At 43.9% G+C, this 144,179-nt stretch overlaps 1 protein-coding gene across 1 annotated transcript; it reads left to right on the top strand.

Moving 5' to 3' along the window:
- The first annotated feature begins 26,963 nt into the window (after nt 1-26,963).
- On the top strand, nt 26,964-132,647 carry CYRIA (CYFIP related Rac1 interactor A). The gene is made up of 12 exons (XM_068564923.1): nt 26,964-27,046; nt 75,921-76,072; nt 108,001-108,080; nt 119,897-120,018; nt 121,113-121,218; nt 123,039-123,175; nt 123,668-123,745; nt 123,910-124,026; nt 124,117-124,196; nt 125,949-126,075; nt 130,152-130,222; nt 132,286-132,647. The coding sequence occupies exons 3-12, from the start codon at nt 108,011-108,013 to the stop codon at nt 132,347-132,349; spliced, it is 972 nt and encodes a 323-aa protein (XP_068421024.1). The 5' UTR covers nt 26,964-27,046; nt 75,921-76,072; nt 108,001-108,010; the 3' UTR covers nt 132,350-132,647.
- The last annotated feature ends 11,532 nt before the right edge of the window (nt 132,648-144,179 follow it).

Here is a 144,179-nt window from a genome sequence, read left to right as displayed (position 1 = left end):
ACTGATGTGAATCGGCTGGGGAATAAGATAAAAACTATATAACAACAATGGAAAATAGTGGAGGTTCATACCACAGGCTTGAAGCTACAGATGAGAGTGGAGGAGAGCAGCCATTTGCCACAAGAAAGGTCAAGTCCTCCTAGACAGTATGTAAATGGAGTCAATTCCACACCCATCCCTCTTAGCTTCTCACCAGGATCACGATGTCTCATGGATAATTTTCCAGTATAGGAAACAAGGACAGAAGAAGAATAAAGTCCGGCGTCAGAACTCGCCAAGACAAGGGTCTTCTCACACAGCTTTAAACACACATGCACAGACAGCCAGGGACGCATCATGGCTTTGATTGACAGGATGGACACGGAGAAGAACCTCTTTATAGAAGGAATCGCAGGATTTCCTCCACAGTCTCTGTGGGGCCCATCTTCATTGTTGACATCTAACAAGCTTGACCTCCTTCTATGAAGATGATTAGCTAGAGAAATATCACTGGGTGTATGACAATTTTCTGGCAGTTAATATAGGTAACCAAGCTGAGCACTCAGAGCAAATGGGACACAGGGAGACAGAATCTCTGGCAAGAAAAGGAGAACACATTTAAAAAACAGAACTGAATAAGCAGAACCCCTCCTTTGTGTTCTGAAGGCTCAAGTTTTCATCTTGCTTTGGTTGAAGGTACTAAATATTCCGCTTCATTCTTGACATTCATGGAGAAATACAGTTTTGTTTTTTAAGGTAAAACAATCATAAGAAGGCTTGAAATAGGATTCATCAATTCCAAATCAATATAGTAAAAGCCATAAAGGAAATAATAAGAAAGCACAATCACTGCAACACTATTTACAATAGCCAGGACATGGAAGCAACCTAAATGAATGGATGAATGGATAAAGAGGTGGTATGTGTATACAATGGAATATTACTCAGCCATAAAAAAGAATGAAATAATGCCATTTGCAGCAACATGAATGGACCTAGAGATAATCATATTAACTGAAGTAAGCCAGACAGAGACAAATATCATATGACATCACTTATATGTGGAATCTAAACAAAAATTATACAAATGAACTTATACACAAAACAGAAATAGACCCACAGACATAAAAAACAAATTTATGGTTACCAAAGGGGAAAGGGGGCATGACAAATTAGGAGTTTGGGATTAACATATACACACTACTATATACAAAACAGATAACCAACAAGGACCTACTGTCTAGCACAGGGAACTATATTCAATATTTTGTAATGACCTATAAGAGAAAAGAATCTGAAAAAGAATATATATGTGATACGTATAAACAAATCACTTTGCTGTACACCTGAAACTAACACAACATTGTAGATCAACTATACTTCAATTTTTTTAAAAAAAGAAAGAAAACACAATCAACAGAAATCTTAAAATAACACAGCAAGAATGAGTTCAGTGTATCCATTATCCATAATAAAAGTGAATGTGTTATGAAAATGAAATGTATCATAAATTTAAAATAAAACAACAGATTAGATTATACCAGAAAAATGCAAACAAAATGCACATTATAGTGGCCACATTATAATGAAGTGGAATTCAAAGTAAAAAGCAGTAAGTTGGGACATTACAGATTGATGAAATACATATTTCAAAATGAATGTAGAATGCTTACGAACTCTTAGATTTTTTAACAAAGGCCCCTCGGAATTTACTGTAATAAGGAGGCAATAAACAATAACATAAGACTAAAGTATACATCAAGCAAGCTTAATTACATAATCATTTTTTCTACTGTACACAGAATATTGATCATGTAAAACTCAGCCAAAAAAGAGTTCCCTAAATAGAGATCTATAGGCCATAGTCACTAATAAAATAGGAAATTACCAGCAAAAAAAATAACAAACTTAAATTTAAAAAAATTAAAACATCACTCTTTTAAATAACTTCTGTTTCTATGGGAAAATCAAATTTGACATAAAAATTATTAGTAAATTCATAATTAACTACAATAAAAACACAGCATAGCAAAACCTATAATTTATATAGCTAAAGGAAATCCCTCATTTTAAAGTTGTTTTTTTTTAAAATTAATTTATTTATTTATATTTGGCTGTGTTGGGTCCTCCTTTCCGTGAGGGCCTTCTCCAGTTGTGGCAAGCGGGGGCCACTCTTCATCGCGGTGCGCGGGCCTCTCACTATCGTGGCTTCTCTTGTTGTGGAGCACAGGCTCCAGACGCGCAGGCTCAGTAGTTGTGGCTCACGGGGCTAGTTGCTCCGCAACATGTGGGATCTTCCCAGACCAGGGCTCGAACCCGTGTCCCCTGCATTAGCAGGCAGATTCTCAACCACCGCGCCACCAGGGAAGCTCGGAAATCCCTCATTTTAAAGGTCTTTCAATATAACTAAGAATGACTGAGAATAAATGAAATAAGCATCAAGCTCAAAAAGTTAAGTGAAGGAAAACAAAAAGTAAGGATAAATTCATAAAGATAACATTATATTGAGAATTAGAAAACAACAAAAATTGTATTTAGAAATGTTTTAAAAAGCAGAATTGATAGAAGAAACCAATAAAATGACAATTTTCTAAAAAATTATATCAGAGATAAAAAGAGAGACAGCAGAATTAAAAAGCAACAAAAAGCAGAACTTTAAAGGATATTCTAAAAGTACAAGACAATTCTATGTATAGTGGATGCTGATAAATTTGAAAGTCTCCTTGATTTTAATGAAAAACAAAATCTGAATGAACCAGTAACTGAAAAACACTTAAAACTCAGTCACTTAAAACTAGTCCCATAAAATGGCACTAGTGTAAAATATTTTAAAAAACAGACCTTTAAGGATTAAATAATTCATATGCTATTACATTTTTTTAGAGCACAGAAAGAGATGGAACATTTCCTGATTATTTTTATAGTTGAATACTAATATCAAAATGTTATAAGGCGCTCAAAATAAAATTAGAGACCTAATAAATTTGAAAAAAGTATGTATCTAAATAAATTACATATTAGCAAACCAAACCCTACATTTCATGATTGAAAAACAAGACTGCACTTTAAGGTTATGTTTATTTTAAATTCCATATAAACAGTTGAATCCACTTGTCAGGTATCATTTTTAAAAAATCTTGTCGGGATTCTAAATAGGGCTTCATTTAATATATAAATTGACCTGTGGCAAAGTCAAAGTGATTTTTTTAAATAATGTTAGGTCTATTCTATTCAGGTGTTCTTTTTATATCCTTCGGTATCCTTTTCGAATTTACTTCACATAGGCTATCTATATTTTTGTTAGAATTTTCCCCAGGTATTTTTATTCATTTTCATAGCTACAGAAAGTGCTTGGTTTTCCCTTATGATTTTCAAGTAATAGTTACTATTATTGGAATTTATTGAGATTTTTATGTTGGTCTTGAGCTCAGTCACTGAACAAAATTTGCTGTTCTTGTATGTTAGTTTAATCATCTCAATGATTTAATGGCCTGCAAATATCTATTTTTGTTTTCTAATATTTATTCCTCTTATTATTTGATTTCATTGAGTGAATTGTGTAACTACATAGATTCACTTTATGGGAGTCAGGATGTTTCCTTCTATTTTTAGCTTACTGAGGAGAGCGTGTGTGTGTGTGTGTGTGTGTGTGTGTGTGTGTGTGTGTGTGTGATCAAAAATGTCTCTGGCTCCTCTTAAAATAATCCCCGTGGCTCTTGTCCTTCTATGTGCTAAATAGCGAATTTCATTGTTTTCCTGACGGGGAACCATTATTATATAGCAAGGGTAGGAAAGGAGAGGCCTTAGTTATCATAATGCATTATTCTTTTAATTCACTGCAAAATTCAATTTTGTAAGTGTGCTGTTTCTGAGTTCTGAATATATTTGTGAGATTGCCCAAGATGAGTGAATGTGTGTGTGTATGTGTGCAAGTGTGTGTGTGAGTGTGTGTGTGTGCCCAAGATGAGTGAATGTGTGTGTATATGTGTGCCAGTGTGTGTGTGAGTGTGTGTGTGTGCACTAGCCTAGTTCAGGTTTTAGTATCAGGATATCATTAAACTGGCTGTGAAGTGTCCATCTTTTCCTGCTCCAGAACAGTTAGTACAACACAAGGAATTACCTCATTTATAAAAGCAACCTGGATAGGACTCTTTTATAGGGTGAGATCTTGGCCACTTTTTCCATTTCTCTCATGTTAGTAGACAGGTGTGTGAACTTTTATTGATTCAATTTTGCTAAATTGTATGTTACTAGGAAAATTACCCATATTTTCTAGTTTTTCAGTTTCCGTTGAAACAATTTAGTATTATTATATCATTTCAATCATTCTCATTTTCTAATATCCACATGTTCCTTTCCATTTTTTCCTTTTTTGTTGTTGTTTTTTTGGATTAATTTGTCAGTGATTTTCTATTTTATTGATGTTTTCAAAGAACCATCACTTCATTTAATTGTTCATCTTTTCGTCACTTTTTTCTAATGTCCCTATTTTTGCTTCTATATTTGTTAAAATATTCTTCTATTTTATTTTTATTTGTTTTGATGTTTTTTCTTACTTTCCTTAACTGTATGCATACTTCTTTTATTCTAAATATTTCCCTTTTCTCTTATATGAAAGTAAAATTATATATTTTCCTGTGAATACTACTAAACCAACATTCTACAGTTTTAAAATGTAACACACTCAAAGTTTAGAATAGATATTTTTATTTTCTCTTTAATTCAAAACATTTAAAATCTTTTAAGTAGCTTTTTTTATTGAAATATAACATACAAAAAAATGCACAAAAAGTATCAGGATGGTATGTAAAATTATTTAAATTTAAAATTAATGTATTTTTAGTGTAAGCCAACCTTTTGATGTATTTTCTAATTTTATTACATTATAGCCAGAGAATAAGATCTAAAGGAATGCTTTTTTATATATTTTATTAAGATTTTCTTCTAGATATAATACATTGTCAATTTTTGTTTTTATGTTCTTGAAAAGAAAATGTGTTCTTCCTCTTTACTGGTATAGTTTCAAGTAAGTTACATGTAAATACATAGAATACAAATGTATGTAATATATCCTACACGCGTGTCCCATCATATCATGTATCAGATCCTAGTTAACTATTCTCCATCGTTCCCAAATTTGTTCAGGTCAGAGCACAGATCACACAGACCTATGTTTGGATGGCACCTTTGGAAAATGAACAAAGCTGCCTGAACTCGGAGGTAATTGATTGGAGGCTGTGTCTGCCTCGGGTCCCACCAGGCCACTCCATGGCCACGGGGATCAGTATCTCAGCACTTCAGTGACCCATCTGCAGCCGACGCTGTGGGTAGGCTTGGGAAGCTGGCTCTCAATCCTTTTTTGTGGTTTACTTAATCTGCTAATTTCAGAAAAATGGGTATTAAAATGTCCTACATGAATGTGGATTTCCCTTAAAATTTGTCAGTTTTTCTCCTAATATTTTGAAGCAAGATTGTTAGAGGGCTAAAAATCCGTGGTTCATAACTACTTAAGGATTATAATTTTATTAAATATTTTATCTCTCTGTTGTCTTGCTTAGAAATCTTCACTTTGAATTCTCTCTTGCCTAAAATTAACATTTCTATTTTGGCATTTGTACCACAACCATGTGCCTGTTATAGATAAAAGAGTCACTTTACATGGAAGCAACCTAAGTGTCCATCGACAGATGAACGGATAAAGAAGATGTGTCACATATATACAATGGAATATTACTCAGACATAAAAAGCAACGAAATTGAGTTATTTGTAGTGAGGTGGATGGACCTAGAGTCTGTCATGCAGAGTGAAGTAAGTCAGAAAGAGAAAAACAAATACCGTATGCTAACACATATACATGGAATCTAAAAAAAAAAAAAAAAAAAAAAAAGGTTCTGACAAACCTCGGGACAGGACGGGAATAAAGACGAAGACGTAGAGAATGGATTTGAGGACCCGGGGAGGGGAAGGGAAAGCTGGGACGAAGTGAGAGAGGGGCATGGACATATATATACTACCAATTGTAAAACAGATAGCTAGTGGGAAGCAGCCACATAGCACAGGGAGATCAGCTCGGTGCTTTGTGACCATCTAGGGGTGTGGGATAGGGAGGGTGGGAGAGAGACACAAGAGGGAGGAGATATGGCGATATATGTATACATATAGCTGATTCACTTTGTTACACAGCAGAAAGTAACACAATGTTGTAAAGTAATTATACTCCAATAAAGACGTTAAATAAAAAAAAAAAAGAGTCACTTTAAGTTTTGCCTTTTATGTTTCCTTCCATTTTAGGTGTGCTGCTTGAAAGCAGTACAGAGTTGGCACCCGATCTAAGGATCTTTTCCTTTCATATTCATTGAAATTACGTCTGCTGGAATTATTTTTGTACTCATATTTTCTATTTAGTGTCTCTTTTTATTTCTCTGTCCTATTTTTATTTTAATCAATTGAGTTTCCCTTGTTCATTTTGTTTCCTAGTATATTTTTTTTTTTGTAGTTGACTTACAATATTACATTAGTTTCAGGTGTACAACATAGTGATTCAATACTTTTATAGAGTGCACACCATACAAAGTTATTATAAAATGTTGATTATATTACCCTGTGACTTATTTATTTTGTAACTGGTAGTTTACATCTCTTAATCCCCTCCACCCATTTTGCCCCTCCCCTCCCCTCTGACCATGAATTTATTCTTTGTATCTGTGAGTCTGTTTCTGTTTTGTTATATTTGTTCATTTGTTTTGTTTATCTCGTATTTTAATATTCGTACTTCCTATTTAACTTCTGATAATGAAAACTCTTATATCATTGCCCTTCAGATCAACCTCTGAGCCGGTTGGTATCCATATCCTTTACCGTAACAGTATAAAAACCTTGGTAAAGTTTCATTCTCCTCCTCTCTCTAACCTTAGCTTTCTTCTATCTTAAGATCCATATTGGTGCTAAAATATTTTTAAATTATGCAAAAACAATCACTTCAACTCTAAGTTTTATTGGCTGCTGATGTTTGTGTGGTGTAGTTTTGTTTGTCATAGGTTATTTATTTATTGCAAGGCCACTTTTTAAAAGCTTTTTAAACCTTTTTAAAACTCTTTCTTGCATTTATTACTTATTTTGCCAGAATCTATGCTGAAAGGTTCTCTGAGTGGTAAATTTTATGAGTCCTTGCATTGCCCCAAACATCTTTACTTTGTCCTCTCATTTGAATTTTAGTTTGAATCAGTTCTACGATTCCAGTTTCAAAATAATTTTTTACCTTGTAACTTTGAAGCACTGTGTTCTGTTGTTTTTTTGCATCCAACTTTGCCAAGGAGAAGTTAGGTGATTATCTAATCTTCAAGCCCCTGAAGGTATCCTGATTACTATTTTTCTATCTTTGGAAACTTTGAAGAATTTCTCTTTTCTTTTAGTCTGAGCTTTTACCAGCACGGGTCTGGATGTCCATCACTATTTACTTATTTATTTATTTATTTTAATTAATTAATTAATTAGTTTATTTATTTATTTATAAATTCATCCCAAGCAGCGCCTTTTGGGTCTTCAGATTTAAAGATTCTATCCCTCTTTAACTTCTGTAGAGTAAGAATGCTCCTGCTAACGTAGCTCAGACAGGGTGAGCTGTCTCTTGGACATTCCTGCTGTCAGTGGCTTGGAGAGGGGAGATTTCTTAGGCTGGGACCCAGTGCAACTCTGAGGACCAGAATAATGCCAGGGACCTCAGCCCTCCCAATGTCAGAGGCCACAGTAATTTCCCCCGCATGCCCAGGCTCTGTCCCACGCAGAGGAGCATGAAGTGGGGTAAGGGGGCGGGGTGTCCCCAAAAGATGGAGCAGTTTTTATCCAAGACATTGAATAATGCCTCAAGAGACAATTTAAATTTTAAGATCAGACTAAGCTTCACACTAGACTGAAATTTCGGTCTGGCTAGTTTTTGTTTTGTTCTATAAAGTGTGTGTATATATGCATGTGTTCGGCATGTGTGTGGGTGTGGTTTCTTTTATTCTAGCTACCCAGCGTGTAAAGATTTGGGAGCAAGGCCATTTAGTTATCCACAAATTAAAAAGAAATACAATTTTCTCTGCAAATCCAAGTTGCTGTGAGAGTTAAACTTGTGACCTCCTCCTACAGTAGTCTTTCAATAAATTGTACTGAGGAGAAAGATGAGTAGGAAGAAGAGGAAAATGGGATAAAATCTCAGGAGATTACTTAACCTGACATTTTTTTTTAACATCTTTATTGGAGTATAATTGATTTACAATGGTGTGTTAGTTTCTGCTGTATAACAAAGTGAATCAGCTATATGTATACATATATCCCCATATCCCCTCCCTCCTGTGTCTCCCTCCCACCGTCCCTATCCCACCCCTCTAGGTGGTCTCAAAGCACCAAGCTGATCTCCCTGTGCTATGCGGCTGCTTCCCACTAGCTATCTATTTTACATTCGGTAGTGTATATATGTCCATGCCACTCTCTCACTTCTTCCCAGCTTACCCTTCCCCCTCCCCTTGTCCTCAAGTCCATTCTTTACGTCTGTGTCTTTATTCCTGTCCTGCCCCTAGGTTCTTCAGAACCTTTTTTTTTTTTTTTTTTAGATTCCGTATATATGTGTAAGCATACAGTATCTGTTTTTCTCTTTCTGACTTACTTCACTCTGTATGACAGACTCTAGGTCCATCCACCTCTCTACAAATAACTCAATTTCATTTCTTTTTATGGCTGAGTAATATTCCATTGTATAGATGTACCACATCTTCTTTATCCATTCATCTGTCAATGGACACTTAGGTTGCTTCCATGTCCTGGCTATTGTAAATAGAGCTGCAATGAACATTGTGGTACATGACTCTTTTTGAACTATGGTTTTCTCAGGGTATATGCCCAGTAGTGGGATTGCTGGGTCGTATGGTAGTTCTAATTGTAGTTTTTTAAGGAACCTCCATACTGTTCTCCATAGTGGCCATATCAATTTACATTCCCACCAACAGTGCAAGAGGGTTCCCTTTTCTCCACACCCTCTCCAGCATTTATTGTTTGTAGATTTTTTGATGATGGCTATTCTGACCGGTGTGAGGTGATACCTCACTGTAGTTTTGCTTTGCATTTCTCTAATGATTAGTGATGTTGAGCATCCTTTCATGTGTTTGTTGGCAATCTGTATATCTTCTTTGGAGAACTGTCTATTTAGGTCTTCTGCCCATTTTTGGATTGGATTGTTTGTTTTGTTGATATTGAGCTGCATGAGCTGTTTGTATATTTTGGAGATTAATCCTTTGTCAGCTGCTTCATTTGCAAATATTTTCTCCCATTCTGAGGGTTGTCTTTTGGTCTTGTTTATGGTTTCCTTTGCTGTGCAAAAGCTTTTAAGTTTCATTAGGTCCCATTTGTTTATTTTTTTTTTTTTATTTCCATTTCTCTAGGAAGTGGGTCAAAAAGGATCTTGCTGTGATTTATGTCATAGAGTGTTCTGCCTATGTTTTCCTCTAAGAGTCTTAGGGTGTCTGGCCTTACATTTAGGTCTCTAATCCATTTTGAGTTTATTTTTGTATACGTTAACCTGACATTTAACTGACTCCCTGATCTGTCCCAACCTACCTTCAAGTATTATTTCTCATTTCTTCCTTTAATCGGCCCAGTCCCTTTCCGAGGATAACTTTTTCCAAAATTAGAGTCTCTCAGAAGATGCAGCACAGCTTCCTAATTAAAAAATGGCTCTTTTATTTGAAGCAGCGGCCTACTCCTCCTCCCATCTGTCCTAATGCCTCTCTCCAGCCCATTTTTCTTCCCCTCTTTGTTCTGAGTTCTTAGACTCTGAGTATCGAGGGCTGAGCCTCAGTGGACACAGTGAATGTGAATTGAAAGTGGAGATGAGGAGAAACTGGGGCATCAGCCTGGCCAAGACATGAGATCAGATAAGAACCAGCAGGCAGAAGCAACGAGAAGGGTCTCTATACAAGTGGCACAAAATGGCCTTTGTGTAGGACCATCATTGCTGGGAGTTGAGGAAGTAGCCCCAGCCGGGCCATTTTCAGGAATTCCAGAACGTCCCATCAGTGGCCTCTGGCCTTGTTTGCTGGTCAGCTTTCTCTATCGGCAGCTGTCAGGCTCCAGGCTCGCACGGACTTGGCTGGGGGGCAGCATTCAGCACAGTGCCTACGAAGCAGGAAGAAATCCGGTTATGAAGCAAGTGTCTTTACGAAAACAATTCGAGAAACTTCCAAAGCCCCATCGAGTGGTGTCTGCTGTGTGCCTCGCTGTCCTGGGAGAGCCAGCTGCAAGGGGGTTTCATGGGAAGGCGCTTGTGCCAGTGGGACTGTGTGTGGCTGGGCTGGAGTGTGAATATGCATAAGCACAGATCAGAATAAACGCAAGGACATGGGTGCCACTGTGGAAACAGAAAATTCCTACCCAGAGATGAGTTTCCGTGAACTCTCTTCTAAAGTATTAGTATTATTATGATTATTAAAGTGAGCCTACCTGGGCTAATACTTTGCTCACACCACCCCCTCTGTCTCTTTCCTCTGTGCCCCCATAGAACCCTTTACATTCCTCTCCTGCGTCTGTGTTATTTTGTCACGAGGATGACAGGCCAATTCTTGAGATTCCTGAATATTAATGTGGTTGCTTTAGCACAGCTATTTGGAAAACTATCGAGATTTAAGTTGTTTTCCTTACCAAGTGAAAACAGAACATTTTCACCCAATCCCCAGCTTCATGTCTCCCAGATGACTACCCATCCTTGAGCCTCCAGGGAAAATCTGAGGGTTGGCATTGGGATCAAGGCACAGATTTTAAGGCCTCCAGGTTTACAGGACAGATTAAATGGGCTGCATTGACATATCCTGCTTCCGTCTTCAGTTTGGGCCTGTTCTTGACTGCCAGTGTTCCAGCTCTGAGTACGCGGCTCTGTTTCCTTAGAGGGCTGGGCTCTATGTGTCACAACTGGGTGGGCTGTGTCTCTGCCCTCCCAGTGACGCCCTGAACAGCTTTCACAGGCAAAGATTCATGAAATAGAGTCATAAACCAAAGGTTCCATCCCACCGCCCAGTGAACTTGGCAGGGACAGAAGCACTCGTTCATCTTCCCTGGGATGTGTTCGCCCACGTGGAGTCTCTCCTCCCATTCCAGGAATGGCCTGTCATCCTCTCCTTTCCCCTCTACACGTGAACTCTCGGCCAGTTGGCCCTGGCCTTCCATCAGAGCCTCAGCGGCACCCACCTTCCTCCGTCCGTCATCCCTGCCAGCTCAGGCCGCTGCAGCCTTCTCTCAGGTACCTTTGGCCCCACGAATCTTCCTGTTGCTGCCAGCAGTGCATTTCCAGACCTGCGCTCAAGCTCAGGATGACCCAACTCCTCTCCCAGCCAGGTCTCCCCACTCTCGCTGACGCTTCCTAGAACCCAGAGAATCTCAACGACAGAAGGAGCTGACCCAGTGTAGAAATTACCTCCCCTCAACAAGCAGCCTTGCCAGGTGGCCAAGCAGCCCTGCCTGAATGTGTCCAGTGAAAGTGAAATCCCTGCTACACTAACTATTCGTCTGCAATTTGTGCTGCTCTAGCAGAAAGTTCTCCCTCAAAATCAAAGAGAAATAAAAAGGACCTTGAAAATTCCTGGAACACGCATCTGTTGTGGTACATGCGTGAAACAGGGCCAGAAAGCCACAATGAGCTGCTCGATCACTCAGCCAGTTGGTGCAATTTGAGGGCTGGAACAGCTACACTGCCTTCCAGGCACTGAGCGTGTCCCTCGGGCCTGCCGAGCTCTGCCTCCTTCTAACGTCACCTAGCCATACTGCTGTCCTCTGGGGCCACAAGGAACTCAGCTTCCTTCCCTCCCTGGCAGACCTTGCACAACTGTTCTTTATGGAAATTATCATCATGGGTTCCTAGTGCCTTCCCTTCCCCAGGATCAGCACCCCATGGTTGATCCCTAAGTTGACACCAGCCCCACCCAGGCTTTTACTCATGCCTTCACCCAACTTGGATTCCTGTTTTCACTGGTTCATAGACTGCCCTTCTTTTCAGATACGTTTTCCAGTACCTCCCTCTGGAAGTTGCACCTGGTGGCCCACCTTCTCCAATTCCTGCTTTATTCTGCAGCTATTCGGTAATGTCAGCCAGAAATCCTTCTACTGTTGTCATTGTCTTGACTATGTCACTTCTGGTTTATTGTTTTTCTTGAATATACAGGTCTTCTGGGAGGCAGGGACTCACGTTGTATTGCTTATGTGTAAAGAAACCGGATGTGACTTTTTCATCAATAATTGTTGTCTAGCTTCTGAATTTTGTCCAACTTCACGTGAGGAAAGTGAAGCCCAGGGAGGCTGGGTAACTCCTAAGTTCTCTCAGCTGAGTGATATCAAAATGGATTACAACCCAGTTCTCCTGACTCTCATTCCAGTGTTTTTTCCAACACATCCTTTTGGCCTACGCTGAATTTCAGCATACCAGGTCTTTATATAAATGATTTACCTGCTCAGGTACCTGAATGTCCTTCAGGTAACATGATCATCCCCCCTTAATAACATCAATAAGTTCTTACATCATCGTTAATTGAGCCTTTGTTTATTTCCAGCCTCTGTAAAGAACTCTGCACAGATGGTCACTTAATAACTGCTTTTTTGACGACAATAGTGATTTTTGCCAAAAGTCTTCATTTAGTATAAGTGTGCAATTCTAGGGAACAAGGCTACAGTTCCTACTCATATTCCCACATTTACTATAAGCAACTTCAAAATAGTTCTACAGTTGGAGAAATGCCCCTGTATTGCAATTTAAGCTTTCTCCAGTCAGTTCTCTGCAACCACACTCAAATTTTCAATTCCCCTAATAGAAAAATGAACTGAATAGACATTAACAAAGTAATCTCTCCACTTCTTTGAAAATTGCAAACTCGTTGAATTTTTCTCTTATGGTTGATAATAGCCATGAAGAAAGCAATCATAATTCCTTCTCCTCAGACTCTGAAATATATCATTTGGAGAATCTTTCCTTATTGGCAAATACAATGAGGAGAAAAATCATATTAGAGACTAAAGAACTCACATGGCATTATTTTCATTACTCAGTAACCTCAGGGTATGGATAATTTTCTTTAAACAAATATTTTAAATGTGAACTGAAAGACACATTTCCTTAAAATCCTGAAGACATCTTGCTAGAGTGATAACTCTTTTCTTTTGGAGTTTATGAATTTGGGGACAGAAAAAGCCTTTTTTATTTTCAGGTATCTTTAGCTTCCATTACGTATGTTAGCTAAAGCTTTAAGCCCAGGGACTGACCCAGATTGAGAAAAAGAGGACACGTGTTCTAAAGGCATGAACATCTGGGGCAACAAATGTGGCTGCAGCTCAAAGTGGAGGCATCACGTCTTCTTGTGGGGATGGACAGAGGGCGTCACAGGGGGCTAAGCACACACTACAGGAGGAGGTGTCTACTGGGAGTCAAATTCGCCACCATGCACAGCAGGCGTTACCTGAACGGGCCCTGGAGAGTCAGGTGTGGTCTTCAGTGACTTCAGAAGCCAAAGGAAAGCTGCAGTGGAAGGCTTAGTTGTAGCACCAGGCAGGGCTGACTTTTGGCTAAATTGGTGGCATGATTTGAGAGTCAAGAATAAGCCAGCTTCAGATCAGTGTTTCCAGTGCCCTTACAGGCTGTCCAGCTGACCACAGCAGAGCCTTCCTTAAGGATCTGCTCACAGGTTTGTGTGTTCCTTTCAGAATATATATGTCTCTCATCCTCTGAAAAGTAAGGCAGGCTGAGCTGAAGTGGGAGACACTCCCCTTACTCAAAACACAATAGAAATGTTGGATTTCAGATGGAAAAATAAATTACCTAGCAACTGTAAATTCATAGCCTGAGACCAAAAAAGGAAAATTCCAAATTCCGAAAAAATTAAGAAAGAAACCTCAAAATTGGTAAGTGATAGTTAAAGCTGAACAGTGCTATAGGGAAATTGGAGCCTCTTATAGGCCTTAACATTTGGCACTAGAGATTAATGCCCACACAGAGAGGGAAATTCAGCCAGCAACCCCATGTGGGTGGGCATCTGGCACTGACTGACGTGAATTGATTCTGCAGCCATTAGCATTGCTGTTTGTAAGAAAATCACTGCCCACCTAACCCAAAATAGAGGTAATAAAGCTTCCTATTCACCTAGGCCAGTGGGTGGAAATAGACACACCTGCAGGTAATCAGAACACAGGCGGGGTCCAAATTTAAGCCACCTGATTAGTTCAGGACCCAAAAGAAATGTTAACATAAACATTAGTCCAGTTCACTTAAATCCATAAAGTCCCAGCAAATGCAGCTGAGAAACTGTCACCTAAAGCAAGTCACATGGTTTTCCTATGGAAAATATCCTCACCGACAAGATCATAGCCAAAATCGTAAACCATATGAGAAAATGAATAACCAGGAAGAAGAGGCAAGAGGAACAACAAATTATCCTAGAGATAATGGGACAATTTTTAAGACTATAAAATAAGTATTTTAAATCTTTGCAGAAATAGAGAAGTAAATAGAAATCACACTGTAAAGAAAAAGTCAATATGAGAAAAGAAAAATAAATTCTAGAAATATAAGCCAATGAAAAAACTCATGACACCCCAAACATGGAGACTATGAATTCTTTTCAGGTACACAAGAACTGTTTCTAAAAATTGACTATGTATTAGGACACAAGTGAAAATGTGTTCTTTGACCAAAACGCAAGTAAAAACTAAAATAAACAAATATGTATGTGTACACACACACACACACATATTAACAGTTCAAAGGTGGAGACTTCCAGTTTACAGTTCAATATGTAAAGAATTTGAAAGTCTTCACTCCCATCCTCACAACAACAACAGCAAAAATGGACAAATTGAAAATCAACCTTTCATAGATCCATCAGAGAATTGAGGTCACAGGGCCTGAAAATTGGAGAGACAGGCAGATGCAGAGAATCACAGCTTACTAGAAGCAGAAGTCACATGTGGAGCCTGGTAGGAACACTTAAAAAGTTATTGACTAGCTGATGGAGGCTAAGTGAGGACCTGCTCAAGAGAGGAAAACTCCTAGAGACCTAGCCTTACACAGACACCCTCACTTACAGGAGTAAGATTTAATTACAGGATTATAGAATATTTCCTCTTCGCCAGCATCTTATCACAGCATCAACAAGGCTATTGTATAATAGCCAGAGATTATAGCCAAAAGAACTGCAAGCCTCAGACCCTATTTAAGAAGGAATCTCTAAGGAAACCCAAAGATAACAGGAAAGACAAAACAAGGATTCTAGAAGAAATTTTAGCCTATGATATCAAAGCTACAGAAAACGATAACATAGTCTAACTTCTAGCCAGATAAATATAAAACCTCACATCTCAGTTCCTTCTACCTGACACATCATGTAGGCTTTCAACAACAAGTTTTACAAGAAATTCTAAAAAGTGAAATACAAATAAAACACACACACAAAACAAACAAACAAAACACTGTGGAAGAGACAAAGCAAGTGTCAGAGTCAGACTCAGATGTGGCAGAGATTTTGGAATTATCAGACCAGGAATTTAAATAACTATGATTAATATACTAAAGATTCTAACGGAAAAAATGGACAATGTACAAGAATAGATGGGAAACTCTAAGAAATAATTTTTAAAGTGCTAAACATTAAAAACACTGTCAAAGAAATGAAGAATGCTCTTGATGGAGTCATCAGTAGACTGGACATGGCTGAGGAAAGAATCAGTGAGCTTGAAGATATGTTGATAGAAACTTCCCAAACTGAAAATCTTCCAAGCTAAAAAATACACTCCAAATGCTTTTAAAAAAAAACTAAATTTAGTACCTAATACGAAAGTAAGATCTACATTGTATAATGTTAATGTTATTCACATATCACACTTGCTGGGATATAACTAAAGCAGCAGTTAGAAGATAATTTGTACTGTTAAATCCGTTCACTCAGAAATTTAAAAATACAGAATAAAAGTGAGTTGAGTTTTCTTTTCAAGAAACTAGAAAAAAAACAGAAACAGAATACACTCCCCAAAAGTAGAAGATGAGAAATGATAAAGATGAGAGTTAGATTAATTGAAAACGGAACATAGGGGTCATAAAGTATGACTAGCTCAACTCAATATCTGAGGCATAAATGAAAAAAACAAACAGATGTAGAAAATTCATTCATGATAATCAGTAAAATCAAAATCTTGCATTCTAAAAAACCTAACAAAATATTTAACCCCCTGCCATGACTGATTAAGACAAAAGAAAGAAAATGAATTACAGTTGACTCTTGAACAACATGGGTTTGAACTGCATGGGTCAATTTATACATGGATTTTTTGAATAAATACGTACTACATATGGTTGGGTGAACCCATAGATGCAGAACCATGGATAAAGACAGCTAACCATAAATTTACATGTGGATTTTTGACTGCTCGGGGATGGAAGGGGGTGATGTCAGTGCCCCACCCCCATGTTGTTCAAGGGTCAACTGTATATCAAGTATTTTTAGACTTTATCCATATGTTGTAGTTTGCCAACCCTTGGTCTATATAGAAAAGCCAAACAGAAAGACAAATACTTAGAAATAATAAAGAATTTCATCGGTATATATATTCAAAAGTCCAAACTTTTGAATAGCAAAAGAGACAAGTCCAAACATAGCCAAGAAATTTCTTTAAAATCAGGAGAAAACGGGCACATTATTTATCAGATATCAAGGTGTATTATAAAAATAGATTAATCACAACAGTGTAGTGTGTAAAAAGAGTTAAGTGTGAACTTGATCCATGTAAGGAGAGGTATTGGAAAACAAAGCAGAAAGAACATTGTTGAGGCCAGTGGCTTTTCCTGTAAGAAAATAATTAGATTCCTTTCTCACATCATTCTCCCAAATATATTTCATACATATCAAAGATGTAAACAAAAGTGAAAAACTACGTTTAACACTATTAGATGAAAATATTAGAAAACATCTCTTTGCTCTTTAGTTGGAAAAAGCTTTCTTAAAGAAGAAACCAAAAAAACAGATATCATAAAAGAATATAAGTTAACAGCTTCAAAATTAAGTCCTTCTATATGATAAAAGACACCACAAACAAAGTTAAGAGGCAAGTCACAGATTAAATGAAGAAATTAGTAATACATATAATAGGCAAAGGATTAGTATTCAGAATATAATTTTTTAACTCTTACAAATCGATAACAAAATAATAGCTGAACTATGAATTTATAAGTTATAAATGGCACAAGAGATAAAATTGCAAAGGATATGAACGGCTATTTTACAGAAGAGAAAACCTGAAAAAATCAGTAAACATGTGAAAAGAGCCTGTCTCAGTAACCAATAAAATGTCCATGAAAACAATAAAATTACATTTCACAAATAAAAACATACCAGAAAGTTTGACAATAGAAAAGTTGGGAAATATGTGGAGATGTAAGCACACTTTTACATTGGTCCTCTGAGTAATAAAATAATAGAACCATTTTGAAGAAGAATTAGTCACTATTGGGTAAAACTCCACAGGTACATAGTCTACAGAATTATGTAGCTATCATGATGGATAGTTTTAATAATCCACACGCTTGAGTGAATAAAACTTAGAACCAGAATACCATTTGATAGCATTTATGGAAACTTTAAAATCATACAGTATAATACAATATAGTAAGTATACATCCTTATTTAGAAAATTTAGAAAGTGTGAGTGGAAAGATTCCCAACAACTTTATGAAAGCGTTTTCTCTGGATGGGGAGGAAGGGGAATTGGGCTGGAAGATGTATCAGATGGGCTAGGTAAGGTAATGCTGTAGTAATAAACAACTCCAAAATCTCAGTGGCTTAAACAACAAGGATGTATTTACAACTCCATCATGTGTCCGTCATGCATCGGTGCTAGTGGCGGGATAGCTTCTCAATGTCCTTCTTACTCCAGGACCTAGGATGATGAGCATCGTATTTTGCAACAGGAGGATGAAAGTTGTTGAAAGGTCTCACACTGGTAATTAAGTGTTCCAACCCAGAAGTGACATGTCTGCCCACCAACCACTGGCCAGAACGGATGATATGGTCCTACCAAGGAGGAAGAGTGTAATCCTCCCAGTGGCCAGAAGGAGAGAACCAGAGTGATTTAGCATTAGAAGTTTCTACCACCCTTGGGAGCATAAGAATTTCCAGTTGATCATTAATATCCTACTATTTAATAGAAAAAAAAATGAAGTGCTAATAACAAAATAATATTCTGGGTGATGGGAACATGGATATTTGTTACATTATTCTTTGTATACGTATTCCTTAGAATGGAGTAAGCACCTCTCCATCATTACTCTGTAGTGTAATGTGCTTGGATCAGGACAAAAGACAGGAAAGAGGAAATGGATGCATGCTAAAATTAAACTTTAATGAAAAATTCCTGTTCTCTTTCAACAACTGGTATAAGCTCCTTAGAATATCAGAAAAATCTCTCTGTAATGACCACCATCTAAATCTACTGTCTCATTCCCCAATCTACTGTCAAACCGAAGTATTCATAATGTCCCAAATCAACATCCCGATACATTTGTTATTTCTAATTTTCCCTTTTCCTCCCCTGGATCAGTCCTACATAGGAAAAAATACAATTTTTCCTGAAAGCCCTCTCACAGACTAGGTTAAATGCCTGCCCCTAAGTTCCTTAACTTGCTTCTCATACCATAAGGCAATTTTGTAGGTGTTTTCATGCCTGTTTCCCCCTCTGGGCAGTGAGTTCACAAAAGCATCCTTCCTTGCATCCCTAGCACCTATCAGAGTGTCTGATGTATAGTAAGTGCTAAATAAATCCTTAAATATGTGAAAATATAAAATTTGTTCCAAACTTCAATGATGTTTGGTAGGATAAAAATAAGGGCCAAAGAACACCTGACGACCTGCAGGAAATCAGCATCAAATTACCATGCATGCCCCTTTGGCAATAAACAAAAGCAAAATATTCTGCTGTGCTGTTGCTGCATGAGATAATGATGTTCCATGTAGCTTTTTGCACAGTCTTTTCACATCTGTCGTTTCATCTGATTCTCTCAAAATTCCTCCCGGGTAGGCAGGGCAGGCGTTTATTATCCATGGTGAACAAATAAAAACATTGAAACAAGAGAACTTTACTCACCTGCCCCAAATCATACAACAAATAAAGTAGAACTGTTCCTAGAACCTAGGATTTAGGACACGAAGCTCTTCCTACCAGATCATTCTGCCTGTTTACAATGGTAGTTTCAGAGTCTTGTCTCCAGAATCGGCCTGGGTCTTTCACTAGATAGACTCATCCCTCTTAGGGACAAGATCCAATTCAGGCCAGTAAAATAGTTTTGGGATTTATGAGAAACTGGATAATCTATATACAGAAGCCTAGCATCCTAGATATACGACACGGTGAAAACTTTAGCGCTTAAATCAGAATTTGGGTGAAGATTTGTTCAGCATCAGGGAGAGAAACGAGACTGGAACCAGCACACCATGTTTCAAATCATACTTCTTCCATTCATTTCCCATATGAACTTGGGAGATCACCTTTCCTTCCTGGGCCTCCGTTTCTCTAAGGCCCCTTCTGCTCTGAGATTCTTTGAAGACCCTAAAATATCTAAATGTTATAAAAGGTAAAGTTCCTTTTATTCTAAAACTAAAAAACAAATTAAATAGATTCATGAATGCCTGGGTATACATGAAATGTGGAAATCAGAAAACCAACTGCATACATGTGTAATGACGTAAAAATCACCATATTTTAAAAACTCTTCCATTTCCTCTCCCATTAACAGATGGGAAGCAGTTTGATGGAGTTTATCGGATGAAGCAGCTGCCATCTGAGCAGTCACACCACATGAATGACACTATTGAGGCAGGTAAAATATTCAAGAGCCCAAGACTCTCCCCAAGAAATCGCTGCATCTCTATCAGGGTCATAATGGGCATGCTTGTGAGTTAGTCCTCAGCTCTAAAAATAGACTGTGTAAATAATGTCTTATAACGATGATGACTATTATTTATAGCTTGCCCCAGCCTCCCAGGCAAATGTCCAGGGAAGAACAAAAAAGATGCTTAGTATAATGAAGACAAAGAAAATATAGAGGTGTTGGCATATGAGGAAAGGCAGTGTTTTAACATCAGAAGCTGAGAACTATTTTTTGGATTTGATCAACAATCACTAATGTGGATTTTAAGATCCCACAGCTAGAATAGCAGATTGTAGGGGTTTTGATTTATTCACAAAAAAGCACTCCAAAATTGATTTTTCTATGAAAAGGTCCTGTATTGTTGGACCTCTTCCCATCTTCAGTACACTTTTATACTTTACTTTTCCAGAATTAACTTGAAAGGCCAGTTTTTCTAATCTCTGGATCTTAAGGGATTCCGTTTAACTCAGATCAACTCAAGAGATACTTATTATTAAGTGTACACTAAATTTCAAGCACTGAAAACACAGACATTTTATTATATATGTAATGTATACACATACATATACATATATATTAATATATGAGATATATTATATATATAATTCATAAATTCCAGGAAGCAGAATTGAAATGCTGTGAGATAAAGTGAGTTAGAGGGCCTGGGTATGCTGAGGATCTGAGTCCAGAAGAGATTTCATTACAAGGTGATATTTCTCCCACCTGGAAGGATAATTTGGAGCTCATCCATTTGACAAGGGAGAGTGGGACGTTCCAGGAAATATCAGTACGAAGGAAGAGAGGAGCAATATAATACTTTAAGAGTGGAAAGAAATGTGGCAGAAAGAACAAGCAAGGACAGATTATAAGTGACCATATGAGTTCTCCAAAGAATTTAAGATTTTGTCCTGGGGTGATGGGGAACCACCGGGGGGTGTGAATAAGGGGGCTGCCATGATCATATATGTCTCTTGGGAAGATCGCTGGACGGTGAACTGGATGAGCTGAATACGAAGGCAGAGGGACCAATCAGAATGCTGTCAAAATAACTCAGGCAAGAGCTGATAAGGGGTTGATCTGGGCAATGGTTCAAGGGAGGGTAAAAAAAGAAGATAAGTATGAGATCTAAATATATCAAGGTTCCTGCTAGCGTCACTATTCTAAGGCATTTCTCAAGTGATCAGAGAGTCAAAAGGCAAACACAATAGGATGAAAACCATTAAAATGGCCATTTATGTGATTGTCATAATGGGCATGTAAACATAAAACATTCATATATTGCTATCAGGGCTTGTAAAGAAACTCTGTAAGGTCAACCATTCTGTCTGGTGGGAATTTTAACATGGTTCTAGTACCCAGCTGTGTTTTTAGCACCCTACCTCTGACACCATCTCTGATAGCAAGAGAGAGAATCCTGGTCTATGTCTGAATCAACCTGTCTACTTGCTCACTGATATATTTCCTGCAAAGAAAAGAAGCTATTTGTAAAGAAAAGGGAAATCTGGTTGTCCAAGGAATTCAAGGCTTGGTCCTAAAGTGTAATCCACGACACCTATGTTTTATTCTCATGGCTGTGGCCAGGACTCAGTTGATGCCTTGAACAAGTTCCATCAAGCCTTAATTTCCCTGGCTATAAAATGAGTATGGTCAGAAGTGACCCCTACTTAACTGTTTATGATGCTGCACAGATGACTTGGTTATGCCTATAAAATGCTCTCAGCCTTTGCTCAAAGGCCCTCTTACACGTGTCATTACTTTGTTGGTGGTGATTTTGGAGATGGTGTGAGCTTTGCAGGGTGAGGTTGAGTCCCCTAGACGGGCTGACTCATTTGGTCAAAGGTGCCAAAAGTTGATGCTATCAGCAATTTCTGGATTTACCTGGTCAGTTAAAGATAGAGATCAACTGACCTATGGAAGAGTATCAAGGGGTTTGGACTTAGAAGAGAATGGAAGTCATATATTCTTGCAAATCAGAGCGAGAAGTAAGAGAGAATGAAAGCAGAAATAAGTTTATCATGCAAATAATTAAAATCACTTTTAAAATTTGCTAGCTGGGTTAACCAGGCACTGTGCTAGGTACTCATTCTCTGTCTGCACATTCATTATCTCCCTCATGTTTCTATCTGGCACCCAGTAGACACTCAGTAAGTATCAGTTGCATAAACAATCCTTTATGGTAAGTCCTATCATCCTCCCCATGTTATATATGTGAGAAACAAGGAAGGCGGAAGTTCTGCCCAAAGTCATGGTGCCATAAGTGGAGGAGAAGAGTGCAGATTTAAACCTGACCTCACTGCAAAACTCCTGCATGGCCCTCGTGCCTCCCTGCCTCCAGGTGTCCATTTTCTTTCCCTATTACCACTCTGTACTTCATCTCTGTGCTCCCTTTCAGTTGCTGAACTATGTAATTTTTCTCCATTCTTGACCATCATTTGACACTATTTTTCCAGACCCTGCGAGTTTATTGTTCCTGCTCATTTTGTGGGGGATTGGTGGATGGTGTTGTTTATAACATTTTACCCATCTTAGAAGTCAACATCTGTATCATCCAAATATGCCACACATGAGGGATCCACTTCATTTGGAATGTTCCTTACATTTGAAGGCAGGACTATTCTCAAGTAACTGACAGGAACCTAATCAGGTCCTTGACATTCATATGGGAGAAGACTCGAGACATTTTGCTGCTTTATTAATATAAGTTTATAAATGGTTGGGAAAATCTCTAAAGAAATGGATTGAATGTTTCATTCATTCAACTGGCATTTATTATGCATCAATTTTTTTATGTATCAGGAGCTCTTTGAGGTGCTGGAAAGATACAAAGACCAATAAGACAGAGATTCTGGATGCAGAGTTTATAGTCTAGTCTGGAGACACATACAGCCTACGTTCATCATTTGTGGATTCTGTATTTGTGAATATCGCTACTTGCTGACCTCAAAATCACTACTCTTGGTACTTCTGTGTCACTTGTCAACATGCACCAAGCAGCGAAAGTTTGAGTCACCGAAGAGCATGTTCCTAGCTGAGGTTGACTAAGGCAAAGTTCTGCTTTCTTATTTCAGCTCTCATACTGTAAACAAGTGCTCTTTTTGTGGTCTACGTAGTACCATGTTTTTCACATTTTTGTGCTTTTTGTTGGTGATTTCACTGTCTAAAATGGTCCCCAAGCATAGTGCTCAAGTGCCGTCTAGTGTCCCTAAGTGTGAGTCTGTGATGTGCCTTACAGAGAAAATATGTGTGTTAGACAAGCTTCATTCAAGCATGAGTTACAGTGCTGTTGGCTGTGAGTTCAATGAATGAATCAACGGTATATATTAAATAGATGTTTTTAAGCAGAAACACACATAAAACAAGGTTATATACCGATGAATTGATGAAAATGTTATCACCACAAGCTCACAGGAACCTAACCTTGAATTTCCCCTAGGAGCAATGGTTCAGTATTTGCTAGGTCAGAGTTTGTGGTGACTTCATAGAACATAGGTACTGGGAATAACAAAAATCAACCACATATAAATTTATCAGATCCACGCAGCTTTATGAGTGATATGATGAAGGTATGAATGCAATACCATGAAAGCCCACAAGAAAGAACATTTGACTTGGCCTTGGAGAGTTGAAGGAGGCATTATAGAGGGGTTGCTTTAGAACCAGGATTGTAAAACTGAATAGAAACTCAGTGAATGAACAAGGATGGAAGGTCATTTAAGACAGAGGAGAACCATGTGCAAAGAAAGGGAGGTCTGAGAGAGCCTGGCACGCTCAGTGATTTAAAAAGTGATGAATTCAACTGTGTTAAGTCATAGGCTCCAATTCAGACACAGGCAAGGATTTTCAGCCATTACCAGGTTTCTCTACATAGTCTGGGCTGTGATTTTTTGCAACAAGGAAGTGTGCAGTGTGTCAGCGATGAAAATTGGCTCAATATTCATAATCAAATCTATTATGCTCCCTCTGAAGTCTGGGCCATGTTTCCGTAGAAACCCTTAGTTACATAAAGGAACCCTGGCCTGTAATTGGCAAGAAAACCCACCACCTTTGGAAGCCATTATAGTAATGCCAGAGGGAAAGCACTATATAATTCCTGGGGAACCAAGTGAACTGGGAGGGCAAAATAAAGACTCCTTCCCGTGGAGTAGCAAGCAGAGAGCACTGTGGGGGTTCAGCCTCCACTCCAAGTCCTCATCTGTGAATCCACCCACCAACCACCAAGTCTGAAATGAGCACTTACTGTATGGCCAGCATTATTCAAGGCACTAGGAGGCAACACACACACACACACACACACACACACACACACACACAACTATTCTTTCTTTCACAGCTACAAAGAGTTGACATCAGCCCTCACATCAACCTTCTGAGGTAAGTTTTATTATTCTAATTTTAGAAGTGAGAAAACTGAAACTCTAAAGGCCTAAGTAACTTGGGTTCACACAGCTAGTGAGTGACAGAATCAGAATTTATGCTCAGCTTTGACTCCAAATAAAATGGGGGTTTTATCTGTGTCTCAGATAAGGTCCTTGTCCTCAAGAAACTTGCATATGTGATGAATTGAGGAGTAAGTGGCTCAGATTGTCAACTTTATAGGAATTCAGAAGAAAGAAGTGTGAGCCTATAGTCCACCACTGTCCTGAAGGCATCATTAGCATTGGAACCAGCGGTCTTTAATAGCTGGAGATGGAGGAGGGAGACATCCGAGGTACGTATATATTTATACACACGAGCAAAAGTTCAGAAGCAGAAAGGTCTTTCGAAGGAAGAAGAGGAGCTATGCTGAGAAAGGGAAATCTAACTTGCCCAGGGATTTAGAAGGAATGTTCTACCTGTCCTAGGATGGATCTCAGTGGATGGAGAGGAGCCCTGGATGGGATCAGCCCTTGTTGTTTTGTCTCCAGAGGGGATGCCCATCACTTGCAACATTATTGTTCATTCAATAAATATTACTGTGTACCAGTTTGTGCCAAGTATCATTCTCAGCACTGCAGATGCTTCAGAGAATGTGTTTCCAAATGTGAAGGAGCGGAACCTGGTCCATGGAGGGCAGCGCTCAGCCCCTGGTTCATGATGGTAGTTCTCTCCTGATCATTCTCACTGCTGCCTCCTTTTCTTCCTCCAGCCCCCTGTCAGTCTCTTTATTTGTGGCTCCAGTCAAGGTTGCCCGGTCCCCGGGAGCTCCCAGGATCAAGTGCAGCCTTCTCAGGCTGCTGTTCAGGGGCTCTACTCTCAGCCTCACTTTGTCCAGCCCTTGGTACTGTGACCACACCGGACCTCTTCCCACCTGAGCGTCTCCTTTGTCCCTCTACCTGGAGTGCCCTTGACCCCATTTCCTGCCTACTGAAGTCTAATCATCCCTCAAGGTTCAGCTTAAAAGGATCTGAACCCAATTTTCCCCAATCACAATGAACTCCTTCTTGTCCTGAGCCCACAGAGCCAATACCTCTATTTTAGCCTGTTTCCTATTCTGCCTTGTCATAAACTGGGCTGGCAACCACTTTGTCTACCCCTCAGGCCAGGGACATGTGTCCTGATTCCATCATTTAGCACTGTACCTGGCACTTTGCCCAAGCTCAAGACATCTCTTTAAAAAAAATAAATACGTGACAAGGATGTCCTTGAAATTAGAACAGTTCGGTTTAAATTTAGTTTAATTAAGACATTAAGGTTCATTTTTAAAAATGTATATTGTGAATAAGAACCACTGAAATTTAATCTCAACCTACTTGCCCCCTCATTGACAGTTTAATTTCGCTGTAATCTTTATCATGTATGGCGGTGTAGCAAGAAGGATTTTCCCATAGAGCCAAAGAAAGAAAAAAATGGATCGTCTTTGTGGGAATTGACAACAGGGTCTGGTCCAGGTACAGGCACCTTGATTGACACACATAAAAAATGGGGACGTGTTCATTCTGACCCGAAAGACCTCTACCCATTGGGAGACTATTTCGTTCTAACTAGACCATGCCCTCCTGGCCCTTGTCTGAATTCCTGCCAAAACTCAGAGCATGAGCTGCACTGAGAAGCTCGTGGAAGCTCTTCGGACTGATTGTCAGAGTCTGGAGGAGGCTGGGATGGCATCAGGTCCTGCATGGGGACCCTGGAGCTCAGAAAGTAAAAGGACTTGGCCAAGGTCTCCTGAAGCTTTCTGCACTCCAGGACCTGGGCGCCTTATGTCGCAACCTGCACACTCCTGCAGCAACTGACACAGCCCCCAGCATATGGCTTGGCCCATTGTAGGGGTTTGATAAAGTTTCATGATTGACTGGGAAAGGAAGCAGGAGAGGCCTGGGCCTGCAGAAGGGCCCCCTCAACAGGAGCTCTGACTCACAACCTGTTTGGCACTGCGCAGCCCTCTCTGGTTTCCTGAATCTCTCTCTCTAATGGCAGATGTTTTAAAACAATGATCATGACAATGACATTGTAATCCCCTACTTTCCCTTGCATCATAGAATTTTTTCAAGTGTTTTTGCAGACTTGCTCTTAAGGGTAGTTACATTTTTTGGACTAAGTATTTGCAAAAACTTTTTTTGGTGGTCCCATCAGATAACGGCGGCCCCCAGGGCTGGGAATCTGTTAATAGTATGTGCGGGGAGGACAGGGCGGAAAGCTGGGTTCAGGAGCAGACTAATTAGTGAGTGGGGTGGAGGTTGGGATGGTCTGACTGGGTGCATGAGCAGTAATTTGAGGGCGGGTGTGCGTCCAGGGATGGATCAAAGGGCCTTTCTCCCGTCTTTTTTTTTTTTTTTTTTTTTAGAGGAATAGTGGGTACGGAGGGATTCCGTGTGTAGAAGCAGCAGGGGCACATCCGGGCTTCCTCCTGGAGGGCAAAGCTAGCGGCCAAGGCCTAGAAAAGGGCAGGGGTTTCTGCGTGCGTATATGGTCAGCACGAGGGATCTGGCGCGGGTCTGGGGACCCTGCCTGGTGACGGCGGGGGTGGGGCTCCCCGGGGGCTGGGGCGGGGCGGCCGCAGCGGGCGGGGCTGGAGGCGGGGCGGGGCGGGGCGAGGCGAGGCGGGGCGGGGCGGGGCTCCGGGGCCGTCTCGGAGGCTGCGGCGGCCGCGGGAGAGGCGTCCACAGCGGCGGCGGCGGCTGGGGCAGCGGCGGACCGGCGGCCGAGCAGGGCGGCGGCGGCTCGTGGTGAGCGGGGCGCGGGCCCGGCGGGGGCGCGGCGGGGAGCGCGGCCGGGGGCCTGCAGGGAAGCGGGCTCGGGAGGCGCCCGGCGAGCACTGTCATCCTTCCCCAGCTCCGGACGCAGCCTTCGGGGGAGGGCGGGAGGGAGAGCCGAGGACCCAGTCCCTTCGCCCTTCTGCAGCGGTCGCCGTCCAGATGTCCGACTAGGCGCCCCACTGCCCCTTCTCCCGAGGACAGCCTCCTGCTTGTGTTCCAGGGCACCTCCCTCGCCCCTCAACCACTCAACCTCCTCCCCCAACCCCCAACGCCAGGTATCTTCAGCTCCAAAGCCATTCTTCCAGAAGACCCCCGGCTCTGCTTCCCCATGCCCACCACCAGAGGCCCGGCTCCCCAGCACTCTCTACAGCCCCAGAGGCAGAGATGACCCCCGTCCCTAGGGCCTGCACACCTGGACTCTTCTGCTGCCACCTGCCAGGGACTCTTCCTAGCCAGCCAGCCAGCTGCTGTGCCCCGGACCCAGGCCTCCTTGCCGTCACTCTCCTCCATCTCAGAATCCCAGTCTGAAGAAAGGGACTTTAGGGATCCTGAGCTTTGGGAACAATTTGACCCACTTCCCAAAAGGCTGATTCTGGGCCAGCCAGGCTATTTGGTGGAGACACCTGTCTTGCCTGTCAGTCGAAGGACTGACAGGTCTCTGGCAAAACGGGCCAGCGGGTCCCTGGGTCCTCCTCCAAGCTGCCCTGACTTGCTGACCAGTGCCCCCAGAGACCAGGACCAAGAGCTTTGTCATTTAAGACCTCCAAAGCTCTTTGCCGACCCCACCCCCAGTTCCCCAGAATTCCGCCCTTGCTGTGTGGGAGTGCAGGGTCCAGCACTGATGGGCCACCATCCTGGCCCTGGCCTCCCCTCCCATGCCCTTGTTTCCCGGCTGCCTGCTCCCCGGGGAACCCAGGGCAGAGTAGTGGAGCTGGGATTCAGGGCCTCGGTCTCCCCCCCAGCCCTTTGGCCTTCCTTCCTTTCCCTGTTAGAAACTTTTCCCCTCTTTCGCTGGTCACCATCACTCTGGTTGGGCCTGGGCCATCTGCACAGCGCTGTGTCCCCAGGGCACAGAAAGCTGGGCTGGGACCACGAAGGGCTGGGACGTGTGCTGGGCCAGCATGAGGAGGGTGGCTGTTAGCCAGGTCAGGCTGGGCGCCTGGGCCCGGGGGCCAGAGCTTTAGGGTGGGTCGTTGGCTTTCACTGAGCCCCGAAGGGGGTCCGAGGGCTTGCTTTGCTGTGAAGAGAGGGGGCAGAGCAGGGGCTGTTTTTCCTGCCTGCTTCTGACTGTCTTGTGTTGCTATGGTGACAGTTTTGCCTCTCTTCCTTCTTCTGACTCTTCTGGAAGCTGGTTTTTATTGGTCTGTTGTTCTGTCTTTTATGGCTCTAATTTCTCCTTTCTATTTGCTCTGAAATAAACAGTCATAAACATGGGCGCTGGGCCCAGGCTGGGGGCTGGCAGAACTTCACCTCTTCCTGGCCCCGGGCTCCTGTGAGAGGAGAGTAGGGGAAAGAGGTGGGGACAGACCTGGCCACACTCCCTCCTGGCCCCAGCTCTGGGAGGGCGGCAGAGGCACACAGTCTCAGGCACACAGCGGGTAGCACGCTGCCTCGGTGCTAATAATAGACCCAAGTGTGATGGAGAAGCCCACTAATGTTATTTCCTTTCATCTTCAAGGCAGCTCTGTGGGGTAGGGGCCGTCCCCACTTTGCAGATGACAAAACTAAGCTCAGAGTGAGCTACTTCCCTCAGGTCACTCTGCTTTTAGCACATAGTCGGCGCTGAGATTTTGTTGAATGGGTGGAAAAGTGATGGAGCTGGTGCGCAAAAGCCCAGCTCGCTGCCTGGCCACCCTGAGGGCTTCCGGGTCCTGCTCCCAGAGGACCAACAGAGCCCCCTAAACCCATGTTGCTGGGAGACTCACTGAAGGGTTTTCCCCAGTTTCCCCACTGGACTCCCATGCAGGCCACTGCCAGAGAGCGGCCTGTCAGGTCCCTCGTGCACCCTTGACCCTGCTGTTGGGGACTCAAGTTGGGAGGAGAGTCAAGGCACTTGTGACTTCCTGTTTATGCTCAGCACCCAGAAGCGTTCAGTTTGCTTTTACTCTCAGGGCTTAGATGCAGCCGGGTGAGTCAGGGACACCGAGAGCCCAGGAGACCTTCCCAAGTCAGCCCTGGGCGAGGAGTTCAGAGCTGTCCGGCCCTGGGTCACGGACGGTCAGCCGTCCGCCACACTCTCCAGAGAAGCTGCCCCCCTTTTCCCTTTTGTTTTTCCCTTCACTACACACTCTTTTCTTTCCCATCCCTCCCCTTTCTCCCTCCACATGGCCAGTGCTCTAGGCCTGTTAGTAATGAGCTGGAAAAGCACCACGGTAGCATGAAAAAACCTGGGAGTCAACAGCCTCATTGTCAAATTCCAGCCCTGGGGCAGTCAGTTCACTCACATGGGCCTCAGTTTCAACCTTTCAAATGGGGTTGATAGCATCTGTCCGAATGGTTACATTTGCTTGTTTTTGTAGGATGGAATGGAGTAGCTTACAGGGATTGCTTTACAAAGTTAGAAAGCCCGAAGGGCCCATGATGTTCTCCTCCTGTCGGGAGGTCTCAGTGTTGAAGAGACCCCAAACCACTGCCCAGAGATCAAGAACTGACTTAGGAATAATTAAGCTGTAAAATCTCAGGAGTAGAGGCATTCTCTAGTCATCTTGTCCAGAGTTGATGCTGAATCAATCCATTTCTTTATTTTTGCGCCTTCCATTAACTGAGCATCTACTCTGTACCAAATAACACTTTGGGGAACTGGGGATTTAAAAAACATGAACACTATTCCTGTTTTCAAAGAATGTAGTCTGGGGGTAAAGACAGTCATGAAAAGAGATCCTTATGATACCATCGAAGAAGTGGTGTGATCAGGGAAAAGGCAGGGAGATGTGGAGCCCAGAGATGGTGACTTGACTAGCCACCCACCCCTTTATGGTTGAATCAGGCAGCCTGTGCTTTGAGGCTGAAATACAGCTCTCTTAGCACCGCCCACCTGGCAAGCCCTCGGTCAGGCCCTCGCAGCGATGGGTGATGAGTCCCGAGCCCCTCAGCTCTGTGAACAGTGTCGGGAGAGAGGCATGTGGCAGGAGCCAGCCCTGCCTTCCTTGCTGAGTATTTTTTTTTTTTTTTTAATTTATTGGCTGCGTCGGGTCTTCGTTGCTGCGCGCGGGCTTTCTCTAGTTGCAGCGAGCGGGGGCTGCTCTTCGTTGCGGTGCGCAGGCTTCTCATGGCGGTGGCTTCTCTGGTTGCGGAGCACGGGCTCTAGGCGCGCGGGCTTCAGTAGTTGTGGCTCGCGGGCTCTAGAGCGCAGGCTCAGTAGTTGTGGCGCGCGGGCTTAGTTGCTCCGCGGCACGTGGGATCTTCCCGGACCAGAGCTCGTACCCATGTCGCCTGCATTAGCAGGTGGGTTCCCATCCACTGCGCCACCAGGGAAGTCCCCTTGCTGAGTCCTTACTCATCCACTCATAGTAGCCTCTGACTCCTATTTCATCTTGGTCAAAATCCTTTCGCAAAGGCTACATGAATTACCTGACAAGGCAGCATGGTGACTGGGAAGAAAGCGGACTTTGGGAACCAGCCATGAGCTCAAACTCTACTACTACTGTGTCCTAAGTGTGGGATCCTGAGGGAGTATCTAACCTCTCTGAGCCTCAGTTCTTGTATCTGTAAAATGGCAATAATGAGACTTGCCTTCTAGGAAGTGAATGATCTTATGTATTTATAGGGTCTGGCATGGTGCCCACCTCACACTTGCTGTTATTCAGTTATATTGATTAGAAAAGAGTTCTCAGTTACTGGGCCTCTGGGTCCTCTTAGAACCATGGTGGGGAGCTCTTTGGACTAATTCTGGCCTTCAGAGATCCATTCATTATCTGGGAAGGTTAAAAATTGCCCATGCTCAGGTTCTAAGCACTGCTGGTTAATCTTTGAGTTATCTCTCACCAGGTAAACAATGTTCTACAACATGGTGATACTGCAAATCAGCAACACTTTGATTTCCTCAAAGGGGAACAGATTTGAAATGGCAGCAAACACCCTGAGTTTCAAAAACATGTTACTCTGAGAATACTTTAATTTGATGTAGTCCCACTTGCTTATTTTTGCTTTTGTTTCCTTTGCTTTTGGTGTCAAATCCAAAAGATTCATTGCCAAGACCTACATCAAGGAGATTACCACCTATGTTTTCTTCTAGAAGTTTTATGGTTTTAGGTCTTGCATTCAATCTATTTTTTGAGTTACTTTTTGTGTATGGTGTAAGATAGTGGCCCAGTTTGGTTCTTTTGCACATGGCTGTTGTTTTCCCAACACCATTTATTGAAGAGAGTGACCTTTCCCCATTGCATGTTCTGGCTCCTCTGTCAGACAATACTTTAAAATGAATGCTTCACATTTTTTATTCTGGGCATGTTTAGCTTCCTGTTATTTTTTTTAAGTTACCCTATCTATGGATAGACATTTTCTCAAATCATCACTGCAACTCTGTGACATTAGTATTATTATGCCCTTTTGACAGTAAAGGAAACCGGGAAAGGTCCCTTGCACAGAGTCCGGCAGCTAGTAAGTGGCAGGGCCAGAATTTAAAACTGGGCCCGACTTGCTGTTCGTGCTAGCGTACACAGCCTTGTCAGCATCTCCATCTCCTTGGCTGGCATGTCAGTGACTTAAAATAATTGTGTTTGGAGTATGCAAGCAGATTTTAATGGGGGTGGAACCGGTCAGGGCTGAAACTCGGACCCATAGTAAATATTTAGAGACTTTATTAGGGTTTTGTTCTCAGCACAGCATGAACGAGGCTTTCGGCAGTTGGCTGAGGCTTCATTCCTAGAAGTGGTGAAGAGGAGTTTGGCATGTCTGAGTTCAGAAAAAATGTTTGGTGATGCTCAAAGTAACTTCCTTTGCCCAAGAATGGGTTGCTAGTTTGTCGCTGAAATAAATTCAGTTGATTTTAGAACTGAACGTATGAACGGAAAGCATGACAGGTGCACCCCAAGGATCTAGGAACAGAAGCAAGAAGGTCAGAAAATGTGGGTCAGTGGCCCTACAGATGCAGGGGTGGTTGGGATTCCGTCTGTCAGTGTAAGTCATGTCTAGGAAGATGGAGGTAGAAAAGCGATTACAGAATGGCTCACTCCTAGCCTTTCCTGGGTAATTTAGAAGCCGAATTTCCCTGGTCTGAGAGCCCCATTGTCCTGAAAACGGTGCCATGTTTGCCAGCAACATGCTTACCTGGTCCAGCTTAGCTCTGCAGACAGATCCTTTTCTATTTGCAATTATCTCAGGGCCTGAGTCTGGTGTCCGCTATTCTGTATGGCATAGATAATTAAATCTTTAAAATGAAACTGGGGATATGGGGATATATGTATAGGTATAGCTGATTCACTTTGTTATATAGCAGAAACTAACACAACATTGTAAAGCAATTATACTCCACTAAAGATGTTTAAAAAAAAAAAATGAAACTGCGGAAATGGGATGCCCCCAAAGAGCTGAATTGCAGTTTTATGATGGGTCAAGTATAAAAATGAGATCATTCACTCATTTGCTTAGCAAATGTGTACGGGACAGGCTCTTGCCTTGTGCTGCGCTAGATGGAATACAGTGATGGAGATGGCTTTGTCCCTGGCCTCAGGTAGCTCTCACTCCAGGCAGGACACACACACCTAAAATGGAGCTTGGAGAGTGTCAGAGAGAGTGCGGAGGGCGGGGAGGAAGGGGGGAAGTCATTGTTTCACCTCTTATGGCAACACCGCCCCCTCCCTCCCCGTGGGTGTTGTCTGTGGTGCACCTGACACGTTGCAGGGAGAGGAAGCCTGAAAGAGAAAAGTACAAGCCTGGACGGCGAACAAGCCGGCTCTGCTCTCAGCCCCGTCCTCGCTGCCTGCGTGGAGGAGGAGGAGCAGACACGGTAGTCCCCCCACCGCCGCGGTTTCACGTACCCACGGTCAACTTCGGTCTGAAAATATGAAGTGGAAAATTCCAAAAATAAACAACTCGTCAGTTTTAAATTGTGCACCGTTCTGAGGGGCGTGATGAAATCGAGCACCTTCCCGCTCCGTCCCCCCTGGGATGTGAATCATCCCTTTGTCCAGCGTATCCCTCCTGTGAGTCACTTAGCACCCATCTTGGTTATCAGATAGACTGTGGCGGTATCACATTGCTTGGGTTCAGGGAACCCTTATTTTACTTAATAATGGGCAAGAGTGGTGACGTTGGCAATTCGGATGCGCCGAAGAGGAGCCGTAAAGTGCTTCCTTTCAGTGAAAAGGTGAAAATTCTCAACTTAATAAAGAAAGAAAAAAAAAATCTTTGCTGAGGTTGGTAAGATCTAGAGTAAGAAATTCATGCTAATTTTGCTGTCACACCTCATACGGCAAAAGTCACGGCTACATAAGGAATGTTTAGTTAAGATGGAAAAGGCATTAAATTTATACAATAAGATACTTAGAGAGGCCACATTTACATAACTTTTATTACAGCGTATTGTTATAACGGGTCTATTTTTTATTAGTTACTGGTGTTATCTCTGACTGTGACTAATTTATAAATTAAACTTTATCATAGGCATGTGTGTATAGGAAAAACCATAGTATATGTAAGGCTCAGTACTATCTGTAGTTTCCACTGGTGGTCTTGGAACATATCCCCTGAGGATAAGAGGAGACCACCGTACTTCACTTTCACTGTAGGTAATATGGGAAGGTTGGATTTGGTGACTTAGAAGGGTGCTTCCAACACCTAGCCGATGATTCTAATAAACCCTTGGGCTTCTGTCCCAAAGTGACAGGTGAAGAAGCAAAACCCGGCAGCCTTAGTCAGCAAGGTTTCAGAGACAGAGCTGGGATGGGGAGAGCCGAGGGTGTTTTCAAAGAACAGAGAAACCTTGCGCCCCCTCGTAGAAAGGGAGCCAAGTCTGTTGGAGCGTCCAGATAAATAGTTGAAAGTCAAGGCTGTTGACAAAAGGGAGAGCCAGGAGGGATGCAGGAGCTCAGCAGCGGTGGGAAGGACCGTCACCAGCTCACTCCCATGTTCCAGGGTCTCCACCGCCTGGGATGTGGAGGGCTGACCTCAGAGACGCTTTGGTCACTGCAGAATGCCCTTCTGTTTTAAGTTAATGTCTGTTTTAAAAAATCATTTGGTTTGATGATTTCCGGGTTTTAGAATAAATTAAAATGCATCATCGTTTTAGGACCGTGAGGAACAGTGCCAAACACACAACTATCTCAACACACCGTCAAGCTCTCTCACTCCCAGTGGCATCCAAACTCAGGCTCTTCCAGTAGCAACGGTGAGGCCGGATGCCTGGCACCTGGAGTAGAGAGACAGAGAAAACCCGCTCGAAGCAGCCTGGGCTTTCGCAAGTTATGCCATCTCTTTGAGTCTTGTGTTTCCTTGTGTAAAATGTGGGTGGCAGCAAAACCTTCTGAATAATGAGCATTTAATATCCACTTTTAGCAATCCCCTAAAGAGCTTTAGAAACAGAGATCCCCATTCTGTGGATGGGGAAACTGAAGTCCACAGGTGTTAAGAAACTTGCATAATGTCACATCATTAGGAAGGTTGCACAGCTGGCACCTGAAACCATGTCTGTGTGCTTTCAAAGCGTGGTCTCTCCTTACCACCCACCCTAGGAAAGAGGATGCCAACTCTTTGAGATCCAGAGAGGTGAAATGTGCACCTAGAAGTTCCGTGAGAACATCCCAGGGCTGCAGGGTGAGTGTGCATCTGAAGCCCACAGACCTGGGTGGAATCCTGGCTTTTCCCTTGGGCAGATGTCTTAGGCTTACTGAGTTTTCTAATTTTTGAACTGAAGTTAATAATATTTGTGGTCCAGGAATATTGCAAAGAATACAGGCATACCTCGTTTTACTGCACTTCCCAGATATTGCGTTTTTTTACAAATTGAAAGTTTGTGGCAAGCCTTGGTCGATCAAGTCTGAGCCATTTTTCCAACAGAACTTGCTCACTTCATGTCTCCGTGTCACATTTTGGTAATTCTGGCAATATTTCAAGCTTTTTCATTTTTATTATATTTGTTTTGGTCATCTGTGATCAGTGATCTTTGATGTGACTGCTGTAACTTGCTGAAGACTCAGATGATGGTTAGCATTTTTTAGCAATAAAATTTAAATTTTAAAAATTAAGGTATGTACATTTTTAGACGCAGTGCTCTTGCACACTTAATAGTCTACAGTTTAGTGTAAACATAACTTTTATATGCACTGGGAAACCAATTTATGTGATTCGCTTTATTGCGGTGACCTGAAAACGAACCCACATTATCTCCAAGGTGTGCCTGTAAATGAATTAAACATTGTCAGTCTCCCTTTCTGCCTGATCTTTTAAGAAAATGTGTTTGAAAAGTTCTCGATCTACTTCCTTGAGGCTCCTTTTTGTTTGTTGTTTTAAGTTGGAAACAACAGGGAACTTCTTTCTCTGACAGATGCATTCTGGAATTGCCCCGACAAAGCCCCCCAAATCCACTCTTCTGGACCTATATTTCTAGCTCGTAAGCCTTCATTTTAAACTTGAAATGAACCTGGCTGTGTTGCTTACTGGAGTGTAATAAGGATAAGAATTCCAGTTGGCATCCAGCATTGCACCTACTGTATGATCAGTCTCCCATCCTGTCTTTCCTATATTTTGTAAATGCACGTGTATTTTTTTCCCCCTGAACTGTTGAGGTTTGAAATCTGCGCCCTTGAGTACCTTCAGAAGTAATCAATGGAGCCGTAAGCTATTTTCTGACATTCCCTTATTTTCAAGTCCAAAATCCAAAATGCTCTGAAAATGCAGTTTGTTTGTTTTTTCATAACTCATTTGGAGGCAAAAGCTGGCCTGATGGTACATGAGACTATTTTTAGTTTTTATTTATCCCACTCAGGATGAACAAGTTTTTCATCAGAAGGATGAGTGCTTCAGACCCTGCTGGGGGTACATATAACATGCTATCTGTACTATATTACCTTTCTAAAGTCTGAAAAATTCTGAATTTGGAAGCACATCTGAGCAAGGGGTTTCAAAGAAGCATTTGTGAATCTCCCTTTCTAAAAGCCCAAAGGAACTCACAGCACCCCTGGGATTGGGGCATTGGGGAGGCACCAGAGGGGACCCCCCCCCAATGTCTACCTGATACCAAATGCTGGGGTGACATGGTTCATCGTGTACTCATCAAAAGCCTTCATGGCCAGTTTTCTATTTCCTCAATTTAAATAATAGGAAATAAATTAAATGAGCAGGCTTGGCACAAAAACAAAACAAAAACAACAATAAGAAAACCTTTTAAAAGCATGGGTTCCTAAGTTTCATTGGGACAAAGTATTTTTTTAAAAATTCCATAGAACTAAAAATAAGCTGGGAATTTTTGATCTAGCGTGGCTTATAATCAAGTTTCACAACTGGCCTTTGGGGGGGAAGGTAGAAGGGAATTTTTAAATCCTACTCATCATTTTAGCCTTGTGAGGAGGAAGCAGGGCTTGGAGAGCGAACATGAGGAAGTAAAAAGGCCCGAGTAGGCGTGAGAAGGTCTTGGTTCTTATCTTGGGTCTGTTCTTGACTTGTTGAGTGATTTGGGCATGCTGCCTCCCTTCTCTGGGCTCTAGGAACTCCGTTTTGAAGTCATTTAATTCTTTCTCTCTCTCTCTGTCTCTGAGAGTCTAGGAGTAGAGGCTGGGGCCCCCAAAGCGACTGAAAAGCGCTGAGCTGCCCCCCTGGCTGCATTCTCGCAGCTTCCATCCATCTGGCCTCCAGCCAGACCGGAGGGCGGTGAACAGCTTCCGCGTGCTCTTCGTTGGTCTCCCCCAGGTCTTTCCTTTCTCCTGCTCTCACAGCACGACCCTCTGACACTGTAGGCTGGTTTGTGTGGGATTCACAATGGCCCCAGCACCTCCCCTGATGCCCAGGGAGGGCTCACAGGATGTTTAACGAAGCACTGCAGGTGAAACTGCCCTGCTGGTGATGGCCAGCGCCGAGGGTTGCCCTGGGGCTATGGTCAAGGCCATGCTAGGCACTGCTGAGGGGGTGTTGGGAAGGAGAGTGGGAGTTACCAGGTGCAGAGCACAGGACCACTGAAAGTTCTGCCCAAGGAGACGGAATATGTCCCCGCCGTGGCCTTTGTGGGCGAGGGGTTGGCATGTAGCGCATTTAGGTAAAGGGCGTTGGGGACCCACCTACCTCCCTCTCATTTTCTCCCTTCCTCCCTTCCTTCCTCCCTTCCTTCATTCCTCCCTCCCTCCGCCCTCCCTCTCTCTCTCTCTCTCTTTCTTTCTTTCTCTTTGGAATTTACTCTTAACGTATCATAATTCTGACTTTTGCCGGGTTGAAAGTTTCTGGAGAATCTAACGAGGTTTAAAAAGTTGGTGATTCTGTCTCTCTCAGAGCCCCTGCCCTGCCCACCCCGCAGATGTTCACTTAGCAGTAACTCATGATAGGAACTGGGCCCCTGACCTTGGACGTGGGTTTCCACGGTGGAGAAGTGATCTTGACATTTAGGATCCTGAGGTCCTTCAGTTCGCACAGGCTGTGGGACCCTCCGGGCAGCGGTAAATCTGGTTAACACCAGGGGCACATTGAGACGAGGGCACCTGTCGGGGTTCCTGGTCCCTATAAATTAGTGAGGCCTGGACTCCCGTGGGTGAGCGTGTGGGTGTGGGTGTATGCCTGCTATGTGGGTGCGTGAGCGTGCACGGTGTGTCGGTGTGCGCATGATGTGTGGCGTGTGTGCGGCATAGGTGTGTGTGTGAGTGTGAGCCGGTGTGAGTGCATGGATTCGGGGATCCTTTCAGATCCTGGGAGGCGCTACCAAGGCCCGGGTCTGGCGTTGTCTGGTCGAGGCTCCCCACAGCCCGACCCCCGGCCTTTGTGTAGCTCCAAACGGAACTGACCACCTAGCGGCTCCCGCGGGGCTGAAGGCCCTTTAATCTTTCAGAGACCAGTGACCACCGACAAAGGCAATTCGGAGGTTAACTGGCAGGAAACAACTAAATTATGTTTTCTTAGGGAGAAATATCTAATCCTTCTGCTTTGGAAACCCAGAACCCTGTCAAAGCTGATTTTATACATATTTGAAAAGACATAAGTCATTTGAGCATAAGACTTTAAAAGTAAAGATAAACAAGAGAAAAGCCTAATATGGGTTTTAAAAAATAAAGGACTAGGGATACGGTCAGTTGCATTTGACAGCCGGGTGGGGGAGGGTAGGAAAGGATGATGAAAGTGGAAAGGAATGGAAGGAGAAAGAGAAACACAGAAGAGAAACCGTTTGAGCTGCCTTCGCCCTGTGACAGGCGCCGGGCCCATCTCCTGGTCTGGACCCTTCCAGGCCAAACCCAGGCCGGGCTTAGCAGAGTCGGGAGGCTGGAGCGGAGGGAGGAGGCGGGGTAGAAGAAGGGCGTTGAGGGTCCTTGCACGGTTTGCCTGCTACGCTCCCGAGGATGAAGGAGACCTCTGGGGTGGTGGGCAGCACACTGTCCAGGGAGCCCCCTGGGAGCTGAGGCCTCTCACTGACCCACCTAACCTTCTGTAATCCTGTCTCTCTCTGCGCCTCAGTTTCCTGGCCTGCGGTTGCCGTGGCCGAGAACTCTCTTGTCCGTGTGTGCAAATGGGGGGCTTCCTCCCACGTGACTGGGGGCGAGTGTGCAAGTTCCTGCTGGTGGGGATGAAATGCTCTGTGCATCTCCCCTATTGTTTCCTCCTTTCAAACCACCTGTGTGTGAAGGCCCCTTTCACGCTGTCCACTCGGTAATCCGCTAGTAAGGCTGTGGGTTGTGCAGATATATCTGTTCCACCTCAAATTCAGGAAATGATTTGAGTAGCTCTTACCAGCTAAAATAGCAACAGTGTGCTGGCTATTTCGTAGTATATGCGCTTGAGTTATTTTTTTCTACATAGTTACTTACAGGTTACCCAATACCAACATGACCCCTAATTTTTCAGAGTATACCACATTTTCAGTTATGTTCATGACAATGAATTGTGATCTTCAACATGCCTTTAATACCTATCAGTTCTCTTTTGCTAGTCTGTTTGTATACATCCCTCACCCTACAGACAACCTTGCAAGGTAGATACATTTCTTTCTCTTTTGCAGATAAAGACTGAAGCTAAGACAGTTTTAAAAACTTGCTTTAAGGACATAGGATGGAAAATTGGGGCACCAGGATTTTGAGTCAAGTCTGTCTGGCTCTCAAAGCCCTACACTTTCCCACACCACATAGTTCACACTGCTTCCAGGCCACAGTTTTATTTTTTTTTAGGAAAATCAAATCTTTTTTTTTTCCTGCCATGGTTCTACTTAAGCCTCAGAGAATGCAATCATGGCTGGAGTTCTTTGCCTCCTTCCAGCATGGAGTCCTATGGTTCTCCCTCCCATAATGTAAACTTCATGCAAATAATATATTCCATGTAACAAACTTTTGCCATGCACTCCTCAAGTGCCAGACACTGTTCTAGAAACTTTTATGTTTCATTGAATGGGAGATGTTGTGGACTTTATTTTATAGAGGTCAAAACTAAGTCTCAGAGAGATGTAATTGTTTACCTGAAGGCAGACAGCACATGGAAGGTTGTGGCTTGCTTTGTGAATTAACAATTCAGAGTATGGTTCTTTCGGGGGCTTGGGATTTTGCCTTTGGCTGAGGACCGAAGCGCCCCTTGTGGAATCATGAAATGGAGTCCAACTGACCCACCCAGCTTTCTGCCTCATTGTCTCTGTCTGCTGCGGTCAGAACCCGATCTGGCGCTTGTGGAGAAAGGCATGGTTCCTCTTGTCTTTTCCCATCTTGCGTCAGCCTGTACCATCCTTGGCTTATCTGAGCTGGCCCCAACTCCTGTTCTAGTTCCATGGCTCATCACAGACTTACCAATGTTACGCATTAGCTTCACATTACAGAAGAGACCGCGGTAATGTGATTTACCCAGGATCACACACGAGCTATGCGTGCTCTTTGCAAGATGCTCTTTCCTTACCCAGACAGATTCTCTGAAATTTACTTCTGGTGTTACATTCTCCTGGAAACCTCCCCCAACTCCCCATCAAATTCATCCGTCCATCCATTCATTCATCCATCCATCCATCATCCAGCCACTTATTCAACATATATTTGTTGAGCACCCACAATGAGTCAGGCACTTCTCTGGGTCAGTATCTGGAGAGTCAGCAGTGAACCAAACAGACAAACCCCCTGCCCCCATGGAGTTTATAATCTATCAGGCAAAGATGGACCATAGACATATAAGCAAGTAAAATGGAGATGATGTTAGACAGTCACGTGTTGATGAAGGAAGATGAAGCAGAGATGGGTGTACAGAGTGAGGGGTGTGGGGACGGAGTCTGGGGGGAAAGAGTTGCTATTTTAGGTTGGGTGGTCAGGGAAGTCCTCAGAGAGGATGACAGTGGGGGGAAGGCCTGCAGGGAGTGAGAGGGTGAACCACACAGCTCGCTGGGGGAAACGTGTTCCAGGCGGGGAAACGTGTTCCAGGCGGAGAGTCGGCAAGTGCAAAACCTCAAAACCTGGCCCGGGGAGGAGCAGCACGGAGGCCAGGGCTGTGGTTGAGTGGACGAGTGGCAGGTGGGGAGGTCAGGGACACAGCCAAGGGCTGGCCAGTGACTTCAGTGCTCTCCTGCTGCTTCCGACTGAGAACCTTTGCTGTATGTCTGCAGCCTCCTTTTCCACTGGTCTGTCCTCACACTGGCGTGTGCACCCTGGAGGGAAGGCCTCGCATACCCTTAGTTTTCACATCCCCAGCACCTCGCGCCAGGCCTGGAGTGGCGGGAGAGTGCAGCATTTATGATAACTCTGCTCCTTTTTTTTTTTTTTCTTTTTTTTTTTGTTTAAAACTTTTTTTATTGAAGTGTAGTAGATTTGCAATGTTATTTTCTGCTGTACAGCAAAGTGATTCAATTATACATATATATATACATTCTTTTTTTAATATATTCTTTTCCATGTTCTTTTTTTTTTAAGCCAAGAATGTTAATGAAAGTTTATTTGCGATTCTTTTGATAACATGGGGAGTTTGAAGGCATGCCACTTCTAAACTCCAATTAGCAAGTTCCTTTTTGGACAGCCTTCAAAGGGTTGCTAGGGAAAGAATGAGGGGCCAGGAGAAAGCTGGAAGTGGAAGCTGTGGTGAGCAGGGTGTTAACTGGATCGGGTTGGGGGGGGGGGGTGTGGGGGGGGGTGGGGGGGGGGGAAGAGGGCTTCACCCAAAAGCCCGGCATTAGGGGGGCTGCCGGGATCCCTGCTGGGGATCAGTGTTTACAAAAGAGTGGCCACAGGCCGTAGCAAGGAGCTCTCGGGAAACCCTCAGTGTGTCGGGAGTCCAGCCAGGACTTTCCACTCACCACTTTGCTGACTCAGAGGGACCTGGAAGGCCTTGTCTCTAGAGACCTTTCAGGAAAGAAAAGAGCGTTCTCCCTGGTGGGGAGTTTCCCTCGCAGAGCTGAATACTGGTCTCAGAGGCCTGGGCTTCTTCTGAGGCAGGGAAAGAGCCTAGGAAATGCAGATCAGCTAAAGCGGAGGCGGGAAGAGGGCTGAGCAGACACGTTTGACCTCCCGTGTGACTCGTCAAGGTCAGGGACCTCCTCTGGCTGTCAGCTCCCGCCTTCATATCTGCTCCCAATCCGAATCCTGCATCCTCAGGACAAATGGAGGCTCACACCTTCTGTCCCAACTCAGAGCAGTTGGTCCAAGTAGCTCAGTAGGGTCGGAGCCCTGGGGGAAGGGGTAGCAATTCGTGGATCTTGAGGCTGGAAAACATTCTGAAGTCCTTGGGAAGCCATTAGAGCATTTCAACAAGGCAGTGATGAAACTGGGTTCCCAGCCAGAGGTATGTGTGTGTCAAAGTGTGTATGACATAGTTATAAAATGATGGAGTGTCCATTAAGGAGAGATGGGGAGGGAAGTGATTCCTTTTCCACTGGTGTGTCAGGTGATGGGTTGGTTTAAAAATAAAAAAAGGAAAAAGCAAAGATTTGTCTTGCCATTATTCAACAACTCTCTTTTGACGATGGGCTGTGCACAGGCACTGAGCTGGATGCTTGTATAGACACAGATCAGCACAGCCCTTATGAAAAACCATACTTCAAAGCACATGGAATAAGATCCCTTGAATGACCTGGCTGCAAGTGCATGTTGCAAAGATTTAAAGGTGGGGAAATAAAAAGTCACAGTACCTGATTTTTAAAGGATGGAGAGTTACTTCTGTACCTGTCAATGACCTGTGTAAAGCAAGTGACAGTCTTTCTGGGCCTTCATCTCCTCACCCACCAAAGGACTTGATCTTCAGCCCTCCCTCCCAGGGATATTAGAACATAACAAGCTTTGCCAACAAGTAAAAAGCGCTGTACGAATTACAAGGTGTTACTTACATGGCCGTGAGGGACCTCTGTTAGCAATGTGGTACTGGTGAGAGGTTTGGATGAAGTCTAACATTGATTCACAACTTAATTTTTCTAAACTTTGCTTCTCCTGGTATGTCTCTGACTGCCTGTTTGGGCTTTCTTCCAGCTTTCAGAATTGCTTTTCCTGATTTTTTTTATTAGTGTCTGGTTTCTTCAGTTCAGTGCAATGCTTTAAAAATGTACACATGTATGTGTTCACCTAAACACTATGGGGCTGATTGTTTTTTTGGCTGATATTACACTAATGGAAGAAAAAGGCCAGGATAGTTGCTCAGGATATGAAAGGCCTTGGGTGCTGTATGAAAACAGCATCTGTGGGTAAAATAGGAGGAGGGTGTCAGAAGTTGGCCTTGCATGGGTCAGGGTAGGAAACCAGCAGTGTGAATTACCATGAAAAAGCACGCAGGGTGCCAGCGCTGTCAGACACCCCCCACAAAAAATAGCTGGTGAAAATTGAGCTTTCTCGTGAAAAGATCAGCTGCTGCAGAATGTAGAATGCTTTCCTTATATGTCAACAGGCTGGGACAGAGCTTTGAGCCAGCCTGAAATGTGTCTAAATAAACGATTAAGGTGACTCACTCATTCGTGTTGAAAGGAGCTTTTTTTAAAAAGTGAAAGTAAGAGGGAAAGAAGAGAATAAAGCAGAGGCAAAGAACAATAGGATTTGAATTTAAAACAATAGAGACAAGAAAATTGAATTAGTCACTTATGTCAGATCCTGTGAGCCTCTGTCCTGAATGAATACCTCCCCATAAAGGTTTTAAGGTCAGGGTCTCTTTATGTTTGAATTTCCTGGTGAAATAACACACCGTTCCCTGGGCAGGTCCCAGGCCTGTGATGGGCATTCTGGGGATATTTGTCACGTAGCCGCTGCAGAGCTACACCGTCCAGCTCAGGAAGCCTTCCTACAGCCAGGGAACAGCCTCTCAGCCACTGGCAGAAGGCCTGAGGCTAGGAGCCCTGTCAGTTCAACGGAGATGGAAGCCCTGTCCTTCAGTTCTGCATTTATTTTATTAAGTGTCTCAAGTACTTTTGCTACATCATCTCTGATACCAGGAATTGACCCAGAGACCAATGAAATCTTTATGATTGGCTAGTGTTTGAATTGATCTGTAGTTTGCAAAAAAAAGGAGAGATTTTTACACTAAAGGTGAGCCAGTCTTGTTTTTAATTATAATCAGCTATGATAAAGTATATAGTTTTGTTCCCATGGCTTTCATCTCTTTGCTGTTTGATTCTGGGCCATCACTTAACCGCTCTTAGGTCTTTGGGACCTTAGTCATGGAATGGATGTGATTCCTTCTTTGCTGACCTCAACGTAATATCTGTGAATATGAAATGACTTAATATGGCATCAGGTGGTGTATTAGTCAGTTTTGCCACAGTTAAGAAGTAACCCCCAAATTTCAGTGGTTGGTAGCAATAAGCCTCTCACTTATGTCACATGTCAGGGGCTGCTGGTTGGCTTCGTGGTACTGCCCCACATTTCTTATTCTGAGACCTGGGCTGAAGGGGCAGCTGCTTCTTGGAAAGTGTCCTCCTCATGACAGGGAAGAGAGTGACCGAGGTGGCAGAAACTTGAGATGCTTCTTGAAACTTCTGCTTTATTCTACTCACATTCCATTTGCTAAACAGGGCCAATGGCCAGGTCCTATATCAATTGTGACTGCCTGCCACGGGAGGGGAGGTGGTACATACAAGTCACATGGCAGCCAGAAAGGCTGTATATTCTTGTTACCACCCATACACTGTAAACCTGTTAAACAGGATGTGAATGTTATGTTCTTAGTAAAATAATATTTGATGGCCTAGTAGGAACTGAGCTCATGTCTGATGTTGATATTTAAGTCAACTAGACTACACCGCACCAGCCAACATTCAGTTACATTCGAACGTAGCTTCTCCAGGATGGAAGAAATTTGGGGTCATTCACCTACGCTAGGGGTAAAACCTAGCAGTGTACCTGGCAAATAGTAGGTATTGGATACATACTAGCTGTTCTGAATAACTCCATGAGGTCACAGCTGCTCCAGTACTCTGGGAGCCCAAGAGTCAAATACAATTAAGGTTTCCAGTCTATTTAAGATGAGAACATTTGGCAAAGCATGTATTTTAACTGTATGCTAGATAAACAGGTTTATCAATTTAAATTCAAATATAATCACATTTCTGAAGCCTTTTTGCCCCTCACACTGGAACTCACATCGTGACATCAAAGAACTCTCAGGGTGCAAACGTAACTCAAGGTCCCCAGTATTGTCGATGGTCACTGTCCTTGTGAGGGACAGTAGTAACCGCACTTTTGACTGTTGTTGTGTCTCTCTTTGGAGCTTTCCAAAACATTTATTTTGTTGTTGTTATTGTACCTTCCCTGTCTTGCTGGGAGCAATGGTAGTCTCTTAAATTTAAAGAAACAAAAACCAAGGCACGAAGATGTGAGGGCAGGGCCAAAGGCCAAGCAGGAGGTCTGGACCACCACTCCTCCCCTCCGCAGCTGTGTGACCTTGCGCTAGTTACTCAGCCTCTCTGTGCCTCGTTGTTCACATCTGCAAAATACGGACGGTAAGAACTCCATCTTCCTCCTGGAGGTGCTGTGGCGATTTAATGGGGCGATGCCTGTGGAGCGTTCGGAGCCACGCTTGGCACATAGTGGGTGCTCAGTGCACTCAGGGTCCGTTTTCGTTTTTAGCTCTGGGCACAGGAGGGAGAGCGGCAAGCAAAGAGCAGCCGTGTGCTCCTGGGGCACCGTCCTCCGTGTCGCTGGTCTTTGAGAAGGGAGAGCACAGGTAGCGGGGAGGCCTTGGATTGAGGCCGGGGTGTGGGACTCCAGGGACGGTGAGAAGGAAGGGACATGGCTGCGCTCCTGTCCTGACGTGGTGCAGAGAGTGGGAGAGTCTTCAGGGCCCTCGCCCCTGCTGTACCTGAGCCTGGGTGGTCAGGGGCCCGCTGGGCTTCCTGGTGGGCAGGACTTCTCGTCAGTTCCGGTCAGGGGCCTCAACCTGCTGCGGTGGTGACTCAGGCAGGAACTTCCCAAAGCAATGCTCACTGGAGGCACAAGGGACATTCAAAGGGACGTTTGTCCGGGGCCCCTGATCGTGTCTCGCTGACGCCGTGCCGGGCCAGCCTGTCGAAGGCATGGGGCCTCTATGCGTGAAGTGCAGCTCAAGAAACACACTGCGAGCCAATCGCAGGCAAGAGGGGACCCACCGGACCCCAGGGGGCGGTTAAAACACAGGTGACCGCCACACACAGCAGGAGGCACTTCTCACGCGTATAACGTCCTCTGGGGGTCCTGGCAAACCATCATCGTCTATTTTTCCCCTCAGACCTCGAGAAGACAACTTCTGAGAGGCCAGTGTAAACTGCATTTTTAACTTGCAAATAATAAAATGTCGTTTTGCTTTTTATTCTGTAATTGAAATTTACCTTTTCTCTAACGCCTTTAATGTAAATAATTTCATCCTGAGCGTCCAGGAATTTCAAAATCCACTTCAGCATCTAACCCTTTCGTCACCAGCATTAACAGGTTTTCACAAGACAAAACAGCTCATTTACAATGCTGTGTTTTAGTAATAACGGGGAAAATATAGGCCTAATTGACATCTTAATCATTTTCCTTTCTGCGGGCGTTAGTGGGGGAAGACGTTCTGTGTGCAGCTCCGATACGTGTCATTCAAGTTAAAGGAGATGGATTTTCGGTTTCCCACCTGCGTGGTCTCCCTTACTCTTCCTAGAAAGCACACCTTATTACTTATGCCCATTTTATGGAAGAGGAAACTAAGGCTCAGGGCCTCATAGGAGCACTTGGCTCAGGTTATAATAGCTGGTAAATGGAGCGGCCAGGACTTGAACCCAAGTGTGTCTGACTCAGAGCGTGTGTTTTTGGCACCGCATAGGATAGTGGTCAGTTGTGTGATGATTGGACCAAGCTTTCTGAGGGCACATTATCTCCCTAGCTGCTTAGGCCGAGGAGGGTGAGGATGTGTGTTTATGAAAACCTTTCCAGTGTGGCTCTAAGTGTTTGTGTTAGGGTGGTCCTCGTGGTCAGGAGAGGTGGTCCCCTGTACAGAGGCCCTCTCCACCCAGCCGTGGAGAGCGAGGAGAGCTCAGGGTTAATTAAGCCAGCTGGGGCTCCCCGGTGGGTGAGTTCCTCCCATCCATACCCTGTCATCAGCTTCTATCCAAGACTGAACGTCTTGCTTTTGTACTTCTGCACATGTGCGGTGGCAGCAGGGCTGTGATGACTGAGCCTGACTCCTTCATTCCCTCATTCCATTCTGTCAGCAGACATTTACTGAGCACGTACTGGACCGAACAATACAAAGGCCCTGCTGTTAGCTTTTATGCATGCATACACACACACACACACACACACACACACACACACACACACACACACACACACACACACACACACACACACACACACACTGTTAGGCGGTGGTGAGAGTTATGAGGAGAAGTACATCCGGGGAAAGCGGGTAGAGAGTGAAGAGGCTCATGTTGATATGGGTGGTTCAGAGAAGGCAGTCTGATTAGCAGACGCCTGAGAGAAGTGGAAGGGGAGGCACGTCCACATCTGCAGGAAGAGCGTGGATTGTACAGGCAGAAGAAAGGGAAAGGGGGGCCACCCCGAGGTGAGAGTGTGCTTTGCCTAATCAGAGAAAAGAGGGCCTGCGGTCTGTCTGGGGGAATAAGTGAAGCGGGCAGCGGGGAGGGGCGAGGTGGAGGCCAGACTGCATCCGTAGGGCCTTGTAGGATGATGATGGGTTTTTAATGGGAGACAGGAAGCTGACATTTACTGAACACCCATTGTGCATTAAGCTCTGAGCTGCCTCTAAGCTTTATAATAACTTGACAAGAGTATCTGTACTGGTGTTACAGGTGAGAAAACTGAGATGCTTACTTATCTGCAGTCAGGCAGCTCACAAATGTCAAAACCAGCATTTAGACAAGGTCTTTTGGATTTCAGAGCACTTCCCAGACCTACTTCAAATTTACACATTTGTTAATTTAGTATTTGAATATATGTGTTCATTTCTCTGCTTCATATCAACTGTGATGACACAGGAAGACTCAATGTCTAGTCACCAATTTACATTAATACATTTAATAACTATAAAACATCTTTTTGGAAGGGAAATTGTACCAGATGTGATTTCACTTCTTGAGCAAATTAGCATCCCCTGTTACCTGGTATGTGTTAGTGTGAGTTCTCCAGAAAAACAGGACCAATAGACGTATATTATATATAAATATATAATATATATCTCCAAGAAGTCCGAGACCTGCAGTCTAAAGGCTGGAGCCCCAGAAGAGCCAATGGTATAGTTTTAGTCTGAGTCCAAAGGCCTGAGAACCAGGGGAGTTGATGATTCAAGTCAGAAGGCAGGAGAAAAGCAATGTAGCAGCTCAAAGACAGACAGAGAGTGAATTCTCCTCTACTCGGCCTCCTGCTCTATCCAGGCCTTTAATGGGTTGGCTGAGGCCCACCCACATTGGTGAGGGCAATCTGCTTTACTCAGCCTGCGGATTCAGATGTTAATCTCATCCAGAAACGTCCTCAGAGACACACCCAGAATCATGTTCAACCAAATATCTGGGCACCCTGTCATCCAGCACGCTGACACACAATATTAACCATCACAGAGACCATTTTTAAAAATATAAAACCAATTAAAGAAAACGGAACATTACAATGAGGAGGCTTCAACACTTTATGGGCCTTCTTTGGTCTTGCAGGGAGGCCAGAGCTCACCTGCCAGGGCTATGCCCAGAGCCCTAGCTCCCCTGGCATAGACCAACTTGGCTTCTGCTTTTAGCCAATTCAAAACCTCTCCATTTTCAGGGCCATACTCAGGCTCTGCTTGATAGGTTGACCAAACAAGCAGGATTCTTTGACATCATCTAGACGAGGGATTTTCAAAATGTTCTGTTTCATAGCCACGTGGGAAATGGTAATATTTGTACAGCACACAGAAGAAATAGATGAAGCTGCTTGTGGCCCCAGGGGCGTGGCCTGGCCACCCTGACCCCATCAGCCGTCCCCCTAGACTAAGGACGTAAATTAGCACGTGTTTGCCACATGGTTGGATCTGTTTTACAGATGGGAATACTGGCACACAGGAAGGGAGAAACCAGAGCTCCCCGGTTACTACTTGAGACCTTCCTGCACACTAGTGACTGCACTCCATGGCCTGCCTTGCCATTTCAGTCACTCCAGATTTCTGAATTATCCATCAGCCGTTTGTTACGAATTGTCAGGGACAGCTGACTTGTGTATGTGTGTATGTGTATATACACGACTGCTTCCCAACTGGGTTATTAATTATCTAGGGACAGGGTTTTTGTCATGTTCTCTTTCTTTTCTTACACCCTCCAAATAACCAAGCATAATGGCTTGGACTTTTCTACGTATTAAAGTATAAATAAACCATCCTCCCTCCTTATCCTTTAAAATGAACTGTGGCATCCTCTTCCGTCGAGTATCCGTTCTTCCAGAAAGCATTCCCGAATGTCCCTGGCTGTAAATGATCTCTGCCTTCTCTGACCCTCCAGAGCATTTTCTTTGTGATGTCTTAGAGCTTTCACTAGTTTCTCTCTCCCGCTAGAGATGTCGGTGCGTGTATTCCAATCTCCCTTCCCGATAATATGACCACTTTGAAGTCAGAAGTACATGTGGTTCAAGTAACAGAGTAGCATTTACTTAACAGGCATTCAATTCAGAGTCAGTGTTGCTCGAGGGCCTGTTACATATCAGATGCTGTGCTAGGTCTGTAAGACAGGAGCTCGTTTAAATTTCAGCAGCCATGTGACATGGGGGTGGCGCTTAGCTTCATTTTACTATATGAAGAAACTGAGACTCCAAGAGAGGAGATGCCTGTTTTAAGACTGTTTAAGTTGAAGCCAAAGCCCCTGGGCTCCAAATCCCACACCCTTTGCACCACCCAGGACATGTCCTTGCTCACCTCAGCTAATGTTTGTTGAATAGATATACAAGCCAAGAAGAGGGAAGTTCATTAGTTTAGAGGCTCATAAATGCCGGGCATAAGGCTTGTGTGATTCTTCTTAGTGGCCGTGAGAGTACCCTCGTGTTGGAAAACAAATGAAAGGAATGTTGGTTCTCATGAATGTGTTCCACTCTCCTGCCAGTGGTCCCCAGAACATTTGCAAGTTCAATTGAAATATGACTTTCAGATGAAAGAATGTTCTGACCCAGGTCTTTCTCCCCTGATTTCTACCACAATGAAAACGGGAATTTCTACTTTTTCGTTTTGCTGTTAATCAGTTTCCTTGATAATCAGTTTCTTTGATAGATGAGGTGAATCTGAGCAGCTGCGACCTCCAGGAGGCTTAGTGGCTCTGTGTGTGTGTGTGTGTGTGTGTGTCTGTGTGTGTGTGTGTATGGGCAGCAGGGCTGTGAACATCCTGCTTTATTTTTCTGCTCTACTTTCCCCTTATTTCCCATGGCAATCATTGACCCCCTTCCACGTTAAAGACCCCCCCAAAGGTAGAAGAAAGCTTGCACAGCGATGCCGGATTCATCTTCCATGTGATTATCTAAGTGTGGTCTCCAAGGAAGTCACTTCTTCAGCCCCATTAATTCCTGACTCTATTCAGAGCCCAGAAGCCCCTAATCATGCTTCTGAGTTTGGTAACGACAAGTGTCTGCACAAACATCTGCGAAGAAAACATGCCCTAGGGGAAGCTTCTGTTGGACAACAGTAGTTAAGCCACAGCATGTGCTGGACAGAGGCATCTTGAATAGCACGAAAAGCCCCATCTCCCTGGGGGACATGGCAGGGAGCCCCCGGAGAAGAAATAGTCATCCAAGGCTACAACTCAGTGAGGTCAATCTTCCAAGGGGCTTACCAATCCTCGCGTGGCCCGCTGGTGTGATAATTCCCTTTTTACAGATGCAAACACTGAGGCTTCTGTGACTCAGCCCATCCACTAAAAGGACTCATTGTAGAGTAGAGCCTTTCTGATTCCAGCCATAACCTCCCTGGATGGCAGGGTGGACACCACGCCCAAGTGCTTCACACCAGCTCTCTAGCCTGGATCAAATCCCAGCAAGAGAGTAGAGATGCTGAGATGCTAGCACAGGGTCAAGAAGATGGATGTACGTTAGCGCCCTTTCCCACTTCCAGGTCTGCATGTACAGTAAGTCCCCTACATGCAAAGGAGTTCCATTCTGAGAGCGCTTTCGTAAGTCCAATTTGTTCGTAAGTCCAACAAAGTTAGCCTAGGTACCCAACTCACACAATCGGCTGTATAGTACTGTACTGTAATAGGTTTATAACACTTTTCACACAAATAATACATAAAAAACAAACACACAAAACATAAAGAAAACATTTTTTTAAAAAATTTTATTTATTTATCTATCGATTTATTTATTTATTTATTTTTGGCTGTGTTGGGTCTTCGTTTCTGTGCGAGGGCTTTCTCTGGTTGCGGCGAGCGGGGACCACTCTTCATTGCGGTGCGCGGGCCTCTCACTATCGTGGCCTCTCTTGTTGCGGAGCACAGGCTCCAGACGCGCAGGCTCAGTAATTGTGGCTCACGGGCCTAGTTGCTCCGCGGCACGTGGGATCTTCCCAGACCAGGGCTCGAACCCGTGTCCCCTGCATTGGCAGGCAGATTCTCAACCACTGTGCCACCAGGGAAGCCCCAAGAAAACATTTTTAATCTTACAGTACAGTACCTTGAAAAGTACAGTAGTACCAGCTACATCACTACTGCTATTATGCTTGTTTCCAGACATCCTGGGCTTGAAATAAAGATACTGTACTCCTGTACTCTATACAGTACTGTACAGTAAAGTACACAAAAGCACAACCACTTGTAGAGGATGTACTTACGTGATTGGACATGTGAACGCACATTCGCATCTTTGAAAGTTTGAAACTGGAAGGTTCATATGTAGAGGACTTACTGTAGATGAACTTGACTTCTAGGCACTGAATCCTTCTCGAATGTCTGCTGGAAACCAGGCACTTGGGTAAGGGGCTGGGCGGAAGTGAGGGCTGATGTATTTTCTGCCTTGAGGACAAGTCTCAAGGTGCATTCCATTCTTTCTCAGAATATATTCTTACATCGTGGCGCTGGTCCTGGCAGGAGACAGTCAGAAGGCGTTTATTCATGTCTTCATTCATTGAACAAATAATTTTAAAACACTTACTGTGCCTGGGTGGGCACAGAGGGTGTGACAGGGAGCAGGATTGACATGGGCCTGGCCCTGAACATGGACTTACAGGATGTCTAATTATGGGTGAAAACGGATAGAACCAGGGCTAATGTCTTTGTAATATTTTAGGGGGAAAAAAAGGTGCGAAATAATGTGTAATGTAAATAAAATTGTGCAGGGGGTGTTTCCACACAACTATTCACCAACTGTTGTGTCTTTCATTTCCATTTTGATTGTCTTTTTCACCAAAAAAAACATAGCTGTCCATTGAAGTCCCTTGAAAATGTTCTTGGCGGGTACAGACAAGCTGGAAACTGCTCAGGTCCGGCTTCTTTCATGGTTTTGTATCCTGCAGGCAGGCTTTCGCGACACGGTTGCATCTGAAGAGGTTGAAGAAGGTTCTATGTATCTCTAGGGCCTTGCTCCTCCAATCCCCCTACCTACAGATGCCTTTCAGCTGTGGTTGCCTTTCTTTGAGGCTAAATGCTACTTATTGTTTAAGCTACAGTTCAGAGGTCATCAGCTAAAGGCATTCGTTCATGCATTTGACAAATATTTGTTGAATGCCTACTTTGTGCCATGCATTGCTCTAGGCACTGGGCATATGAGACATTAGTGAGAAAAAGCAGATAATAAAGTTATTATAACTCAGGCAAAGGTAATAAAATAATGTTTATTGCTTTCTAGTTTATCAGAAGGTCAAAAGAGCATGGGACAAAATGAAGCAGAGTAAGGGGATACATTTGGATGTGTGCTGGATATATTTTAAGGGTAAGGCCAAAAGAATTTCCTGAAGGATTTGATGTGGGATCTGAAATAAAGAGGAGGCTAAGATGACTCAATATTTTGTGCTAAGAAACTGGAAGGATGGAATTGTCATTAGCTGAGATGAGAGAGACTGTGGATGAAGTAGGATTGGGGGCAGAGATGAGGGAGGAGTTCAGTTTGGGGCCACTCTGAGTTTGAGTTCGGCATCCAAGTGTGGATTTTGAGCAGGCTGTGATTAGTGCAAGCAAGGGAGAGTTCAAAGCTGGAAATAGGCATTTGAGAGTTATCAAAATATAGGTGATATTACAGCCATGAAGCCGGGTGAGATCACCAAAGGCGTTAAGTCCTGATAGAGAAGAGAGAGACTGAAGAACTGAGCCCTAAGGAATGCCAATGTCAAGAGTTTTGGAAAAAAAGAAAAGGAACCAGCTAAGGAGACTGGGAGGGAGCAGACATTAACTAGGAGGAAAAATAAGAGACTGTGCTCCCCTAAGACTTTCTAGAAGGGATGAGGACTCAATTTTGCAGAATTGCTGATGGTCTGGTAAAGACGGAGACTGAGAATTGACCATTGGATTTATCATGATGGAGGTCATTAACATCATCCACCTCTGACCCCAGCCCACCCAGCTTGCCTCCCCTGCATACCTTAGGGTGCTTTAATGATGCACGTCTACACTGCACTCATTTGATCTCTTTAGATAGCTGTGCTCCCACAAAAGAGCTGCATGTCTGCCATCTTGCAGCCTTCCTCACCATGCGTGAGTCACTTATTTAACATAAATGAGCACCTCCTACGTGCCAGGACCGATCGAGATAGGATAAACCTGCTAAGTCAATCGAGCAGTCCTCTGCCCTCATCTTACAGCCTAAGGAGTAAAGCAACACTTACAGAATCTGTTTTCACAAAAGAATGCGATTGAGATGGTAAAATTATGGGAGGTCAGAGGACAGAGAAATTTTCCCTGGGGGTCAAGTTTGAGACCATGGTGGAAGTAGCCTTTGAATCTGGTCTTGAAGGATGAATAGGATTCAGGAGATGGAGCAGAGAGAAAACTATTTTAGACAGAGGGAAATATAAGAGCAAGGGCATGCAGGTGGGACAGCTGGAAAGGTGACACTGAGCTGGAGGGTAGGGTATGGGAAGGAGAAAAAGAAGGTGAGGCTAGAATTTTGGCCGGGACCTACTGAAGAAGGCCTTAAAAATTAGAAGCTGGGCTTTGTTTCTTAGTCAATGGAGAAATCATTAAAGGTTTTTGAGCCATGGAGTGACGCAATGATAGCTGTGCTCCTTCAGGAAGAGTCATCTGGCTGCATGTGCAAAACCATCCAGGAGAAAGATAATAAGCACCGAAATTAGGGCAGCAGCAGTGGGGGGAGGGGGGAGGGGCGATGTGAGACACCACAGAAGCGGAATCCCCAGGACCTAGCGTTGGAGACTGCAGGGTGCGTGGATTGTAGCTTGGGCTCTGGGCCCTCCCTAGAGACCGTGTAAGCCTCTTCAAGTGCAGTGGCCTAGGTGATTGCTCGTGCTTATCACCTCCACCCCCATCCTCTTCCGAACTGTGAGGGCTCAAGCTCCACCTCATTAATGAAATGAAGCTTGCTTATTTTTGGAACTCTCTGATTCACACGGTTTCTGCGTTTAAGAAACAAAAGAGCTCTGTGCATTTCAGGACTCTCCACTGCACGGTGCCCACTTGAAAGAGGTTAACTGTGGACATATGAGCAATGCCAGCTCTGGCGAGGGCCCATCCAGGTCACCTCCGACCTCCAGTCTCTGATCTGTTGCATCTGATCTGATCAGTTGCATACAGCGTTTTCAGGAATTGTTGAGCAGAAGCAGTTTTCAAAGCCTCGAGAGGGTGGGACTTACTGGCAGTCCAGTGGTTAAGCAGTCTGCGCTCCCACTGCAGGGGACAGGCGAGGGTTCGATCCCTGGTCTGGGAACTAAGATCCCCACATACAGTGCGGCGCAACCAAAAAATAAATAACTGAAGATTAAAAAAGAAAAGCCTAGAGAGGGTAATCCACAGTGCCTCCCTCACCAGCAGTGCCCTAGGAAATGCCAAGTGACCAGATGGGGTCCAGGCAGCCTGCCTGCTCCTTTTCCCCAGAAAATCCAGGCCCGGGAGCATGGCCTTTGCACCAGAGGGTGGAAACCCTCCCTCTGCCCTGTGATTCTTTTAACATCAGCTCGAGTGCACTGAGACATGGCAGGTAATGGTGCCCAGGGGGATCATCTCTGAGTTTGATGAGGTTGGAACCCCAGGCTATAGGGGAAGGGCCTGGCCCGCAGCCAGTCCCAGGATCCCAATTCATGTGGCAGCGTAGGGGGAGCAGCCTTTGTGGCGAGGCTGGCTTCCTCCTGAATCTGCCCATAAAAGGATAAAAGTGCTGCTATCTAGTCGGCATTGGGTAGCATTGCTGATGATAAATTTCTTAAAAGTGTGGATTTTTTTCTCCCTTTTTGCAAGTATCGTGTGTGTGTGTGTGTGTGTGTGTGTGTGTATGTGTGCTCTTTCACACAGTTTGCAGCTTGTCTGTATGTGTTAACAGATGGGTTCAGCCTCATCTTTATCTAGTGTTACAGAAGATAAAACTGAAACTGGATGATATGCTGCCTCTTCTATTTAAGAGAAAAAAAAAAAAAAAAAAAGCTCTTTAAGGGAAGCCCTTATGGTAGAAAAGAGTCGTCCAAAATATGGTCTGGCTTTACTCAAAAGGCGAAGCACAGCAGAACCATTTAAAAGTGATTTTTCTCTTTCTCCCTGCCCGCCACCTGACTTCTCCAAAATATATGATCTCTGTGTCAGAAGTAGGCCAAGCTTTAAGGCTATCATGAATTATATATCAAGAGACATCATTACCCAGGAGTCTTGAACAAATGCCCCATGGTTTAGATTTTATAGACATTTTTCCCCCAGTAGCAGCAATTTCTCTTGCTGCATTCTTCCCGAGATGGAAAAAGAAAGTGTTTTACAAAACGCAGGACACGACGTTATGCTAATAAATGTAATTGTGGAACGGTTGGAAACAACTGCCCTCTGAAGGAAGCTTTTATCCCCCTACGCACTGGCCCTGGCTCCAGGTACTGGGGCGGGCAGTCTGCTTTGGCTTTGTCTTGCCTGATTTCAGCAGCAGTCAGACATCCCAAGAGCCAGGGCTGATGGAGAGGAGAAACAAATCAACTGGGCAGTTCTCTGCCCACCTTTTATGGCAAGGACTTGCCATTTCATCTGAATAGCAAATATGCTCTGCCCACCTATGTATTCTCTAGGATTCAAGCAGGGCTTTGTGAAAATAATTATTTTATCTCAAATTGGGAACATTAACTGGATAAATAAGAAAGGTGGGTGTTTGATGTTTAGTTTTTTGCCTCCTTATATCTGTCCTGCGAATCGGAAAGTGAGTCCTGAACACAGGCGCCCGGTGCAAGCTGCTCCCTGGATGCGGCATGGGGCAGGGCCTTCCAGACGAGAATACCTATGGCTGCAGGAAGTGATCTCCTCTGCTCTGCGTGCCATGATCTCCTCCCAGTTCATTCTTCTGGGGTGCGTATTTTCATATTAGAGTTCCTTGAGAGAAGGCAGCGATCATTCTTCGTATAGGCTTCTCATCTTTTTTTAATCTTTAATAAACCTTTTATTAAATATCTCATTCGTATAACACTTTAGGGATATGGAGCACGTCATGTTTTCCCCATTTTAGAGATAAAATAATTGACAGCCAGGATGGAATAGTAAGTATGCTCACACACACACACACACACACACACACACACACAGATATGACATAAGATATAAACCTGACAACATCGCCCCGTCCCTGCCAAATAGTGAAAGGTAAACACTGTGACCCAGCTCCCATTTGGAGGATGGATTCGTTTACGAGGCTTTGCTGGCCGCCTGTGGTCCAGCTCAGCCCCGGCCTCCAGGTCCAGTCCAGGCTTCCCTCCCACCTGACCCATCATTTTCTCACAGTCCGGCCATACCCAACTAACATAGCTCCTTACATCAGGAACGCCATCACTCCTGTCCATTTTTATTGCCTTGTGACCTCTGCCCTCCTTCCCCACTCTTCTTCTCATACCCGCCGTTGGCCTGGCCAAGTCCTGTGTGGATTCCAGACGTAGCTCAGACGTTGACCCCTCCATGAAGCCTGAACCGACCAGATCCCCACCACGTGGGTGGAGTTAGATGCGCATCTTTGGTGCTTCCACCTCAGCCTAGGCTTCCCGTTACAGCAACTGCCAAACTGTATTCTAATTGTTGTTTCATGTGTTTATCTTTTCTGGTAGCTCATGAGCCACCAGAAAACACAAGGGAGGTGCCACACTTTATTCTCAGAATCTTCGTCCCTGAAATGGAAGAAATACAGGAAGCTAGTGATAGGCTGCAGCGTGGGCCTCAGTGGGATCCTTCCTCCTTATTGCTGTCCGTCTGTCTGGACGCACCCCAAACAAGGGTTCGACCCGCCAGGTAGGGTTTTATAACTGTCCTGTGTGTCATTCAGGTGTGTGGCTGCATTCAGACCCCAAGATGAGGTCACGATGGCCATCTTACTTATCTCCTCCAGTGACCCAGCCCCTTGACACCACATCTAGAAATGTTGACCATTTTAGTATGAGAAAAAGTCAAGCTTGCTGTCCAATAATTCTGGAGATTATTAATAATTATTATTATTAATAATTATTATAATATATTTATATTATGTATTATTATTAAAATATAATAATTATATATATAAATAACGTAGCAAAATGATTTTGCCATTCCTGAAGAAGTTATCATATTGTTGCTTTCAATATTAGGACTTTATAATGAAAAAGAAAAGAATTTGTTTAAGGCAAGAGCATCAGAATCAAAGGGATTCACTAGCTGCTTGGGTTTCGGCACTTTCTTTACTTCTCTTAGCCTGGGTCCCCTTATCTCCATTGTGGGCAGAATAAGACCCATGTTTCCGGGTCACGGACGTGAAGAATGAACGAGAGATAAGGATGGAAGGGGCCAAGTTCATCCAAGGATGGAGCCAAGTTCTCACCAAGTAGTTACTTTTGAAATGTCTTCCCCTGAAGCTGTCTTACTTCCATCCTGTGGCCCCATGTCCTACCTGGATTGTATCTAGCTTATTCCTGAGCTCCAAATAAGCTTTAAGGTTCAGAGCTCAGAGACCTGAACAAAAAAGACTCACTGAGCCCTCAGAAAACTGCACTCGACTAAGAGTCGGTAAGAAACTCCACAGCAGGCCTGGGCAGTCTGCCCCCTCCCCTGGGCCAGGGGCCCACATCCCTAAAGTGGAGTAGGGGAGGAGAGGCAGGTGCTCAGGTGGCTTCCAGCTCTGGTGTCCTGTGAGTCTAATTTGTAGTTGGGTGAGTTGTCATCATTCATAGACCAGGAGGGGCAAAATTACCCTCATTATTCTGCTCACAGGTCTGGTGCCAGAGAAGCTGCTGGCTTCTGCTACATCTAGAATTAGCTCTGAACCCTTGGGCTTTTAACTAAAGGGCTTTGTGAGTCAGATGGTTTATGGTCAGGGAGACACGGAGGGAGGTCCTGTCCTGTCATCTACTCCCTGAGAAATGGACTGCCTCTCCCAGTCCAGCGCAGGGCCGGGGGGCTGAGAGTCTCACGGGGGGGGTCTTCCAGGAAAGGCTTGTGGCGAAGCTTCGCCCCACAGCCCTGCTGACTCCAGGCCCCAGAGGCGTGGGGAGAGTCGGTGGGTGGTGTGTCATCGCTTTTTCCTGGTGAGCGTCTGGGCCGTGCCAACCTGGTCCCCCATAGTTGCCGCAGCGCCTGGAGTGTTTCTTAACCAACGCCATTTCCACTTCGGGTGGTTTGGGCTAAATGCATTTGCAGTCCCAAGTGGTACAGGGAGAAAAGGATTGTCTAAAAAAAAAGCGGTTTCTGAATGTGTGGAAAGCAAGACTGCCTGCTGTGTGTTTTTAACAATTGACTCCGCAGAGAGGGTTTGAAAACCTCACCTTTCAAGATGTTTCAACTCATATTAGAAAGTGACTTAAATAAAATTGCTCTTCTGACCACTGCTGCTGTGATTGCCAGGCTAGTGATTATTTGTCTGACCCGAGTCCCCGGTGCTGGGATTTCACACCATTTCTTCCCATCTCCCTCCCAGAGGAGGTGAAATCCCTCTCGTCAGTTTCTTCTACCTGGAGTCACTGTGAGGGGGAGTGTGCCCACAGTGGAGTGTGGATCTGCTAGAGAGAGTACACTGCGGTTCCAGCTAGACTCATTGCTTTTCCCACAAACCATTATTGAGCACCTACTGTGTGCCAGGCACTGTGTTAGCGCAGAAACTCTGTTGTATCGTTGTGCTGTCGCCCTGCAGCACGTATCACAGTGTTCTGCACCCACTGACCGTCCAGGGTTCCTGCGAATTGACCCAAGTTGCCCTTATTTTTCTCCTGGATGCTGATGTGTTCAGGGAACTTGAACGGGCCACCATGTTTCAATATGTTTGGATCAGGGCTTCTCAACCTTGGCACTGCTGACATTTGGGGCAAAATAAGTCTTTGTTGTGGGGCTTCTCCTGTGCATTGTAGGATGTTTAGCAGCACCCCTGGCCTCTACACATGGCATGCTAGTAGCACCACACACACTCCAGTTGTGACAACCAAAAATGTCTGCAGACATTGCCAAATATGTCCTCATAGCTTTACATTTACCAAAATGCCCTTAGGTCCACTGTCCTACTTTATAAAGTGGTGTGTCAGGGAAGCAAGGATTTTTTGCTCCCCTTTTACAGTTAAGGTCATTGAGGGCCAGGAAGGGAAGATACTTGCCTAAGTCAAACAGTGAGTTGGGGGCACAGCTATGGCTACAGCTTAAATCCCCCGTCATCCTAACTCAGTGGCTTCTCATGGATCCACTGAGTGGTGGCTGGTAAATGTTTAATAACTGATTCTCTGGGAAAAACGAAAACAAAACAAACCTGACTAGGAGTGTTTGCCAATTTCCATGGTGTAAACATTCCCACATGGCTGGTTTCTAATTACAAGATCTCACTGCATATGAAGTTGGGAAGTCATGCGTATAATTGTCTCTGGTGAGCTGGTGCCAGCTGGCTCCCTGCAGGCTCCCATTGGTTCCATGCGTGCTTCTGTCCAAATATTCGTCTTGCTCTCTTCTGTACCTTGTTCTTCTACCCTTTCCCCCATAAACACACACAGTTATTACTAGGAAGTGTGATGGAGGAAGCATTAGCCTGGTCAGGGTTTTTGATCACGTCTTTGGATAAGTATAGAACAGTTAGAGTGGAATTTTCTCCCTCTTCTGTTAAATGAACATCCAGTGTCACAACCTTTCCATCTAAGGAGTTGCAGGAACTCATCAATAGGGTCGCCTGGACAGAATGAACTCTTAGGAGCTAAGTGCTGTTGTTCGGCATCAGACACGTTGAGTGTAAGGTGCTTAGAGGTACAATGTAGTAATGGCCACTGGGCCATGGGATATACCATTCTGGAACCTCAAAGTCGGATCTTGGCTGGCGTTTTAGTCCAGATACGAGCTGTGACTTCTGTAAGCCTCAGTTTCCACAGCTTTGAAAATTTCCTCATCACTATTGTTGTAAAGAACAAATGAACTATCTTATGTCTGAGTCTCAGATGTCTACTCTCCCACTTGGTTGGTTGGTGGATTGGCTGACTGCCATAATATTGTAAGCTTATCACGACTAAGGACTAAGTTGGTCTTGATTTCTTTCACCTTGGCCATGGTTCAATGCCATTTGCTCCTAGCCATCTTCTCTGTGGTCCAGCATTAGACCTGGGAGAACCTGGGACTGTGGGAAGAACCCTCGGCTGAGTTCTTGTTCCACTTTTGGTAGCACCTCATTATGTAACCTCAGGAGTCTTCGGTGTGACTTGAGTGTGGGCAGCCTCAGGGGAGGGGCGGGAGTATGCTGTGGCATTTGGATTTGACCTTAGAAGTGGTGGGAAGTGCTTGCAGAGTTTTAAGCAGGGAAGACACATCATCAGATGTGCTTTAGAGAGCTCTTCCTGCAGAGCGTGGGGACAGAGTCCAGGCAGGATGAAGCCAGTTAGGAGGTTGATGTAAGAGTCGAGTCAAAAAGTGAAGAAGCAACCCACGGGCACTAAATGCTGAGTGGTGCAGACAGAAAGTGCTATGAGAGTTCAGACAAAAGAGAGATCAGTGTGGACTGGGTACCAGAAGAGTATCAGAGGAGACTTCATGGAGGAGGTGAGGGCGCTGCTGCTTGGATGGATCGTAGAAAGGAAGGAGGTATATGAAGGGGTAAGTCTAGGCTGCGGAACAGGGCAAGAAAACACAAAGCTGCGGTAAATCACACTGGGCTTAAATTGAGAGCTTACGTGAGGATGGTTCTCAATCAGTATGGACCTGTTTGTGGAGAGACCTGAACACTAGGCTTAGGAATATGGGTTTTGTTAGATATTAGTGGGTCTCACAGAGAAAGTACATTTTTCTGTAGTCGGTTTCTGTGAGGATCTCATCCCAGGCATGTTTCTGTCCGCAGTTCCCACTTCTCTTTTCCCCATCGCAAGGTATAGGGTCCCCAGGACCCTGATGGGGGTGTGTGTGTGCATTTGCCCCCTGCATCCCTGTGCCACTGGGAAAGGCAGAATCCCTTTGCATCTTGATGATGAATGTTGATCAAATGACTCCTAATTTGCCTCGCAGCAGGGGGCCCAGGAACCGGAGCAGCTGTGCTATTGTCTGAGGATCCCCAGTGTTTGTCTGCCTGGGCCAGAGTGACCCTCGTCTTGTCATCAGTGCAGATAAGCCGGCTCCCAGCTGTCACGACAGGTAGTTCTCAGTCACTCTTCCCCATGTTGACTGGGCCCCTCTCCTCTTACTGAGAATAATGGAAGGCGCTTGTTTTCTCCCATCGCTGCTTTGGGAAGGTGTGTCTGGCTCTGTCCCGGCAGGTAAAGGCTGGCTAGCCTTGTCGCGTCCGAGAGAAATGAGATTTGTACTTTCTGTGACGTTTTAGAAACCAGAGTTTGCTGGGACGTGGCATGAGCTAGATATCATTATCTCTGAGGCTCACACGAGGAAACTGAGGCTCAGAGGGGTAAAGTGACTCACCCAAGGTTGCACAGCAGGAATCGGTGGGGTGAGAACTAGAACCTGGGCTGTCTGCAGGAGGGCCTCCACTTTCACGGTGCTTTTAGCAGAGGCCTGGCTTGTCGGAAAATCACTCTCTCAAAGGGCAGTATATATCACAGGCTAAGCTCTTCCAGAAACACTCCACTGAAGGGCTGTTCTAGACGTTGAGAGCCCTAAGTTCCAAAGACCATTTCATTCATGATACAGGTGGCGGTGAGTGATGTGCCCCGGGTCTGAGAGCGATTTAGGGTCGGAGCAGAAACTGGAGCCCGGATCTCCTGCTTCTTGGCCCCCAGGGCCTCGCCTCCCACCGAGCCTTGTGGCATGAGCAGGGTCTCTAGAACACCCAACACAAGCCACTTAACACCCAGCACAAGCCGATGGCCAGGGGCTGCTGGGAGTTCACAGGTGGTTTGTGGTCCTGGGGTGGTATTTGCCGTGTGAGACCCTCGTGGCTTTGGGGTGCATGAGTGCTGCCACTATTTGCACGAGGTGCTGGAGTGCACCAGAGTCGTTGGGAACTTGGACAACAAATCCCTCCAGCCAGACTGCCTCTCAGGCTGTGCTCAGTGCAATCTGGCCATTGTACCATTTCTTAGTTACTTCCAGGCAGCACTGACCTTGAACTTCCATAACAATCATTGACTCTGACAGCCCAGGTCAGTTTTGTCCCACTTATTTAGGGGGCCAGTTGTATTTGCTGAAGTTGAATTGGGTGCCAGGTACTGCACTGGTCACTTTTAATCTTGGGTGACCCAGATGCCTGAAAGGGAGTGATCGTTCCCATTGTAGAGACAGGGCAGCCAAGGCTCCAAGAAGTTACAGCTCACAGCTGTTGGGCACGAGACCCCAGGCTCTTTCCACAGCCCCAGCCTCCTACTGACACTTACAAAAGCATCTGATAGACTAGCTTGCTGTCTGACGTCACAAAAAGCATGGGCGCAGGTAAAGTCCGCCATAGCCTGACACCAGCCTATTTCTGCTGTATCTCTGCTGCCTCTTCCTCCCTCCCCAGCCACACTGAGCCGTTCGCTGCCCTCAGGGAAGCTGACTTGTACCAATTCAACCGTCAGTATTTGTCATTTGTGCAGGGCTTTGAGCCTATTACAATAGCTTGTGGAAATCAGTAAGACGTGGGCCCCTCCTCTTAAGGACCTTTCCATCCAATGGCAGAGATAATGCATGAACATAAATAGCTATGGTACTTTAGAAGCAAAGGCTCGTTTGATCTTCAGAGTAGCCCAGAGAGGCTTGCTGGTGCATATGGCTGTAAGTCTGCATTGAGCGGACTTGGCATCTGAAAATCAGAGAGAAGTAGTGAGGGACTAAAGGTCACACAGCCCAGCCAAGGCCAAGTTCAGCATACACCAAGGTTTCCTTGACCCACCATAAAGCATTCGTGCTACATCAAGGCGTCCAGGCTTGTGTCACTGGTGATGGTCACGCACGGAAACCTGTCAAGTTGTGCCCTTTTCCCTCCAGAAAAGTGACACTCCTGTAGTTGTGATGGTCCCATCACCCTCATCCTCTGTTGCCCCCTGACAGCCTAGGATTGCCTGAGCCCAGGCTCAGTCACTGTCTGTCTGTAGGCTGCTTCCTGCTCCGTTCTGGGCTTTGCACCCTGGGCCTCTAGCATGAGAGGCCACGTGCTGAGGAAGAAGAAACAGGAGTCAGTTGGGAGAAGTATGCTCTAGTCCTGGCTTTTCCACCTACTTGCTGGGTGGCGGTGCCTTACCACCCCCAAGTTTCAGGTGTCCCCCGGATAGCATTCATAATAATAGTAATAATGGTAATAACAATAATAATGACAGCAGTAGTGGGTTGAATAGTGGTCCCCAAAAAGAGAAGTCCATGCCCTAACCCCCAACAACCTGTGAATGTGGCCTAATTTGGAAAAAAAAAAAGGTCTTCCTCATTACCAAAAACTATCACTGGCAAAAACTTCTATGCAAAACAGGTAAAGAGGCTGGCTGGCTGTGTTATTGCAGGGTCAGAGCCCGGAGCCCCTTCAGGGGTCTCTGGGCTCCCCAGCATGGCGAAGCTTCCCTGAGCTGTCAGAAAATCGCAGGACCAGAAGTCCTGGGATGCCCCTGATTAAATAAATGCAGGAAACACCTCTTCAGAGAGTGGACTAATGCCTGTTGCTTTCTTGTTAGCATTTCACTTGTACTGATGTGTGAGTTTGATTCAAGACTGATCTCCTGGTTTCAAAAGAACAGCAGATTCTTTTTCCTCTCGGCCAGAGATTCTTAAGAAGGCAGATTCTTAAGAAACAAAAAGCAAGCTTTAAGTGCAGCCTCCATCCTCCCCAGGCCTGTGGGATCAAAGGGGAGATCCCTGGCCAGAGGGCTACAGCCCCACACCCTCCGGGGACTGGGGAGGTCAGTGCCTGCTGGGAATGGAGACAGGCCACCTGCCCCAGCCGTGCGCTGCCCCCCAAGGAAGCGGGGTCTTGCGTCCTGTCAGTGGACGACAGTTTCTCCAGCGGGCTGGGCAGCCCAGCTCACACTGGTTGCCCGTCCCGTGACCTTAGGCCACACGAGATGGGGGAGCCATCAGGCCCTCAGGTTTGGGGGACTGGCTGATTATCAGAGCAGCTGCACATTCAGGTTCTGGGTGCAAGGGCACAGGGCACCCAGCAGTCCTTTCAAAATATATTGCCAAACTAGTCACACCCTTGCTTCCCGAGTCATAGCATGCCCGCTTTATGATCAGCTTGCATAAGGCCTGCCAGCCCAATGGACTTAGAAGACTTTCTGGTGAGCAGAGGGAGAGTGAATTGTTGCCAAGGAGTGTTTGGGTGGATTGAAAAGCAGGGGATCGTTCAGGAGAGTTTCCCACCGACACAGCGAGACCTAAAAGAACCCACCCCGGGACTGTGGGTTATACCAGGATGACCCTATGTCCTCGTGTGCCTGGGACAGGCCTGGTTTATGCCTGTTGTCCCAGCAGCATTAGTAACGGACCCTTTTCACTCTCAGAAGTACCCAGGTTTGGAGGATAAATCACGCGGTCACCTTAATTGTATGTAACCATGTATGTGCACTTAGTATAGTTGGAGTGTGGATAATATATTTAAGTTTAAAGACCTGTACCTATGTGCTTTAACAGCTCAAAAGTTGGCTGTGGGTTAGCACCATCAGTCATGGGCAGAGCCTGTCACCATTTCACGGCACATGTGGCTTAGAGGTGACACCATGGGCCAAAATGTCAGACAGCAGTTCAAATCCTTCCTCCTAGCCAACTAGCTTTTTGACCTTTAGGATATTATTTAGCTTGTCTCAACTATGAATTAGGAATAATGTTACGGCCCTCACAGAGTTGATGTTTACTGAGTAACCCATGTAAAGCATCTAGTTCATTTCCTGGTGCATGACAGGCTCCAACAAATGGTGGCCGCCATGACGATGGTGATAACGATGATGATGGTGATGATGTCGTGACTATTATTACTGCGGCTCTAGTCTCCCCGTCTGTGAAATGGTGAGGGATGATCCCTGTCCTGCCCTGCTCTCCGGGTCTTTGTGAGGCTGAACTCACCCAGCATCCCCAGAACCGGGTGGCCCTGGGAGTGTATGCACTCACCGTTTGAGGTGGGGACCCTTGGCAGAGCCTTGCTAGCCAGCCTGACCAGTGGGTCCCACCCTCTGTGACAGGGGAGCTGGGTTCCCGAAACATCATCCCTTCCACCCACCCTGATGACTCTCCCATCTTGGGCCCTCCCTCCATCCCCTCCCCAGCCCACTCCACTTCCGCCTCCCACGAGGGGTGTGGTGTCAGCACCAAGGCCAGGAAGTCATTTACTGGTGCTGGCTGACACCGGGGGGCTGCCACCCACAAAGGGCTGGGGACCAGAATCCCGGTCCTGCCTGTTCAGCACCTTTCAATCAATATTTCCCCGCCCGGAGAGTTTCCTCCTTTCCTCTGCCTTTGGAATGAAGGTGTTATCTGTTCCTAGTGCCCTTCCTTTATCCCTGTTTCTTTCCACTAATTGACTGTTCTGCATGCCTCTCCCTTTCTTTCCTTTTTTCTTTTTTTTTAATGCAAGTGCTTTGAGATGGAGTATTAACCACATAGTGGTTAAGAGCAGGAATTGGAGCCAGACTGCAGGAATTCAAATCTTGGCTCTGCCACTCAAAAGCCAGATCCCTTGGGCAAGTGCCTCAGTTTCCTCGTCTGTAAAAGTGGGCAAGAATGACGCCCATCTATCTAGTGTGGCTGCTGAGAGGTTTCAGGGAGTCACCAGATGTCCAGCATTAAATGACGCCTGATGCGCCACAGGTCCCTAATGAACAGGAGTCATATTTGTTATCTACAAACCGACCCGTTTGGGAGAGACCTTCAAGATGGTGGAGGAGTGAGACTTGGAGATCACCTTCCTCCCCACAGATACATCAGAAATACATCTACATGTGGAACAACTCCTACAGAACACCTACTGAGTGCTGGCAGAAGAATTCAGACTTCCTAAAAGATATATATATAGTTTTCCTTTTTCTCTTTTTGTGAGTGTGAATGTGTATGCTGCTTTGTGTGATTTTGTCTGTATAGCTTTGCTTTTATCATTTGTCCTAGGGTTCTGTCTGTCCCTTTTTTTTTTTTAGTACAGTTTTTAGTGCTTGTTATCATTGGTGGATTTGTCTTCTGGTTTGGTTGCTCTCTTCTTTCTTTTTTTTTATTAATTTTTAATTTTTTTATTTTTAATAATTTTTAAAAATTTTTTATTTTAACAACTTTAAAATTTTCTTTTCTTTCTTTCTTTCATTCGTTCGTTCGTTCTTTTTTTCTCCCTTTTCTTCTGAGCCATGTGGCTGACAGGCTCTTGGTGCTCCGGCCGGGTGTCAGGCCTGTGCCTCTGAGGTGGGAGAGCCGAGCTTAGGACATTGGTCCACCAGAGACCTCCCAGCCCCACGTAATATCAAACGGCAGAAGCTCTCCTGGAGATCTCCATCTCAATGCTACGACCCAGCTCCACTCAACGACCAGCGAGCGACAGTGCTGGACACCCTAAGCCAAACAACTAGCAAGACAGGAACACAGCCCCATCCATTAGCAGAGAGGCTGCCTAAAATCATAATAAGGTCACAGACACCCCAAAACACACCACGGGACATGGTCCTGCCCACCAGAAAGACAAGATCCAGCTTCATCCACCAGAACACAGGCACCAGTCCCCTCCACCAGGAAGCCTACACAACCCACTGAACCAACCTTAGCCACTGGGGGCAGACACCAAAAACAATGGGAACTACGAACCTGCAGCCTGCAAAAAGGAGACCCCAAACACAGTAAGTTAAGCAAAATGAGAAGACAGAGAAATACACAGCAGATGAAGGAGCAAGGTAAAAACCCACCAGACCAAACAAATGAAGAGGAAATAGGCAGTCTACCTGAAAAAGAGTTCAGAGTAATGATAGTAAAGATGATCCAAAATCTTGGAATTAGAATGGAGAAAATACAAGAAACGTTTAACAAGGACCTAGAAGAACTAAAGAGCAAACAAACAATGATGAACAACACAATAAATGAAATTAAAAGTTCTCTAGAAGGAATCAATAGCAGAAGAACGGATAAGTGACCTGGAAGGTAAAATAGTGGAAATAACTACCGCAGAGCAGAATAAAGAAAAAAGAATGTAAAGAACTGAGGACAGTCTTATGGAACAACAGACAGACCTCTGGAACAACATTAAATGCACCAACATTCGAATTATAAGGGTCCCAGAAGAAGAATAGAAAAAGAAAGGGACTGAGAAAATATTTGAAGAGATTATAATTGAAAACTTCCCTAATATGGGAAAGGAAATAGTCAATCAAGTCCAGAAAGCACAGAGAGTCCCATACAGGATAAATCCAAGGAGAAACACGCCAAGATACATATTAATCAAACTATCAAAAATTAAATACAAAGAAAAAATATTAAAAGCAGCAAGGGAAAAAAAACAAATAACATACAAGGGAATCCCCATAAAGTTAACAGCTGATCTTTCAGCAGAAATTCCACAAGCCAGAAGGGAGTGGCAGGACATATTTAAAGGGAAAAAAAAAGAAAGAGAAAAACCTACAACCCTGATTACTTTACCCAGCAAGGATCTCATTCAGATTCGACGGAGAAATTAAAACCTTTACAGACAAACAAAAGCTAAGAGAATTCAGCACCACCAAACCAACTTTACAACAACAGCTAAAGGAAACACAAGAGAAGGAAAAGGCCTACAATAACAAACTCAAAACAATTAAGAAAATGGTAATAGGAACATACATATCGATAACTACTTTAAATGTAAATGGATGAAATGCTCCAACAAAAAGACAAACTGCCTGAATGGATACAAAAACAAGACCCATATATATGCTATCTACAAGAGACCCACTTCAGACCTAGGGACACATACAGACTGAAAGTGAGGGGATAGAAAAAGATATTCCATGCAAATGGAAATCAGAAGAAAGCTGGAGTAGCAATTCTAATATCAGACAAAATAGACTTAAAAATAAAGACTATTACAAGAGACAAAGAAGGACACTACATAATGATTAAGGGATCAATCCAGAAGATATAACAATTGTAAATATTTATGCACCCAACAGAGGAGCACCTCAATCCCTAAGGCAAATGCTAACAGCCATAAAAGGGGAAATCAACAGTAACACAATCAGAGTAGGGGACTTTAACACCCCACTTTCACCAATGGATAGATCATCCAAAATGAAAATAAATAAGGAAACACAAGCTTTAAATGGTACATTAAACAAGATGGACTTAATTGATATTTATAGGACATTCCATCCAAAAACAACAGAATACACTTTCTTCTCAAGTGCTCATGGAAAATTCTCCAGGAGAGATCATATCTTGGGTCAAAAATCAAGCCTTGGTAAATTTAAGAAAATTGAAATTGTATCAAGTATCTTTTCCAACCACGACGCTATGAGACTAGATATGAATTACAGGAAAAAATCTGTAAAAAATACAAACACATGGAGGCTAAACAATACACTACTAAATAACCAAGAGATCACTGAAGAAATCAAAGTGGAAATCAAAAAATACCTAGAAACAAATGACAATGAAAACACGATGACCCAAAACCTATGGGACGCAGCAAAAGCAGTTCTAAGAGGGAAGTTTATAGCAATACAATCCTACCTCAAGATATAAGAAATATCTCAAATAAACAACCTAACCTTACACCTAAAGCAATTAGAGAAAGAAGAACGAGAAAACCCCAAAGTTAGCAGAAGGAAAGAAATCATGAAGATCAGATCAGAAGTAAATGAAAAAAAAGAAATGAAGGAAACGATAGCAAAGATCAATAAAACTAAAAGCTGGTTCTTTGAGAAGATAAACAAAATTGATAAACCGTTAGCCAGACTCATCAAGAAAAAAAGGGAAAAGACTCAAATCAATAGAATTAGAAATGAAAAAGGAGAAGTAACCACTGACACTGCAGAAATACAAAGGATCATGAGAGATTATTACAAGCAACTGTATGCAAATAAAATGGACAACCAGGGAGAAATGGACAAATTCTTAGAAAAGCACAACCTTCGGAGACTGAACCAGGAAGAAATAGAAAATATAAACAAACCATTCACAAGCAGTGAAATTGAGACTGTGATTAAACATCTTCCACAAACAAAAGCCCAGGACCAGATGGCTTCACAGGCGAATCCTGTCAAACATTTAGAGAAGAGCTAACACCTATCCTTCTCAAACTCTTCCAAAATATAGCAGAGGGAGGAACACTCCCAAACTCATTCTACGAGGCCACCATCACCCTGATACCAAAACCAGACAAAGATGTCACAAAGAAAGAAAACTACAGGCCAATATCACTGATGAACATAGAGGCAAAAATCCTCAACAAAATACTAGCAAACAGAATCCAACAGCACATTAAAAGGATCATACAGGGCTTCCCTGGTGGCGCAGTGGTTGAGAATCTGCCTGCCAATGCAGGGGACACAGGTTCGAGTCCTGGTCTGGAAAGATCCCACATGCCACGGAGCAACTAGGCCCGTGAGCCACAACTACTGAGCCTGCGCGTCTGGGGCCTGTGCTCTGCAACAAGAGAGGCCGCGACAGTGAGAGGCCCGCACACCACAATGAAGAGTGGTCCCCGCTCGCTGCAACTAGAGAAAGCCCTCGCACAGGAACGAAGACCCAACACAGCCAAAAAAATAAATAAATAAATAAATAAATTAAAAAAAAAAAAGGGCTCAGTGAGAATCCATTGAGTGAAGGAATTTGGCTTGATTAAAAAAAAAAAAAAAAAAAAAGGATCATACACCATGATCAAGTGGGTTTATCCCGGGAATGCAAGGATTCTTCAGTATACAGAAATCTATCAGTGTGATAAACCATATTAACAAATCGAAGGAGAAAAACCATATGATCATCTCAAAAGATGCAGAAAAAGCTTTCAACAAAATTCAACACCCATGTATGATAAAAACCCTCCAGAAAGTAAGCATAGAGGGAACTTACCTCAACATAATAAAGGCCATATATGACAAACCCACAGCCAACATCATTCTCAATGGTGAAAAACTGAAACCATTTCCTCTAAGATCAGGAACAAGACAAGATTGTCCACTCTCACCACTATTACTCAACATAGTTTTGGAAGTTTTAGCCACAGCAGTCAGAGAAGAAAAAGAAATAAAAGGACTCCGAATCAGAAAAGAAGAAGTAAAGCTGTCACTGTTTGCAGATGACAGGATACTATACATAGAGAATCCTAAAGGTGCTACCAGAAAACTACTAGAGCTAATCAATGAAGTTGGTAAAGTAGCAGGATACAAAATTAATGCACAGAAATCTCTTGCATTCCTATACACTAATGATAAAAAATCTGATAGAGAAATTAAGGAAACACAACCATTTACGATTGCAACAAAAAGAATAAAATACCTAGGAATAAACCTACCTAAGGAGACAAAAGACCTGTGTTCAGAAAACTATAAGATACTGATGAAAGAAATTAAAGATGATACAAACAGATGGTGAGATATACCATGTTCTTGGATTGGAAGAATCAACATTGTGAAAATGACTCTACTACCCAAAGCAATCTACAGATTCAATGCAATCCCTATCAAACTACCAATGGCATTTTTCACAGAACTAGAACAAAAAATTTCACATCTGTATGGAAACACAAAAGACCCCGAACAGCCAAAGCAATCTTGAGAAAGAAAAACGGAGCTGGAGGAATCAGGCCCCCAGACTTCAGACTATACCACAAAGCTACAGTAATCATGACAGTATGGTACTGGCACAAAAACAGAAATATAGATCAATGGAACAGGTTAGAAAGCCCAGAGATAAACCCACGCACATATGGCCACCTTATTTTTGATAAAGGAGGCAAGAATATACAATGGAGATAAGACAGCCTCTTCAATAAGTGGTGCTGGGAAAACTGGACAGCTACATGTAAAAGGATGAAATTAGAACACTCCCTGACACCATACACAAAAATAAAATCAATGGATTAAAGACCTAAATGTAAGGCCAGACACTATAAAACTCTTAGAGGAGAACATAGAACAGTCTATGACATAAATCACAGCAAGATCCTTTCTGACCCACCTCCTAGAGAAATGGAAATAAAAACAAAAATAAACAAATGGGACCTAATGAAAGTTAAAAGGTTTTGCACAGCAAAGGAAACCATAAACAAGACAAAAAGACAACCCTCAGAATGGGGGAAAATATTTGCAAGTGAAGCAACTGACAGAGGATTATTCTCCAAAATTTACAAAAAACTCATGCAGCTCAATATCAAAAAAAAACAAACAACCCAATCCAAAAATGGGCAGAAGACCTAAATAGACATTTCTCCAAAGAAGATATACAGATGACCAAGAAGCACGTGAAAAGCTGCTCAACATCACTAATATTAGAGAAATGCAAATCAAAACTACAATGAGGTATCACGTCACACCAGTCAGAATGGCCATCATCAAAAAATCTACAAACAATTAATGCTGGAGAAGGTGTGGAGAAAAGGGAACCCTCTTGCACTGTTGGTTGGAATGTAAATTGATACAGCCACTATGGAGAACAGTATGGAGGTTCCTTAAAAAACTACAAATAGAACTACCATATGACCCAGCAATCCCACTACTGGGCATATACCCTGAGAAAACCATAATTCGAAAAGAGTTGTGTACCACAATGTTCATTGTGGCTCTATTGACAATAGCCAGGACATGGAAGCAACCTAAGTGTCCATCGACAGAGGAATGGATAAAGAAGATGTGTCACATCTATACAATGGAATATTACTCAGCCATAAAAAGAAACGAAACTGAGTTACTTGTAGTGAGGTGGATGGACCTAGAGTCTGTCATACAGAGTGAAGTAAGTCAGAAAGAGAAAAACAAATACCGTATGCTAACACATATATATGGAATCTAAAAAAATAAAGAGATGGTTCTGAAGAGCCTAGGGGTAGGACAGGAGTAAAGATGCAGACGTAGAGAATGGACTTGAGGACACGGGGAGGGGGAAGGGTAAGCTGGGACGAAGTGAGAGAGTGGCATGGACATATATACCCTACCAAATATAAAACAGATAGCTAGTGGGAAGCAGCTGCATAGCACTGGGAAATCAGCTCGGTGCTTTGTGACCACTAGAGGGGTGGGATAGTGAGGGTGGGAGGAAGACGCAAGAGGGAGGAGATACGGGGATGTATGTATATGTATAGCTGATTCACTTTGTTATGAAGCAGAAACTAACACACCATTGTAAAGCAATTATACTCTAATAAAGATATTAAAAAACAAACAAACAAACAAAAAACCTACCCGTTTGTAATTCTTCTCGTTGGCCAGGGCTCCTGGTGCTGTGGGAGAGGTCGTAATGAGGTTCCCTGACTCGGGATAGGCTCCGCTGCTGGTTAACTTGGGGCTTGAACAAGCAGGCTCCCTCCCGGGCTTTAGATTCCGTGTCTGCTCAGCCTGGAGGGCAGGGAGGTGGTCTTCCAGGCCCTCCAGGCCTCTCACCATCTGTATGCATCGCCTTCTCTCAGTTTGCCCCCTGCCCAGCCCTGTCACTTCCAGAACCATGCAAAAGCGGAAGACACATAGCTGTTGTCAGCCCCTCCCGTGAATGGGGGCGTGGGGGGGGGGGGGTAAGGGGAGCACAGGGGGTAGCGAAAAGGTCACAGGTCACTGGACTGGAGGTCAGGAGACGCCTGTTCTAGTTTCGGTTCTGTTGTGTGACCCGGGAGAAGTCATTTTATGTCTCTAGATCTCAGCTTCCCCATTTTTAAAATGTGCTTATGATCCCATGCTTCGTCCCTCTCTTAAAATGACCAAAGAAGACAAGATACTGAAAAGTGTTTTGCTGGCTGCCAGGTGTGCCGAAGTGCCACCTCCTGACAGTCTCAGGTGGTGTCAGTGTCCTTCACGGAGCAGAGGGGCGCTGGCAGCAGCTCTGGTCATTCATAACCACTGGCGACGAAAGCGGACTTGTGGATGTTGTGTGAGGTTGGGCTGCTGGTGGGGACCTAGACGGGGGTTGTAAGTGTCTTTCCCTGCTCGATCTCTGTCCTCCCTGAGGGACCTCTGGCCTGTGAGTGACTCAGACGGGAAACCACCAGCCATCTCGTCAAAAAGCTTGGAATCCTCTCAAAGATAGGCTTACTTTTTATTGCTCTGTGTTTATTTGGATGGTGGGGGAGTAGTTTAGAGAGTCAAGGACAGATCCCTGGAGTGAGCTCCTCCACGGTAGGGTCTCTGTGATTGAATCAGTAAGATGGGAGGAGGTGGGACCTGGTGAGCGCTGGGTTAGGATCCAAGGTATCTAAATGCTGGTCCGTGGACCAGAGCCAGTTGGTGACATAAAACTCTCCAGAAGCTTGGCCCCTACTCCAGGTTGGGATGGTACTTTTTTCTTTTTAGCTTCTCCAGTTGCACAACCAGTTTGGGGAACCACTGGAGTGGGTGGAATTGGTATCTGAGGGCTTGCCTGTTAGGGGGCTCTGTGTTCCCTGCCCACCTTCTAGTACCCATCGGGAAACTGTAGAGTATTATTAGTATTGGTATTACAGTGTGATTAGATTATTATTAGGGTTGTCTATTTGTGTGGTTGTTCAACTCACCAGGTGACTGCCAGCCTTCATGATGCACATTGGGAGCTGGGGAACTTTTGTAGTGCCTATAATTAAGTAGAGTGGACAAAATGGTAGGGAAAGATTCTGGAAGTATCTTACTAAAGTCATGGTCTGGAGGAGACTCAGCGTTCTGCTGGCCTGACCCTCTTAGTTTTGCGGTAGAAGAAAGTGGGATTCTTCCTGGCCCACTGGGGGAATCAAGTCCTAATCAAATACACTGAAAATGGGTTATAATTTTGAGAGCATTTGAGAAGGAAAGCGGTGGGGATGGGATAGCGCCCCTGATGCCTGATCACCTCGAAAGCTTTTCTTGTTTCCAGGTCCTTTTATGACTCATCTGGCCTCAACTACAGCCAAGAGGTGAGAGAGGTGGTCTCACCTGGGGATTCTTCTTTAGAAATTCACCTTCTCCAGTGTCTGCACTCGGGTGCCCCTGGGAGACGGCACCTGTGGCAGGCACCCTCTTCCTCAGGCTGTGCTCTGATGGGAATTCACAGGCACAACCCCAAGTTCAGAGGAAACAAAACTCCTCTCCGCCACTACCACTGTGACCTGGTTTCCCAAAATGCAGCGCTCAGAAATCACTTTCTCATCAGGCTAAAGTCGCTGTGTTTTCTCTATCATTTCCTTCCCTTCCCCCCAACTTCCTGTTTTCTCTTCCTCTTTCTCCATCCCCACCCCATCTCTCCAGCCCTGTCCCAGAACAGGAACAGAGGCCCAGCGTTGATGATCACGATTTCCTGATGGACCCTCTGGTTGCCCAGAGCCAGGGCCAGGCTGGCTTCTCTGGGGCACGTGAGCCCTGGCCGGCAGCATGCAGGAAGCTGGGGCCTTTCGAGCCTCCTGTCTGAATGAGAATCTAACGAGAATAACCCTTCACGTCCTTACAACGTTAACAGCTGCCAAAGAACTTTCTCCTGCCTTCCAACTAACACACTGGAAGAATAAGACAACTCCTAGCGTTTTGGCCTAATAGCTCTAGTCCGGTTTAGATGGACAAAACATCAGTTTGGGAGTTAGATATGAGTTCATGCCTGCACCGAATTTTCACCATGAGTTCTGCACCGAATTTTCTTTACGACTCTTCAGGGCATTCTAGTTCTCTCTAGCTCGGTTCCCTAACCCTTTGGAAAAATGGAGTTCCTGGTACCTTTAGCAGAATTTTTGAGGACAAATTAGGAAAATGCAAGATTCACCGGATGTGCTTGTTAGACGTTATTTGCTTAACAAATGTGAGATCCCTTCTTTGGTTTTGGTTTTTGGCCCCGAGGAGTGGCTGTTCAAATGTTCGGTGTTCAGAAAAATCACATAATAAAACAACAAGGTCCTACTGTGTAGCACAGGGAACTATATTCAATATCCTGTAATAAACCATAATGGAAAAGAATCTGAAAAAGAACATATATGTGTGTGTGTATATGTATAACTGAATCACTTTGCTGTACACCAGAAAGTAATACAACATTGTAAATCAACTAGACTTTAATAAAAATTAAAAAAAGAAAAATCACATAATAAATGATACTCATGGGAGGAAAATACATGTCTGTTCCTGTGTTTTCCTGAAACATGGAGAGAGAGACAGACAGACAGAAAGAGACAGAGAAATAGAGACAGAGACAGAGAGAGACCAGGAGACCTAGAGGCTGGGTGCACATACATCTATCATTAAAAGACCAAGTCTACCCACTGCTGTGCCCACAGGTCCCACTATTCCATAACAATATTTTTCTAATGAGAAAAAGGGAGAGCCCTCCCAGCCCCATGCCTGAGGTGGACTCTTTTACTCAGTGAGCTCCCAGGGGTAAAACTACAAAAACAGCAATGTGGAAAAAAGTGCCACCTCTTGTTTTGAAAATCCATTAAATAAAAGAAAAGACTTCTATTCAGGGTCAGTGACCACTTGTTTGAGAAGTCAGCCCGATCATGTGGCTGCTTTTTTAAAAAATTCCAGAGACCAGAGAGTCAGAGACACATTCTGATCTGGAATCTCATCCCGAGCGGCTAAACCCTTGAATGAAGCTCTTTTCTTCTCTGAGCCTCAGTTTCTTCAACTACAGAAGCATTAGACAAGGTTATTGCGTTTCTTCCGGCCCTAGTAATCTGTGATTCTGGGACTCTCTCTGCTCTCCTTAAAAGAATGTATTATGACGGGAGGAGAAGAGGAAACGGCCTCTCCTAGTAACATGACTTGCATTCCCTTTCTGCAGGTTATCACTCACCAAGGACAGAGAAACCACAGGACTCTCGGGGACCATAGCCCTGATTTAGGGAGCCAGACTTGTCTTGGCCAAACAGCTGCTTATCTGGTTCGTTCCATCAGCCTGGATTGGTGAATCTGAGTCACAAGGGAGATCTCCAGGTAAGAATCAACTGTCTTTGCTTATAGCCAGCAGCACGGTGATGACCAACATTGTAGTGCAGAGAATCTGCGATATGCAGGCTTACAGGATACCTGGAAGTATTGAGGATGGTCCTTCCACCAGATTTGTCATCTCTGATTGGAAGCCATGCTTCCTAACACCACATACATGTACAAGGAAAAAAAAAAACAAAAACAAGGACATAATGAAGAATTGATGTGCACTTCAAAGTAGCTGTAATTTTGAAGTGCTTAAATGTCCCTGGGTTCTATAACTGCATTCTGAGTGGGAGCTGTTGCTATCGTGAGTCTTTTTAGTGTTTAGGCAGGAAACAGAGTCGCTTGGAACTACATGCAGGGGGAGAGCAGATTAGAGCTGTGCTGGAGGTCACTTTGTCCCTGCGGAATGCATTTGAGGGCTTCTTTTTGGCCATCCAGATTGAGACCAGCAGGGAGAGAAGTAGCCCACCTGGCATGGAATTTAGGTCTCATGCCGGAAGTCTGGCTGGCATCTCACTTGCTATAACATTTTTAGAGGTAAATGCAGCTGAATTTAGAGGTAAGTTCGGCACTGCGGTGCACCAGCCTCAGATCACCACTCCCCTTGCCCTCTTCCCTCACCGCCAGCACGTTGGTTTTCTCCCTCTTTCACCTTCTCCCAGTTATGGGCACTTTTCTTCTTATCTGGAAGGAGAGGGCCACACCTACTTGAACTTCATCATTGAACTTGGACCTGACACGGGCTGACATCCCTCTCCAATGACTCAAGGTCTGCTGATTTCAGCTCCTTGGACTTGGTTGTATTAGCACATCTCCTTTAAGCTGGCCCAGGGCACCCACACATCCAAGGTCAGGAGTCACGAAGGAAGTGACAGTACACTGAGATAATCTCACACCTGTTACTCTTTCAGTGGTTGCTGCTGTTACCTTCTGCTGTCCTCTCCTAAAGCTATTCTTTTGCATTTAGATATCCTGATTTTCCCTCAAAACTAAAACCAGAAGCATTTCATAAAGCTGAGAAGGTAAGACCAGGTGATTTCTCAGGTATTTTCCAATTCTGAATTCCTGGGATTATTTTATCCCAGACTTGGTCCTTATACCAGATTCTCATTCTTGAGGGGAACAGATTTATCTTGTGCTCCCTTCCTTTCTTCCTCTTATGGTTTCTTTCCCCAGAGGGGTCCCTGAGCTATAGCATACTTCAGAGGAAGGAGAAGAGCTTTTGAAATTAGATAGACCTGACTTCAAATCTCAGTTCTGCTATTTATTGGTTGAGTGATTTTGCGTAGATCGTTGTAAACTCCTGAGCTTCTGTTTCCCCATCCGTAAGATGGGGACGGTCCTCCCTGTGTGGTAGGCTTGTGGTGAGGCTCAAAGGAGACGATAATGCGTTAGCATAGTTTCTTGCTTATAGTAAACCTCAAAAAATGTCAGCTTCATCAGAGGTATTTCAGTACAGCTTTGAGCCCTCATTGCGTTGCATTTGAACCTGTGCCTAAAGTCTAGGGACAGATCTTGTCTACACACACAGTTAAGGAAGGTAAGAGCTGTTAATCTTGATTTCAGAGTTCCTCTTCAATAGCAGCCTGCCCTCACCTCGCCTTGGCCAGATCGCCCTCTGTGGTTCGGCCATTTGAAGGTTTGCCCTGTTACATCCAACCTCAGGTCTCACCACCCTCCCGGCCTGTTGAGTCCATCCTTTGTCCCATCGGATAGTAGCTGAAAACTAACTCACCTCCAGCAGCTTATTCACTTCAAACCAGCATACTTCCAAGACCCAAAGGAATGTCCTCACAGTTGGAGCCAGCTGATTCGGAAGCAGGTGTCCTGGCCCCTCAGCGAGACAGTTAAGTTTCAAGCACGTGTTCGTCCAGGCCCACAGCACTGGCTTTCGTCCTTGACTGTGGACTGTTAGCTCTTGTGGGGCATTCATTTATCCAGCCATCCATGCATTCCACAAATATGTATGGAGCATGTCCTACGCAGCAGGGGTAGTCTAGGTGTTAGGGGTCCGCACAAAACAAAACAAAACAAAAAACAAACAAAATTCCTGTTCTCTTCAAGCTTGCATTCTAGTGGGATCAGGGGAGTGTCAATAAATAAATAAGCATATATTATACCAGGTAGTATTAAGTGTTATGGAAAAAATAAAGCAAAAATAATGATAATAAAGCCAAGTCTGAGAGGAAGTTGGGGGAACAGGCATTGCTGTTTTAGGCAGGATACCAGGGAAGGCCCCCCTGATTACGTGTCATTGGAGCAGGACCCGAACAAAGTGAGGGAGGGAGGCTTGAAGGCAAAAGGGAACAAAGGCTCTCAGGTGGGGATGTGCTTGGGCTTCAAGGAACTGCAAGTGGCCAATAGGATTGGAACAGAAGGAACGAGGGACAGTGGAAGGAGGTGAGGACAGAGAGGAGTGGTCAGATGGTGCAGAGGCCTCATGAGCCACCGTGAAGACTTGGGCTTTTATGTTCTGGTTGGCCTTTCCAGAGAATCCTGTACCCTTCCTCCCTCTTCCCCAGAGAGTCTCAAAGGCTTCATCCCTAAAACATCCTGAAATAGAAATAAAGATGGATGTTCTTGCCCAGTAGAGTATTTGCCATTCATTCCAAAACCCGTATTGGATACTACGTACTGACACTCTGGAGGTAAATGAGACTTGGCTTCCCCGTCCTAGGAGCCCATGGCCCGGCACTGGTTCAAGGCTGCTTGGAGAAGATGCATCGATAAATCAGGTCCTAGTGAGCAGTTGTCCTGATTTGGTCATCGTGGTACCAATTTGCTGGAGTAGGGATTTCCCCTGGGACCTCCCACAGGTCACTGGCACCAATTCTCTTGGAATTCATCCACCTAGACTATTGCCAAGTCTGGCCTTCTGGGTAGAGGGAGGACCAATCCATTCAGCAAACATGTGAGTGCCTGTTCTGTGTCAGTGCCAGTGCTAGACACCGGGGAAAAGGATGCTGAGATTCAGCTCCTGCCCTCAAGTTGTTCATGGTTTCACTAGGAGGCCTGCTAGTGACGAGACAGCACCCCAGTTATCAGTGTTCTGATCAGAGCGGGTGTGAGGGACCAAGAGATGGGGCGCTTGAGGTAGTGAGCTCCCCGTCCTTGGGAGCATGTGAGCAGAGTGAGGGGCAGAGCCGGGGAAGCTTCCTGGGGACACACTGTCTCCACTCCGTCCTAGAGATGAGGGGTGGTCTGCTAGGTGAATATCGGGGAGGGTGAGAAACTTCAGGGAAGGTCTCCAGGTAGAGGAGAAGCATACACGGGGGCTGCCTCTTGGAGGGACTGTGGCACTGTCACTCGCTGTGGCTGTGCAGGTGAGGTGATGAGGTGAGGTGAGTCTGAGAGAGAGGGACTCACTTGGAGACAAAAGCCGGGAGGATTAACCAGGGACCTTGAATGTTGAGCTGAGAGGGTTGAGTCCACTCTGAGGACAGCTCAGAGCTGGTAACAGAGCTTTAAGCAAAGATGGATGGCCTGATAAAGTTGCAGTCTTACAAAGCAAAGGGCCGAATTTTATTTGACCCCCTGTTCTCTAAAGTGCATATTTTATATCTACTCCTTGTAATATTATAACAGTTTCCTCAGCTGTAAAATGGGTTCATACAGATCAGCCGAATGGGAGGTTGTGAGGGTAGATACATGGCCGGCCTTTCCACCCCCAGGGCCCTGGGGAGTGGTAAGTGCTGACAGCCCTTCACGTGCATCTTGTTGCACAAATTGCTGGTGAATGGTTAGAACAGGAGCCTTTTTTCTGATGAGAGAAAGTGGCTGGCAACAGTCCATGCTATTCTAGTAGAAATGATGGCATTTAGAGCTTGACCTGTTTTTTTCTGGTCAGAAAACTAATACCCATTTCTGAAACCCTCTCTCTGTTGAACACTAAAATAAGAGTGTTCTCTTTAAAAATGTGCACATTCATTAAACAGATAATACCTGAGCCCTCACCATGCCCCAGACACTGTGCTAGGCCTGGAAGCATCAAGACAAATCAAGCCCAGTCAGCCCCTCGAGGAGTTCCTAAGCTCATGACGAAGACAGAGGAACCAACAGTCATGGGAGCAGGTGGTGGGCAAGAGCCCCGACATGAACAAAGTGATGTGGGTGCAGAGAGGGAGCCTGCCCTCTGCCCAGGCAAGTCAGGGAAGGCTTCCAACAGGGGCCATGTGAGCTGGGCACTGAAGGATGAGTAGGAGTTGGGATCTGGGAGAGAGTACAGAACACCACTCTCATGAACTCAGTTCTCTGTGATGGTGGTGGGGAGGGAATAGCCAGAGGCATCGTCATGCACAGATAATGCCTCAGCTCTGCTTTTAAAAGTCCGTTAGTCGCCATCCTCCCACCTCGTTCCCAGCGGTGACTGAAAATAATCAAATTGACTAATTTGAGTTCATCTCTTCTCTGACGCTATGGAGGTGTTAGTGAGCAGAATAGGATAAGGGTTGGGGGGCAAGAAAAGAAGTAGAAAGAGGAGAAGGAGGAATCCATTTCCATCATCCAGAAACACTGATTGAACAGCATAGCTGCCTGGTGGCAAAATTCAACTTTACAGAGACCTGGGTCTGCTTCTTCACAGTGAAAACTGCAAGAGATTTTTAAAACTGTATCTGTCCTTCTACCTTTCTCTTAGAAAAAATATATATAGGTGTATATGTGTATATATATATATATATATATATATATATATATATATATATGTTACGTATATGCACATTCTCATGTGTATACGTGCATGATATATATGTAAGTGCATATATACATGTATATGCACATTTATATAGAATTTATTCTAACCCAGCACAGAGCCTGGTGCCCATGACCTCCGGGCACACTTGCTGGTTGGAGATGGATGTGTGGTTTAGAATTGACCTTGCTGACCTGCACACGTCCCCAGATGTGCCAAGGTCTCTAAAGGTCACGGCATTGGATGTTCACAAGCACAGCAGGAGGGAGTTTCGGTGTCGCCTACAGAAGAGGAGACTGCAGCTCAGAATGACGAAGCATCTTGCCCAAGGCCCACAGCTATTAGGTGGTCAGGATTCAAACCCTCTTCTAACTGTCCCTCTTCCACTGTATATGCTATGCATCACCCTACCTATAAATAGGTTGAAGCTTCCGGTAAGCCAAGGAGGAGATTCTACAACTAAGACTCGCCCTTGGAAGGGTCTCTCAACTAGGGCTTCAGACTGCAGAGCTGGGAGGAGCCATGGCAACTCAGCGGAGTCAGGGATGCACGTGCCCGGAAATCCTCCGTAGATGCCTCCGGTGCTGGCAAACACACTACGCCTCGGCCTGCAGGGCAGGGCAAAGGGAGGAAAGAAGGAAGGGAGGGAGGGAAGGACGGAATGCCTGGCATCAGGGTTAACTTGGGTTCTGGTCCAGGCCTGGCACTGCCTCACCTTTGCCCTTGGACCCCCCCTTCCCTTCTCCATCGTCACTAGGAGGGTGCTGGGCTTGATTGTCCAACTTCCATTTCTGAACTTGTCCCCAAGGAGAGTCCTTGGATCCTGCTGACTCCCCATGTAGTGCCGGGGGACCCCAGTGTAGGACCCGAATTCACATCATCACCCCCAGGAAGCTCTCAAAGGTGAGAAACCAAGGCCCTCACCTCCTCATGGACGGCCGGGCCTCCACCAGCCCTGGAAACAGAACCGCTGAGCCAGTACAGAGTAAAAGGACGGCTGGGCTGTACCTCATCCTCCCAGCCCGCTGCTGGGAGCCCCCGGTGTAGCTGCTGCCCTTGTTCAATCCCCTCTTCCAGCCCGCTGCTGGGAGCCCCCGGTGTAGCTGCTGCCCTTGTTCAATCCCCTCTTCCAGCCCGCTGCTGGGAGCCCCCGGTGTAGCTGCTGCCCTTGTTCAATCCCCTCTTCCAGCCCGCTGCTGGGAGCCCCCGGTGTAGCTGCTGCCCTTGTTCAATCCCCTCTTCCAGCCCTCTGCTGGGAGCCCCCGGTGTAGCTGCTGCCCTTGTTCAATCCCCTCTTCCAGCCCTCCGGCCTCCTTGCAGCTCTGCCTTCCAACCCAGAGAAGGGTTGGAAAAGAGGAGAATCAGCTTGCAGTGCTGGGCTTGGCCCTGATGGCGAGCTTCCTTTCTCTCTTGGGGACTTGTAAGCTGCCGGTCCAGAAGTCCCAGGAGGGAGACCGCGCCTGACCTGGAAAGCAGGAAGGAAGCCAGGAGTCAGGAGCCCGTTGCAAACTGGCAGAGAGAAGAGTCCTGCAGAATCGTTCATGTGATCGCAGGCTTGGCCATCAGTGCCCCGCAGGACCCGTTTCCGCACGTGTCAGCTCTTTCTGCCCTGACTCTGCTGCTAGCCAAGGAAGTAGGGCAATGGCAATCTACCAATTTTCTTCAGTTACCATAATGTGGATACAAGGAGCTGGACATGTGATGACATTTGCAAAGGCCCGTGTCCCTGGTTTTAAGGGAGGCCACATGGCATGGTGTACATCAGAGTGGGCTTTGGGTGAGATTTGCTTTCACTGGGGTTGTCGTGAGATGCTGTGTCCTGCCGTGGTTAGTAGCACAGACTGCAGCTGGACAGCCCGGGCTGGGACCCTCCTCTGCCACTTGCAGCTGTTGAGCTCGGGCTGACCGGACATCTCATGCAGCTTGTCCTCAACTGCAGAACGAGAGCCCACAGGACCTGCCGCACGAGGCTGATCAGGGATGTGAGTTCATGCACGTAAGGGTGCAGAGTGGTACCTGGCCCATAGTCAGGGCTCAATGAGTGTTCGCTGATTGTATTTTGATCTAAAGCCTCTAGAATTGAATATTCTATTCCGTTTCTGGGCTGTGCTGTGGGTTCAGTCGTTTACTGGCTGTTTATTAAGCATCTCCTGGGTGCAGAACTCGTCCTAGATGATGGCGTTTCAAAGCCAGAGTCGGCAACATGATAAACACAGTGAGACATCACTCCTTCTTTGCCATCGGGACAAGTGAAGCCTTGTAGGAGACCAGAGGCTGGAGAGTTCCCTGAGCCAGGCGGCTTCTCAGAGGAGCTGGGGGGCCTGGAGTGAAGGGGGTGGCGAGGAGGAGATGGAGGCCTGAGCCGAGGGCTGGACAGGGGGTTGAGAGAAGGATGGAGGAGTTGACTAAGGATGATGAGGGAGGGGTGCCATTCTGAGTGGGAGACTGGGGGCAGAGCTAAAGAGGGTGGACTTCTTGAGAGTGGTTTTCTGGTGTTGGTGTGGCCGGTAAGCTCTGCTTTAAGCCTTTTTGGTGTGAAGTGCCTGGGGCCAGCAGGTGGGGATGCATCCACTTTGCCCAGCTCCGGTGTCAGTCGAGGAAGAGGGCTCAGGATGCGCCAGCAAAGGGCCCCCATCGCACAGGATGGAGAAGGCCCCTCTGCTCCCGGCAGGGCGAGCACAGGCCCCTCTGTGTGCGGCCCGAGAGCCCTGGCCGGGCCTCCTCCTTGAAGGGCCTGACAAAGACTTGCTTGTTCTCCCCTGACATCAGACCTCGCCCTCAGGATTTCTCTGTTCTTCTGGGGCAAGATCTCACACAGTGATAATAGAGTGAAAGGGAAGGGAGGAATCAAGTGAAAGCTGTCTCAGGCGTCACCATGCCAACCCGCTCCCCTGGCCAAGGGTAGGAAGAGGGCGCCTGCCGTGTGCGCCCTGCACATCTTCCAGGTCACAGCCCGGCCGCGACAGCCCTGAGCTTCGGGCATCCTGGTTGGAGCCGAACGGGAGCTGCTCGTATTGGTTCCGAGACATGCTAGCCGCCTGGCCAGTGACGGACAAAATATTAGTGAGTCACATTACTTAACTGCTGCGTACAGTGGGTGGATTGTTTTCTGTGTGTGTGTGTGTGTGTGTGTGTGTGTGTGTGTGTGTGTGTGTTTTAGCTTAAGTGAGTATTGCATTTAAACACCTGGGTTTTCTATTTTAACAAAGATTTATAGTGAGTTCTGCCTTGGAAATTTCATAAAAGCTTACTATTTAGAGGGATCTGTGAGATCACCTGCTCCTGAGTCTGTCTGATCCTTTTTTCAGATGAGTGAACAGAACCCGGGAGAATGGGAGACAGGAGTAAAGCTTTTATAGGCACCCAGGATTCGGATCCTGTGTGACAAGTACTCAGCATAAGACCTGGTCCCTAGTGAGGGCTTACTCAGTGCTATCCCTGCTTACTTTTTTTTTTTTTTAAGAAATTGACGTTCTTTTATTTATTTATGACTGTGTTGAGTCTTCGTTTCTGTGCGAGGGCTTTCTCTAGTTGCGGCAAGTGGGGACCACTCTTCATCGCGGTGCGCGGGCCTCTCACCATCGCGGCCTCTCTTGTTGCGGAGCACAGGCTCCAGACGCGCAGGCTCAGTAATTGTGGCTCACGGGCCCAGTTGCTCCGTGGCATGTGGGATCTTCCCAGACCAGGGCTCGAACCCGTGTCCCCTGCATTGGCAGGCAGACTCTCAACCACTGCGCCACCAGGGAAGCCCCCTGCTTACTTTTTGAGCGTTGATTTGTGCCAGATGGGGTCAATAAATGAACTCACTCGTAAAACAAAATGAATATGAAACCAGTCCAAGGGGAAGCCCTAGTTTCATTTATCTTAAAACAATCAATCCTAAAACAACCGTTGACTTGTGAGATACAGGAAGAAAAGGGGATTTGACACCGGAACTTCACATCCTTAGTCTAGTGCAATGTTCTCAAGCTCATGGCCAAGGTCATAGGCTAGTAAGTGAAAGGGGAGCCCGTGTCTCCACTGTCTCTTCAGTGTGTTTCCCACACTCCATTCTCCACTTCATCAAATGACCTGGGATTACTTTGGTAAGCTGGATTCTCAGCTGGTAGGAACTGCGGAGCAGTCCCAGACCTGGTGCTTGAGTAACAATTTGCTGCCTTCAAGTGGAATTTAGAAATAGCCTAAACAGTACTTGATCTGTCTGGGAGGACTGGGAGCCCTCTGGCAGATGCAGGGCACAGCTTTCAAATTTAGTCATTTGTGGCCACAGACACCCGCCAGGAAACCCCGGCTGCAGGGTAAAGTTTAAACCAGGGTAGCACATGGTTGAGTCATCAAGAGCATGGCCGGGTTTGAACGTAAATCTGGAGATAAACTTGGTAAGGTTGTTTGTTTGGTTTGATTGTGGTCTTGCTGGATCGATCCAAACAGGGACGTTCCACTGTGACTCTGCTGCCTTCTCTGTGTATGTTGAGTTTCCTGCAGGAGCATGCTCTGCGAAAGCAATGCTGTACTTCTGCACGCCTCTCTGTCTATAAATACAGGGTGGGGTTACCGATCGCTAGCGGAGGATCTCCCGCTCTCCTAATTTACACTTCCAGAGTGTTTTCCAGATCCAAAATATAATTTTAAGTGAACATTTCACCAAAATGAGCTGTCATAATTCATTTTGATAAGCTTGGATAAGATTTCAGCATTTTCTTTCTTTCTTTTACTCTTTACATTTTGCAACTGGAGTCAAGTTGATTCAGCCACCAGACAGATGTTTCCCTGGGTGGAAAACGTGATTTAAGAAATTAGGGGAAGAGGGCTTCCCTGGTGGTGCAGTGGTTGAGAATCTGCCTGCCAATGCAGGGGACACGGGTTCGAGCCCTGGTCTGGGAAGATCCCACATGCCGCGGAGCAACTGGGCCCGTGAGCCACAACTACCGAGCCTGCGCGTCTGGAGCCTGTGCTCCGCAACAAGAGAGGCCGCGACAGTGAGAGGCCCGCGCACCGCGATGAAGAGTGGCCCCCGCTTGCCACAACTGGAGAAGGCCCTCGCACAGAAACGAAGACCCAACACAGCCAAAATTAAATAAATAAACAAATACTTAAAAAAAAAAAAAAAAAAGAGGGGAAGAGGCAGGGGGAGATGATTACTAAGCCAAATGGCTGAATCTATTAATTTTTCTTTCCCAAATGTCATGGCTCCATTTCCAGCAAAGTGGTCAGGATCAATGCTTTTGAAATGACCTTGAGCAGGAATGAAGTGAGTTAGTGTGTTAAGTAAGCACTGGGTACCACAGCTGTGAATTTGAACCCTTTTTACTACTAAGACTATATCCAGGGCATTGAAATTGATCCCCCTGTTTTGTCCTTTTTCCAAACTTCTGCTTTTGTACTAAGTACCTACCCTGACCGGGTCTGGCGTTTTTAACGTGAGATGAGCACGCCCCTTAGTGGACAAAGTACTTAACTGCAAGCTCTTACATTTGCCCAAAGAAAAGCTCTCGGTTTCTACAGAAATATATCGCTTTAGTAACTCTTAAAGCCAAACTACTTGTCTACGTTGGAGGGTTATTGTGAGAATTAAATGAGATAATTTGTGGGCAGCACTGAAAACGGCACTGAGTGCAGGAATGACAATCAGCAACTGCTATTATCACGCTTACCTGAGAATGAGGGTTTGGGAAGCAGGGGATTGAGTGACGTCATTTTTGGAGTCTTCAGGATTTCAGCTTCAGGGCCCTCTGTGCCCACACTGTTACGTATTAGGAAAGGTGAGTGAAGAGTAGCGGACAGGACTTACTTGGGGCAGGATCCACTGCCCCGAGGCGGAGAGCAGTGACGACCACTTTGGAATACAGGCCTCCTCACCGTGCAGGAATTTGGGTTGAAAAGAACATCCACACAATGCTATTCCACCTGCACTTGATGGGGAGGCACTGTTCCTTTGCCACGCCTGCCCCTGACCTTGGACTTCTCCCAGCTCAGCCTCCGGACGCTCAGAAGTCTCCACAGGCCACCCTTTGGGAAAGTGACTCCTAGTGGCGGGAGATGTCTTTTTCAGAAGTTAATGTGGGCATCGCTGAGGCCGTATTTTGCTTTTCTGATGACTCAAGTTTTCTTTCTTTTAATTGTCAAGCATAGGATGAGACCCCTATGAGTCTGTTTCTTCATGTGCCTGAAGCTGGTTACATCTTTATCAAACGAGATGTGAAAGTGGGGAAACGATTTGCCTTCCCTCTTTCCTTTCTTTCTTATTTCCTTTCTTCTTTCTCTTCCTCCTTCATCCCTTTCTCCCTTTCTTTCATTCCTCCTTCTCTCTCACTTTTTTCCTCCTCTCCCACCAGCCCCTCGTCTTTCCTTCCCTCTTGCTCTAAGCTGATGATTGGCACTCTGACAAGAGGTCCTTGGATGTAGATTTTGGCATCCACGCCATCTCTTGCCCACTCACTTTCTCATTTATTCGGAAACATATTCCCTGAACAGCCTACTTTGGATTCAAACACAATCCAGTCCCAGTTCCGGTGCTGGGGGTATTTATCCTTTAAGAGGAGAGGCAGGCAGGTAAGCAGGGGTGACAGGACCGTGGGGAGGGGCTGGGAGAGGGCTCCCGGGGCTGTCGGGAGAGGAGCTGAGGGCAGCGTGTCCCCCCAGCACTGGCTCCGGGAGCGCGGCAGGCCCCAGGCTGGTGGTGGATGTAAGTTTGCCTGGCAGAGAACCGCCTTTATAGTGGGTTTAGAAGCCACCTAGGAAAACCGGTCCCACCACTTCATCATAACCAGGAGACTGGGATCTGCCGACGGGTCTCACGGCCAGGCCTGTGACAGCTGTCCCTCCAGAGGCCTCTCACCTCCACCCAGCGAGAGTGTGATCTCAGCCGTGGCGGCCTGGGGTTCCCTTCATCCCAGCCCCAGGCCTCGCTGACAGTTTCTCCCTGGCCTCCCGCCCACTCCACAGCCCCCCTCCTGCATGAAACCCTCCCAGATCCTTCCAGCCGCAGGATTCCTCTCCTCTCTTCCCCCCTCTTCCCAGATACCAGTTCTCACTAGAATCTTCCACTCGTTACAGCTGTCTTTAAACATAGCCTCTCACCCTCACTGGATGGTGCAGGCACCGTGTCTTACGTAGTAGCTCTGGTTTCTAAACTGGGGAAATGTTCATGCAGTTGCTCCTTTGACTATGCACCAACTTTCCTGTACTCTGTTAAGGACTGTGCTGGGTATGGAGGCCGGACCAATGATTAAGACCTGCGTTCAGGAAGCTGAGCAGACACATATGAATATTATATTTTTGTTAGAAATATATACAGGATACACAGGGTGTATATATTAGGGCCATAAGAAGGAAGAGGCCAGTTCTAACTTGGGAGCTAGTGGCAAGGGAGAGGAGGGGTGTTGGATTTGGGTGGAGGTGGGGATCAGCTGAATCAAATCACACATAAAGTGAAATGTAGGTGGATAGATCACCCGGCAGAGCCAACAGAGTTTTGCCAACTGAACAGAATCTTCAGTGTAATTTCTAGAAATGTTGAAAGAATTTATTACTTATTTCAACTGAATGCTGCCATTTCCTGGGCAAAGTAAGTAGACTTTCAAAGCCTTGGGAATTAACAGCATCATTTCACCATCTCTTGGAATTGTTTTGAAAGCCAGTGGACATAGCTTTGGTGTTTGCAAATTATCCCCAACCTAGTGCCTTAATGTTACAATTTTATTATTATCGTAACTGCAGTGAGATCTGATTTGGGCTCCGAGGGCTGGGACTGCGGCAGCTTTTCAATTGCTTCTGGAATTCCAAAGGAAAAGAGTCTGAATTAGAGAACGTCATATTAGACCTTTGAATACACGTGATAGATGAAAGCTGGCTGCCCAAGCATTGCCTAATACAGGTACTTTGGGACCCGCTTTATCAAATATATGAAAATTAGTTGTAGTTAGCCTATCTGCGTATTTCATGATGTTTGATGCTTTGGAAGTACTAAAGGGCTTGAGAACAATTTCTCTTTAGTAGTTTGAGCGTTCTACCTGATTTCTGAATTACTGCTTTTTCACAGAGGTAAACTCTGGAGTACTCCCTGATTGCAGCAGTGGCCAATTTTGAGATAGCATGGTGCTGGGAATCTATCACCACCGTCCTTCCCAAATAGGTGGAAATCCAAAGGGCTTCAAGGAACAAGCCAGGGATGCTGTGTGAAAGTGCTGTCAAGGCGCAGTTCTGTTTCTTAAATGGAAGTCTCATCCCGTTTCTAATTACCTTAGCTCCTGGTGCGGCTTTAGGTTGCCTGAATACATTTCTGGAAATTGTTGGACATTCTCATTGCATTAAAACCTCAGGATGTTGGAACGGAGAGGAGTTGCCCAGGTCATCTAGCCAGTCCTGGTGGGTTACGGATGATAAGGATGAGACTCAGAGCGGGGGGAGTGACCTTCCCCAAGGTCTTGTAGCAAACAAGTGGCTGGAAGCAGATTAGGACAAGAGACAGTGACTCCCCGTGCATTTGGTGGCATTACAGAGGCCTTACAGTCGCGGTAGCTTCCGTGACCTTCAGGCCCCGGGGTTACACAACAACTGTCTGACCTGCCCAAGGCACCGAGCTGCATTTCTGCCCTGGAGTTTCCTTGCTTCTGCTTTCTGGATTCAAAGTTCCTACATAATCAGTCTTCAGTAGATTCTCCTGACCGTCTCTCCCTCTACTTTCACCCCCAAAACACACTTTCTATTTTAGAGGTTCATGCTGTTCCTCATTAGGACCAGGTTCACTGACCATGCACTTTCCCATCCCGTGAAATGACTACTTCTCTCCTTTTCTTACCCAAATAAGAGTGTCTGAGCAAAATAACAGATGGCCTGAGAGCCTCTCCTCCCATGGGCCTGGAGGAAGAATCTTACGTTTGGATGGAAGAGAAGCTCCAGGGGATCATGGGAGTCATGCTTATGAACAGATGACTTCATTCATTCCACCTGTATGTATGGAGTTCCTACTGTGTGTCAGGCCCTAGTCTGGGATCTGGGGGTATATATGTTAATGGCAATAGAGATTAAAAAGAAAAATAAAGACAGTGAGCGGGGAGTAGGGTGAAGTATGATGTTGGAGAGGATGGTTAGGTTGGGCTCCACTGAAAAGTAAACCCTGAACAGAGGCCTAAAGAGAAGCCATGCAGATATATTGGGGGAAAGCATTCTAGGCCTAAGGACTAGCAACGGTCCTGTGGCAGAAACACATGTGATAAGTTCAAGAACGAAGAAAGGGGAGAGGCCAGAAGCCGTGAGTAGCCCAGCGATGGAGGGGAGTTGTACGAGATGAACTACCTTGGGGTAACACCACCTAGGGCCTTGCTGACTGTGATAAGAATCTTGTATTTTACTCTAAGTGACACAGGAAACCATTGAAGGGATTTAACCAGAGGAGTGACATGCTGAAACTTTTAAAACATCATTAGAGCTGCCAGATAGGTAATTGACTGAGTGATTGGGAACTGGGAAATCTGTTTAGGAAGTGAGTATGATACTCTTGGCAAGAGATGGGGTGGCTTGTGGGTTGGTCTAGAGCTCCAAGTATGCCTCCATGTCTGAGAAACGATCAAATTCAAGCTGCGTCCTCAAAGGAGAGCTGAAGGGTTTGTTAGCTTAGATAGGGGGTGTGAGAGAAAGGAAAGCCGAGGATGACACTGACATTTTTAGTCGGAGTGTCTGGAAACATGGAATTGCCATTTACAGAGAGAAGAAAGGCTGCAGAAGGGGCAGATTTCTAGGAAAAAAACCCAAAATTTAATTTTGGATATGTGGAGTTTGAGGTGTCTGTTAGAAGTCAAGCAGTCGATGGGATAAATGAGTCTGGAGTTCAAGCGAGGGGATCAAGGTGACAGTTATAAATTTGGAAGTCATCAGCATACATCCTCTAAGATGGTATTTAATAGATATTAATAGTTGTGTCAGAAAGGGGACTCGGGGAGGGGGAAGGGTAAGCTGGGACAAAGTGAGAGAGTGGCATGGACATATATACACTACCAAACGTAAAATAGATAGCTAGTGGGAAGCAGCCGCATAGCACAGGGAGATCAGCTCAGGGCTCTGTGTCCACCTAGAGCGGTGGGATAGGGAGGGTGGGAGGGAGACGCAAGAGGGAGGGGATATGGGGATACACGTATACGTGTAGCTGATTCACTTTGTTATACAGCAGAAACTAACACACCATTGGAAAGCAATTATACTCCAATAAAGATGTTAAAAAAAAAATACTGCCTGCACTCAAGTCATGTCTGTATATTTCTGTGTGCATCTCTTGTTGATGGTTTTGAGTTTCCATGTATCTTCTTGGCCATATTAGAAATAAAAAGTTAATTTTCAAAAAAAAAAAAAGAAAGGGGACTCTTCTTCATGGCCAGGAGGACAGAATTAAGACCAGTGAGTGGAACAAGAAAAATAACAATAGTAATCGTGATTATGGCAACTACCATTTATGAATCTGGCTACTTACATATGTTGTGTCATTGTCTCTAAAAACCAGCCTTGAAGGGGTTGAATTCATCTCCATTTTACTTATATTGAAACTCAGACTCTGGGAGGTTAAGTAAATGTTGTTAAATACGTTGATTGAGACCACCCAGCTAACAAATAGCTAAGCTGTGATCCAAACCCAAGTTCATGTTCTTGTTGCTATGCTAAACATCACAGCTCAGTTTAAGAAGTTCAGTAGGGTGGTCTTTCTTTTACCTCTGAGAAAGACAACTTAGCTGAGAATTTCTGCCAGCTCACCCGCCACCTTCAACTGCGGCTGTCCTGAAGGTCGGGCGTTTCAGATGCTGGGTGAAATACTGCATGTCGGGGCTGCCCTTGCCCACACAGAACACACACTGTAAAGCAAGAGAGAACAATCTGAAAAAAAGAGATGACACAGGAAGGTAAAGTCACACATCCGCTCTGAACACTGGCTACAGTTTAAGCCAAGACATTACCCATAGGTGCTGGTTGATTTCCTTTCCTAGTTTCAGAGGGCAGATGACAATCCCCACCCTACTGGAGACAGGTGGAGAAGGGGAAGACAGGGATTTATTCCACACTGGCGGAGGGGCAGGCCCCGGGCAGTGTGTAGCTGTCGTCTCCTTCAGGGCTTGCCGCAAACAAACGAGTGCTGGGGGCTCCACCTAGGAAAGCAAGACCTGAGGGGTGACGTGGCTCGTCCAAGGACCTGCAGCCAACACATGTTACAGGCTTTCCAGACCCCAGAGCTCAAGCCTGTTGCACCGCTTTCCTTTAGAAGGGGAAGGAGAGAGAAGGCTGGGATGCTGAGAGCGGCTTGCGTTGTCCTCCGCCCATCCCCGCCTGCGGTCTGGAGACGGCCGGCAGAGGGCGCCGCGCCCCTGGCTCTCGCAGCCCGCGGCCCGAAGCCATGTTGAATGAGCAAATGTCTGCAGCCGCCTCCGCGAGATGGAAATGTCTCCCTGGCAGGAAATCCGCGAGGAGCACCGCGGGGTTGTGCAAACAGCCTCACAATGTCCGCTTGTGTGTGTGCACTCGGCTTCGCCCGCGTCGCCCACAATGCTCTGTTTTTTTTTGGATAATGGGCCTCTGTGGACCCATAGGGCTTGTCATGCAAAGGGAGTGACCTGTGTTTGTCATAAATGGGCTCTTGTATGATTAATAGCCACGCGAACGCGCCCGCAGTAGCCGCGCAGGACCGGCTTCACCTCTTCGCCGAGGCGGTGGTCTCAGTCGCTTTCTTCCCTCGCTCCAAAGCGGCCGTGCAGAATTTATTGCTAAAAGGGAAATGACTTGTTTGCATTGTGCTTGCAGTTTTTTATATGCGGGACAGGAGGTGCAGAAAACTAGCATTTGTTGCTGGAGGCTGCCTGCATGCCAGATATTACACTAGGTGGTTTCCCTGCATTATTTTATTTACTCAGTAACGACACTGCTGAGGAAGTACTATGATTCGCATTTCACAGACGAGGAAAACTCAAATTCAGAAGAGCAGAAGACTTGCCCAAGGTCTCCGCAGCCTGTGCTGTTGCCACTAAAGAACAACTTTTCTCCTTCAGCGTGGTCCACGGTCCACGCACTTGGAAATGCCTCCCTCATCCTGCGTGGCTGTCCATACACTCAATTAGCGATTTTAAAATAAATGAGGGATTTCCATTCTTGGGTGTCAGTGTGTGTATTGCACCTCCTGGAATGATATGCAAAAACATGTGGGTCTGTGCATGGGTGCATTTTTCTACGAAGGCTGATATTCATCAGATTCTCAAGGTCATCTATGATCATAAAACAACAGAATATCTCTATTTTGGGAAATGTTTATTTTCTCCAACCTAGTTTTCTTCCCAACGACCCCTCCTCTGTTCGGCTTGTTTGCAGTTGACAATCTTACTGTCATTGCTATGCAGTGACTGCTTACCGGGTCTTCCATTCCATTCCAGTGGCCATCAGTGAAGAGGCTGCGTGCTGGACCTGTGCTTGGAGCTTGGCTGGGGAGGGGTGGGGGGGGGGTAGTTGAAATGGGTAACATTCTGGAAATGAAGACACAGCCCTTTAAAGAATCCACAGCAAGGAAGAGAGGTTGTTCATTCCGCCTGGGGGTCAGGGAGGAGGTTTCTGGGAGCAAGTGCAATCTGATTTGGGCCTTGAAAGATAGGCCGTCCAGAGGCAGAGGCGAGGGGGAGGGCATTCCAAGCAGAGGGAACGGCATGAGCACAAAAACAGAAGCAAGAACGAGGCCAGAGCTGTTGGCACTGTCCATACCCTGGTGTGACCAAAGTACAGAGTGTTCAGAGGAGCTGAAACTTGAAAGAGAGCTTTGGGTCAGGTTTTAGGATCTGAATACCATGGGAAAAATTGCACCCATCTTAATTTGATAGCCAGCTTGGGAAGCGTTTACACTGAAACATGCCTTTTTCCTTCCACCCAGCAACTCCACATCACGCTGGGCCAGGGAGTTGCCTCAGAAAGCAGCTCCCTGCAGGAGAGCCGGCCTCCGGCACTCAGCACACTCCCACCTCCCCCCCCCCCCCACCCTTTCCCGTCCCAGCTTACGGTGAAGGTCTTCAGTGCTTGCTTGGGGGTTCAAGCTAGGGGTTTTATTTTAAAGCGTTGCTTTGGTTTGCGATGAAGCGTACTTTGAAATCAAGGCATTTGCTCCTTTCAGAAACTGGAGACCAAAGCAAAGCCCCTCCTGCCTCTGAGATTTCAAGGGATGTTTTCCGCCCTTTGGCCGACCTTGACACGTGAGATGTAATGGACCACGCCAACCTCCCTTGGCTTCAAATTCTTTAGGTTTTCAGTATGTGAAATGGCTTTTGGTGGTCTTTTTGGTACTTCTATAATTTTGACATACCCCCCCCCAAATAAATTTGAAATGGGAAGTAATATACCTAATGCTTTGACACGTCCATCGATTCCAAAGCCTCCTTTGGTGCACAGGTGGGCCTCCGTTTAAGAAAACTCAGTGTCTGAAAACCTAGACTTACAAATAAGTCAGTCCCTGGCACTGGGGCGGGTGGGGTTCTTCAGGGGGCTTTCGCGTCCCAGAAGTACTCCATCTGCGGGCACCGTGCCTCCCGGTGCCTTGACCTGCCAGGTCATATTTCACCACTTGACAGTGAACTCTGGAGGCAGAGAGACCTCAGGCACAGATGTGCAGAGCAGCTGCCAGGGATGAGAGCCAGGCAGGGACTGGGGAAAAGCCTTTTTCTTTTTTTTCCTCTCTTTTTTTTTTTTTTAGGTTATCTTGTGAGATAACAGATATAGAAGAGATTTAATTCACCAGCGTTCACTTTACACAGGACATTTCCTGTAACGTGCGGTCAGAGTCTGCTGTGTGATCCAAGGTGCTTGGGGTATCTGGTGTCGGATTGGGGGAGGCGAGAGAGAGCCCAAGATAATGGCTGGAGGTGATGGGGAGAGACTGCGGCCAGGAGAAGGGCTTAGAGAGAAGTCACGGCCAGGGGAGACGTGGAAGTTACCTGGATAGAGTTTGGGGAGACACCAGGTCTAAGGGGGGGGAAGCAGGTGCAGAAATCTCAGGGGACACTCAGGTTTCTGGCTCATAATTTAATGGATGTGATGTCTTTCTGTGAACAAGGAAGGAGGAGGACATTTGGGAAGGGCAGAACTTAAGGCTATTAAGATCTTCCCCAAATTGCTATGCTTGCAGGAAATTCACTTAGAGTTACCGGCCAGGAGTTGAGGAGGGAGATCCAGTTTGGGGCTAGAGTGGGACGGGGAGACAAGGTGTGAAGAATGAACATTGGAGACGGACACTTAAAGGTTAGATGGAGGAAGCGGAGTCTTAAGAAGGACCATTCAGAGAGATGAGGAGGCAGCAAGGAGGCCCTCCAGCATCTCGGCGGGGGAGGGCTTGGCCAACAGCACGCAGGGCAAGACTCCTCTGCAGCCCCTCGTTCAGAGCAAGAGGAGCCTGGCTTCTGTCAGTTTAAATACCCGAGAATCAATTCTGGAAAAAGGAGATGTGTAATCCAAGAGAAATGAAAGTCTGTTTAATCTAAATCACTGACGGTCAGAACAGCCCAAACTTTGGGCGACTTCTCCGTGTTCCCGTTCAGGTTCTAGACTGAAGCGAGGCCATCGGAGAGAGGTGGAATAAACAGCTTTCCCAACACTACTCAGTAAGCGGAAGGCATTTCCAAGACTGCTGCCCTGCAGGGGTCACTCTCCCTTTGAAATCGGGCAGAAGTGGCCTGGGTGGGCTGTGACCATCAGCCCTCCTTCTAGGGAAGGGGCAGGCTTATCAAGCAGTTTCCTCCTCACTGTGTTCTTGATTTCACAAGTGGAAGGGAACAAATTCACTGATGATTTCCCAGCGGTGGGCTGGTCCAGAACAAAGTCTCAGTTTGATTGTTTCCATATTCACTGGTATTGGAAATTGGGGCGGGGGGCACATTGACTTTCATTCCCTAAAAAAGAATCTAATTTCGCTCTCATTTCTTGGAGACTTTTTGCTGCTGTAATATTGATGTTTATGGGGAAATTAGCTATGATGAGGTAATAGTCTATTTTAGAAAACTGAACTCAGATATTGAAAGGACTATTTTAAACCTGCACTTAATCGTTCAGCTCTGTAATGGTCTCTCGGTATTTTTTTGAGAATTCCCATGGATTGCCTTACAACTCGACTCTAGCAGCTTGTATTCCACCGGGAACACCCAGCCCTTTTGAGGGACACCGTGGTATTAATGATGGATGAGGATATTCAAGGCATTTTCCCATTTGAGTGCCATTACTTGTAGTGTTAAAACGTTTTGAAAACACATTTTAGCCATTAACTCATTTTTATTGTCAGATGAAAGTGCTTAATAGACACTCTAGTTTCCCTCCTTCGTCTTGGAATGAAATCATCTGTTGGATTCTTGGCACGACTTTCGGCAACCGAACAGAGAACCTTATGACTTCATTGCAGAAGCGGCAGCTGGGGCAGGGAATTCCAGCCCAGCCCAACTAGCTAAAATCGCTCACCTGGTTTTGCAGATTCAGGTTCCTGGAATTTATAGGCTGAGCTACTTCATTCCATCAATGCATTTCCCCCCTGCCCCCAAAGAAAAGCAGGTGCTTCTATCATTTAAGGAATGTACCTTTCCTTTTGTTGAGAAGTATTTTTTAAGCCACCTATTTTGTATCTGATATATTACAGGCTGATGGTCAACCGGTTTTGCTTATCATTCAGAACAATCAAGGAGTATAAATGAGGTATGATGGGTTGTATGATTACTAGGAGAAAGTGTCTCTGGGTGGTGTGAATACCAGACGTATCAGGGTTGTACCCTCCCCGCTCAAGACAGCTCCCTGGATGGTTCATGGGAGGCAAGCCAGAGGGGTCACTTGCTTTTGGGGGATGGTGTGGGGAGCCTGCAAGCCTCTTTCGTCACTGACAGCAGCTGCCAACCTGGCTGCCATCAGGATTTCTCCAAATCTGAACCTTGTTGATCAGGTTGAAGGGCAGATTGTCTTAATAGCCCTCCTACAATCACATCCAGTCGCCAGAACTGGACTTCTTTCCTCCACTCTGTTGGGGAAATCTCAGGGCTCCATTGTAGTTAGGAGATCAGACTTATCATAAAACTAAATGAGACAGGTCACAGGGTGCAGCTGGAGGCACCAGCCTCAGAGCAGAGACCAGCAGCTCTGCTCCCAAGCTGGGCCGAGTAACTGACCAGATTAGTGACTCCTAGACTTTGGAATTTCACAAAACGGTAAAATTTCAAAATAAACTTTGTGGACTTAGGATGCAGCTATCACTATCATTTTGTAAAATAAATAAAAAACACTGTAGCATAGAGATGTTTGCATAACTTTAGCAGAAATGCAAGGCTCATGCCATAGCCTTAATTTCTCATTTTGCCTTGGACTGGTTGATGCTTTGGTACCACTGGACAGAACAATCTTAAGGATTTCTTTGCCAGTACTAACTGGGTACCAGGCCCTGTGCTAAGTGCTGGGAATACAAGGAGGTGTAAAAACAGCCCTGCCCAAGAAGACTTTATATTCAGAGATGGGGGGAAAGTGTGTAATTATGGTCCACACTGTAGGCACTTTGACACAGTAAACACAGCAAGTTAGGTGAGCAAAGAGAAGCCGAGCTTACCCAAGGGAGTGGGTTTTGTTTTATTTGAGGTAGAGTCGAAGAGGAGGAAAGATTTAGGGGGGTCCTTCTGAAGGCCCTGATTTCCAAACTCATACTTGAAAGGGGATTCTGGGGAGGCAGTGGCCGAGAGCCAGTGCTTAGACGTCAGATGGAATTGGATTCCAGACCCAGCTCTGCCGCTTGTGGGCTTGAGAAACTTTTAAAATCTCTAAGATTATTTCTTTATCTCTAAAGTTGGGATAATAAGAGTTCCTACCTCATAAGGTGGTTGTGAAAATTAACATATGATACTGCATGAAAATCTCTCATCCCTACGGCCTGCAGATCATTACAAAATGTTAGCTGTCATTATAATTGTAAACAGGAGGAGCAGCATGTGCAAGGGCCCTGAGGCAACAAAGAGCGGGCTGCTTTAGAGAAGTGCAGGGCGTGATGAGTGTAGGGCCCAGGGGTGCGGAGGAAGAGAGGGGACAGAGGAGACGGGCAGGGGCTGGAGGCCAGGTTTTCTGGATCCAGTGCGCACATTGGTATGCGTTCCATCCTGCGGGCCCTGGAGAGCCATGGAAGCATACTAAACAGGGAAGTAACATTGTCAGATTTGTGTTTAGAAAGCTGGAAACGAATGGGCAGGAGACAAAATTGGAATCAGGAGGATCAGCTTGGGGGCTCTTTGCAGGATGCCGGCAAGCTCTGCTGAGGGTCTGAATTAGGATAATCAGGGTGGGGACGGAGAGAAGTGCACACGATGTTATGAACCACCAGTGAGGATGTCCTGTTTAACAAGCTGTTTAGCATGTTCTAGGGAGACCCTACTACCATGGAGCAGAAACCCTCCACTGGCAGTGATACGTTGCACCTTATGTTGTTTTTTTAAATTATTTAATAAATCTTTATTGGAGTATAATTGCTTCACAATACTGTGTTAGTTTCTGTTGCACACAAAGCAAATCAGCCATATGCATACACATGTCCCCATGTCCCCTCCCTCTTGAGCCTCCCTCCCATCCTCTCCATCCCATCCCTCTAGGTCATCGCAAAGCTCCTAGCCGATCTCCCTGTGCTATGCTGCTGCTTCCCACCAGCGAACTATTTTACATTCGGTAGTGTGTATATATATGTCAATGCTACTCTCACTTCGCCTCACCTTCGCCCTCCCGCCCCATGTCATCAAGTCCTTTCTCTATGTCTACCTCTTTATTTCTGCCCTGCAACTAGGTTCATCAGTACCATTTTTTTTTTTTTAGATTCCATATATATGCGTTAGCATACGGTATTTGTTTTTCTCTTTCTGACTTACTTCACTCTGTATGACAGACTCTAAGTCCATCCACCTCACTACAAATATCTCAATTTCGTTTCTTTTTATGGCTGAGTAATATTCCATTGTATATATGTGCCACATCTTCTTTATCCATTCATCTGTCGATGGACATTTAGGTTGGTTCCATGTCCTGGCTATTATAAATAGTGCTGCAATGAACATTGTGGTGCATGTCTCTTTCTAAACTATGGTTTTCTCAGGGTATATGCCCAGTAGTGGGATTGCTAGGAAAACTGGACAGCTACATGTAAAGGAATGACATTAGAGGACTACCTAACACCATACACAAAAATAGACTCCAAATGGATTAAAGACTTAAATGTAAGACCAGACACTATAAAACTTTTAGAGGAAAACATAGGAAAAACACTCTTTGACATAAACCACAGCAAGATCTTTTTTGACCCACTTCCTAGAGTAACGGAAATAAAAACAAAAATAAACAAATGGGACTTAATTAAACTTAAAAGCTTTTGCACAGCAAAGGAAACCATAAACAAGACCAAAAAACAACCCTCAGAATGGGAGAAAATATTTGCAAATGAAACAACAGACAAAGCTTTAATCTCCAAAATATATAAACAGCTCATGGAGCTCAATATCAAAAAAACAAACAATCCAGTTAAAAAATGGGTGGAAGACCTAAATAGACATTTCACCAAGAAAGACATACAGATGGCCAAGAGGCACATGAAAAGATGCTCAACATCACTAATTATTAGAGAAATGCAAATCAAAACTACTATGAGGTATCACCTCACACCAGTTAGAATGGGCATCATCAGAAAATCTACAAACAACAAATGCTGGAGAGGGTGTGGAGAAAAGGGAACCCTCTCGCACTGTTGGTGGGAATCTAAATTGATTCAGCCATTATGGAGAACAGTATGGAGGGTCCTTAAAAAACTAAAATTAGAACTACCATATGCACCTTATGTTTTTTTTTTTAATTTATGTATTTTATTTATTTATTTTTGGCTGCGTTGGGTCTTCGTTGCTGCACGTGGGCTTTCTCTAGCTGCGGCAAGCGGGGGCTACTCTTCGTTGTGGTGCGCAGGCTTCTCATTGCGGTGGCTTCTCTTGTTGCAGAGCATGGGCTCTAGGCACGCGGACTTCAGTAGTGTGGCATGCGGGCTCAGTAGTTGTGGCTCGCAGGCTCTAGAGTGCAGGCTCAGTAGTTGCGGCACACGGGCTTAGTTGCTCGGCGGCATGTGGGATCTTCCTGGACCAGGGCTCAAACCCATGTCCCCTGCATTGGCAGGCAGATTCTTAACCACTGTGCCACCAGGGAAGCCCCAATCTTATGTTTTAATGTCTTAAAAAAAATGAATGTGTCCCATTTACTTTTTGTGTTAATGGACAGAGCAAGAGATTGACAGCCAGGACACCTTCCTTCTGGCTCCTTCTTTGGCCCTAATGTATTTTGGGTCCTTGGGCAAGTGCTTTTTTGTAAATAAGAGCTTTAAAAAGATGACCCCAGTTCTAATATGGAATGTATTCTGAGGACATTTGGGACTTCCATCTGGAAGACCCTGGGAAGGACACTTACTATAACTGACCCACATGTTCTGATCTGTAAAATGGGTCCAATAACACCTTCCCTACCTTTGACACATGCTCATGTTGAGGATAAATGAGGCCAGACACATCTTTGACAAAGATGTGATGTTATATAAATATATGTCATTGTTGTATTCATGATTGGTCTGGGGCTTATGTGCTAACTATGTTGCAGAAAAATATTAGGTTCAACCAGGACTTCTTAATCCCCAAAATATGGAGTTATAGATTAAAAAAATCTAAGTCTTTGATTTCCAAAGTCTTTGTACCAGGGATGCTAAACGTTTTAGATTCTGAAAGGTATTGCCTCATTCAGAGTGCTAAGAAAACCCATCCCTTCTGGTAAAGGCATTGAGTGTTTATCACCTTAGACCTTAAGAAAAATATTAGCAAATAGAACCATGTAGGGCTGCTGTTCTATTTTTTCTCACTTTCTGTTCTGTATTGATAAAAGGTGGTATTGGCTTAGAAAGTCTCCTTTCCGATAGTTATAGCTACAAAAGAAATTTTCTAAGTGCTTGTTCTCTAATCATGAAAATTGGGCACGGTAATCTTGTTGTACACAGGCAAAGGTCAGAATTCACAATGCCCACACCCTGGGCCTGAGTCCTTTGTTATGTCTTACTTATAGTAAACAAATACATTTCCTCACCAACTATAGCCACATCTTTTCAAAGTCACTTCTAGTTGATTTTATTTGGTTTTACACTCTGGGAATACAACTAATCTTATTTTTTTTTTTCTTCCAAACAAGAACCGAGTTCTAAATAGGAAAAAAAAAATGTGCATGTGCATGTCTATGTGTGTGTGTGTGTGTGTGTGTGTGTGCACGCTTTTATCCCCTTCTCTTTTTTGGAACTGAAATGTTAGCAGAGAACGATTTCTTTAGGAGAGTCATCATTTTCTACCGAGCAGCCTCAGAGCCAGCTCCCATGGAAGTGGTTTTGAGCTCAGAGCCAAGAAAGTAGTCATAGAAAATACCATGCATACATCCCAAATCATCACCCCTGGGAGATGAGAGCCTCCCTTGGCAGGGACATGCGGGCAGTCTATTAACACTCCTACAGTGACTAGAGAAACACCCTCCTTCTAGACAATTTGGAAAAAAATGTGAAAGGATCCATTTCAAAATTGTATTGCTGTACATGAACCTTGAGGAATAAGCCTTCTGTATTGGGAAGGCTTCACCAGTCACCCAACTAGTGTCTTTTGTTCCCTTCTCACTCTAGGTCCCCCAGCTGGAGGCGTCCTCTCTGCCAATACAGATTCCCAGGGTCCTTCACGCCTGGGTGGAGTTCACTTCTTCTATGACGCTAATTTTTCTGGAAGATTCCACCCCACGTGGTTTTCTGTCTCCTCTGAATTCCTAGAGAAATATGTCTTTCACTGTACATGCCTCGGGGGACTACCAGTGTAGAGCAGGCCGCTTTGGAATCTAACAGAAACTATAGACTCTCTCCCCAGAGAAAGGAGCATATACATACAATAATACATTATCTAGCACGCACTTTCCACAGACCACGGACTCTCAGTGTCCCCAAACGGGGGCCTCCTGGGGTCTGGAATCCCAGGTCTCCTCCTATGGGGAAAAGAGCATGGGCTTTGAGTTCCTAGATGCTCAAGCTCTATCTTTTATTTTCCTGTAGTCTTCAGAAAGATGCTTAACCAACTAAATTTCTTCTTCCTCCAATACATGAAGAGAACGATAGCTACCTGAAGGATTGCTGTAAAGTTTGAGTGAACTTAAGTGTGTGAAAGCGCCAAGCACAGTGCCAGGCACACAGTGGACCCTCAGTAAAATGTGCGTGTTCTTGTCTCTCTCATATGTCATCATCATCTTCCTCATCATCATCATCATCATCATCACTCTGGTTGGTACTTATTGTGTACCAGGTACTACTACTAAGTAAGTAGTAATACTACTACTTTCACATTCAGTTAACATTTTTGAGCCCTTACCACTTATCAGAAGCTTGTTATGTGCTTCCAGGTCGATTACATTCTTAATTTGAACTTGTGCTGTCTCCCTAAATAGCATGTGTATCACTTGAGCACTGCAGCCATGGCTTCTGTCATTGAAAACCCCACTCCCACAGGCCGCAGGTATTCAGGGTATTCAACCAGTGATTGACTAGTTCCCTCAGGGCAATTATTCAAGGTGGTGTTTTTATTAGAAAACCAAAGGGAAAAGAAGAAACTTCCCATCAAACTGTTACCAGATTCCCTTTAGGGAGGATAGGAGTTTGACTTTTCCTTTTATTTAGATAGATCACTGTCACCAAGAGAGTCAGTGTTGAGGAAGATAAACCAAGTCTCCTGGGACCTGAGTGGGCAGTGATCCTGACCGACCCCCTCTTTTGACTGTTGGAAAATCTGTGTTGCCCCTTTGCCCTTTGGCATTTCATTCCTTTTCAGTAGAGATATTTCATGAGTCCCTTTGGCAGGGTGTTCTTCATTAGATATTTGTGTTTTCCTTGGACTTTATGCTATATTTACGGAAAGGGGTAAACATAGACACAACCATTTTGTTAAAAATTGCAGTTTTTGATGATTTTTTGAATATTTATTAAAAGGGTGATCTCCTTACTGCTATTTTCAAAAGCATTTGTTTCTGCTTGGGATTTTCGTGTTGGAAATGGGAATTAACTTGTATAGAGTTATCTGAAGACCCCAGCCTCTAACTGTCACACACATATAAATATTGTTCTCTTGAAAATTTAGTTTTCTTTCATAAAGATTTATATTTTTAAAATTAGCTTCTGTATTTAATTTTAGTACATTTAAGTTTTCTAATCCCTAAAAAGCATACCTTCCTCTTAGATATATTTTGAAGATAAAGTAAGAAAAGGTATCTAAAATACAGTCTTTGACATGTAGGAAAATCTCTTGCGGTGCTAGCTATTAATACCTTTAAATATTTACCTGATTATAGCTTGACGTTAAAGCAGTTTACATAAAGAGTCATGGATTTTGGGAGACCAAACCTGAAATATCAAGAAACATGCAACTTATATGATTCTGGGGATGTAATACTTCTTTGATTCCATGAATAACTTAAACCATGAAACGAGTTGTAATGCTGAATAATTATAGCTAATATTTGCGCAGTGTTTTATAGTATTTTACACGGCAGTTTTACACTCATTTCAGTAGTCTTTGCAAGAATCTCACGTAGAAGAGATTATTATATTATTGTTGTTGTAGGTGAAGAACCGAGGCTCAGAGCTACAATGACTTGCTCTAGCATAATGCGGGAGTGAGACGGTGCTTCATATTTGTGCGGCTCTTTCAAACTCTTCTCTAGGAGCTCCTCATTTACCACTTACACTATGCATCTTCTGATAATATCAGTAGGCCACATTTTTATTTTAGCCTACTCTGTGCTACAGATCCTCAAGACTGTGTCTTAATCTTTATCAGTAAGTCCCAACCTGCAATGCTCTGGGAAAACAAGCCCAGCAAATAGCCAAAGCCGTCATGCCAGACGCCCACACACCTTCACTTTGGTAGAAAAGGGACAGTCCTGGAGAACCCGGTCATGGAGGAAGACAGGTGTCTCTAAGAGCAAAAGGCCATCCGGAGTGGCCACAGATGGAAAGAGGACCACCTTCCAATGCCAGTCTCCAAAGCAGGAAACATCCCAAGTAAGAGCCAGAGAGAATGTTTGCAAGGCCCGTCACCTTGTGAGTACTTATCCAACTGGCATCTCCTTCCCTCCGTCTTCATCTGGGAGACCAAATCTCGTGATCTTCCCTTGCTCTGCCCCTACCAGACCCTCCTGGAGGGAGTGAATTCAGATCTCAACAACACTCACGGGCACCACTGCAAACTGTGTCGTGTCCCAGGGAGGTTTCAATTTAAGATGATCTCTGAAGATGTCAAGGGAGACATTGTGTGTTTGTGTGTGTGTGAGTGTGTGTGTGTGTGTGTGTGTTAAAATAAGCCTAAACTTTATAATATAGACAGCATACTAGTTTTAAATAATAAACATGCTTTATAAATTATTGCTTGAGCTCTCTTAGGCCTGGAATCCTTAGCGTCTTCCTTTATGAATTCTATTCCTAGTATTTTAGTACTTTCACATCTGTATTTTTTGCTGTACTTCTCTCTTCCTTCATATTGGTTCTCCATCTCCTCCTTTATTATTGGGGAGACCTTTCCTATCCCTTGAACTTAATAAGCAGCTTCTTTACCTGTAGAAACTGCCTAGAATCATCACCTGCTGGATTGCCTTATTCTCTCTGATATGAGCTCCCAATCCATAGTGGAGAGTGGCAAGGAGCTGGCAAGTTCCTTGGGACTGACCCAGCAGCAGGTCACATTAGGAGTGTAGGCATGGAATTACCAGACAGAACATGGAAACCAGAGTCCCCGACTTCCCTAAATACGGTCCTGGACTGCCAACCAGGCTTCTCTCCCCTGCTTTCAGCTGTGAAAACACTGCTGTACCCATGGGAGCTCTAAGACTCTGCTCATCCTCAGGTATAAGTGTCAGTCTGCTCTTAGCTGGAGGAGATTTCTCTTTGTCTCAACTCTTAGCCATGATCACTATTTCATTTTTTTTTTTTTTTAAAGCTGTACTTCTCCAGTGTAACCTGTTTGTCTGTATTTTCTGAACACCAAATCTTGAAAGAGACTTTTTTCCCCTTTGCTTTGGCACTCAGAAGCTTAGATCCAAATTGATCTCCAACAAATATGAAGATCTTATTGCCTGGATGACCTGTGGTTCATGTACTACTTGCCTCTCTACCTTCATCTTACTATTCTCCTTTTATTTTCCTCTTCCCCTCACTTTCATTATGTAAGCATTTGCATTTTCTAGTAGTGTATAATAACTTCTCTTAAATTCTTTTATTGAACAAGATCAAATATTAAAAAATAATCCTCACAGTGATTAACTAAGCCATCTCACTAGTAACATGGTTCATAGAAATGTATTTTGTATGCACTTAGGAGCTGTTTGAAAAGATTGGAGAGGCTCTGTCATGAAGAATGTAGCTGGGGCTGTGGTAAAAACTCCTTGGGTGAGGGTCTTCCCAAGTGGAGCCCGAGGTCTAATAAAAAGCAACCATGGTCTCTACCCAGTGCCCATCTGCGTGATGTTAACTCACTTTGCAGACCTTGAACCAGAATATACTTCCATGAATTCTTGTCCCATTGGAGGGGAGCGATAAGCATCATTTTTTTTTTTCCCGTGAAGGAGATGAACTATTTCTGTGTTTATTCAAGGAGCTTGTATTGAAATGCATGTTCTCTAGGTTCCATAGGACTGGACTTGACCCCTAATACTACATAATATCCCATAATTATCAATTATTCTTCCAGACAGTTCCTATTTGGCATGTGAAACATCTAGAGTACATCTAGACTATTTCCAGTTAGTTGACCTGGACTGTTGTTAGAATCATGCTTCAAAGTATTGGACTGCATCAGCCAACCAGCTTAAGTAACGTTTTGAACAGGTAGAACTCTGCAGCCAGCTAGTATTTGGATGTATTTCCACGTGTGTTTATTTCAGTCTGTTACTAATTTTAAAGGCTTAATGTATTTCCCACCCAGGCACTCTGACAGTAAAATCCTACACAAGTCAGACTTTTAGGAGGAAGCTAAATCCATTCAGGTCTCTTGTGACATGTTAATAGCACAAAGCTAGGGAAATTAAGAATATTTAACTTCCATTAAGGCATTTTATGTGAAAGTCAGCGCTGCTACTAAACAGTAGAATCATCTTCCTACAAGAAGTGCCTCCAGGTCTGAGCTGGAATTGTTCATTAAATTGGGAACAGATTATATTTCCTAGAGACCCAGGAGGATTTGTGAATGTTGCCCAGTGGCAGGGATGGGCTATACCAGTTCTGAGTTTTAATCTGGCAGAACCTGTCTCATACAGGGCTTTGCTCAAAAATACCTTAAAAGAACTTGTGCATAAAGGCAAGGGAGGAAGAAAATGACAGAAAGAATAGGGACGATCCTTTTGGAAGAGAGAAGCACGGTGTTTGCCTCCTGTTGTGTGTGTGTGTGTGTGTGTGTGTGTGTGTGTGTGTGTGTCAAGATGGGCAAGGTCTAAGAGGTATCTATTCCAACCTTCTGCCCAACTCATTTTTACAATATTTTTCAGGAGTAATACACCATATTTCTAATTAAACACCACCAGTGACAGGAAACACTATTTCACAGGGCAAATCGCCCAATATGCCGACAACCCTAATGGTTAGAAATTTTTTCACGACACTGAATGAAGATCTTCCTCATTATTTCCTCATTGGTTCTAGTTCTCTTCCCTAGAGCCACATACAACCTACCTCAATCGTTTTCCATAGGAGAATTCTAAGTAAGTATTTGAAGGCTGTTAAGATAATTATCATGATGATGATGGTGGTAATTATCATGTAATGTGCCTTGAGCACTTCCTGTAAGTACGGTGCTAAACACTTTATATTTTTGTTCATTAATATTCATGATTGATGAAATAGATACATTTCACAAATCCTTTTTACAGATGAAAAAACTGAGGCTTAGACAGTAAAGTACCTTGCCTTGGATAACAGAGCTCTAACAGGAAACAGAGTTAGGATTGCAAACAGCCCTCCCTAAGCAGACTCTTTTCTAGCTTCACGTTAGTGACTTATACCGTGAATGATGTCTGCAAGTGTATGAGTTATTTTCTCAGAAGGGGGGATTATGGAGACTAGATTATACCACCTTCTGCACTTAAGGGAACTGCTTGTTATGTATTTTCATGCACAACATTATCCTTTTCATATATTCCTCTTTCACCGCATCTTTCTTAGAGTGGCATATCTTTTTAAATGCCTGTAGCGACAAAAATACTGTCAGAAGCCATGTGGATAGAAAATTACATCCCTGCAGTTCCCTTTTACTGGTCCAGTGATTTTTCACGTTGATCCTTCACAAGCTGAGGTGTCTGAATCATGAGTTAGAAAAATACCTTCCAAAGAGCACAGCACCCAGCATCAAATCGCGGCTCCGTAAATATGTGTAGAATAAATGAATGGGAAATGGCCTCCTGAAGAAGATGGTTTAATGTCTAGAGCTGAGAGCAGTAGAAATTTTTCTATTTACTTAAATAATAACTACATTTTCCCTATTTTTTCAGGTTGGGATTGCGGATATGTAACCAATTTGTATTTCTCTGTAGACTTGATTCACCCTTGCAAATGCCTCAGGCTGCAATTTCATTGAGAAAACTTTTTGGATGTTATACCTGTTCGTTTCTACACTTCATGAAGTACCTAATTTCGTGACCATTGAAATGTCAAATTGCAAGAGCCTCTGACTTGCCTGGGAAACATGACCTCCTGTACAGGCTAAGAGGGGTTCCTGGGAGTATAAATCTGTTTTCTAAACTCTTTTCCTCAGGAACTTTAAGAAACTTACCTTTTTGGATAGGTATTTTAATAATGCTCTCTCTGTTCTGCTTGTCCATTGACATGGTATGTTCCCACATCAATGGAACAGAAACAAAGCAAAGCTGAAATATTAGGATTCAGGGGATTAGTGAAGGGGAAAGGGAAGAAATTTGTAGAATATACCTAAACTCTCCCTCCTGTGACTAAAATCCCTAATTCTTTGAATAAAAAATAGTTGCTAAGTTATCACTCATCACCTGGTATAAAGATACTTTCTGTTGGGTCTTCTGATGTAGTTATAGGGGTTCAGTGGTATTTATACAAGTTATTAAAAAATGTCCAATCTTTTAAGAAGCTTGTTTTTTATACTGCTAATGGTATTTGGCTTTGTGTTGCCTCTCCTAGGTTTGCTGGGATGGGAAACCTGCTCAAAGTCCTTACCAGGGAAATTGAAAACTACCCACACTTTTTCCTGGATTTTGAAAGTAAGTTCCAAAAATTAAAAGATTATGATGAAAATTTTTCACTTTCTTTATAGCTTGTTGATAGGGAAGTTATAAGATAAAGATTGTGTGTGATACTTAAACCACATCCAAATGTCACTCTGCATTTCTCTGAGTCTTCAAAGATCATTTCCTTCTTTCTTTTCATACATTTTTAAAAACACCCCAAAGAATATCTTTTTAATATGCCTAGGCTTTTCTTTGATTTTAGAAGCAATCAGTTATTGTAGGCCTAACATAAATCATCAACATGTATTTTCCTAATAATTTTCAAGATTTTCTATGTCATATTACAAAGAAAAATAGTATGCATAGTAATTGACACAGATTAATATAGAACAAATATCACTAGACGTGAAAGAAAAAAGTGATATATACAAGAAATGAGGCTTACAGATTTTATATTTTTGAGTCATCTCTATCTGTTCTTTTATATTATTTGATAGTACAAAACTGTTTCAGGAGTTTAAGATATAACTTTCATTTGAAAGGTTATTTTTCTTTTATCAAAAACTTTAAATTTTTTCCTAAAGCAAAATGGCTCATGAATCATGACTAAATACATACAGAGATTCTTTCTTATCTTGTTTATTTTTTGATTGAATATATTTATAAATGAATGACACATTCATGTTTAATCAACTAGGCTCACATTTCTACACTCACTCGTGTGTTCTCCTCTTTTTGAATCGCAGTTCCACAATGCTAAGCATAGTTAAATGTCCTTTGTCCAGTAGTCATCTGTTACAAACTTTAATCTGCTTTAAACTGTAATATTTCAAGTACTTTATTTATATTAAAAATAAGTTGGAACTTCCTTACATATACATTAAACCTTCTAACAGAGATTTTCTAAGTAAATGCTAGAAGACCCTTCTAAGATACAGCAAGCCAAATGATGAAAGCTCCTTGGTTGTATCTTTTAAAAATCTTTGGTATGTCTAAAATACCTACTTGAAAAGGAAAAGCGTCCCCAAAGCTCTTGCATTGTGAAAAAGATTTTTACTGTAGATTATATTCAACGAAAGAGATCCCACTTCTGATTTAACTCGGTTTGCTGTTGCTCTTGATATTTGACTGGGTTTGGCTGGATTTGATTGGGTGTGGTTGGTTTTGGTAGGGCTTGGTTGGATTTGGTTGGATTTGGTTGGATTTGGTTGGGTTTGGTTGGATTTGGTTGGGTTTGGCTGGGTTTGGTTGGGTTTGGTAAGAGGTGCAGCTGGGAACTCAAGAGCCGGATTGATTTGATACTTCAAAAAGAGTGGGCTTTTTTTACGTGTGTGACTTTTGCTACTCCTCTGTAATATACATATCTTTGTTGTTGTTGTTACAGGAAGATTTATTAATAACTTCAAAGAATTGTTACAAAATAAATTACCTATTATTCCAACACCCTAATTTTACTACTTGCATTTTTAATTGACCCCTTCCACTTCTTTTCGTATGCACTTTACACTGTTTCATTCAGCATGCACAGAGGCCCAAATGGTGGTAAAACACCCCATTCACTCACAACTTCAGGGATATATAAACACCTAGGGGAGTTATGTGCCTGTTTTTTTTTGGAAGCTCCAAAGTCCACGTGCATGTGTGCGTGCTTCTCACAACGACTACCAGAGTGACCCCATTTGCCTATTTCGCTGTTCTTGAATTCTGGCTTTCCATGCTTCCACGTAGAATAGGGTTGAGTCCTTTGTCAAATCTAATATCAAAATCCTTTAAAGTGATAAAAGTAAAATCTACAGGAATTTAAAGCAGTAGTTTTCAACTGATGTTCTCTGGAGCAGCAGTGTTCTGAGGCGACATCTCAGGGGATCCCCTTCCCCACCACCATAGCAAAGGGGCCTCACTTCCTCTCTGCTACAACCCAAGGACTCTGATCTGTTCAGTCTTGTACTTTGGACATTTTCTTAATATGTTATTTACGGGAAGGTCATGGTGGCTGAAGAGAACATTTAAATATCTTGAATTTTGATAACAGCTTATGGTACCAAAATTCCATTTGTAGATATACTATAATTTCTCCAAGAGGGGGAAGTGTGGAATGGATTTCCATGTCTGGTGGCTCACTACTAGGATTAGAACTATAGTATTTAAGGAAAATATAAAACCGTAAATTTATAGAAATGTATATAATCTTGTTTGTTTCTCCCTCAATACCAAGAAGAGTAACATTATTTCACTGAGACTGAGAAGATAAATCACTGGGCTGAAGTCACACAGGGAATGATTGGGGAACTGAGATGGGAACACAGATGTCTTTGGCTTTCTTCCTCCCTCTGCTTTGATTCCCTTAAGTGCTCATCACAGACAGCTTCCAGGAAGTGCTACAGCCATCATTCTGTTCCTGATTAGAGAGGGAAGTCTTAATCATCTACAAACTAAGATGTCTCATGAAAAAAAAAAAAAAAATTGGTTTCTTGATCCTGCAAATCATATTTCCTAAAGTTGGCTTCCAAGAAAAAAGGATGATAGACTGGAAGGGTGGGGAAGGTGGGCTGTGGTCATGATTTTTCCTTGAGTGTATAGATTTCAGCTCAATACGGTAACAGTATATTGAGAGTGGTTATGAGCCTTCGTGTAAGCCAGGGTGCCATCAGGGAGACAGAGCTAAACAAGAGCAGCCTTTGCCTAATGAAGCCCCAGGCAGGTGTGGAGGACAATACAGGCACACAGTTCAGGACAAAGTAAAATAAGGGGCTTAGGAGAGGCACGGTGTGGCCTGGGAGTAGAGGGAGAAAGCATACATCAAGTTTCAGGAAATGGATGGCTACAGAAAGAATTGGAGAAGTCTTCTTGCAAAGGTGGCATTTGGAGTGGACTTAAAACAATGAGTGTTTTTTCTACAGATCTAGAAGACTTTTCCAAAGAGAATAGTTGAAATCCCTGAGGGAAAACTAGAGCAGGCAAGAGCTTGAGGGGATGGGAACTTCAGGTGTGCTTATACTTAAAGGGAGGTTGAGTAGTTAGAGGATCCAGGAGAGAAAGGCCACACTGAGGAGGAACCTCATCTTACTCAGTTGAGATTCCTGATGGCAGGGCTTGGGCCTCACCCCGTTTGGCGACCGAGCACTCAGCCCGCATTGAGCCTGGACTATTGGACAATGAATGAGCCTGAGTAACAGATGCTGGCCATGTGAAGAAACAGAATAGAACAGGCTAGATCAGGCAGCCAGGAGACACAGACATTCAAGTAGGAGGGAGTGTAAATGGATTCAAATGCTAAGAGTGGTCAAGAAGGATAGAGCCTGAAAAGGGGATGACAGATTGGGCAGTTAACTGCCCAACAGATTCGGGATTTATTACTTTGAGTACAGAGGCTGGATTACAAAAGAGTTAAGGAGTAAGAAGTAGAAAGAGGAAGGAAGGCTGAACAGTGTACGGCAGGCAACAGCTCAAAGGCATTTGGCACCTCTACTTTGAGTGTTGAATATTCTTTTTGAAGTCACTGATGGAATATAATTGAACTGGGGCAAATAGATATAATTAGGTTGGGTCAAAATATAATACAAAATTAGACACATCTGTCCTTAGGTTTTCCAGTTGTGTAGATCTGATTTAAATTTTTTGACCTTTGCAGCGGGTTTTACAGTTTATGGTCACATTTCTACACAATCACTTAACATGTTTTTATTGTTTTTTCATCCCACTACTTTTTTCTTTCCATGAACAGAAGTTTTACATTTTGATGAAGTGTGATTTTATCATTTTTTTCCTTCTTTACCAAGTTCATGCTGTACCTTCTTTAAGAAATCATGCCTATTCCACGGTCATAAAGATATCCTACTACATTTCCTTATGAAAGTTTTAGAATTTTAAGCTTTACATTTAGGTCAATGATCAATCCTGAACTAATTTTTGTATATGTTATGAGAGAGGTGTTGGGTTTATTTTTCTTTCATGTGATATGAAATTACCCTAGCAAAGGGAGATTGCTTTAATGCCCTTATCGTAATTTAGTTAACTATAATATGTATCGGGCTATTTCTGGACCTTTTATTCTCTCTCATTGCTTTATTGATCCCTTTCACCAATTAATACCAAAACGTAACAACTAATAAGTCTTAAAGTCAGGAAGAGTAAGCCCTTCAACTTTGTTCTTTCTCAAGGTGTTTTGAGTATTCTAGCTCCTTCACTTTTCTAAATAATTTTATTTATCTTTTATAGGCTTTTAATGTCTACAGAAAATCTTGCTGGGTTATTGATTATAATTACATAAAATCTAGGGATCAATTTGGAGAGAATTGACATCTAGGTAATATTGATTCTTCCCACCTATGAATATGGTCTATCTTTTCTTTTGTTTAGATATTCTTTAATTGCATTCAGCAGTGTTTTATAGTTTTCAGAGGTCCCACATATCTTTTGTTAACTATACCTTTAAGCATGCCATATTTTGACCATAACAGCTTTCTTATGCTTAGTGTTTGCAATGGTATATGTTTCCCCATTCTGTCTGCCTTTATCTTTATAGCGTGTTTCTCATAAACAACACATAGTTGGCCCGATTTTTTTCATCCAATTTTTTTCATCCTTTTGGATATTATCCAAAAGGTAATATCTACCTTTTTATTGGCATGTTTAGCCCATTTACATTTAATTACTGTATGTACATTTAATTACTGTTTGTATTTGAGTGTATCCTGGTGTTGTTTCCATTTGTTCCATTTCTGCTCTTTGTTTCTCAGTGTTTTCCTCCCTTCCGATTAAATCAGATAATTTTTACTATTCTCTTTTGTCTTTTACGTTGACTTTTTAGTTATGCTTCTTGGTGCTTACTTTAGAGATTATTATATACATCTGTAACCTATTGCCATCTGTCTTCAAAATGTATTCTTTACTTCATGAAGAATTTAAGAAACTTATCACAGTACACATCCAATCATCACCCTTCCACCCTTTGTGCTCTTGCTATATGTTTTGCGTCTATGTACATATGTTATAAACTCCTCATTACGATGTCTTTTTTTAACTTTAAACTTGCAATAGTCTCTTAAACGTGTATGTGTTTGTATTTGTAATCTTAATAGATCTTTTATATTTTCTCACACATTTTCTTATTCCAGTGTTCTTCATTCCTTCTGACATAACTAGGTCTCTTTGGTATTATTTCACTTCCCCGTGGAAAGGATTTGGAAGGCATCGTGTGCTTATATCATATGTGACTTACTCAGTATCTGGCATAGACCTGGGCATGAAGTATAAGCTTAAGAATTTTGATTTCTTCACTGATGCTAATTCAGTAACCATCTGCAGAACATCTCCTGCATCCTAGCATTAGGAAGGACCAGCAGAAGTGGGGGTGGTGTCTTCGTGGAGCAGAGAGGCATGGGGGGAAAGACATAGAGCACATAAATATAGGAACATTAGAAGAACATGAACTTTTTTTCAAGGAGTATATAACTTTATTGGGGAGATCAGATGCAAACACATTGAAGAGACAGTAGGGCAGGTAGCAGAGAAGTCTGTAATAAGTAGAACGGAGAGCAAGTGATGGGCTGGCCAAAAGAAGTACAGGTTCTAGGCTGGGCCGAAGATGTGTTTCTTAGAATAATAGCAACTGAAAAATGATTTTCTTACAAGAAAAACCAACCTTTATGAGCATAATAAGCATGCCAAAAACAATAATGGTGGTTGATGGGGAAGGAGGTGGGGTTAAGAGGGAAATTCTAAAGCTTCCAAGCCACTGTCCTCTCAGAAAGGCTCTGAATATTTTGACCTGTTAGGACTACAGTCTCCTACTCTTTAGAGCAAGGGAGGGGGCGCTGTCAGAGTAGGCGATCATCTGGGCTTTCTTTGTTGACTCAGGCCACTTCCTGCTGCTACTGATCTCTTCTTTCATCTCTCCCTCTCTGGTACCCTCACATCTGCTGAGGTTGTTCACAGGAGGCTAGATAATCTTAGAAGAGTAAAGGAGGAAAATAAAGAATGTTTTTGGTCACTTTACAAATGAAACAACACAAACAAAAAGCAAAGGAACAGAACAGACCTGGGAAGGAATTTGTTTATGCCATAGTAGGGATTCATTCACAAAGATTCTTTCAGTTTCTAGCACTTTTGCTTTTTAAGCGCTTTTCATCTGTCAACATCCTCATTACGATCCTACAGGTCATAGACCCCACAGGAACATACAGGGAGGAGACGGGGCTCTTGTTAGCTTCCCTCCCTTTACCAAGAAATAATATGAGACCCAGAGAGATTAATAGGCTTTCCCTGAGGTCTCATGTTTAGTGAGTGGTAAAACTGATGGTAGGATCTGGGTCTCCAAAACTATATCCTTGGAGCTCCCCCTTCCCCCATGACATCACAGGGATCTCACAGCATGTGAATGAAATAAACAAGCCTTCAAGTATCTTAACCCTCCCTGTTCTTTGCAGTCTCTCATCTGATTGTTCCTTGGGAAAGGGCTCTGGCATATGATGACTAATGCTCCTGTACAAATAAATATGTCAACCAGTCACACTTACTTACATCTTCCAATGGACCTTCACAATTTTACGTTGTTTCTGTAAGCAGTTAGTATTGTGCTATAAATCATTTCCATTTTACATCCCCAAATTTTAATGTTAGATAGTTTTGTTTCTTAGTTTATCCTGAAGGGGCGAGGTGTGGAGAAGTGAGGAAGTTGGTGGAGAAGAAGAGCCATAGGTTTAATTTATGGCTTTGGCAAATTCTTTCTGCTGTACCTTTCTTCTGTGTTTATACAGCAACCAGTGGGGTGCAGAGATAGGGATGTATCCTGTTGATGAAATGCCAGGGCTTCCTTGGAAGCCAAAGACATCTCCAAATAAATTGTGTCTTCTTCTCACATTATCTCTGGTTAATTTGTTTGATTCTCTGTCAGCTTTTCCACACAGTACTGAATAGGTTGTTAGGAAAAGGTGTGTGGGTTCCCAGTGCTTGTAGAGACAGGGCTCGTCCTTGGCTGATTCACAGAGATAAGAACCCTTTGATTTGACAGCCCTGCTCTGGGTTGAACCCTGCTGCCTTGCCCTGGGGTATGTTCACCAAAGATGCTCGTTCCTGACAAACAAAGCCCATGGCCACCTTCCTCTCCATCAGCACAGTGGAATGCCAAGCATTCTGCTTTCAGTAAATATCGCGATCCTCCACTGTGAAACCTCTTCCTGACCCTGGTGACTCCAAAATGCTGACAGTGAATATCCACTGTCACTAGCAGATTGAGCCAAAGGAGGATAAATAGATCCCCTGTAAACAGCACGAATACTGTTTAACTTTCTTAATTGATAAGATGGTACTTTTCCATTAAAAATTCTAGGCACTTGGAATCCAGCAAGTTCTTGACAATAAATATATGTGTTCAAGGTCACAGTGCACATGATACATTTTCATACTTTCTACAACAGCAAGTCCAGAATAGGGGTCTAAATCATCACCCGGGGAAAAGCCTGGATGGGCTTGTTCCCGGGCTCCTAGAAGTGTTGGTTTCTGAAATTGCCTGTGTAAATCACAGGGGTTTTTAACAGCTTCATCGTTAGACAGGAGCAGCCCAGCTTTGTGTAACCATCCTCCTTAATTTTGATGAAATAACTGGTGATGATTAGAAATTTAGAATGTGATTCTTAGAAAAAAATATCACCAATTAATTCACTGACTGCAACTGGAAATAACGACCCATTTCCATCATTAATATTATTGGTGTGCATTTGTGTGTGCGTGTGTGTGTGTATACCTTTGACTAAAGGTCAATCTGTGTGTTAAAAATAGAAAAACAACCCATAATTCAGAGTTCCTGTTCACTCAGCAAATGCTTTAGGAGGTTGCTGACAGGTTGAATATAGTAACCTTTTCAATCACTAATTCTTCAAGGTCTTTTTCAAGATGTCTCTCCTTGACATCCGAAGACACAATACACTGTAAAAACATGGTAACCAACTGAATCTGAATCTGGAGAATGCCAAAAGTATAGACCCCAAAGCCTCTCAAAGGACTACTCCAAAATGATAACGGCCTTGGGATTGGGAGAATAAACATTAAATGCAGTTTTTCACTCATCAAATATTCTATTAATGTGTTAACCACACTGAGGAAACGTTGACGCTGTAGATAAATGATGGAAGATTTAAAAACACAATGTTAATGAAGATGTGAATAGCCAATCTGATTGTAGGTGAATGCATATTATCTTCATGGTAATAGAGAAACATGCAACACTGTTAAAGCCATTTAGAGAGGCAAGACAGAGGAGAGGATCTAGAAGCAATAGGATCTTCATTTCTTTTGCTGCTTCCCACAACCCGCGTTCTCTGTCACCTGGTCAATTTCCTCATTTATTCATTGAGTCATGACATGTTTAGTGAGTGTCTCCAATGGGTAGGGCATATGGGAGCACTAAAGACAAGAATACAGACCCTGTCTCCAGAGATCTCAGAATTCAAAGACAAGCAGAAAAACCATCACAAAACCATGTGAGAAGTATATTTAAATCATATGTTTCAACTATTCAGCACATTTTTCTACCAGCGTCTACTGCGTGCCAGGCACTGTGTTAGGTCCTGGAGGTACAATATCAAGTGAAACAAATAAGGCCTGAGTCTTACAGGCTAAAAGATCAGATTCTCACTAATTAGTCCTGAGTGTCTGATCATTTAGCTGGGGGATCAAAGTGGGATGAATCATGAACTTAGGGATTTGGACCAATACCAAATGTCACTTAGGGTTACACAGTCCTTTTCCCATTTGAAAAAAGAAGAAGACAGATTAGGGCTTCTTCCAGTTGGTACTCTCTACCTCAAAAGTTGATGCCACTTGTGCTTTGAGTCCCCTGAGACTCTTAACAGCTGCCTGGCCCAGAAGACAGAGACTGTGCTGCTGGCACCAAGGGCTTAATTATTAGCTGGAAGAAAAGGTGACTTCAGTTCCATGACAGAGGAGAGAGGAAAAAACTAGGGCTTGCAATAAGCCTAACAAATTACGGAAGAAAATGAGCCAACGCATTTCTAAGTCAGAATCATTCCCAAAGAAGGAATGATGGCTTGGATTTCTCCCACCCCTCCCCACCCCATCCCTGTCGAATGGGGCCACATGAGAAACATTTCCAATAGGACACTATTATATCTGCCAAAAGAAGTGTTTTCCCAGAGAGGGAGGCTGGGGACTGAGGGTCCTGCTTCGCAGATCACTCTGGCTAGCAGGAGGGAGTTACTGCAGGCCGGAGGGGATTCACCAGAGCCCCCTACTCTGCCACCTCTGGGAGAGAAGTGGTATCGTCCTCCATGTCACTCATCCAGCTCTTTGTGGTCACATCAACGTCAGTGTGAATTTGTATTAGAAAGAAGTGTCACTTCGCCTGGGACGCAGAGATGCTTGCCTATCTGTGGCCAGTACCACTTTTAGGCCACTTTTGAAGCACTTAAGAAAGGCCTCTGTTTTAAAAAACTGAGTTTGAAATCTTTCTCTTTTGGTGTTTCAGTAACCATCAAAAGAATGGGGGCTTTTTGTTTTTGTTTTTCCAATGCTCCTCTTCTAGACCACTTATTAGCTTTAATTCTGTTTTGTTTAAAACTTATCAAGTGGTGACTTGCTAAGATGGAGTCACGTGACAGCCAAGATTAGGAGCCTTTTCTGTTCTCCAAGCGCCTTCCTCTCCCACACGTCTTTGTATTTATATTCAAATAGACTTACCTCTCAGAATCTCGGTCCCAGACTCTCGTTTTCTGTTCCTTCTCAAATATAGATCTCTATAGGAAATTGTCTTTGTGCTTAGCTTGTGAGTTTTCGATAACGTTCATCCAAAGGGGAAAGGATTTTGAGTCAAGAGTGTTTGATTTTTTGTTCTCTAGGAGCTTTACATTTTTGTCGTATGTTTTCTTCCCTGACTTTCTTCTTACTTGGGAACTGCCAGCCTTACCCTGGAGTTCTGTTCATTGAAACGTGTTCCTCAGTTACAGGCTTCCTAGCTTGTGGGTTTTTCGGTTTCTGTTTAAGATGCCATATTGCTTTGAGGAAAGTTTGGGAAAACAGGAAAAGATGAAATACATAGTGTATTGTGACAAACATTTTACCTGAGACAACTTACCAAGTGTTTGCGGGAAGCAGGAGAAGGGTAGCAAAGGATGAAGGAGAAACATGTTTCTTTCTCGCCTCTGCTTCCCAGGCTGGATTCAACAGCGTAACCTGGCAGGTCCCTTTCCTCTTTCAAGTCCAGCCGTCCTTTGGCCGCCACCTGCCAAGTCTCGCTCCTGCTCTTCATGGATGCCCTCCCCTGGGGCTTCCAGCCAGCCAGCTCCGGTCCCAGCCCTTACGTGGAGCAGTTTCTGGTTCTCCCAGACCACACTCATCTCTCCCTTCTCTGCACCCTGGTGCACGTGTACTGTAGTCCCTCCTCATCCGCTAGTTGAAATCCGTCTCATTTGTAGAGGGAACAGGTTGCAGGGTTTCTGGGTCACCTCTGAGGGCCTATGATTTCTTTTCTGTTAAAGAGAATTACTATACGTTGGTGAATGTCACCCTTCGTTTCCCAGGTAACTCCACCAATTTCTTAGGTCTTAGCAGGATCTGAGAAATACCAGTGGCCTTAAAATCTCCACGGGCATCGCTTGTCGGAGGTCTGGCCTTGCATTAGTGTAGGTCCAGCAGACGGTGACTGAAGCTGGAGCAACCGCACCTGGCCCAGCTTCCACTCTGATACTCAGCCTTTCTGAAGACCCAGTTGGCATGGTCGGTGCCTCACTTAAAAATCACCCGTTTTGTGACTTCTGTTCTTCCTAACCCCCACCAAGATTAGTCAAAACTGGGGTCTGATCTGGGTAATGCTAGACCAGGTATGACTCCATCCCACCTTTCAGTGGTGAGGTCCGCTGGGAGAATTCAGAGCCTTAGGACTTGGATCTTTGAAAACAGATTTTTAGGAGACGCCATCTATCCCCTTTCTCTGTTAGCAGTGCCTTCGTTTTAGATGGAGATTAATTTCCTAACTAGCCTGGGCAAGAAACCTATTTTACAGGCATTGTGAGATAAATAAAACCCAATCTTTACCACCATTCAACTTCCACCCACTAGCCCCCCACAAAATACTCCTTCAGACAAGAGCAAACATTGGCTCCAGGAATGTAAACAAGTAGGAATTCACTGAGGGGCTAAGGGGATGTTTCTGTGGCTGTTTGAATACGTTCGTTCTTCATTATTTAAGCTTAAACGTGTTACTTTTTTGTGTGGATAAATTTCATGGTTAATACCAAAGATGAACAGTACAGGAGCCTTTAAAATGAACTCCTGCCACTTCTTGAGTTCATGTTCAAAGAGAAACCCCAAGGCATTCTACAGATCATTGTGTTACGGAAAGATACGTCTCTGTCATGGCTCTGAAGGATTCATTATCTAATATTTTAAGCTTTTGTAGTATGGAAATATAAGGGAGACTATTTCCCTACCTATACTCAGATTCACAGACTTTCAGTCACAACAGAAATATTCAATAGCTTCTATTACAAGTGGACGCCAAAAGATAATGTTTATTCTTCCTATCACCCACTGTACCACTTGGCACGTAGTAGGTATGCAAAAAACGTGACCTATACAAATAAAGGAGTGCCTACGATGATTCCAACACGCTTCGCTTTAATGTGTGTGAAATATTGATGACTATTTTGAACTGAGTAATGGGCAGAATTTCTGTTAGTTTTCCTTTCTTAGCACCTTGTTATGTTAAGGAGTAAATACCAAGCCTGCAGGAGTTAAAATAGGATTGTCTAGCAGGTAGAACTGAATACCGAGCCTCTTCTCAGGCTGTTTATAAACACAAGCCCTCTGTGTCTTTTGGTTTCCCATCTGCTTAGATGCCCAGCCCACAGAAGGAGAGAGGGAAATATGGAACCAGATCAGCGCTGTCCTCCAGGATTCCGAGAGCATCCTCGCAGACCTGCAGGCTTACAAGGGCGCGGGGCCAGAGATCCGAGACGTATGCCAATAATAATACTGAGCTGACAGCACCCTTGGTGGAGTAAAGGAAACCCATGCACGCACACACACAGCAAGATTAAGTAATAGCCCTAGTGTTTCCTAGCGTACTAGGAAGAACAAGGAGGGTAATGTGTCCTTAAAAAATGTATGAATGGTCCTTTTTGTTCTAGTACGCTGATCTGAGCACACAGTGCTGTAGGCTGTGTAGAGTGTTAGCCATTCTCTTCTCCAACATACATTTGATATTGCAGGACTCACATTTAAACAATAATTTGTCAGTATGTTACTTCATATAAGGGAAACATACATATGAAATCTACGAACAGCAATTGAAATATGAGTCGCAGTCTGGGTTTATATGAACTTTACAAAAATTTGTAAGAATTTTGGCAGGTTCTACTAGTATCACAAACAAGAGTCATAAAAGATCTCGCTTTAAGTAGTCCTTTTGCTTGAAATAGTTCTGTGGAAGTACCAGCACACACATACATACTGCCACCACCATTTTCTGAAAAAAAACAAAACATAACAAAAACAACAACAAAAACACTGCTAGCGTCATAATCCTGAAGCTGCTGAAACCCAGACAAAACAGCATTTCGAAGAAACTAACAGCCTATTAAGAGGTTATTTTTCTACTTAGGGGTCACCGTTTAATTTAGGTAATTTAGGTACCATCACAGACTGGCAGGAATGTAATACATACTATAAAGAAAGGAAAGTATCCACAGAATCTGCATTTCCCAATGAGCACTAGCTCTACTTTAGAAGAATCAAATGGTCATGGAGGAGGACTGAATTGCTTCCAATTAGACATGCATTTTTTTCGCATTGAAGATAAGAGAAACAAGTAAGATGACATGGTGTCTAATTGTCGAGCCGTTTACATTATGTTCAGGTGCTAAAATCACCATCCTAATTGAGCATCTTGGACGGCACTCTGATGAACTAACGTCCATTGAGGAAATACACATTAGCAAAGTACAGCAGGAATCGTATCTTTTTAACTCAAATTCTTTCTCAGTCTTAAGTCGTTTTGATGCGGAGCTTACTGCTTCTTTTTAAACAGACAATTCCATAATGTTTTGGCAGGCCATTCAAAATCCCAATGACATTCAGCTTCAAGAAAAAGCTTGGAATGCAGTGTGTCCTTTGGTCGTGAGGCTAAAGAGATTTTATGAGTTTTCTATCAGGCTAGGTGAGTACGCGTTTACGGTTTTCAGGTCTTACGTGTGATTCTGTTACGGCGTTTGAGAAAGTAGCAGGAAAGGTTCAGGGCGTTGGAAACTACCCCACGTCCGTCGCTGTGCATCATCAGAGGCCACTTGTACAAAAACACCTGCCATGTCCATTTCTGTCAATCCGCCTCAGAGTTTCTTCCCCTGCATTTACTGGTGCATTTAGAGTGTCTTTACCAGTGGGTGTCCCTTTGGGTTTCTTCTCAGCTAGGTCTGACTCTTAACAGGTTTACCATGTCTGATCACATTTCCGAAGGACAGAGAAAAAATACAGGTTACCTGCTAACCCAAAAAGAAGTTGGTTGGCTGGAATCATGTGTTAAGTTTAATATAGTAAAATACAAGGAAGACAAACATAACATTCTATCCTTAAGCTTAAAAAAATCTGTGCAGGCACAGCATGGCTTTGCAGAAGCAAGAGGAAAATCAAGTCTGGTTGACAGTAGGCTCTATGTGACCACCGATATGATACAACCCCTCCCCGAACAGTAAAGCTGTCTGAGGTTTCCCTGGTTAATATAATACGTCTAGAACGAGGAAGCGTGTGGTCATGTTTTACTCTGCTTCTGCCGTAAGTGAGTGCCACATTTTAAGAGTTTAAACAGAGAAACTGAAGTACGCTGGGGGAATAATAGCCATGATGTTGAGAGAACTTGAAGCTAAGACTCAAAGGAAAGAGTTCCATGAACTGAACCAGTTTTTCAAGAAGAGAGAGCTTCTGAAGACACTCAGGTTGAAGAGGAATCAACTTCTCTGTTTCCTCCAAGTGTGTGTCTAGATCCAATGAACCGAAATCCTAAGGAGCCAACTTTCAGCACAGCAGACAGGAAAAATCCACCTATCAGAGCAGGCCAAGGTCAAGCGAGCTGCCTCAGAAGACAGTTTGTTCCCACAGACAGAAAATGCTAGCGGTGTCCTTGGAAAGAAACTGTTAAAGGACTCTAGGGATGATAGAGCAGGCGCTGGTGCACTCTTCTGTGAAGAGCCAGATAATAAATATTTTAGGCTTGTGGGCCATCCTATTTTCGTTGCAGCCACTCAACCCTGCCATTGGAGCCCAAAAGTAGCCATAGTCAATCCCTAGGGGAATGAAAATAAAGCATGGCTGTGTTTTGATAAAACTTTATTTGCAAAAATTGACTGTGGGCCATAGTTTTCCTACCCCTGCTCTAGAGGACTGGTTAAATGACTCGGTGCTAGGAGAAATACATGGAAGGAAAAACTGGAAGGAAGTTTTAGAAACAGAGAAGTGGGAGTAATGAGACTCTTTTCAGGACAATAATGGAGGTAGATATGGCAGTGGGTTTGTAGAAAAATCTTCCTGGGATTTGCTGAGAGTGTAAATGCAGAGAAGAGCTGGAATAGACCAGGAGTCTCTCCCTGCAAAGCAGGTTATTTAACCCATGCATTCAGGGCCACCTCATCTCCTCCTGGACTGTGAATGCTAATCTCATGCACATGATCCAAAATCACCTATTTGTGGTTTTCTAACAGCGTGAGGAATTGGGATGACAGGACATGTGAGGGTCCAGCTGAGCTTTGGGAGACATTTACAAGACTGTGTGGCCACGGGGCTCTTCTCCAGTGGAGGCAGAGCGTGGGGGGCTCCTTTTCCTCCTCACCCACACATGTCACATTTCACACGGTTCTGGGGGAAAAGGTGGAGTGGAAAGACTCAAGCAGGTTATCTCTGAGAATGTCAACTGGGGCTGCAAATTGTGCTTTTTGAGAAGATCTCTGTGAGCCACCTCAAATATGTCTGTATCACTTCGACTTTCAGAAAAAGCTCTTCAGAGTTTATTGGAATCTCTGACCTGTCCGCCCTACACACCAACCCAACACCTGGAGCGGGAGCAGGCCCTGGCAAAGGAGTTCGCGGAAATTCTGCATTTCACCCTTCGATTTGATGAGCTAAAGGTTAGGCCGCGTGTGCTTGGATTAACAGATTCCCACTGAGCACCTAGGTGTCCAGGTGCTCTGCAGTGCTGTGCGGGGGGGGGGGGGGGGGGGGGGGGAGGGGGGAAGAGAGATGAGTGAGCTGTAGCTCCTTCCCTAGAGAGACGTGTCATGTGGTGAGTATTTGAACTCCTTGTGGTCAAAGTGATTTAAGATGGTGGTTTCTACATGGAAATTCAAAATCTGCCAAATGCAACCAGAAGAAAACATTTCAGATGTCTCTTCCTCTTTGGGAACAAGTATACTTTCCCTGAAATCTAGCCTAGGGTAAAACCAGGGCATATTTTTAAATAGTGAAGCTTTGAGTATTTATTTTTAACCGGAAGTTGCTTTGACTCTTGGGTAACAAAGAGAAGTCCTGGTATCTGTGCAGAATCTGGTGTCCGGGCTTCTGATGCATATCCCGTACCTGATGCTGAGAGATGACCTGCTTTCCTCCCTTCTGAATTTCAGATGAGGAACCCGGCTATTCAGAATGACTTCAGCTACTACAGAAGGACCATCAGTCGTAACCGCATCAACAACATGCATGTGAGTCCCCGGAGCTACCAGGTTGACACACCCACGCTCCAGTCATCGGGAGGGGCACGGGGAGAAGACAGAGCCTTTGTCTGTAATTCAATTTCCAGAGGACACTGTTTTGAGATGTTGACCGTCTCTTTATCAACCGCATCCTCTCATCTTCTTTTCATCAGCTAGACATTGAGAACGAAGTCAACAATGAGATGGCCAACCGAATGTCCCTCTTCTATGCAGAAGCCACGCCGATGCTGAAAACCCTCAGCAACGCCACCATGCACTTTGTCTCCGAAGTAAGCGACGTCGAGAAATGAGGTGCCTTTTGCCCGATTGCATGTAAAATCTGCTAACAGGGCTAATACCCATTTGTGTCTCCCATTTAGAACAAAACGCTGCCAATAGAGAATACCACAGACTGCCTCAGTACGATGACGAGCGTTTGTAAAGTCATGCTGGAAACTCCGTAAGTTAAATCAGAGGTGTATTCATGGTCAAGAGTTCACCTATCTCTGTGGTGATGGTGATGGTGGTGACAACATCTAACATTTGGGTCAGCATATTAACATTTACTTATATATTAACTGAATTAATTTCATAAAGAATTCTGGGTGAGAGGTGTAGTATTCCCATTTTAGAACTGAGGAAGATGAGGCCTAAGTTGATTAACTGACTTCTTCCCAAAGATTGCATAGCTTGTTAGATGGCAGAATCAAAAGTCGAATCAAAGATACAGGAGAAGTTGTATAAGGATCAAATGGAAGATTGGGTTAAATGACTGGGTATGTTATAAATATATTGGAGAAAAGATTTGACAGAAGATTTAGAACCAAGAGTGGAAGTGGTAAGGCTATTGCAAAAATGATAATGAAGATCTCTTTCTCTCTCTCTCTCTCTCTCTCTCTCTCACGCACGCAGCAGTTTCCTTGCACTTAAATTACTTGCTAGATTTAAAAAAAATGGTTGAGGTTGTTGAGGATGAGTCAGTATGGTAATGAGAAAACCTGCACTCCAATGTCAGGGTTCCACTTATTCCACATATGTCTGTAGCCCCTTTTGTGCCCATAAACAAGTGGTCTGATCTGCCTGGACCTTGGTTTCCTCATCTGATAAGGTTCCCATAATACCATCTATGATGCAGAGAGTTTGGGAGGGCCAAAGGCATCAAGAGTGCCTTATAAAATTTGATGCTCTGTTCAAATGTAAGATGGTGTTAATTTCAGATAGTTCATTTATATTTAAGTTAAGATTTATTCCAAGATGGAAATAGGAATCATCATCATTGTGGGGACAATCCATAATGAAGTAGATGTTAAGAAAGCCTCTAAGGGCTTCCCTGGTGGCGCAGTGGTTGCGAATCTGCCTGCCAATGCAGGGGACACGGGTTCGAGCCCTGGTCTGGGAAGATCCCACATGCCGCGGAGCGACTAGGCCCGTGAGCCACAATTACTGAGCCTGCGCGTCTGGAGCCTGTGCTCCGCAACAAGAGAGGCCGCGACAGTGAGAGGCCCGCGCACCGCGATGAAGAGTGGCCCCCGCTCGCCGCAACTAGAGAAAGCCCTCGCACAGAAACGAAGACCCAGCACAGCCAAAAATAAATAAATTAAATTAAATTAAATTAAATTAAAAAATTAAAAAAAAAAAAAAAGAAAGCCTCTAGAACTGGCTTGAATTATCTGAATCATCAGCGACCCTGTCAAGGTAGGTGAACAAAATTCAAACTCCACAAATACTCTCAGCCCAATGAATGGTATGTAATTTCTGGTAGGTACCTTTGCCAATGTAATTCAATCTGCAGCCTGTATCTTAACAAAGGAAGTTACCCAGACTGGAGACACGGTAGCTGCTCTATAGAAATGAACTTGATTCGTTTTCTCCATAATGAAGCCATTACTCTCTATAATCTAGGACAGCCAGAGAGACCTGCTAGAAAATATTCAAGATTGATGGGCGGGGGACTTATGTACACGATGAGCTGCCTCGCTGAGGGCAGAAGAGAATTTACTGCCCTCTAATTTACCTTGTTTTCACAGTGGTCAGATAGATTCAAGGAGAATTACCATCCCTGGTTTCTATAAGAGCTTATTAACCTGGTTCTGCAGGTCTGGAATTGTTCTCCAGGGAGGCTTGGAGGAGGCTGAAGTAGCCATTTGTGGAGCCAGAGATGAACGTGCTCTGTCACGGAGGTAATATCTCTGCCACTTGTCCTCTCTTCCAGGGAGTACAGGAGTAGGTTTACAAGCGAAGAAACGCTGATGTTCTGCATGAGGGTGATGGTGGGGGTCATCATCCTCTACGACCACGTCCACCCTGTGGGAGCTTTCTGCAAGACGTCCAAGATCGATGTAAGAATAGTTACGAACTGTGATTTCCCAATAAGAGCTCATAAATGTCATCAAACAGACCTTGCTTCCCTCTCTCCCTCCCCTCCACACCCCCTACCCCCCGGCCCGGGAGTGAACTCTCCCAGATGCGAGCCCCGTCGTGGCAGCTCTTGTAGCAAGAAGTCCAGTCCTGTTCATATGCTTGCAGCAAACACATCCAACCTCAAAGACATAGCAGGAATATGGAGGTGCTGATGCCTTCAGCCTGTAGAGGAGCTGAGAGGTAAACAATCCCTGAGCTACAAGCTGCCCCTTCAGCTTACCCAGTGTGCCATATAAATATATATTTTTTATATGTTATATGTGTCTCATCCTAGATTACAAGGCACCGCGGTCAAATCCCAAACAACGTTCCAGCTTCCTCTCCCACCATCCCTGCAGATGGCTCTACCTGATTCCCATGCCTTTTCTTGTCCTTGGAATATGCTTGAGCTCTTTACTCTGCCCAGAGCGCCCTCCCTCTTCTCTGATGGGGGGATTCTTTTAAGACCCTCCTCACATGTCACCTCATTTGGAGCACATCTCCTGTGCCCTGCATGGAGCAGAGGCTTGCTTCTCCTCCGGGCCCAGAGCGCCTACCATTTTGGATTTTCTGACTCCCTCATGGCCTCTGAGTTTGTTGACAAGGGCAGAGACCAAGATCTATATACCTAATGTCTGCTTCATTGCCTGGCAGTGTCCTTGGTGCATACAGCACGGCGCTCACTAGGTACTCCTTAAGAGTTTTTGCTGAACGAATGGACATGGTTGGAAAACAAATGATTGTGGTGTGCAGGTGACTTCCTGTTGCTTGTGGGATAAAACAGGTTCCTCTCAGCCCAGTGTTTGCAGGCAGTGGCACCCAGCCGTGTAACCCTGTATTAATGTGAAGCCTTTTAAGTACGGAATAGGACCTCTTGGTACCAACTTATTCTGACGCGGCTGAGTCGGGGCGTGCACACTCTACGCTCGTTCATCCTCACAGAACAGCATCTCTGATGCTCTAGTTCTGTGCGGACAGAAAGTCCATGTGCCCAGAGGGGCCATGAATCTAAGGATTGTAAGAAAATGTATCAATTAATAATGCAACTTGGATTACTCATTTTGAGGTTTTGGCTCCCTAGCATATCTAGCCATGGTTCTTCATTATTTTTAATGTAATTATTTCTATTTATCAAGATACTTATATAAATACTTATATAAATACTTATATACTTATATAAATACTTACATACTTATATATACTTATATACTTATATAAATACTTACATAAATACTTATAAATATACTTATATAAATACTTATATAAAAGTTTTGGGAAAATACAGGAAATCAAAATATAGAAAATTGGGACTTCCCTGGTGCCCCAGTGGTTAAGACTCCATGCTTCTACTGCAGGGGGCGCGGGTTCGATCCCTGGTCAGGGAACTAAGACCCCGCATGCTGCACGGGGCAGCCAAAAAAAAACCAAACAAACCCAAAATACAGAAAATTAAATTTATCAGTGGTAACCTCACCATGGACGGATGACCACCGTCAATATGTCACATATATATGTCCCTTCATTTTGTATAGATGTTTGTGCGTATGTGTGTATATACTTAACAGATTAGCACCCTGCCATAATTTCTATCTTAAAACATATTTAATTTGCATAACAGTATATTATGGAAGTTTTTTCATACCAATAAATATTTTTACTGTATTCTTTGTGAGGCTTTAACATTTTCATGCTATAGATTAAGTATAAATAGCTCTATTAATAACCCATGAATATCATTTGAATATGGATTGAATTTATTACCTAGTACTCATAGGACATTCTCATTTACCACAGTCTTTTGTTAACTTGTCACAGAGTCAATAATTAAAAATACACTGGGTACCATTATGTCTTGTAGCCCTAACCTTTAAAAAGCTTGTCCTTGCTTGTCATTTACTGAGTCTTTCTGCTGAGGCTATAAACGTTATATAATATTAGATCTATCCCTACCCAGTTTTGATGAAGTCCATTTGTTCATGTATGTCTCACTAAGAAGGTTTGTTCACAGAAGTTTGTATGTGTCTCTAAGAAAGTTTCAGGTTTACGGAGCACACATGTGTATGATGGGCCATTTTTCTTTGATGGCATAAGGGTTTCTTTCCAGATACCAGTCTGCTTCTAAGCCGGCAGCTTCTTGCACTGTTTTATAAATACTTAGGGTATCAGCATCAACTGTGAAAAGGCAAATATTGAAATAGATCCTGTTACCTGCGCTTGCAAAGAATGTGTTCTGTAGTCCAAAATGGAGGTACTGAGCTCTAGAAACCCAGATGAGGGAGAAACTCATTCTGTGTAGAGGCAGAGACAGAGGGTGACGTTTCAGGTGGATCTTGAGGATTTTACCAAATGGACCGAGAGAAGGAAGAGTACGCCAGGTGGAGGGACTCATCAGAGCCAAGTCATCGAGGCCCAGAGGGATATGCATCATTTAGAGAACTGATTCTATTCGTGGGTGCCAGGAGAGCAGGCTGGAGTGAGATGGCATTTTCAACTGATTTCCTTCAAATTGTATGGAATGATCCAACACAGAATCACTCCTAAAATGTGGTCCCCAGCCCAAACCTCATCCAGAATTCCAGACCCCCCCTCCTTCAGACACCTGAGGCGTGGCCGGCCTCAAATCAAAGGTTATCCTTTCCCCCACAGACCTGCTCCTCCTCCTCCTGGGTTCCTGTCTCAGGTATTTCTCCGTCCTCCAACTCAGTCTCAAGGCCAGAAAGCTGGGATTGTCCCTCAGAACCTAGGAACTGTCTTCTTCCCTCTTCACCTTCACACCTTCTCAATCACCGAGTCCTGTGAACTGGACCTCGGATGCACCCCCCCCCCCTCTTGCCCTGATCCTCCGTGCCCACTGCTGCTCTCATACCCTCACCCTCAGGGGCTCCCACTGGCCCCCCCGTCTCCAGTCGCGCTTCCTCCCATCCCTTGCAGTATGCATCACGTTACTAGATTGTTTAACACCTAACAAGGGTGTTTTCCACAGGTAAAGGCCCCCAACTCCCGAACATGCTGTTAAACCCACATTGAATCTGGCCCTGACTGCACCTCTGACTGCATCCTGTTATTCACACTCAAGGCTTTCATCCGCCTGAAATAGAACTCGAAATTCCCAAAGAGTATCCACTGCTCTTCTGCCTCTTCTCTAATCTGTGTCCCCATTTCTCCTTGGGCACTTTTTACAAGAACACATATCACAGGATGATAATGAGCTATTTGTCTCTCTTCTCCCACTAGACTATGAGCTCTTTTGGGAGAGGGACCAAATCTCTTCATTCTGAGCTTGATCCCATCCTGCACCCATGACAGGCATCTCTGATTGACCACGACATTCTTTTTGGATGAGCCTAAACATGCCCCCAAATGATTCTCAACCCTGGGCTTCTGGCTGCCCCCATCAATCCAACAGGGTTTGTCAGGCCTTTAGGAAAAAACTTTCAACATACAAGAACATTTTTATAAGTGACCTTTATAAAAGAGGCCCTTAGTACAGTATACCCAAATCAGTGCATGAACATCTGAGCTTAAAATGAGTGATGGTGTTCTTTCCAGAAAGATTCTTCCTTCGCAAAAAAAGAAAAAGAAAAAAATTTGTTAAGTTGTTGAGTTTACCAGTCAAACAGCTGAAGGAGGAAAAGCATTCTGGGCAGAGAGATGACATAAAATGATCAGGTTTGCAATTCATTCAGTCAGTCTCAACTGAGCACAGGCTAGAGGAGGAGCTCTCCCCTTGGCTCTGGAGTCCAAGACAAGAAAATCAAAGTCTCAGGTCTTTGTCCCCAAAAGTCAGACACATAAAATGTTCGATTGCAGTATAATATGAAAACTGGCACAGAACCTTCTAGAAGCCCAGAGAAACAACTCACTGGCCTGAGGGGGTAGGCAGGTCTGTTGGACATTTCTGAGTTTGATTTCTATGGGAAGAAATACTGTGATATTATTATGAACAGATGTTGTTATGGACAGATACTATGATGGAATTACTGGGGTATTAACAAAGTCTTGTGCCTTCTTCTAGATGAAAGGCTGTATAAAGGTGTTGAAGGAACAGGCCCCAGACAGTGTGGAGGGGCTGCTGAACGCCCTCAGGTGAGCCTCGGCCCTGTGGGGCAGCCAACCCTTCTGAACCATTGCAAATGTAGATGCTGTTTGGGTCCGAGGGCTAGAACACCAGGCTTAACCCCTTTGCATCTGTTAATACATGTCATCTTCCCAACTGCCTGTTGAGGTCAGCCCCATTTTTATCATCCCCTTTTTACAGATGGAAGAAACTGAAATTTAGAGAAGTCAACTCACTTGGCAAAAGTCACACAGCAGATGGCTGAGCCAGGATCTAAACCCAGGCCTGGGTGACCCCGCAGGTCAAAGGCCTGACTCCCAGCCACAATGCTTTGTGGTTGGTGGGGACTTGCAGAAGAAGAAGCTTCCCCGGTCTCACTTCCCCCTGCACCTGTGGTTCCCAAACCTGGCTGCACAGGAGAATTATGTGGGTAACTTTTGAAAACACTGATGCTCAGGGTCCAACCCAGGCCAAATGAGCTCGAATCGCTGGGGTAGGGCCTCAGGCATCCATTTTGCGTTTGTGGGTTTGCTCTGAAGGTCCCTGGGTGAGTCATACGTGCAGCTGCCAACACTGAAAACCCTGCTCTCCCCTGTCTGGATGCCCTTGTAGTTGGCTAGTGCCAACGAGTCATGCCCGAGCACCTGCTCTCTTCCCAAGGACACATGCACTTAATCCACTTCAGGGGAGGTATTCTTGTTTCTCAGCTGTGACATATCCACAGGAGTTTGTTGAATCATGCCAGTCGGGATTGCAATCTGGAAAGTTCATGGTCCCTGCTGTCTCAGTCATCTTTGATTTCCCTCAGTTCCTCTCAACTTCATGCATGTAGTAAATGTTCCGTAAGTATAAGTGAAATGGAGCACTGACCCTCTACGCACGTACAACACATATGTTTCTTGCTCTCATTTAATCATCACAAGTCAGAGTGATAAGATCTATTACCCCATCTAATAAATGAAGAAACTGAGATGCACATGAAATGAATAATTACACACTGAGGCTAAATCCTTTTTCATGAAGCTGCTAAGTCATCATTCTTCAGAACAGATGTAGCTTTAACCCAAGAGCCTTCCAGACTCTGTGGGTAAACCAAGGTTTTCTCCACTGGTGCCCATTTCACAAAAGGCTGGCTTTCCACACTCAGTAAGAAGACTTTGGCTTCTGTTGTTTGTTTGTTTGTTTTGCTTTCCAGCATCATTCAATCAAGCAGAGCTTCGAGAGCAGGGCACTGCGGTAGGCTGTGAGTTCCATCCGAATCTCGGCATTTGGTGTCTCCTGTAGACACTGTGAGGAAGTCAAAGAACACAGGTTTTTGAGGCAGGCAGACCTGGATCCAAATCAGAAATCACAAATTGTTTACAAATCATACATCGTTACATTTGTCATCTAGAATGGGTCTTTTAACGTCTCTAAATCTCAGTTTGCACATCTGTAAAATTGAGGCAATGACCTGTCCTACAGAGAGTTAGTGTGAGTGAAGTAAAAACTTCCATGGAGTGCTTGGGACGCGGTCAAGATTTTATTACATGTTACTTCTCTTTTCCTTTCTTTTCATGAACTATTTCTACACCAGTTAATGTGAGGAGACAAATGACACCAGTTTTCTTCAGTATATGGACCTGCCTTCGTGCCCCCTTGTGGTGGCAATGAGGACAAGCATTCCCATAAAAGTAAAAAACCCTAACAGTTCAAGTGTTGGGTAATGTTGTTATATGCAAACCCATATTTTAATATTTGTGACTCAGCAGGGGTGGCCTAGATGGCCAAGATCCTGCACTCAAGCACGTGAAGTCTGCCTCCCTGGAACATGAGATTGCTTGTGTCTCCTCCGTGAAATTATTTGATTAGGTGGAAGATCTGCTTGTTTAATAACCGTAACATAAAACTCCTTTGGAAGGAAGGAGCAAATATTAAATCTGAGACTACTCTGGGCATTGAGGTGTGGCTCTTTGTCTAAAGAACCAATGCCAAGTTTGATTTCTAAATATCAGTTATGTCTCCCAAGGTAAAGATGAGCTGGAGAGTCACGATCGAAGCTTTCTCAGAGTTCTGTTTGCACACTGACCGCCATCATTTTCTCTCCATCCAGGTTCACTACAAAACACTTGAATGATGAATCGACTTCCAAACAGATTCGAGCAATGCTTCAGTAAAGCTTTGCTCAGTGAAGAGGATCTTTGAACTGACCTCAGAAGATGTATATGTTTACATAATTTAATACAGATTGATGTTAATACTCGTGTATTTACATAACCGTTTCCTTCTTGTCCCTGAAATATATGGACCTTAATTTGTATCCTGACTGACTCAACCCAACAGAGCATAAATTGACTGGAGAGCCTTATCTTCGATGTCTGAAACGAAAACCCCTTCTCCAAAAGGAAAATTTTAGAGACATTGATCTTTGCTACTGGAGTTCCTCACACCTTTAACAATCAGAAATTCCTAATAGCTTGTGGTCATGTCTTAATTCTAGATGTGTAATCTCTCTGGGAAGTATAGTTATAGAAACACGAAGTATTTGATTTCCTGGGTCAGCTCAACTACAAGAAACACAACTGTTATCCTGACAGAGAGAGAGGGATCCCAGAAAAGAAAAATGCACGTGGAGACACAAAGCCAAGTGTTTGGAACTCAGCACACCCCCTCTCTTTCCTCAGACAGCGCAGCACACGTGCAACTTTTTTGTTGCACGTATTTTATTTATCAGCATACTCTCTTCCTGTTTTGATTTATACCCTCTAATGTTCCCTTTCCATTTTGCAAGAGGAAAAATCAGTGTGTTTGCATCAGTTCATGGGAGAGAAGCAAGAAGAGATAGATGTGCTGTTGTGGATGGGTCGGTGGCTGTGGTGGAAGTGGGGCACAGGTGGGGAGGAAGGGCACCCAGGCAACTGGACGGTCATCTCTCTGCTTCAGCCCTCTGTCTCCAGGGACAGGGAAATGGAGCTCTGGCTAAAATTGTGGGTAAGGTTGCTAACGTTCCTGTTGTCTGTGGAGCGCTGGATACACAGCCCCTCCTAATAGGAGCCCTGTCCTCTGGGGACCATCCCTGTGGCAGCAGAGACCTAGACACTTAATTAGTTACCAGAAAACGAGAGGAACTTAGAGGGGAGACTTTCGTTTTCTGGTTATCTAATATTTAAATGGCAGCTCCTTCACGACCCAACTGCTAGCTTGTTGCAATGTATAAACTCTGGCTTGAGTACCTGGATTAAGTCCTAGCCCTGTTGATTCACAGAGTGATCTTGGGAAATTCACTTAAGTTCTCTGTGTCTCACTTTCCTCATCTATAAAATGGGCAAATAAAACAGATAATCTCCAATGGTCCTACAAGACTATGAGTCAATAGAAAGGCTGACTCTCACCGTCCTTCCTTTGTAAGTAGAATCCAGTAAGCATCACCCCACCTTGCCTTGATGCTTAGCATTATGACAAGGGTCATTCTGTCTGCAGACAGAGCTTAGAATGGAATCTTGGAAATCTTCTATTCTGGTCTCCAGTGGAAAAATGAGGCAGAAAATGAAGTCTAACAGGATCACCCCCATGTAGGACTAGAACCCAGGATGCCTCATTCCTGACTCCATGCCCTTTCTTTTTCACCACGTGGCCTATGCGTACATACTATGGGGGTGATACTGGACGCTTTTAAATCAACCCTCAGCCTGAACCATATAATTGCTTGCCTATTTCTGATGGAAGGAAAGAGTTGCCCAGGGAATGGTAATTCCCAAAGTTGGGTTTGGTTATATCAGGGTTTGGTGTCATTCACAATGTGCCATTGTGACAATGTCCCAAGGAATGAGCTGTCACACCATTACTTTCCTGACTTTGGTGGCCAGCTGGCATTCCCTTGAGTCCTCCAAGAAGAGGAGAGACATACTTTGGTTTTGTTTATTTTTAACAAAGAAATCCATTCAAGTGACAGAACAGATTACCCAGTCTGTATCTAAATGTCAGTCAACAAGGAGAGGAAAGGCCCTTTTCCTTGGAGCTTTTCAAGCTGAACAAGTACAGCTGCTTGGATGAGGGTTCTCTCATCAGAACAGAAATGCACTAGATGGCTTTCAAGACCTTTCCAAACCTAGGCATTCTAAAACCCTAGAGGAAGCCAGAAATTAGGATAACACTGGGTAAACAAATTCATTAAATATTCAGCTTAAGAAATGTTCTTTTACTTGGCAGCCCCATGTTATCTTTGGGAAACAACTGTCAAGACTAGAAATATAGATGCACTCAATGTTTATCGTCACTGGGTTTACCTTCCTCCCATATCAGGGAAGGAGATTAAGTCTTGGAGAGGGGAAAGGACTTGCAGAGTAAATAGTTGAGCACGTTTATAATTTTTAATTAGACTTTCTATCAAATGGGACCAAACATATGGGAGAGGCTGTCGGCCTGCCCCGATTTAGCCAAGCCACCTTGTTTCAAAGCCAAGATTCACTAGTACGTGGATTCTCAAAAGCCCAGGACCTGAACTATTGCCTCTGACTATCAGGAGGACGGTTAACCGAATGTCTGTGATCACTAACAGGTGATGGGCCTTGGGTCCACTCCGGAGCTAATGTGGGAGACAAATTCTTTTAACAGACTGTCCGCCAGGCATCAGACATCCTTGAAAAATCACAGCTTTTTGTGCTGCATGCACATGTGTCCACACCCTGTGAGTGGTTCAGGGGAAAGTGCAAGCCACAGTATCCATGTCAATGTTAACTGTATTTCATATTCGATGTCTCATGGTTTTCAAGTAAAAGTGTTTTCCATTACTCATATTTATTTTGGGGCAAGCAACAAGGTGAAAATTACATTTCTCAGATGCACTGCTACTTTGGCATTATAACTTTGTTCTCAGAAACCTTTTATGTGCCACTAGGAATTAGTAAAACAAAGTGACAATGAATGTTTTGAATTGTGGTGACCCATTGGGGCTGGAGTATTAATTAACAACCAGAAAGAAAATCCTGGATACTATCCTTTAACTATTAGTTAATATCATGCTTCATGGGTGTTTGCTCTTAGTCATCACCATTGTATCAAGTTATTAATGGTAAACTGAGGTTTTTGATACATCATCACATTTAAATAACAGCAATTTCATGCTTTCTCAAAAGAAAAATGAAGCTCACTCAATCTTGGAATCTAATGGTGCAGAAGACATCAGAAACTTCTCATTCAATCTTGTATCCCAGACAGATAACAGATTTTTCTAGATGTTAATAATAAACATTGGAATTTTATCTTAAAGAAACAAAAGCTTTGGAATCCAATTTCCCCACTACATCTATAAAGGCTGTTGCATACACAAAGCTGTTTAAAAGTTGTTGTATATTGTTTGCTGAAGTCCCTGTAATTTTTTTTGCCTGCTTTGCCTCTTTTTGTACAGAAGTTTTGAGTGTGAAATGAAAATTAAAGTTTGGTACATATATTTAAAAATACACCTCTTTTATATGATGTTCAAGGTTAAGTGGGTAATAAGCACATGATCACAGATACTTGCTAAACATAGATATTTGCTAAACACCTGCTCTGCGGACCAGGAAATCACACCAACTGCCCTTCACCTCTCTATGCCTCAATTACTTCATATACCCCAAATCTGAAATACCCAAAATGAACTAGTCTTGGTACCAGCTGTATTTATTCATTTCAGCAAAGACCCCCATTATTTTTTTAAAAAGGCATAAAATACGGAGATAGATACATGACTGATACCTAGAGTTGCATGAGACCTACTTATTCAAGGATGCTAAGAAATAAAAGAGCATTTATTTGCTCTTTTATTTTTTCCCTTGAGTACAGTAGCACTTTATGGATTTGGCAAAATTTGCAAATAGCCTATTCCACAAAAGTTCATTTTTCAGGCAACTTAATCTCTAAAGCAATTCTCTTAACTATTAAACACTGAAACTTTTCTAGAGCATTACTTTTAATCCCTGAACCTTTTAAGCTAATCACCTAAGACCTAACTGTGTGTGCTCTCAGTGGGTCAGAGTCCCCAGCAGAGACCTTCCATGATGCCATATACAAAACACAAAGGGAAATGAATAGGAATGGTAAATTTTCTGTAAATTGACACAGACAAGTTATAAACGGACAAAAGCTGGAAAGAGAGAAAATGAAAGGGGCCTTCGAGAGAGAGAGAGAAGAAGGGGAGAGAGAGACCCTAATTAAATAAGTGATGAGAGTCAAAAGACATGAAAAAGAAATGAGTAAGCATAAGTGTAATTGTCAAGAGGAGCACAGCTGGTGAGGAACTGAATATCCTTCATACCAACCAGAAATTTGGTTGTTAATCAGAGTTCTCTTGGAAGGATGGTAAAGAAGAGCTCAGATGGCACATTCCTGAAACCTGGTGAATATTTGCAATCTGTAGTCACACCTGATTTCGTGCTTTAAGCTATCAGTAAGCAGACAGAATTTCTAGATGTTTGCTGTTTGAAAGGTGTGTAGGATAATTAGTCATCACAATGTAAATGACCAATTAAATAATACTGTATAATGTTGATTAATTTATTTAAACTGTTCATATTCATTAAGCACATTAATCTATCCAATACCAAAATCCTGGTCGCTACTAGTAACCTCCACCCTGACTGAGCACATCCTACATGTACCTCTTACTCAGTAAATAGAAAGGTCTTGGCCATTCTGCCTGCTCCAGCTCACAGGTCAAACTCCAAAGAAGGGAATTTTTCTGCCCTGGTCACATCAAGTTCCTGGGACTGTATTTTTATTACTGTAGCTCTTCCCTTGCCTGATGTCCCAGAATTTAGTTTAAAGTGTCTTTTAGGCTGAAAGTTCTTGTAAACTCAAAATAGTCTTTTCTCTATAGGATCTTCCAGTTTTCACTATCAAATTGCACATTTCCAGATTCCTCTTTCTCTCTGCCTGCACTTTCTGTTCATTTTAAATTGTCCTTGTTTGCCCCATAACAGGCTTTTTCTCAAGTCAGAAGCTATATTTTATTAACATTCCTAAGCCACCCAAGAGCTAAAGTCTTCAATGTTGTGACTTGAGGACTGGTAGTTCTAAAATGCTTCTTAAACCTTGAAGAAGCTTGTCTCTAGAAAATATCAAAAGTACTTGGAGGAGGCTATAAAATTATCTCCCTCCAAATTTCAATAGGTTTGAAAGGATTTTTTTATTCCTTTTGTGTGATAGAAATAATGCTATCACTACTGGGAGAAGTTATAAAGGTGGTGGTGTTACATGTGAATATGAGTGGGGAGGATGAAAGGATAGGGAGCTCTAGGCTGAACCAGGTGAGTATTTACTGTCTCCAAAATGTTCCATGGGCATTTCCACTCCCGTGATGCTGTCTTTTACGCACACCCTCTCCCTCACTGTCTATCTGAAGTTTACTTGGGCTTCAAGTAAACTTGATGACCCACTTCCTCCGTGAAGCTTTACCTAGCTAACCCAGTCCATGCTAATCCTCTCCTTTTGGCTCCTAATGCATTTAATTTATTTGATGTTAAATATAGACCACTGCACAGTACTTTAAATTACGTATTTGGTTTGTCCATTAGATGTGTAAGTTCCCGTGGGCAGAAAATGTGACCTACAGAGTGTCAAGCTCAACATAGGCCAGTGGCCAATAGAAGCTGCCTGCAAAGAGAAAATTTCAGGGTCCTGAAACTCGAGTGTGCTGAAATGAGACCCTGATAATTAATTTCTACAGCTCACAGCCATCCACAGCCACAAACTACCAGCTCCTCTGACTGGTCAACTTTATTCGTGGAGGAAATACTTACCTACCTGTCAGGGTACTTTTAACCTCTGTGGACACAGAGTTTGCAGCTTGCAGCAGATCTGCCAGGAGTCCAGTTGAGAAATCAAGCTGTTGTCTTGATCAGAAGTCAGAGTCAGCTAGTTCTGGCAAGGGCAGACATGCTAGTTGGATGAAGTTTTGCTCGGTCTGGTGCTAGGCTGCTACTCCGTCAGAGAGTTGACCTTGAGGCAGAGGCAGAAACGTAAGTGAAGCAATTTCCAGTCACTTGACCAATCAATTCAGCACCTTGGACAGCAATCTAGGCCTGTCGCCCTGACCGTCCACCGCCATGTACCCTGGAATCCATAAGTCCTATTCGTCGGTTCAACTTTGTCTCTAGAACTCTGGTTATCAAGACAATATGTTCCTCATAAAATTAAAGTTTCACGGTAGCTGGAAAAGCATTTTTCTTTGTATTGGGACTTCTGAATATCACATAAGATGGGCAGGAAGTAGTTTTGGAAAGGCCCATGTATCATCTTGCGTTTTCATATTCACAATATTTTAAAATTCAAACCAAACTCATAAAAATAAATCTCTCGGGCTTCCCTGGTGGCACAGTGGTTGAGAATCTGCCTGCCAATGCAGGGGACGCGGGTTCGAGCCCTGGTCTGGGAAGATCCCACATGCCGCGGAGCAACTAGGCCCGTGAGCCACAACTACTGAGCCTGCGCGTCTGGAGCCTGTGCTCCGCAACAAGAGAGGCCGCGATAGTGAGAGGCCCGCGCACCGCGATGAAGAGTGGCCCCTGCTTGCCGCAACTAGAGAAAGCCCTCGCACAGAAACGAAGACCCAACACAGCCAAAAATAAAATATAAAAAAATAAATAAATAAATAAAAAAGATTACTATAAAATAAATAAATAAATCAATCAATCTCTCCTCTTCTTTACCCCTATTCCTCCAGCTGATTATTAAGACCTAACAAATATCCTTTTTAAAGAGCTCTCAAAATCTGTCAGATTCTCCTCAGTTCATTTTGCTTTATTTACTCCGAGCTTTACCATCTCTTCTTTAGAAGGTCACTCAGCCTTTACTTTCTCCCTCCTCTAATCCATTCTGCATACAGCTAACAAACACACCTTTCTGTGACATATGTTTGACAATGTTGTGCCATACTATTGCCTTTAGCAAGTTCCCTGAAGTATAGTCTTGGAGATGTTAATTGGTGTTCCATGAAAAGAAAATCAGTTTTCAAGTACTTGTGAAACAGGTTAAACAGATTCTTTTATTTACTTATTCTTTTTTCTACTAGAATTTTTTATTCATTGTAAATCTCCACAGGAGGGTAGAGCATGTGATATGTAGCAATTCTCAAATGTATTTGTCTACAGAATTCATATTTCACAGAACATCTATGATTTCTCATGGACATTAGCATTCTGCAGAAACACTGCTTAATCAAACCTAACAACTTAATGTTCCCATCTCACTTACCTTCTATCAAACATGCATCCCATTTTTCCATGCTATAAAAAACATTCACAGTTTTCTGATATAACATCTATTTTCTTCATTTTTATAACATTGCTAATAACACTGTTCCTTCTGCCTGAAATTCTACTTCCCCTAATTTGTCTTGTGAAATCCTGTTCATCCTTTAAGACATTGCTCAAATGGCTCTTCTTCTTTGACTCTTTCCATGCTTTACCCGAGCGAAGTTAGTTACTCTTTCCTGCACGTTACCATGTTCCCATCTCCATTGTACCATTCTCAGATTAAGGTAGTACCAGAGAGACTAGTGGTGAACAGCTGTGCTTAGGTCTCATTTTTTCTCTTGCCCAAATATGTCATAGAAATAGTAATCCACATCTGGGACTTCTTTAAAAGAATCTATTTTTTTTTTCAATCAACTCTGTAATTTAAAAAATAATAATTATGTACCATTTGAAGATCTAAAACTAGTCACTAGTCACTTAAGAAACCATCTCAACTGACATTTTTAGGCAGGTATTTTCAGTAAATAGTGTTGACTTTTTCCATATTTGTGAGGTTTGCTCATGTACTCTATACATTTCTTTTGATTTAAGTAGTTCGCATTTTCATAGAAAATGGTACATTTTATCCACATTTTAAAATATTTAGCAAAACCTTTTAGAAATTATTCATTATTTTATTATTTTCTCTTTACCTGTGGTTACATCTACTTCCTTACAATTAACATTTTTGAATTTGTGTTTCTTTTTTTTTTACCTTGACTAGACAAATACATGATTTATCTGTTCATGTTTGTATATACATGTATGCACACGTGCATGTGTGTGTATGTTGTAAGAAGTAGCTATTGAATAGCAGTTCATGATTTAAGAGAGGGAAGGCACTCAAAGTCCAAACAGCAGCCTAGGTTTTCGTTCAGGTCACATAACTTACTAAATGTGTAATCTTGGGCAACTTTATTTGTGCCTCAATTTTTTTTTTTTTACATTTATTTCTTTATTTATTTTTGGGCGTGTTGGGTCTTCGTTTCTGTGCGAGGGCTTTCTCCAGTTGCGGCAAGCGAGGGGGCCACTCCTCATCGCGGTGCGCGGGCCTCTCGCTATCGCGGCCTCTCTTGCTGCGGAGCACAGGCTCCAGACGCGCAGGCTCAGCAATTGTGGCTCACGGGCCTAGTTGCTCCGCGGCATGTGGGATCTTCCCAGACCAGGGCTCGAACCAGTGTCCCCTGCATTGGCAGGCGGACTCTCAACCACTGCGCTACCAGGGAAGCCCTGTGCCTCAATTTTATCATCTGTGAAATTATGTTAATTATAAAAATGTGACAAAGGGCCTTGTACCTAGTGACCAATCGTTAGTCATATTTATTGTCTATTGTAGTAATTTTTTATCTTCATTATTTCCCACTTTGTTAAAGTTCCTTATTTTATATTTTTTACCTTTCTTATTTTTATAATGTCGCGTGGAATATTTAGTGGTTTTTTTTTTTTTTCCCTCTGTTCATGAAAAAACTCTTTTAGGAAATGCATTTTTCTATGATAATACCTTTAGCTTCACCTCATTATCATTTTTACTAGGTTATTTTATACTCTGAGTGTAATTTTTCTTCCATTTATGCATAATTTAGGAGTAATTTTAAATATCTAAAGAGGTAAGGATTTTGTTGGGTTTTGTACTCCAATTTTTGTCATTAATGTCAGTATTATTGTATCATGATCAGAGTGTGTGACCTATACCATTGCTGTCATTTTGGAATTAATCGAGGTTTTCTTTGTAGCCTGATATCTTAGTTTGAATTCCCCCCAGAAGCAGAGCCTCATGCTAGGACTTAGTCACAAGTCGTTTATTTAGGAGATGAACCCAGGGAGCAGGGGCAGGAGAACAGAGAGAAAGAGACAGGGCAGGAGGAGGACCTAATAACAGATGCACTGTTGGGCAAGTTACTTCTGAGGACAAGTAGGGCCCAATCCTTCTGAAAACTCTCTAAGGAACTGTACAGAAGCTCCTAAATATCGTCTCCTTGAAGACTGGTTGCTGGAGTATCCATCCACAGTTTGCCAGCCCCCTTGGGCTGCACCTGTGAATGGACTGAGCAACCCTCCTTCATTTCAGAGAAAGCCAGGAAACAGAAAAGTGGAGAGAGACAGTCCAACCTCTGGCAGGCCGCTGACAATACGTATGGGAACTGCCCACTGAAGCTGCCCGTGACATCTTGGATAGGCCTAGGGGATCTGGTGTGGGAACCCATCTTGTATGTTACACACAAAATCACCTCCATCCATTTGTAAAGTGTGCCAGTGATAAGGTTTTATTTTTTTAAAGCTCTTTGGGGTATAATTTCCAGCCTTTGCTTCTAAATGTGTACCAAAGAGTAGCTCAGTACTTCACAAGGCAGACAATTCTATTCAGGAATATGAGATCGTGTTACCGTTACAAAAGACATAGAGATGCAGAGGTGTAGAACCTTCTTCTTTATCAGATGGTAAATAATAGCTCACATTTATTTGACTAAGAGTTTCTTTATGTCAAAGTGTAACTTGAAGAGTAAGTAACTCTCATGCAGATTAGGAACACAGAATAGATGCAATCTGAAATGGTTAGCATTAATAATTTACTGGAAGTGTATTTTTTCCTTTTATTACAAATAATAACACAGATTTTATAGAGTAACTTCTTATCTAGATAGAAATTATAACCCTGTACGAAATTATATTTGTAATACTTTATGGTGGGAGGAGAAACCTTGAATGCCTCTTTCTAATTAGGAGACTTGGAATTTTTTCTTTGGTTTCAATATAACTTGTTTTTATACCTTATACTACTTCTGAAAAATCATCCCAAAGGATTTTGGATTGTCCCATGATATGATAAAGTCAGCATAAAATTAATTGTGGCAAGTAAAGTACATACATTTATAAAAACAGAAAGGGGAGCTAAGTAGAGTATATAAAGAACATCTAAAAATATTTAGGACAGATGATGGATTAACACTACTACTGGTAATTTGGGATCTTATGTAACATAAGCTGTTACAGATGGTAGGAATTATGGATATGAAAGGTCTCACTCTGACAGACTTTGCCAGTGTTTTTAATAAATGTCCCCTTCTAGCCTTAGACAGAGTTGGGCTGTTTGAGAAGCAGCCATGCATGGTATGTTGATTTAAACTACCTGTTATTAGCTCATTTTGTAACCTCAGGATAATTAGACTGTACCTGTGGAATTATAGTTTCACATGTACAATTTTTTCAAAGGGGTGTCAAATTAACATCTCTGAATTCTTGTGGTGATAAGTGAAGATCATTGACCCAGGGATAAAAAGGAGGAAGTTCTCTACGAAAATATCCTTTATTTCTTGCCCAGAACTCGGTCCCCCTTTTTTTTTTTTTATTTCTCACTTACTGACTTACTTACACTGAGTATAAAACCCATGTGCTAATTGCCAATGATATGGTTATGAAAGTCAGAGAATTCACATTCTACTGGGGGGACATAAATATGATTCAATTCGATAAGTATTATGATAGAGATAAACACAAAGTCACGTGACAGGAAGGACGTGGGAAACCTAACCTAGCCTGGTTGGGGGGAAGTCAAGGAGGTTATCTTGGCAAAGGCAGCTGAGCTTTGAAGACCAGAAGAGCTTTGATACCCCGCAGAGGGGCAAGGGATAGAGGGCAACTGTTTCAGATAGAAATAGCATCACGTGCAAAGGCAAGAGGCCGTAACACCATCAGGGGCCTTATATGGATGGAGCATATGGGTTTTGTTTTTCCTGAAGGTGGGAGATAAAAGATGGGAACCCAATGAGAGGTGAGGCCAAACAAGAAAGTGAAAGGCTATGAGGGTGATAGGAAGATATGGAAAGACTTTAAACTGAAACATGACACGGTCAAACTTCTGCCTTTCAGAGATTATTCTGACTGATGTGTGGGAGGATGACTTGGAAAATATAGACTGAAGAGAGAAAACCAACAATTAGTAGTAAGGGTACAAATAAATATAAATGCTTATGCATTGTACCAGGAGCTAGCCCGTAAGTTAATTATGCATATTAACCTCTCTACACAATCCCTGCCATTTAATAAATCCCATTTTTACAGAGGAGAAAATTGAGGCACAAAGAAGTAAAGTAAATGCTCCAGGTTCTCAGAGCTGTAAGTGGCAGGTCTGGGATTCTGAACCAGGCAGCCGAGTTCCAGAGTTCATGCTGTCAGTCACTGTGCTACAGAAACTTGCCCGATTATGGGCTCTCACTGTGTGTGTGTATAGGCAGTGGGTTCAGCACTTAGCATACTTTGTCCCAATTACTCTTCACAGCAATAGCTGAGGGTAGGTGATAGTACTATCCCCATTTTACAGATGAGAAAACTGAGGCACAGAGAGGTTGGATAAGTTTCCCAAGGGCACACAGCTAATAAAGGTCAGATGGAAGATTAGGACCCAAGCTGTCTCATTCCAGAGCCTATGCCTTTAATTGCCGTGGTCCTCCCCATCAGCAGGTGATTGCTGGAGTTCCATAGTGGCTCTAACTATTGAAGCAGAAACTTACCTGATATAAAGCCCTCGTGGATGTTAGAAACTGAAGGATTCAGAATGAATTAAAATCAGTCTGCCAAGATTGGAATCTCTTTACTTCTTTTGACGTGACTGGACTTGCTGATTTCCCTGACTAAAATCTTCCTCACTAGATTCTGAGCTTTTTGAAGAAAGGGACCCTAATTTGTTTATCCATATATTCCAGATACATATTAAATAGGAGATAAGCAACTTAATTAA

Source organism: Eschrichtius robustus, chromosome 15 (assembly GCF_028021215.1).
Source record: "Eschrichtius robustus isolate mEscRob2 chromosome 15, mEscRob2.pri, whole genome shotgun sequence".
NCBI classification, from domain to species: Eukaryota; Metazoa; Chordata; class Mammalia; order Artiodactyla; family Eschrichtiidae; genus Eschrichtius; species Eschrichtius robustus.
Note: the sequence above shows the minus strand (reverse complement) of the source record. Positions and strands in the feature narration are given on the sequence as shown.

Excerpts from the sequence above, each read along its gene's own strand:
- CYRIA (XM_068564923.1), top strand. The coding sequence starts at position 108,011 with ATGGGAAACCTGCTCAAAGTCCTTACCAGGGAAATTGAAAACTACCCA. Across the intron at positions 123,746-123,909 it reads ACCGCATCAACAACATGCAT|CTAGACATTGAGAACGAAGT; the intron begins GTGAGTCCCCGG and ends TCTTTTCATCAG. Across the intron at positions 126,076-130,151 it reads GCAAGACGTCCAAGATCGAT|ATGAAAGGCTGTATAAAGGT; the intron begins GTAAGAATAGTT and ends GCCTTCTTCTAG.